The sequence below is a fragment of the Dunckerocampus dactyliophorus genome, chromosome 15 (assembly GCF_027744805.1).
Source record: "Dunckerocampus dactyliophorus isolate RoL2022-P2 chromosome 15, RoL_Ddac_1.1, whole genome shotgun sequence".
Taxonomy (NCBI): domain Eukaryota; kingdom Metazoa; phylum Chordata; class Actinopteri; order Syngnathiformes; family Syngnathidae; genus Dunckerocampus; species Dunckerocampus dactyliophorus.
The window spans coordinates 9,466,419-9,606,683 of record NC_072833.1 but is presented as its reverse complement, the minus strand read 5'-3'; the positions used below and the strand labels follow the sequence as shown (position 1 = coordinate 9,606,683).

At 45.1% G+C, this 140,265-nt stretch overlaps 9 protein-coding genes and 1 long non-coding RNA gene across 17 annotated transcripts; 6 read left to right on the top strand and 4 right to left on the bottom strand.

Annotated features, from left to right (window-relative positions):
• The first annotated feature begins 342 nt into the window (after positions 1–342).
• Positions 343–12,366, top strand: LOC129168287 (uncharacterized). The gene is made up of 4 exons (XR_008566238.1): positions 343–445; positions 2,401–2,456; positions 4,910–5,000; positions 12,279–12,366. It is a non-coding gene; the product is annotated as an uncharacterized LOC129168287 (long non-coding RNA).
• A 23,910-nt stretch (positions 12,367–36,276) lies between these two features.
• LOC129168486 (cytochrome P450 26B1) lies at positions 36,277–47,434 on the bottom strand. The gene is made up of 7 exons (XM_054753810.1): positions 47,073–47,434; positions 41,420–41,644; positions 39,868–39,986; positions 39,639–39,795; positions 39,406–39,561; positions 38,687–38,971; positions 36,277–38,607 (listed from the first exon to the last, which is right to left on the bottom strand). Exons 1-7 carry the CDS (start codon positions 47,271–47,273, stop codon positions 38,215–38,217), a joined length of 1,536 nt encoding a protein of 511 aa, XP_054609785.1. The 5' UTR covers positions 47,274–47,434; the 3' UTR covers positions 36,277–38,214.
• Positions 47,435–48,701: 1,267 nt separating this feature from the next.
• Positions 48,702–73,233, bottom strand: exoc6b (exocyst complex component 6B). Its single transcript, XM_054800092.1, has 22 exons — positions 73,044–73,233; positions 71,511–71,676; positions 71,396–71,443; positions 71,229–71,319; positions 71,108–71,153; positions 70,292–70,496; positions 67,469–67,630; positions 65,776–65,844; positions 64,295–64,378; positions 64,111–64,157; positions 63,905–64,025; positions 63,756–63,827; positions 63,158–63,255; positions 62,427–62,532; positions 62,246–62,355; positions 57,949–58,060; positions 57,644–57,778; positions 57,391–57,579; positions 55,504–55,645; positions 54,367–54,440; positions 49,883–49,995; positions 48,702–48,920 (listed from the first exon to the last, which is right to left on the bottom strand). The coding sequence occupies exons 1-22, from the start codon at positions 73,199–73,201 to the stop codon at positions 48,791–48,793; spliced, it is 2,478 nt and encodes an 825-aa protein (XP_054656067.1). The 5' UTR covers positions 73,202–73,233; the 3' UTR covers positions 48,702–48,790.
• On the top strand, positions 72,616–88,944 carry LOC129194747 (E3 ubiquitin-protein ligase TRIM39). Of its 5 annotated transcripts, XR_008573799.1 has the most exons (19): positions 72,620–73,220; positions 73,696–73,772; positions 76,293–76,482; positions 76,549–76,653; positions 76,969–77,156; positions 77,225–77,303; positions 77,381–77,470; positions 78,020–78,054; positions 78,122–78,206; positions 78,274–78,363; positions 78,436–78,552; positions 78,638–78,757; positions 79,979–80,116; positions 80,185–80,291; positions 80,358–80,464; positions 80,663–80,696; positions 80,763–80,855; positions 81,001–81,798; positions 81,857–81,946. XR_008573799.1 is itself a non-coding variant. In XM_054800094.1 (15 exons), the coding sequence occupies exons 3-15, from the start codon at positions 82,663–82,665 to the stop codon at positions 86,784–86,786; spliced, it is 1,797 nt and encodes a 598-aa protein (XP_054656069.1). In that variant the 5' UTR covers positions 81,167–81,798; positions 81,857–81,945; position 82,662; the 3' UTR covers positions 86,787–88,944. The 5 variants fall into 5 exon arrangements, 2 of the variants coding, with proteins under 2 accessions (XP_054656069.1, XP_054656068.1); XR_008573798.1 differs by having other exon boundaries at positions 72,616–73,220; positions 80,185–80,464; XR_008573800.1 differs by lacking the exons at positions 72,620–73,220; positions 73,696–73,772 and adding an exon at positions 73,779–76,186 and having other exon boundaries at positions 80,185–80,464.
• Positions 86,701–91,803, bottom strand: cmasa (cytidine monophosphate N-acetylneuraminic acid synthetase a). The gene is made up of 8 exons (XM_054800095.1): positions 91,448–91,803; positions 90,903–91,045; positions 90,672–90,827; positions 90,465–90,601; positions 90,300–90,394; positions 90,061–90,232; positions 89,815–89,980; positions 86,701–89,726 (listed from the first exon to the last, which is right to left on the bottom strand). The coding sequence occupies exons 1-8, from the start codon at positions 91,669–91,671 to the stop codon at positions 89,518–89,520; spliced, it is 1,302 nt and encodes a 433-aa protein (XP_054656070.1). The 5' UTR covers positions 91,672–91,803; the 3' UTR covers positions 86,701–89,517.
• ovol1a (ovo-like zinc finger 1a) lies at positions 89,822–98,140 on the top strand. Of its 2 annotated transcripts, none has more exons than XM_054800096.1 (6): positions 89,822–90,144; positions 94,497–94,682; positions 96,290–96,519; positions 97,068–97,235; positions 97,450–97,594; positions 97,668–98,140. In XM_054800096.1, exons 2-6 carry the CDS (start codon positions 94,583–94,585, stop codon positions 98,009–98,011), a joined length of 987 nt encoding a protein of 328 aa, XP_054656071.1. In that variant the 5' UTR covers positions 89,822–90,144; positions 94,497–94,582; the 3' UTR covers positions 98,012–98,140. The 2 variants fall into 2 exon arrangements, with proteins under 2 accessions (XP_054656071.1, XP_054656072.1); XM_054800097.1 differs by lacking the exon at positions 89,822–90,144 and adding an exon at positions 91,720–93,863.
• Positions 98,141–98,611: 471 nt separating this feature from the next.
• On the top strand, positions 98,612–110,909 carry mus81 (MUS81 structure-specific endonuclease subunit). The gene is made up of 16 exons (XM_054753637.1): positions 98,612–98,698; positions 98,895–99,039; positions 99,139–99,268; positions 99,350–99,435; positions 99,622–99,735; positions 99,802–99,882; positions 99,968–100,056; positions 101,389–101,577; positions 103,264–103,359; positions 103,435–103,562; positions 103,641–103,738; positions 103,806–104,021; positions 104,105–104,224; positions 104,291–104,394; positions 106,921–107,004; positions 107,089–110,909. Exons 2-16 carry the CDS (start codon positions 98,899–98,901, stop codon positions 107,153–107,155), a joined length of 1,743 nt encoding a protein of 580 aa, XP_054609612.1. The 5' UTR covers positions 98,612–98,698; positions 98,895–98,898; the 3' UTR covers positions 107,156–110,909.
• Positions 107,229–109,738, bottom strand: tmem185 (transmembrane protein 185). The gene is made up of 7 exons (XM_054753638.1): positions 109,548–109,738; positions 108,968–109,144; positions 108,699–108,909; positions 108,529–108,612; positions 108,285–108,461; positions 108,092–108,215; positions 107,229–108,008 (listed from the first exon to the last, which is right to left on the bottom strand). The coding sequence occupies exons 1-7, from the start codon at positions 109,583–109,585 to the stop codon at positions 107,758–107,760; spliced, it is 1,062 nt and encodes a 353-aa protein (XP_054609613.1). The 5' UTR covers positions 109,586–109,738; the 3' UTR covers positions 107,229–107,757.
• A 267-nt stretch (positions 110,910–111,176) lies between the features above and the next one.
• adissp (adipose secreted signaling protein) lies at positions 111,177–115,113 on the top strand. Of its 2 annotated transcripts, XM_054753464.1 has the most exons (6): positions 111,177–111,304; positions 111,786–111,857; positions 112,166–112,308; positions 113,504–113,642; positions 113,731–113,856; positions 114,303–115,113. In XM_054753464.1, exons 2-6 carry the CDS (start codon positions 111,821–111,823, stop codon positions 114,401–114,403), a joined length of 546 nt encoding a protein of 181 aa, XP_054609439.1. In that variant the 5' UTR covers positions 111,177–111,304; positions 111,786–111,820; the 3' UTR covers positions 114,404–115,113. The 2 variants fall into 2 exon arrangements, with proteins under 2 accessions (XP_054609439.1, XP_054609437.1); XM_054753462.1 differs by lacking the exon at positions 111,177–111,304 and having other exon boundaries at positions 111,342–111,857.
• A 1,055-nt stretch (positions 115,114–116,168) lies between these two features.
• vax2 (ventral anterior homeobox 2) lies at positions 116,169–132,622 on the top strand. Of its 2 annotated transcripts, XM_054753461.1 has the most exons (4): positions 116,169–118,528; positions 118,676–119,107; positions 120,865–121,052; positions 129,283–132,622. In XM_054753461.1, the coding sequence occupies exons 2-4, from the start codon at positions 118,894–118,896 to the stop codon at positions 129,781–129,783; spliced, it is 903 nt and encodes a 300-aa protein (XP_054609436.1). In that variant the 5' UTR covers positions 116,169–118,528; positions 118,676–118,893; the 3' UTR covers positions 129,784–132,622. The 2 variants fall into 2 exon arrangements, with proteins under 2 accessions (XP_054609436.1, XP_054609435.1); XM_054753460.1 differs by having other exon boundaries at positions 116,169–119,107.
• The last annotated feature ends 7,643 nt before the right edge of the window (positions 132,623–140,265 follow it).

Below are 140,265 nucleotides of genomic sequence, written 5' to 3'. Positions count from 1 at the left end.
AGCTATTCATGATTTTCATTAAACGTGAGCCCCAGTGTGTGTGTGAGAAGGCTAAAGGTTCTAGCACACACACATAATTGTTCTTTTGCAGTAAAAGTGCGTTGTGCAGCTCATGCTGAGACTGCTGATTGTAAATTAGTAACGGCAAATGAATAAGTATCATTAGTGTGTTTACTGGTTGTGTTAAAAACTAAACATGTTTGCATCCACAAACGTGAAAGTGTTGCTTTGTCACGTGTTTTCACACGTCAGCAACATTGTAAACTTCATGTCATACTGTGATGATTGCGCTATAAATGTGAAGAGTTTATTGTTCTTTGTCACGTTCTTTCCCGGCTGTGCAGACAACTTCCGCAAGGGGGCGCAACTTGTCTTGTCTTAAGACGTTGTAGATGACGGGACCAGAAGAAAAACCGTCACCGGAAAAATCACACGGGTCTTCCAGGTAAATGTATTAAACATAACGATGTATCGTAAAGAATGTTTATCGTGTAGCATTTTGTAGTCGAGGCTGTGAAATTCACTGTGTTTAATAAGTGCTACATCAGTTAGCCCCAGCATGCTAATGTACACTTATGTTATTAGGCATGTTACAAAACTTTGAAATACGTAAAATCGAGTCTGTGATTAATTCTGTCTGCTAAAACATTACTTGAACTTTTGATACCCCATTCACTTCTCTACCCCAAGTATTAGAGAAGTTAGAACAAATTTCATATTGAGAAATAGTGAAAATAAATAGTGAAATAGTGAGAAATAGGGGATTGTAATATTCCTAATGTTATGACTATAATACTAGCGTTGTCATGTTGAGTGTTTGTTTGCTCGAGACCCTGGTGAGGACGACAAGCATGCAGAAGAGCTTTCTTGAGCAGGGGGGATCTAGCTTTTTCGAAAAGGGGGGGGAATGGAGCTGGGGTCTGGTGGCCCTCCCCCAGAAATTTTTTTAAATTAGACCTCATTTACTGCAATCTGGTGATATCTGAGGCCAATTTTATGTCCTTAATTTCAAGAGTTTGTTGTTATTTTTATCCTTGGAATATATCGTTTAAGCCAAAATTTCTATTTATAAAATTACCGGTACTAGGAGAAACCCATTTTAGCTCAATTTCCTGAAATATTTTCCAATTTGAAGCAGCTGTAAATTCCGAGGATTTGAGTATAATTTTATGTCACTGGGGATCGCTTTTCTGGTTAATTTTCATTGAGAATAGACAACAGTTTTCCTTATAGTCATGATGCCAGAACCTTTATTTTGCACCTCCACCTGAATAGCCATGTACAGCACACGTTGTCCAATGTAAATTATCAGCCTGACAGTGGGTTTAGGAATAGCATGCGTCTCGGTTGCATTCTGGCATATGTGTCCAACACGCGCCCATAATTCAGAACATGTACCTTCACTGGGACTGGGTGACTGGAATCCAGGATGGTTTATCATTTTATTAGCTTTTGTTGTGGCACAAAAATCGTGGGTGCCTCAAAACGGGACCCCCCACACCCCCCTCTAAATCCACGCCTGCTGAGACGGTTTCTGAGAGTTTGCGGAGAAATGATTTGGTTATGCAAACCAATTGTTGCAGCAGCTGTATGGGTGGCTGGTCTCAGACGATCTTGGAGGTGATGGGCTGGTGTGGTTACATGTCTGCGGTTGTAAGGTCGGTTGGATGTACTGCCAAAACTCTGAAATGCCTTTGGAGACGACTAATTGTTGAGGAATTAACATTCAAATTGACAGGCAACCACTTCTGGTGGATGTACCATTAGTCAGCATTCCTGTTGCACACTCACTCCCTCAACCCTTGCAACATCTGTGGCATTGTGTTGTGTGATAAAACTACACATTTGGAGTGGCCTTTTATTGTGACTAGCTTTAGGCACACCTGTCTAATCATTAGCGTCTTCATATGCCACACCTATGAGGCTGATGGACTTCTCGGCAAAGGAAGTGTGCCCACTAATACAGATTTATTATTTTTAGTGGTATTACTTTTGTGTGCAGAGAAAAAGTTTTCAATCTTTGAGTTCAGCCCGTGAAAAATTGGAGCAAAAGCAAAAGTTTTGCGTTTATATTTTTGTACAGTGTATTTGTATGGAAAGGAGACGCATGGAAAGAAGGAATGATTTCCTCCCTCCTTGCGTATGTTTGACTTTATGTTCCGTCGCCGTGTGCTTCCTGCAGCCTAGAAACGTTGTTAAACTTAAATCAGCGTAAAGTTATAGACGAAATGTTTGGAGCCGTAATGGCGCCGCGTGCCATAAATGACCAATCAAAGCACCGGGAAGGCCGCCAGCACCATGATGTCATTTCCTGTTAGCTGCACTTTTCTATTAATTTGCTCGTCTGCATTTTTTATACCTGACTTTACTGTGTGTGTGTGTGTGTGTGTGTGTGTTCAGGCATGCAGCAGCTGTAAGACTACAGGGACCATTGTGGCTTTGAAACCCCCCCCACTGTGAGTGTTATGACCCCTATATACACACTTACACACGCATACACACACACACACCAAATTTAGGTAAACGGTAAATGCAGTATGATTGTGTGTTGCAGTTTTTACTAAGTTGACCACACATACACATGTGCTCTCCTGCTGTTTTAGGCGCCATGTTTTTGACGTGTCAGGCGAGGACTCTCACTGGTCCTTGGCAGCACTCCAGCAGCCAATCAGAGGCCTTGGCCAATTAGAGAAAGCGAGCAGACTGTGTGTCTGTGTGTGGTTTGAACATGCGTGTGTTTGCTGTCATGTGATGTGTGTGTGTGCCTCAGGTCACATGTCATCCCTCATCGCGTTCGCTGCCGCCTACATAGACTTCCTGTTTGATCTTTCAGGTACGAGGATGTGAAGCAGAGGGGGCGGGGCTTTTCTTACATTTGGGGGGGGGGGGGGGGGGGGGGCTGTTAATTTTTTACAGGCCGCCAACAATATGGTCTTTCTTTCTGGCCAGGGAATGGGAGCCACATGGAGGTGGCGTACTGTACCTGCGTCTTCACACAGACGCCACATTGTCCTGTACACAGAGACGAACATGGACAGCGGCAGCCATGTGACATGACTGAAGCGTGTGCAGCCTGACAGCCTTTTAAAGTGATTTGTTATGTCCCACTGACTTCAAACTCAGCAACTCTCTCAGCTTGTGATAATAAGGTGTTACTTTACGGCTCCAGCAGGGGTCAAAGTTAAAGGCGAGCGGGATTTAGTGACTTGTTGACTCGCTGGCTAACGCACGAATAATCGATATTTTTTATTGGAGCCCTAAATCAACACAACATAAAAGCGGCTCTAAATCTACTTGTTGATGACATCACCTTGTGATGACGCCATGTGCCGTCATGTTTGATTGATGGAGGCCACAGACTCACTCAAAGAGGGCGGGGACACTTTTTGGCGTGACGAATTGCTCTACAGAGGTCACCGTCAAACGATGACATCAGCGGTGAGGGCTTCGGCGTTGTGTTGCCCAAGATTAACGGCACAGAGGGAGGAAGTGGACGACTGTCACCTGACTTTCTGCAGGGGTCAAACTAGATGATTGCGTCATGTCCCCGCCTGTTGTCTCGAGGGAGGCACGTCTTTTGTTTGTTTGTCTTTAATGTTGCTTCTATTTCCGTCATGGCCGACAGTGTGCTCGTTCGTCACTCACGTGCTTGCATGCTACTCGTGTTGTTGTCACACACACGCACAGATTCCAGGTGGCTTACATTTTTTGCCTTTTTTAATTTTATCGTCCTTTCAAATATGTCTAGTTTCAAACTGTCCAACATTAGTCTTCCGTGCTTACGAAGCATATGTAAGATTTCATTCGAAAACCTCCATGCACGAACAAATGATTATCAAATTAATAATAACGTTGCCTTACAGGCGCACATTATTATTATTATTATTATTATTATTATTATTATTATTGTTGTTGTTGTTGTTGTTAAAAGATTCAGTCAGAAATGTAAAAACCTGCGTGTGATTCAAATTTAAACTGCATCCTATTTCAATGTGAAAGCTGACTAACTTCAGTTGCAGAAATCTTATTTAATGATCTTTTACTTTTCAGTTCCACTACTCAAGTTTAAAACCTTGTCGGCGATGTACTCACTTAGAATAAAAATTTGTGCACAAGATAGTTTTCAAATTGCCTATACACCAGGAGACCCCTGGGCCCTCGCCAGGGGGTTTTGCCCCAGGACCCCATCCAAAATGCTCGACTGCTACGCTTGCCTTGGAAAAATTCTACTGGATTGCAAATACCAAATATCGGCAGCTTTCCGTACACACAGCATAGTTAGTGTGGTTTGAGACACTTGTTGGTCGTGACCCCCACAGAGTCAGATTCTAAATCTAATTGTTGTGCACTCACCACAAACATGCTCTCCCCCCTCGGTGTGTGTGTGTGGTGTTTTATTGTCTTTTGTTTGTTTGCTAGTGAACTTTGCAAGAGAGGACATTTTCCCACATTGTCCTTCATTTCAATGTCCACTCTGAGCTTGGAAAATGTAAAATATGAAAGACAAAAAGTTCTCATTTCCTTTTGGAGTCTTCGTGGAATGCTAATGATGCGTTTTTGCCTTGGGGAGGGGCGGGGTGCACGCGTGTGTGTGCGTGTGTGTGCGTGTGTGTGCGTGTGTGTGTGTGTGTGTGTGTGGGGCGTACTCATAGTTTTCATAAAGGATGCAACTGCAGGAATTCTGTGAACTCTGACCTTTTGATGCCTCAGTGATGCCATGTGACCTAGTGTCCCACAAGCCTCCCCCCACTGTCTCAAAGATCACGTCCTCTCCTTCTTTTTCATTTCCTCCTTCCTCGCATTGTCAGCCGAAAATCAACATCTTCAATGTAGACACACACACACACACACACGCAAAAGAAGGATAAATCCTATAAAAAGTATTTATTTTTCCCTTTACATTCAACAGGATCCACATGTGCCTTCAAGCGTTTCCCACATTGCGAGAAGAGCCAGGTCCTCGCTTCTAGCCCCCGACATGCCACGCCTCGGGGGAAGAGGTCAGCATTTTTGCTTCTATTGAATTTATTCACTTGATTGACACGCCGTGCACGGACAGCTTCTGTTCATGTTTGGCTTGGGTCGCATCCAACGCACACACACACACACACACACACACACACACACACACACACACACACACACACACACACACTTCCTGGTAGAGCCAAATCATGAAGGTACTTCTGTGCGAGGACACGCCCCGAGCGCACTTTCTCGCAGGCCGTGTCGCTCACGGGAACGCGATCCAATCGGTCGTCATGCCAACATGGTGTCTGTTAGATTTAAGTCCATCCAGTAGTTGGAAAGACATGCTCGAGTGGATAAGGTCAAGGATTTCTCTACAAAATTTACAGAAAGTGCCTAAACATGTTGAGTGCGGATCAGGAGGACATGGACCAGGAGGATGTGAACCAATAGGACGTGGACCTGAGCCATGGTCTCCCACAGGAAGTGAGTCAGTCTTCATCTTCATTCTGACAGGCCGCGGCCCCTGTCTGCCCCTGTGTTGTCATTGGCCTCCGCTACATGCATACGCGTCACTGCCCATTAAAAGGTTGACAACAAACGTGCCATCACACACACACACGCACACACATGCACACTTCCTGTTCGAACCGCCATGTTTAAAGAGTCCTCCACCTCCTCGCTGACCGCAGATCCATCGTTCCACGTTAAAAGAACAAGAGTCCATTCAACAGTCTTTATCCCTCATCTTTCCCAGCGTGCTCTACTTCCATTTCAGGAGTGCGGGGGTGATTTTATTATTATTTTTTTCCCCCTTTGGCGGGGTTGTGGCGGTCAAGCGCGACACGTCCGAGGACGAGCATTCCGTTTGTTTTGACAACTTAGTGAAGGGCCTGTTTGTTGACTGCTGTTGCCACAGCAACGCATCAAAGGTTGCAGCGCCCGTCCATCAATCACATGCTTCAATGCCTTACCAAAGAACCCGGTTGGCTGAACCTCAGCGGTGCCACGTTGACGGACCTGTTAGCGGAGGGCTTATTATTGGATGGCACAGGCTTCAAAGATGCTCTGCTGCTGTGTCACCATGGCAACACGAAAGATAGATTCATGGGGGAACATCAGCACATGGTTTGGAAAAGGATTGAAAGGATCTGTCAGGGGAAAAAACTTCCAGCCGCCCCCTCACCCCCCAACAAATATCCCTCATCGCCCTGCGGCTCAGCGGTTGTCCGCCCCCTTGCTGAGGAACCCACCAAAACCTCCTCTTGGTGGCCGTAATTATGGGCAACTTGGTCTGTGTGGCATCTGTATAAATCAGCCAAAGCACGGAATATTCTAGGCGACATCTCATAAACAACAACGCTCCGTTCAATCTTTGATGAGCGCCATCTGTCTTTCCTCCTGGGATATGACGCAACATTTTACGACAAGAAGGGACGCTTTTCTTTTAGTCTTCTTCTCAGATTGGATGTACTGACACTCTGCCCTTTTAGGTACCCTCTATTGCCAGGCTTCATTCCCAACATCTTGTCCTTGGTGGCTTTGTGAGACAAGCTGACGATGTTCCAGTCACTATTCCGGCCTGATAAGGCAGACAGAGAGTCGGGATGTAATGACGGCATTACGCTCCACTGATAGCATTGAGCAGCGTCAGTGGAGGCTGGGAGAAAGGAGGAGGAGATGAGACGATAGGAGAGAGTAGAGTTTCACATCTTTCATGTGAAGGCAACTTGTTGCAGCATGAAACGTCATCAAATCATTTTTCAAATGCTAACTTTTTATTTTTTTTTTTTGCTCACGCCTGTAAATGTCGTCGTGCAACTCGTCTGCGGCGGTTTAATCACCGAGGAGCAGGTGCTGCCTCTAAACCAACAAGGAATGTTTGCACGAGGCGCTCGGCCATCGATCAGACAGGGCGTGACTGACACGGCGTGAAACGCACACCCGCCAGCACACTCTGGCCGTGTTTTTACTGGCTTAATTGGAGGAAATAGCCCACGCTAGCAGACAGGCTAATGAGAGCCGTTGCTCACCTGATTGTGAGGCCGCCGCACATCAAGCCAAGCGTGGCGCCGACAGCTAGCTAACAGCTAGTAGCACATATGCTATCCCAGCTAGCTTTCACATTCTAATCATTCCAGCTTCTGCATATGTCCTAAATCAATCCCAGGAAGCTAAGAAAGGTGCCGGAAATTGACTTGCGTAGTTACTTTTGGGGCGTACTCACACTAGATCATTCCTACTGTGCTGGACTTGGTTCCCCCTCCCTCTCCTGGACCCGCTGGCCTGCGTACACACTGATCATTCGTTTTACTGCAATTAGCCTGACTACTTGGAGTATTACCAGTCCTATTTCGAGTCATTCCAATGACAGTACAGTGGAACCTCGATTAGCATCACTGATTCATTCCAGAAGGTCTGACTTGAACCAAAACCTATGCCAACCAAATTAATTCTTCCCATGAGAAATAAAGCAAATCCAACTCTGCTAAGCTCGCAAATTTGCATCACTGTTGAACTTGCTGCAGCATGACGTTGATACGGAGCTGCTCACGTCTGTGAGAATAAGGTAACTCTATATTTAAAACAGCAAAAATAACAACAAAGTCTCCCATTGAACTTACCAGCACTCAGAAATCGCAGGGGGGGGTTACCATTCCAGATGCCAGTCTTACTCACGGTGTTTTTTTTTTTTAAAAAGAAAGCGCAAAAAACCCCATCACACAGCAACGTAGTAGGTAGATAACAAAAGACAAGACATGCAGAATAACCGACAACTATGTGAGCTCTAAACATGTAACTTAGCGGCCATTGACAACAACAGTATAGCAAAGCACGCTGGGAAACAGGAAGCTCTGATGTCAAAACCATATACGTAGATGCCGCTTCACTGAGCCGTACGTCAGCGTCGACGCCATATTGGACGTGGCAAGGCTGCTCTGTAAGTGAATACCAGGAAATACACTTCTTAAAATGCTTTTCTACAAAGAAATTTAAGTTAACGCCTCCCGTTTATACATTCACACACGCACTAATATACTTGGGAAACAGTTAGGCACCAAAAACAATGTATTTGATCTTAGAGATAAGAAGAGATAAGAACTTTATTGATCCAACACAGTAGTAATTCACATTACGTCAGCTATAAAGTAGAGCACACAGTAGTGCTGAAAAACCACACACGGTATATATATACTAGTTTTAATGCAATAAAATAACAATATAAAATAAGAACATGAAAGATAACAGGGCCGCACGGTGGTCTAGTGGTTAGAATGTTGGCCACACAGTCACAGTCTGGGTTCGATTCTCCCTTGGGCATTTTCTGTGTGGAGTTTCTTCCCCTGCGTGGGTTTTCTCCTCCCACATTCCAAAAACATGCATGTTAGGTTAATTTGCAACTCTAAATTGTCCATAGATATAAATGTGAGTGTGAATGGTTGTTTGTCTATATGCGCCCTGCGATTGCCTGGCGACCAGTCCAGGGTGTACCACGCCTGTCGCCCAAAGTCAGCTGGGATCAGCTCCAGCATGCCCCCGCTACCCTAAAGAGGAGAAGTGCAGGTAATGACGAATGAAAGGGATAAATGAAAATTTAACGTCACTTTTACCTTGACTGAAGATTATTGTTGAAGGCTGTGAGGCAGCGCGGAGGCATGAGCAGAGATCCACATGAACACCACCCTTGTTTTTTTCTATGAGCTATCTTGAAATCAATAGTGGTTGTTACCTTCTTTATCAAAATGCTGGCACTTGCAATTTGCAAGAACTACAAACTCAAACGCTGATGACATCATAGACAGACGAGGGAGCTGGGAGACGATAGTCGTGTCCCCTTTCGGGGTTTGCGTCCTTCAAGGACCGAGCCTATGCGGCTGATGAAGGCTGTGTCTTTATGGGAGATGTGAAATGGAACAGTGTAGTCTTCCAAACACTTCCTGGTTGTGTCACGTGTACACACCCTCTCGCTTTTTGTATTATGACATCGAGTCCGCAAAGTAGAGGAAAAAAAAAAGATGGAAAGACCTAACAAAATATAGATCCAAAGTTGTTTTATATTTATTTTTGGTTTATCTATTGCTGGAAACTAAAGCAGCCATCCGTCGGTAGACTTAACTCCATCTTAGAGAGAAACCTTGTATTTTTAACCATAAAAATATTATTAACAACTTTATTACTTCTAGCTAGTTAGCCTGTTTGTGCAGCACTTTGGTCACCGCGGTTAGATTGGCATACAGGGTGTCTGTGGCAAATGGTGGTCACAACAGATACTGACTGGTTTTCACTCTGTCAACTTGGCTACGTTGCACACATGCATATGCATGTGCATGGACTTGTGCTGTGCCCTGGGCTACCTCTTCCAATCATGCCAAAGGGTGGTAGTGCCCTCTTTGCTAGCCAAATCTGCCATGTTTTAGGTGTGAAGTGGGACAGACACAACTAGTGTGAGTCCAACCTTCATGACCAACTCATATCACACACATAGTTGAGCGAATGAATGGATGAATGAACGAATGGTGGAAAACAGACGATGGCCATCCTGGTTCTGAGAGCACAGCTAAGTGAACATCAGGAGATAAAGCTGCTCTTTTTGTCTTATGTGAAAAGAGAAAAGGAAAAGGAAGACGGGATTGTCTTACAGCGCAGAGACGCTTCTTATCTGCGACCCCCTTTAAGCGCCTCGCTGTCTACCCTGCTCCCCCCCCCGCCCGGTGTCCCGCTGTGTCCCAGCGTTGTTCTTGGCCTCTCTGGTTACTGTTAAAAGGCCAGAAGAAAGGACGACCAGAGAAGGAGGGAAGGGAACCATGACGGCAGACAAAAGAGGCCACTTAAAACTTCCCTGAGGAGCCCCCCCTCTTCCTATTGCTGTGTCCCTCGTCACCTCCTCTTCATCACAGCTTCGAGAAGGACATTACCTCTACCAAGGAGCGTATCTTTTCGTTGATCAGGTAAAATCTAGTACACAGCACACTGCTCCCAGCAGGGCAAACCTGCACAGTGCACGTGTTAAAACAAACATGATATTAGTTGCTGTTGTTTATGACTTCTTCTATGACCTCTAATGGGGGGCTCATGGGGGAAGAGTTCAGGCCGCCATGTTGGCGGCGCCGTGGTCACATCCGCGCTAGGACTCCATGTTTTGATCCAGACACACACACACACACGCACACATACGTTTAAGTCAGTTCATGTGTGCCATGTACAGTAAAGACGCCGTATAGAGCCCACTAATGATCCCCTCCAGGCTTCATGGTGCCACTTAACACCAACACATGTCTAAGGTAACACACACACACACACACACTCTTGGGGGCACCGGAACACCAAATCCTGCTAATACACATTACAACATACAGCAACATTCAACTGAGGTTAAAGGTCAGAGCCGTTGGCACCTTGTATAGGGTTTTACAGCCACACATGCGCACACACACCTGTAATGTATGTTATAAGTGTGGTGTGTGTTGTCAGTAGTGTGTGTTTTATGCATGTGTTCCCATGGCTTTACTGTCACACGGCCTGGCTGTGGGTCCGACCCAGTGGCTTCTGCAGGTCTCAGCAGTGTGGACGCATGATGTTGGATGTGGGACATCAGTGTGAGCAGGAAGTGGGAGATCTTACAGTGGAAGTGTACGTCAGGAAGCGGGCTTGATCCATGCGCAACCCCTAAAGCTCTTCCAGGCGTTTCTTGGATGAGACAGGAATGGAAAAGAACTTTTAGTCTTTCAGTTCCAAAGCTGTTAACAACGATGTCTTTACACATGAAGACGTTAACCTTTGATTCCTTTCACACACGTCGCTGGCCTAATTAACAGACAAGCGAGCCAGTGGAGTATTATGGGATGCCAGGTCTTTCTTTGCTGCTCGGTGGTCACCAGGGAGTCAGTGCTGACACAATTCATCAGTTCTGATCCCCTTGATGGTCCGCCACTGCTCCCCAATTAGCATACCAAACGCCAAATTACTTGCATAAAGACATTTTACGCTGAGAGCATCCATGTCTGACTTGCTGCTGCAGCGAAGCATCCATTGCTGTGTCTCACACCTGTGAATCCTCCCGTTTTCACCGGGAAACAACCGCATTTTGCCCTTCTTTGCCGGTGCAGGAGTCCTGTATTGTTATTGTATTTTAACTTCCATGAAGAGGAAAAAAAAAAAATCCTCTCCGGTTCTGCCGGAGCAGCACATCTTCCGGATGACGTTGCTGAAATACAACATCCTGCAGCGGGTTAAGTCAGCCCTTCAACATGGTTGCACCATAGTAGGCAGTCGTGTCTTAATGCCAACTTCATTTTTTATTATTTTAAATGAAGAAGTAGGGAATAAACGCTGGCAGATATTTTATAGGGTGATCCGAATGTTGGCGATAATGCTCTGTTGAGTGGTTGTTATTCACTGTTTAAAAGAAGAGAAGAAGAACAATTGTCATCGTAATTTCTTGTAAGTGTACAATGACAGTAATGGACACTACACTGTCACCATTCACACACTCAGAAACTAAGTACACAGTGTGCACAGTACTGAAGTGTACTGACCGAAGTATTACTTGGCCTCGCCAGAAGATCATAGCATTTACCAACCTGCTGATGATGTCACTATGGTCGATTTCATAATCACCCCCAAAGACATGCTGCGCACAATTCTTCTCAACGTCTTTTGGACATTCAACTGGTGTCCACCAGTCTTCACTCTCTTGGCCTCTGTCTGTCGCCACCATCGTTCTTTTTTTTTTCCCCCTCTCAGACTATGAAATCATTCTGCCGTCGTCTCTGCTTTACACATTGCGAGTGGCCGCTGGCTCGCCGTTCCAGAGGCGCCGCCAGCTGGAAGCAGGTATGGGGAGGCCAGGAGAAGGAAGGCGGGAGTGTTGGAGGCGAGGCGCTCGTATGGTCGATGACAGACTGAGCGGGACCGTGAAAGAGGAGATGAAATAGAGGGGGTGTAACAGGAAGCTTTGTGTGAATAATAGAAGAATTTCTCTTCTTTTTATGAGTGTGTTTAAGAGGGTGAGGGGGGGTCAGGGAAAGGTCCAGAGGTTCATAAATGCTGCTCTTCCTGTGCAGCAACGCACTTCTGGCTTCTGTGTGTTTGAAGGCAAATAACTTGGCAGTAAACATCACACAGGCACATGTTTGTTGTAATGTGATGAATTGTATGTTTATTGCTTCATGTCCACTCATCATGATGTAACACTTAGGAAGACATCAGACGCTTCTTTACTGTCACACATATGACGGATAAATTCATTACATTAATGTGACTGCGAACAAAAATCTGACAGAAATATTTTTTTCCTGTCACACCTACAGGTGACGCACAGCGCTCACCTTCCTCGGAGCGTGCAGGACCACCGCACGGTGACATGTAAGTGCTTTTTTTTGCTGAGTCATGATGAGGGGTTGTGTTGTGTGGAAAAGAGGCATTTTTTCCACCTTCCTGTCATCCCATGAGTTGTCTAGTGGGAACACCTTCAAACTATTTGAATGATCTATAAAAGTCACTCATACCACTTTACACTATGTGACACCACAGGATGTACGTGTGTGTGCGTGCGTGCGTGTGTGTGTGTGTGTGTGTGTGTGTGTGTGTGTGTGTGTGCATGCATGCACTCCGGACTAGACTGTCTAATGTGCACACCTGTGTGCTTGTGTGATCTGCAAATATGTTAAAATCAGGAGATAAAAAGTTAACCTCTATCAATATTTCATGAAATACTTAAGATTATTACCCACGCAAATCTGGATTTAAAAAAAAAATGCATATTTTTCTCTGCGTTTTGTTCTTTCGTCCACATGCAAGTGTAGTTTTTTGCCCCTTAAAAACCGAGCTTTTGGAAAACTCGGGCCAGGGTGAAGGTTTTTGAAAACGTATGTGTGTAAACATGGAAGATGGAGCTTTTGCCTTGTTGCCGACAGATGACGTAACAATTATGTGCCATCATTTCCACACTAGATAAGCAGAATTGAGTGTGCGCAATGGCAAACATTACATTGCTGGTTTTAAGCATACTGAAATGACTTTTTGTGTGTTTAAGTGTAAACGCACGCCTACATTTGCTTTACATAGACGAAGAAAGGCAGCATTACGGCCTTCAGGGGAAGCTGCTGCTGCTGTTTTGCCCTCTAAAACTAAAACTGCTGCAACGCTCCCATCAACAATGGCTATTTGGGACAAGACCCGGTCGGACCTTTAGCTGGTGGGACAACTTAAACAAGCATCGTTTTGGAAGAATGGTGTGCGAATGTTCCCATGGCAAGGATTGTGATTGCCTGTGACTGAGCTGCTTCGCCCACACATGGAAAGCTTCACTGTTATACAGTATATGCCTGTTTTGTGCTACATAACTACTGTCTAGAGGCAATTAAACAAAGACAATTTGCCAAACACACAGAATTATTTCAGCAATGATAGCGTCACAGCCAATGGAGTTCTGTCTTGGTCGATACAATGAACTATACTTCACAGCATGATCAAATGAGCAAATGTGCATTTTTGAAAATATCCGCGTGCGTGTTGACATCGCCGAAAATACTTGTAATATATCACAAAGTTGAAAAGAGGGTTGAAACGTTGAAAATGTGTTCCTGTTATTTTATTTTCTATGGTGTGGTAATTCCACATAGACATCTGTGATGCTTCCATGCATTTAGCTTGTTAGCTTCCTTTATGTAATGAAAGAAAGACGGGAAGGGCTATTGGAGCTGAATCTAAAAATGAAAATGTTGAGCCAAAATTGGAGGAGAACGTCAGGAGGGTTTGGAGCGGGAGGAGTAAACAGTGGTGCCTCGACGCAGCAGCATAATCCAGGCTTTATTAGAGTGTCCAAAATAGACGTTTTTATGGGCGTCTCAGTTGCTTGTGTTTTTTTTCTGCTGTTCGCTGGTGGTCTCGTAATGTAACCCCCACGGGTAGCGGGGATCTACTGTTCTAGTAGTAATGTGCAGACAATGTTCACGGACTTGAGGGGCTTAGTAATATTTTTGGCTCGGCCTCTGCTTTTTCTTAGAGAGTGTTTGTGTGTAGTGTTGAATATGTGCTCATGTGGACATTTGTGCTGTATTTTCACTCTTTCCTGTGTTTTATGCATTTTATGTTATGCTGATATGCGGGAACATTTTTAACGAGGTTAGGAAGCTAAAGTACGTAATTCTCAACAGTTTGGGAAATATTTTATGGTATAGTACTGTGTATTTTGTTGTTTCGGGTTTATATTCATATTTCCTGTATAAATGTCGCTTTTACATGACGTATTTTGTAGAAAATCATTACACTAGAGTTGACAATGAGGAAACACCACAAGATCACTCTTGTCATTATTTCTCCCCATTTCAGGGGTGCAACGCTCACGCTGAGGCGACAGCATCGTGAGCTCCGTCTCATCCTGGGGAAATATAGGCCACGCCCATGGGGCGGGGGCGTCCCTCCAGTTGAAGCGCGTGCATGAGAGACATCTGCATGGCAGATTTTTATTGTTTCTTTTTGGAGTTGCTCTTTCATCCTGCTCCTTGTCATCTGAGGAACATCAAGCGTCGGTTCATGGAAATGTCAGGGCGGGGGGCGGAGGGGGCTGCAGAGGGGTGGGGGCGCGGCGGCGCCCGGGCCAGCTACTGACCAGTGCTTTTCACATTTACAGCTGAGTCACCTTTTGCTGGATGACACACTTCCTGTTTAGTTGTTTCTCACTGGATGCTCATCAGGAGCTGACTGACGAAGCAGAGAGTAATCCTTCAAACGTGGTGAAATGTAAAAGTAAAAGAAAATCAAGAAATACAATCCAGCTGCTCGGGAGGTTAGCTAGTTTCTTGAACATTCTGCTGAGGGTGACGACAAACGTACATGAAGGTTGCCACTGAAAGATGCTCTTTGTTCTCACGCTTGTGGCTGCAATTAAGACATTATCCTCCTTAAATTATCTTCTAATCATCACCCAGAGTGTCGTGCGATGGCTTCCAGGCCTCGCCGCTCAAGAAGACTTTCTACTTTACTAGTGTTCATCAAACGTCCCAGTGACGCCTGAACGCCTCTCACACTCATCTTAATTGACATTGGAGGCGATGACGTCACACTTTGGAGTCCAAACATGGACCACATAGTGAACTTGACCCCCTCACACATCCAGGAATACGAGCCCAAATCCGGAAGTCACACTCCGCCGTTATCCTAGTGCACGGAGAGCGGAGGTCAAAGTTGACAGGTTAACTGAGGGGACTAACAGCAACTGAAGACGGGGGGAGGAAGGACTTCTCCAATTTGCATCTGGCCTCCAGATGGTTTGTGAGTCATCCTGGGGTTAGACGCGCACGCACACACGCACACAGACACACGTATAGAAGAGCAATTTTTGGCTTCTCCCGCTGAGACGAGATCATTCCCAGCTTAGGTCGATCTGGGGGTAAACCTGACACCTGACACACACACACACACACACACACACACACACACACACACACACACACACACACACGCATACACACACAGCAGGCAAACAAACAGGACTGTACACATCACATCCTCTGTACACGTGGATGATTTCATACACACACACACACACACGCACGCACACCTGAGCCCTTCCTTCCTCGGCGCAGATGATAGATGACAGGTGATAGATAGATGATCAATGTTGTCAATGAATGAAAGTCGAAGAAGATAAGAACGTTGACGTCACAGTCTTGCAGACTAAATAAGGAGATGAAGCTGATATGTACAACAGCGCTAGCATGATGCTGACGGCACTGAGGTAAGAAAAGAAAAGATAAGACAACGTCAAAATGCGCAGCGTGACAATGAAATCATATCTCATCATCTCACACACACACACACACACACACACACACACACACACACACACACACACACACACAGAGGTCACAACCTTCCATGGCTTCCTGGAACTCTTGTGTAACTGCCATGTTTTGTTATTCTGTGTGTGTGTGTGTGTCTGACACACATTTGCAGATGTTTGTGTGGTTATGTTGTTTTGATGTCCTCCATGTTGTTTTTGGTTTGCCAGGGAAGTTGTGCATGATTTTGGCTTTCTGGACAAACAAGTCAGCTGTTAATCACCAGTGTGTGTGTGTGCTCGTGCGCGTGCGTGTCCCTTGGCCTCCACAAACCCTCAATCTCCCGCTTGATTTCATTTCCATCTGAGAGTGTGTGTTTGTGTGTGTGTTCATCAAAAAGAAGTGGAAAAATATTCCATAGTGTCTTCTCTGTTTCTTTATATGTCTTTTTTTATTGAAGCACATCACACATGCTAATGCTAATGCTAGTGCACAGGATCAATGTGAATTTGTAAGGATGTCAGATTCCAAACAGCACGTGAGCTTATGAGATAAAGGCAGCATCACAGAGCAGTGTTTCTTCTACGTTTACAACTTTGGGTGGGGCGGGTGGGGGACGTAGCTTAGAAATATAGACACAAACACTGGAGATGCCTTGATCGATCGGCCACCGATCACAAAAAATGATCGGCGTGCGGGGGCAAACACTACATAAATGGCGATAAACCAAAAATTTACCGTTACCGAAATTTACCACGATAACCGACGTCATTTTGCCCAAGTCGGTAAATTCTGTGTTTTAATAAAAAAAAGAAAATAAAAGTTTTTGTCTGTTTTGACTGTGTGTGCTGGTATGCTATGTTCCTGAAATAAGTCCATACAAAGTGAATCAAAGTAGAGTAACATTTTTGTGTGCATCTGTATATAAATCTACAAGTCTCCTACAACTTGTCTGGGTTCACAGCAGCAGCTTGGGTTGACGCGCGATGACATCTCAGCCGTACATGCTGCACTCGCTGACGTAGCTCACTGGCGATGTTATCAGCTGGATACTGTAACGCTGCGGGAAAGATGACTGCTCTCTGTGACGTGCAGTAGTGCTTTCCCACTCATGTGCTAAAAACACTTTTTTTTCTGTTTGCATTCATCGTAACGCCGCTCCAAATGATACTAAAAACTAACAACACAAATACTTGACTTTAAATATAAGGCTTTTTAAAGCCTTTAAAAAAACAAAAAAACATGTACATCATGGCCAATTATGCAAAACTGACAATTCACAAATAAAGAACAAGATAATAAAAACATTATAAAAGCGTCTCGATAGGAAACCACCATTCGTTAACCTGCCGTTGGAAGCAGTTTTTAAGGATTCCATGCTTTATGTGATGTCAATATGTGGCTGTATGTGTAGCTTAGTACATGTGTGTACAGGATGTAGTATGCCAGGGTATGTATGGTACATTCATATTTGTTGCCCGCAGTCCCAGGGAGATTTATTTTGGGTTCCACAAAGATGATGCAGAGCCAAAGAACACGAAATACAAAGTGAGTATGAAAACTGTCGTAACCACCCAAAGCACATTACGTAAATGGCGCGTTGTTGGCGCTTTTTGGAGTTTTTTTCAGAAGGCTTCATAGGTGGAACAGGTGCGTCCCATTACGTGCGTTATATTTCATTGAAAGTAATGTTGTCAGGTTCTCGGTGTGGTTAGGACCCCAGATGCAGAGGCTTAGAGTTCGTGCGGTGATTCAGGACTTTTAATGACAAAAAATGCAAGAGAGAGTAGTTCCAAAAAACAGAAAGCGATGGTGTTGTGGCAAAAACAGAGACAAAAGGCAAATGAAAGTTACACCATGAAGAAAAGTACAAACTCTGGAGTTAGCTGGACGGCAGGGAGGCGGCAGGTCCAAATGGGCATGGAACAACGATTGGTAGCAGAAGCACTCGGGTGTGTTGCCAGCAGAGGCGAAACAATAAACCAGCGGCTGCCAGCTGTGGGTAGTCGGCTTAAATGAGTATCGGGTAATTAGCCACAGGTGTGCCCAGCGTCCCCGCCTCCAGCCCGCTTAAGGTGTAACTGCAACAATAAAGGAGAAACAAGCCAGAAGAAGGCAGGTACCACGCAGTGACAACCACAACAAATGGTAGTCACTAGCACATTGTGACAAATGTGTGCCAGTTGGTCAGTAAATCAACGAAAAGCGGTTAATTTGCATTTCCGTCAATTATTTTCAGATGGCAGAGGTTTATAGTGGTCGGGGATTTATCGTGCATTTATCGTTATCGAGGTAAAACTGCCCAATTTATCGTGATATTGATGAGAGGTCATATCGCCCAGCTCTAGTGTGTTACATCAGATGCTTTGTTCACAAGCGGGGGCATCTCTGGCTTCCGAAACTGATGTAGTGCCAATGGTGAAAAACGAATGTAGTAACAATGTATAATGTATCAATAACTACTCATCACAACGCTGTCAGTTGTTGTGAATAATTTTCTTTCTTCGTTTTGCCGTGCTTCCGTGGCCGTCTTCCGTTGAGTCTGGTTGCCGGAAAGTGTCCTCGGCATGACGTGCATCACAGGCAGTACCATGAGGAAGCTTCAGAAAACTGAATTGTATTTTATAGTTGTTTACTGGCGGATGACAGCAAAATGACAAAAACGTTTCATTAAGTGAATGCTTTTATTTTTTTCATCATTTTTTTTCAACCATGAATTGGTTCCATGACCGCTTTAAATTACATCTGTTGTATTTGTGGTGCTATACAAAGACATTTAGATCAAAATGAATTGTCCTTCTTGAGGGGTGGGGGGACTTTATAATGATAGGGGCAACACTGGTATGTCAAGGCAGCTTTATTTAGTTCATTGAAATTGTTTTTGTGTTATTTCCGTCTTCAGCCAAAAGCCCTCATCCTGGCGCGGGAAGACGCCTCATTATTTTTGATGAAGCTCAATAAAAAGCACATTCCTGCGTGCCTTCATAGTGTTGCTCATGTTTATAGTGTGATCCTTCCTTTGATATACCTGCCTTGATGATGACCAAGCGCTTGTAAACATCGCTGCCTCATTGCGCCAACCCAGGTAGGCGGAGCTAGATCTAACAGGTGTTGGCCGACTAAAACGAGCGCCATGTTTGCATGAGCCAATGTAGCCTTTCTGCCAGTACGGGATCCGCTTTGCACACACACACACACACACACACACACACACACACACACACACACACACGTGTCACGCTCACACTCACGTGCACACATGTGATATCTGTGAAATGTCTGCGGCCGCACTGTCCGTCCAATGTCAGTAACGTTAACCACCATGCTCCAGTCAAGGACGGGCGCCGCATCTGACTGATTTTCAGCACACACATGTGTCCTTAGACAATTAATAGCACTCAGCCTTGTGATTGGTCACCTTCCAGCGTGCACACACACACACACACACACACACACACACACACGCCATGTGTTTGTGTACTCGCACGAGTTTATTACGACTAGCCAACGTTTTTGTGGAGAATTAGGTGAGAGTTAACGACAACGCTGATGTGCCGCTGTTACGTAAAATCACACATGCTAAAACACACACACACAAAGTCGTGAAAATTGAGTCCTGTGGGGAGTTGAGAGTCGACAAGGTTAATAGGTGAAAACGATCTCACACACTCACACACACACATATATATATATACACACACACACACACACACACACACACACACACACACACACAGGTCGAGAGGAGGTAATGATGACACTGTTGGCGCAATGTTCACGTCCACACACATGCACACACACATACTCAGGTCACGCAGAGGCAACAGTTGAGAAAAGAAGATTTGGTTTTCTGTTGGAGCCCCGAGACCCATAAATAAAACACACACACACACACATTGAGCAGTGTAGTAAGTAACATAAACCGCAACCAGACAAAATGTTAGAATTGGGCCTCTAAAGTTATATAAAAGATGTTTGGAGTGGACAAATGGACATTGTCTTTGTGGGACAAACTTTCACATAAATCAGTGCTGCTAATCTCATTTGTCATGTTTCTCATGGGGGTCCACTGGGCCAGCGTTGCTAGCATTAGCATCCGTGTCAACAGGAGCCATTGGAAGCTGAAGAGTGTGTGCGTGTGTGTGTGTGTGTGTGTGTGTGTGTGGCGGGGTGGGGTGGAAGAGAGGGCAGTGCTGGGGGGCCGACAAGGCGCTGGGGTCTTGAGAGTCGTAAATGTAAAATATTGTGTGTGCGTGCGTGTGCGCGTAGCGAGAGGTTATCCAAACAAACCACTTGGACGTTAAGTTACGTGCCGACGATTCCTCCATCTTTTATTGGCTGACTTCACCCGGTTACTCCACGCTCAGTCTCACACGCCGCGTGTACGTGTGTGTGTGTGTGTGTGCAAAAATAAGTGTTACGTTACACAAGGGGACGGAAGACAGGGCTAAAGGTCAGCCAAAGAACAAGAGTTGGTCAATGTGAGGGTGTACATGCGTGTGCGTGCGTGCGCGTGCGTGTGTGTGTGTGTGCGCGACTTGTCGACTGTCAGATGTTTGGCTTGTCTAGAAGAAGCTAATGATGACATGTCTGTCTTTTAATATTAAACACTTCCACTCAGCTGATCGTGTGTGCGTGTGTGTTGTGTGTGGGTGGGTGTGTTACACAATAGTGGACGTCTGTGAGAAAGGCGGGTCAGCAGTTCAGCAGTTCAGCCCCCCGTGTGAAGTTATGGGAGACTTGAAATGGCGAGGGGTGCGTGTGTGTAACAATGTGTCAAGGTGCGTTTAGGGTTACAGCTGGTGGGGCGGGGGACAGGATTTGGAGAGGGTGAGAATTTTGGGGTTGAAGAGAGGCGACGAGGTGAGCTGAGTGTTAGCGGGGCAGGAGGCGGAGGGAAAAGTTATTGGTGGAGAGTGGAGTTTGGGGTCAAATGGTGTCAGAGGAAGCGGAGGAGAAGGTTAGCAGGAAGAAAGTGGACATGATGGAGACAGCTTAGTGTCCTATGGACCAGTCACCGTCATGGCCAAATATTCCCTGTCATCATTCAAGACCAGGCATGAGCAAACTATGGTCTGTTAAGGTTTTTAAGCTGGCCCATCCCAAAATTTTTTTAAAACCTTAAGGGTGCTGTTTGCCTTGGTTAAGTACCATATGGGGAGTGCTAACCTTCAAATGTTATAAGCACACTCTCTTGCTGCTCTGTCATCGCCAGCCGGTCCACAAAAAAACAGTCACGCGTTATGTTTGTTGTCAGATAATGATAGCGATTTGGTAGTGACTACCGTTGGTTACATTCAATGGCTGGATAGATAGCAGATACTTTACTGATCTCCAAGACAAATTCACATTTCCAGCAGCTCTGCAGAAATGTCAACATGAACTTAATCACTTAAATAACAAAATAAAATAAAACAAGACAAGACATGAGAGCCAAGAAAAATAAGAAATAGAATAGGAATAAATAAACAAATAAATATGGGTCAGATCATGTCAAATTTGTAGTGCAATGATAGCTATCGTAACCACACAATGACTCCAAATTGTCGGTCGCTTCTCTGAGACTTTGTATGTACTGTATGTGTATGTATACGCACTACAAATATGTACGTGTGTACGAGACAGCGGTGGGCATGACAATTTTTACAAAGTTTAACTTTCAGTTTTGACCAATATAGACATGTATTTGTTTAGTCGGTTGTATCAAACCACTATTGGTAACTAGCATTTAAGTCTTGAACCATTTGCGCAATCGAAATATGTTATCAGAAACTAGAGATTGTGTGCTTTCCAGTGGTATACATGTCATTAGAGTGGGGGTTTACTTACATAGAAGAGTGAGCCTGTGTGATGAAGGGGGACGGAGAAGCAAGCTCTATATTTATATGTATATATTATAGGACATTTTGGTGTTCTTTGCCGTTTGTTTTCATGGTTTCATGGTGGTGTCTCATTTTTGTCTCATTTTTGTTTTTGTTTGATTGCAGTAGGAGTGTCTTAGAATAATTGACTTTTCGATGATTCGATTCAGAGGAGTCCGATTCAATTAGCAACTACGCTGTTGAATGTTATGAAAATGTCTCGTGATCAAGACTGTACCACTCTGACTACATTGGGGTGCCTACAGCTGGTGCTGAGCGTACATTTTTACATAGAAGGTCTTTGTTTTTGTTATAAATAGCATATTTTGACACACAATTAGACCATTTTGTGCTAATAAACCATTTAAATGATGGGTGTGTTTAAACAGAAGACTTATACTTACTACGCACTAATAACATCACCCACTTCAGGAGCTGAGGTCAGTGCTAGCTTTGAATGCTAGGAGGACATCAACATCGACTGACTTATTGGCTCATAATGGCTGCAAAAAAAAGTCATCCAAATTGTGGCAGTTTTTTGAAAAGGTTGAAGATGACCCCAAGAAAGCAACTTGTGTCGGCAGCTTCTTACATGCCACGCGGCAACCAACATGGCGTATCATTTAAACTGGTAAGGCTGTTCCACCAACTTAATTTTATATCCCGACTGTGGATTTTAATCCATGAAATTAGGCTCCTAACAGAGAGTTTTTTAGCAAGTTGTGTTTTTTCAAGCCATGTTGCTCCTATTTTATGTTCACTTTTCTGATGTGTGGTATGCCCAAATGCTGACAGCGACCCTGTTTCAGTTTTGTTTATCTTGCTTTCTGTGTCACTAAATACATCTTATTATTTGTTTGTTTGTTTATCTGAGCGTTTTAGCCTTTTTCTTTAAAGTTGGTAAAAGTAGCAAATAAGATCTGTTTATTTGTAGGGATCCCCATTAGCTGTGCAGTATAAAAATAAAAATTAAAAAAAACATTGGCCGATTAGTAAACTATGGACAAAATCTAACAAGTCAAATTCGACTATGAAATTCCTTAGTTGAGGACAGCCCTAAATTGCAAACATGTGGAGGAGGTGGGTACACATCTGATTCAAGGAGAGAGGAAATGAATCCCAGTAAGTAGCTAAGATGTTCTAGACAATGATGGCTGTCGTCCTCTTTCACTGAATGGCGTCAACAAACCCGTTTCCTTGCAAGCATCATCTTCACTGATTTTGTCTCTGTTTTCCCTCTGCTGAATAAGTAGACGGCTGAATAAGTATACTGACAGGGTTTGCTGCTGTTAGAGTATGCGTCCCCTTTAATTTGTCCAACCATCTAAAAGCACAGAGTGGCAGAGCCCTCTTTGCATGTGTGCTTTGTAGCACAGTGTCGACCATAAAGCGCTTGGCCCTCTTTCATTCAAGATATTGTTCCGATGCAAACTTTGACGTGCGCACACGAGCACCGCCTCAGCATGCAGCTGTGATTTGAAATGTTTTCTAAGTATCTGTGAAGTTTGTCTGCGCTCCAGCTCCTTGTTATCCACACAAGGTTGACTGGAAGGCCAACGGGATATGGAAAAGTCAGGATACGCAAGTTCTAGTCGGCTGGAGAGAGCAAGTCTTCTCCTTCTCTCTTTTCAGTTTCCCGTCAGGCATCATCAAACACTTTTGCCCTCTGGAAGACCTCAACACAAGCGTCCTTCAACTCCCCCCCAACTATTCCAGTAATGTGGAAGTATTTAGGAGCGCTGGTGTCTCCCGGTGTCCTATAATATTATTGTGTTTGGCTGCAGCCGCTCTCAGCCTGGCATGGAGGGACAAGCTGAAAGAGATCAAACCTCCAGCAAGCCTCCATGGCCGACCATCAACTTGGAAGATGGAATTCTGTGTGTTCGTGTATATTATATAATAGATTTATATTTCAAAGAAAAAATATACATATACATTTGCTAGGGATAAAACAACCTGAGAGATAAGCACCACCTGTTGCAATGGAGACTTTCTTCCTGGTGGATACCATCAGGGTATTGTCGCTCCGCCTCGCACCAGAAGTCAGAGACTCTGAACACAGGAAACACAAAAGACACAATTAAGGGGAACCAATACAACATAAAAGGCAGACCGGAAACACAGAATATAACAATGGTCTTTAATGCAGCATGGAAGCTTGTGTGACCGGCCAGAAAAAAAAACGTGTTCACAACCTCTGAGTGGTGACAGGAGCGCTTAGCAACCGTTCTTGAAAAACCACGGACAAGCGGGACGGAGTCAGGGAATCTGCTTCGCTCTTTAGCCCAATCATTTGTAAGGACAGGCCTTTATGATGTGTTTATGGCTGGTGTGTGTGTGTGAGTGTGTGTGCGCCATCATCTCTGAAGAAAATATGTCATCGCAGGGTCAAACACCTCCTGTGTGGACATGGGGGACATTTTGGCATGCTGTAGCCCAACTGGAAATGGGTATATTATGCGTTTGTGTGTGTGCGCGTGTGCGTGCATGTGTGTGTGTTTTTGTGTTCCAGCACACCAAGCCATGCCTTTAGTGCCGACAGATGCTGAATCCATCGATGGAGATTTAAAGCTATTACTTTTCTCTCTGCACAAATGTTGGCGCAATAAAGCTGCTGGCCAGGTAACATGAGGGCGGCACAGACACACATAATTACACATCAAACACGTCTTTTTATTTTCCTACAAGAGCACTTTGTCCCCCGTCTCCCCTTTGAAATATTCAACTTTTCATTTGCCGTAATCCCCCCGTGCACACACACATGCATTCAAACGCACTGTGTATAACAAGTATCACACGGAAACACATCATTATGTTGCAGGGCCTTGAAGTCAACTATTTTTGGAGAGCGAGCTCAATGCCTGCTTGGGCCACCAGAGTGCGCCTAAAGGGACAAGATAGTAGAATCAGCGAGAAGCTTGGTGAGAAAAAGACCACTCCTGGTGCAATAATTCATAAATGGAAGAAATACAAGATAACAGTCAAGGGCCTGTGCTCTGGGGCTCCATGCAAGATTTCCCTTGCTGGTGGAAGGATGATTGTAAGAAAGATGTAGTACCAGCCCAGAAGGAGCTGGTGAATGATGTCAAGGGAGTTGGGAGCACAGTCATCAAGAAAAGCATTAGTAACACACTTTGCTGTAATGAATTGCAATCCTGAAATGCCCGCTAGGTCCCCCTGTGTGTACAGGCCAGTCCGAGGTTTGGCAGTCAACACCTGAATGACTCGGACAAGGCTTGGGAGAATGTGATGTGGTCATATGAGACCAAAATTGAGCTCGATGGCATCAAGTGAAATGGATGTGTTTGGAGGGAGAGAAATTGTGACCATGTGCCCAACAACATCATCCCTACTGTCAAACATGGAGGTGGAAACATTCTGTTTTGGGGCTCCTGAGACACTGGTGACCAACTACAAGAAACACCTGACCATTGCGATTGCCAACAAGGGTTTTTAAGTCACTTTTTACATTTAGATCAATTACTTATTTCACTCAAAATACAAATTGATTTATAACCTTTATTAATGTTTATTTTTTACATTCTGTCTCTGTCTACAATAAACCTACTATAAAAATGATGGACTGTTCATGTCCTACAAACTCAGCAAATCAATCAATCAATCTGATATACTATTTCTCCCACTGTAGTTACTACATGCTAGCTTCTTTGGTTGGATGCAGACAAAAAATAAACAGCAACTAGTTGTTGCACAGATGCCGGTCTGCTTCCTTGCAACTGCGGAGGTGTCTCTGAGCATGGCACTGAAACATGCACGTGTGTTCCAATGCATGCAAGGGCCAACATAGAATGGATGGAAATGAGCGTAATCCAAAGAACAATTGTGTTCCTGTGAAGAACCGCAGCACCTGGGACCACTGTAGACTCATCGTAGTGTAAATAAATCCAACACAGATTTGGTCTTTTCCTGCCAGGACTGGAATGTAGCGTTATGCCTCACAAACGTGTCACATGACGCCTGTGATGAAGACTTCCTCTTTGACAGGCTGGATGATCCTCATGGACGCGTGTGGTCAAAGCTGGAAGCGGAGAGGAAAAGGAGGAATGTTAACAGTCACGGTTATTTGAGGAATTCAGATAGCGTGAAATGAAAAAAGGAAAAGCATTCGGTTACGGGAATCCGACCGAGTGCTGACCGGCTCATTTTCAGAACTCCGACCGCAGCACAGAGGCAGAGTGTGTGTCTGATGTTTGCACGGCTTGGACTATTTGGCGGCGGAGAGCGGATACATTTCTCCGCTCGTCTTCCCGCAACATGACAGCGGAGAGTTTTAAGGGCCATAAACGCTCCTTGGACGCCGGCCCTTCTAAAAATAAGCAAACGGGTCAAAGATGTGGAGGTGTTGGATGGATGTCTTGATAGTCCGCCTCCTCTTGGAGTCTGTTTAGTCTGTTTAGTGAATGTCTATCAGTGACACACACTCACACACACACACAGCATCAGCACCAGCCCTACGCCCGTGCTCCGTCAGGGGTTAGGAGGTAAAAAGATGGCAGTTACAAGACGGTCCCGCCTCCCCTACACGACACGTCCAAACCTCTAATCAGGCCTCCTCTGGTCGCCAGAAGCAATCTGCTGTAAATCAGCTCCATAATCCTCTTGTGTGTCCTCAACTTGACTCCCGTTTGTCTCATCTGTTTGCTATTTGGCTGCGACCGTAAAACTTATCCAGCGCTCCCGATTCCACTCTCACCTGATCCTCGCTCTCGTCCCGCCAACATAGAGTGACCTCCAAAATAGCAAGTCAGCACTTTCAGTCACGTGATCAGCTCACCGCCTTTACATTTTCTTTTTTTGGGACATTTTTTTCCTTGTCAAATGTTATTTATTTGAGCTTTTGGTTTGTCCTTCAGGTCAGTGCAAGTTCAGTGCCTGCATGGCCACCACAGGACATCCCAAAACCACAGTTATGACTTCTTTCTGTCTTCCTCACGATGCATTCAGGACCCTTAGGAATGCCCGCCTCTGATCTGTTTGTTCAGATTGATGAGCTCTCTCCCTGCCGCAAAACAAAGCTGTCTCCGTCGCGCAACTTTCTCCAGTTACTTGCGCGCGCACGCACACACACACACACACACACACACACACACACACACACACACACAGCAATGCTGAGTTCTACATTTGCGGGCTGCTATGAATAGCGGAGCTGACCAGAAGCATGCAGCATCCTTGGCCCCAGTCCAAGCTAAACTCAGTGTGTTTTGCTTGAGCTCAGTGATACAGACGCTCGCCAAAACAAGTCGTCTCGCTAAACGAGAAGACCGCCAGCCACGTGGAGGAGAGAGTGCGCGTGTGTATGTGTGTGTCGTTGTGAATGTGACTCATGTGAGAAGACGACTGTTTATGTTTCTTTGCGGGCCACAAAGGTCATCTTGTCTGTCCTGTTCGGCTAGCAGCACGCTTTAAAAGTGTGGAGCAGACAGCCTTCCACTGGATCAGACCGCCACTTCATATCACTATGGTGCCTTCTGATTGGTTTATCTTCATGTGTGTCTGTGCTCCTTGTCGACCACCATCTTGGTTCCTCTCAAGAGAAAGACCTTCACATGTGGACTTTCTGACTCTCCCACCCCCTGGTGGAATGTCACACAGACTGATGCATCATCGGAGTTCCGCCACCTGATTCCGCCAGTGCTGCTCAACTTGCTCAACTGGAAAATAGCAAACAGCATGTGCAACAATAAACAAGACATTAGCGAGAACACGCCCCCTCTCAGCCCACAGATGTAGCGTCATGGTAACAAGGGCTCCAGGATGTTCTGTTGTGGTTCAGATGACCGCACCCGTTGCTCACCACTCTGTGTGTGTGTGTGCTGAATAAATGGAATGAAGTGTGTATGGCTCATAGAAGTCCAAAAGGTACAGTGACCCTCTAATCATATGACGTTATGTCCTGCCGATATGGAAAGAAAAATGACCTGGGGACACGGTCCCATGTCGGGAACAAAAGCAGATGTGTGGATTTGAGGTCAACAGTAGCTCAGATCTCAGATCGATGTTGCGTCCCCGCAAGTCACATCCGGTTGTTGTCGGGCCTCAACAGAGAGATGGTGGCATATTTGTAACTGGAAGTCAAATCGGAGCAAAAAGGCTGCATACATGCGATGATCTGGCATGTGGAAATGGTTAAAATATACTGTATATTTCAGAAAACATTATTGTATTGTATTGTATGTACTTTATTTATCCCACAGCGGGGAAATTTACTTGTTACAGCAGCAAGACAAGTAAAGAGAACAGTGTAAAGAAAGCATAGTGTCTACATCATGGTTCATGGTTATTGCTAAGATAGTCTATCGTAACAGAAAGTAAGTTCTGGAAACAGGCAAAAAATGCAGAGAAGCCCCCTTCCTCAGCGTTTGCTAACCCTGTCGCTCTTGTCGAGTGTGGATACGCTGTAGTTTGCAGTGAGCATCAACATGCACAATTTATATAAAAAGAAGTTAAAACTTTGTGGAACACGAAAATGCTCATGAAAATGTGAAATGCAGAAACAGTGTAGATTTGTCATTTCCTCGTACTGCTTCTTCTAAAGTCTTCAACTGCATAAGTGCCCAACTATTCAATAAACACCATAAATATGTTGGCAAGATTACAATGCCTGCTCTGTTGCAAGAAAGCAAAATGGCAAAGGAACAGATGAAAGGGAAGGGAAAAATCTGCACCACTTATTGGAATTTGTGAAGCAATCGCATTGTTGACACATGCCTGCATCCGCCGGGGTCTCTATGCCTTGACCTGCCTCACTGTCCCTGCCACCCCATGATGGCTCAAAGGCGGACAGGCGGACAGGCGGACAGGCGAGGTTTCCTTGGCGCCCCTCCACCAAAATAGCGAGATGTTCCACCATGAAGAATGTCCAGCGATGCTCCACGGAGACAGTGAAGTGTGCCGGGGTCTGGGGCTTCCAGCAGCCCGGAAATAGAACGTGAAATCCGTCTGAAAGTGGCGAGCAGACACCATCACCCTGGAAGCCCGAGGGGGACTTGGCTTTGGCTCACACTTTGCCGAACAGTGCAGTGAATCGATGAAAGAAAGTATCCATGCGGACTGATTTGGTGTAAGAACACGAATAGACATGTTAGAAGCATTTTTTTCATCTGCTACATTTATGTCTGACGCAGAAGATAACATGCATCATACCATGTACACCCACACAATTGGAGCAAATAATTTCAATGACATGCACCGTTATCCACTTCAATCTGCCAAAAACTGTAAAAACATACTGAGTGTGTATGCGGGCATAGCCATTGTGTGCCCCCCAAGTGTCCTGGCGGAAGTGATGCAAATGCCTCTTGGTCACGTGGTTGAAACCCAGCAATAAATACATTGTGTACGCTGTGTACAGTTCCTGAGTGTGTAACTGTTGACAGTGTAGTGTTGTCTCAAATCCATTCCTGCCATTGGACACTTACTGGAAATAGCAATCGCAATATTCATCTCCTTTGTCTTTTTCATTTCTTTTGTTCGCTACTACTTTCCACGGCGACGAGCTGCTCCTCAGCCACTGTTATTTTGAGTTTGTCCCTCCCTTACTGCTTACTGTTTTAGGTGTTTTGAGTATAACATCCGGGTACTTACTGCATTTTGTCGTACTTTTCAGTGTGAACACACTTATGCACTCAATAGACTAAGTGTAAGTACAGAGGTGTGCCAATTGAGACGGCCTGTGTGTGTGTGTGTGTGTGTGTGTGTGCAGTCGTAACCGCAGCATAGCCCGAGGACGACGTCACTTGGCAGGCGGACCCCAGCTCCAACGTTAGCGCCAGTTGGAGTGCCACAGCAGACGCACACGAGACACGCTTGTCATCAGCCAGCGGGCTCTCACACACACACACACACACACACACCCACACACACACAAGCACATACACGCACACACACGGCAAGCGCTACACACCACATCACAGTTTACGCTGCCACTTCAATGACTACCTGCTCTTCTTTCTGCACTTTCTGTCTTCTAATCTCCACTTTCTATGATGACTAGAAAACCCACACACACATGCACGTGTACTTTTTCCACTCTCCCCACAACCTGATTGATGAGTGAAATAAATATTCTTGACTCGCCCATCTCTCTCCCCTTAACGCCACTGTCTTTAACAAAGACATCGCTGTTCGTTTAGTAGCCCTCCATTTATTGCACACACACACACACACACACACACACACACACACACACACACACACGCGCGTGCACTGTGATACATGAGTGTTGTTCCAGAAAATCCCAGCACATCAGCAGTTTGTGCGACGCTCGCAGCAGCCAAGCAGGTCGCCTTGCGAGTGTAAATTAGCAACAGAAAGAGAAACGTTTCCATTTAAAAATGTAAGTGTGCGTGCGTGCCTGCGTGTGTATATATGTGTGTTCTCTCGTACACATTATAGCAGTTAAGGCTGTAAAGCCCCGCCCCCTGTCCTCTGTGCAGGTCTCTGGTGGTTGAAGCTGTTTGGTAGTTGTTTCCATGTGGCTTATTTTAAGATGTAATAACGCTCCACAGTGTGTGTCAAACATGTTGTGAGGTGTGATCATCTGCATGAACTTTTCGTCACCAAGTGGAGGGTGAATATGAAATGTGTGCTGCCGTGGGCCAAAAACATCAGTCGAGATGTGCTGAGAGCGAGAAAGCAACCGATCTGTGACTCATTCTAGGTATTAGCCATGCCCCAACCCAGAGGGGAATCCTCAGCCAGCTGCTGTGGTTTTGGACCAGGCTACGTCCTGGAATATAATCTGGCTGTGACCGAGCCCAGACAGATTAATGGAGAGGACACAGAGCGTTTCTTCTCTTCAAACTGACCGCATGGAGATACTTTCACCATCGGGTGTTCTGCTGGTCATTTAACCTGCTATTATATATGTCGTTAAAACAACGCAAGGCGTTCCAGGGGAAATTCTCAGCCAACGCCACTGTAGACTTTGGCGCAGCACAATGATTGTGGACATTGACTGGGTGAAGCTGGACTTGTTGCTTCTCATCTGCTCCATTCGAGCCATGACTCCAGTGGGAGTAATGTTTCTGTTGGGAATGGCACATTGTGACTTCACTCTTGCTCTTGACAACATCAGCTTGTACCACTGACAACATCTACGTACATAAAACGACATGTATCGTGTGTGTGCTTGTGCACACTCTATGACATCAGCGTTGTTTTGGAGAGTGTTCTGCCTGCACACTCTGTGACCGTTGGCACTGCTTAAGAAGTGTGTGTGAGTGTGTGTTAGTTATTTAGTATGATAGAGTTGTTACATGTCAGTTACGTGTGTGAACCCTCTCCAAATTAAGTAAACACTGTCAATAACACACCATGACTGATCTAAGCATGATAATAATAAACCATCATCTTTTTGTGTGTTGAGATTAAGGTTGTATTCACACTAGGAGAAACGTGTCACACTTCACACCTAAAGCATGTTTGGCTAGTGTTCAAGGCATATTTTCCCCTTGTGTGATACGATTAGAAGAGGTGGTCTTGGGCACAGGTTCTTGACCTTTTCCAACTTTTGTTTTTCATTATGTAAACTCCTTTTTGCAGTCTTTTTGCAAATGTTACATCAAGCTGTGTGATATGTTTAGCTGAGTGGCCACCATGATTTTATGTAAATGGATTTCAGCTGTACCAAACCGGAGGCACCATACCAAAAAATTCAAATCCAAATGCATGTACCGTTACAGCCATAATTGTCTGTAATGTTTAGTGTTTAGTGTCCAGTTTCAGTGACTTTCCCCATCTTCCATCTTCCCTCCATCTCCTGCCCTCTCTCTCCCCCTCCCTCCTAGTGAGGAGTTATACAAAGGAGTTTTTAAGGCTGTTGGTTTGCTCCTGGGAAGGAGCAGCTTGTCACTGAACAGACTTCTCTGTGCGCTGATGACAGTGTGCAGAGGGTGGCTGGCATCATCTGAGATGGCCAGCAGTTTGTCCAAAGATCTTTTCTCTGCAACCATCACCAGGGAGTCCAGTTTCATGCCAGTCACAGAGCTAGAACTCCTTACGAGTCCTTCTTGGAGGTGCTGCCTCCCCAGCTGACCACAGTGTAGAAGAGCATGCTGGCAACAACAGACTCGTAGAACATCTACAGCAGTTTTCTGCAGATGTTGGAAGTACTGTCTGCTCTGGCCCCTTCTGTACACATGGTCTGTATTGTTTGACCAGTACAGCTTATCGTTCAGCCGCTTTTCACGGTAGTTGTAGGAGTCAATTAATTCATGTGATTGCTCCTACCCTGAGCTGATGAATGGATCAGTGGGTACAACCAGGGCAGTGGAGCCAACTCGCCTTGTTGGGCGAGGCTTGCTATGGGACGTGTGGGCTGTCTTGTGCAGAGTGAGTCCTTGATTAAAATGGCAGCGTTTGTTATTACTGCAGCTCATTTAGTTTAAAAATAGCCTTGGAAATCCTGTTGCCAGTGACAAATTTGGCATAAAGGTTTTTAAATACTTCTCCATAGATGTCACTGTAACTTTCACTGCAGGGTTGTGTCTGGCTTCTTCTGCCTATTAGAGCTTGTTAAACCACCGACTGACGCATTACTGCGACCAAGTGGTGGCCAGCAAGGGGAACAGTCTTATCTCTGGTGTCTTCAACTGATAACATATGCAACTCTCGCAGCCCACACAGTTGGCGCCGGCGGTTGAAGCGTGGGCCACGGCCCTACGGTTAAGAAACACTTGTCTAGGGCACGGCATGATTCCATGCACACGCATGCACGCACACAATTTTGCAGAGTAAGAGAAAGCAATCACTCCTCACAGGTTCATAAAGGTTTTTCTAGCTGCTAAAACACAATTTTGCAAACTAGACTGGTTTTATCAAAATACTTAGGACACTAAAGCACACACCCAAACTGCAGAATGCCTCATATACTGTATCTTGCAAAATGAAGCACCAAAACTACATACAGCATTAGCAAAGTCAGACTTTTGCACACACTTCATACATATTACCAGATTGAACCAATACACACTGTTGGGTGTAATGAAAAGCACTCTCTTTACTATGCTTTGCCACGACACTGAAATAAATTAATATTTGCAGTTACACACATGCTGTTGAAACATACATGTCATTTTCACCAAACAAGTCATTGCGACATATACACAGCAAATATATTTACATTGGAGTGAACAAAAATATGCAAACAAAAACGAAAGAAAATTGCTGAAAAAAAGAGGACAGAGAAATAAAAAGACAGCATGTTGCTGCACAGCTGGGTCTGGCCACAACGCTTCGTCCAAATCACAGGCGATGTCTTCCCTTGGCAGACATGGAGGAAAGATGCGCCTTAAGTGACTTATCCATCCCTGAATTACACTTACATCAATCTCATCATAAGCCTTTTCCATAGCCTGAACAAGAGGCATGCGCACAAAGGACTAACAGTCATATACCTTCCTCCGCCACGCTGAAGAGAACTTCTGTGAGCTTCAGAATGGTCAGTATGGTGGACGATATCGCACGAGAAATTGCAGGTGGTCAGCAAACCAGTTTTGGACGGCGGCTGCACGATGAAAGCTTTCATTCATATGTTCTGGTGGTATGAGAATGTTGTGGAGTCTTGCCGGAAATATGATTATATGGTTGTACGGAGGACACCATGCGTATTGGAGATGGCAGCGCACATTGTGATATTCCCACCGAGTTGGTCAGGAACATTTATAATGGCCCTGTAGTTTCTTTCCCTTGTTCTGGGGCCTCATCTATAAAAGTGTACTGTTTGTGGGAATCCGATTGAAAAGTCTGCATATGCCAGAAACCCAAAATGCGTACCGACAAAAATATTCAGACCTAAAAAAAAATTGGCGTATGCACACACATTCACGCAATTTGTGGTTTATAGATTCCACCTTGAGGAGAAGTGTGCGTACGCAACTCCGCCTCAATTTACGCCCTTTCCACGCCTCCACCATAAGCGGAAGAAGCGACCTTTCACGGAAATGGAGGTGGAAATACTGGGAAAACTATCATATTTGGATGACACAGCAGTGGCATAACAAAACAAAGATTGCGTGACAGCACGCCCGCTGCCTTCTGTGTCAATGGCGCAGGGCCAACTGAGGCAAAAAAAAAAGAAAAAAAGAAAGGTGGTTCGATATCAAGGCACGCATTTCCTTTTGCAGTGAGCATGTTTGTACATTTTTTCTAATTGATACTACATTTTAGATCAATATAGGCTGAGCAAAATCTCTTTCATTTAAAGGTGGACTCAAAACGGGGATGAAGAAGTTTTATCGAAAATTAATTGCTGTAATTCCAGACAGATATTTTAAAAGTGTTGAACTTAATGATGACATTAACACCATCTAACTATTCGGTATATTATAATTATTTTATGAGGAACTAATGTGAGTTATTTCAGAGCACAACAAAGAAATCATCATTTATGGAAAAGGAAAGAGTACGTTTACGCACACTGTCCACACAGATAAGGCCATCCATCCATTTTCTATGCCGCTTCTCCTCATTAGGGTCCCGGGGGTATGCTGGAGCCTATCCCAGCTGACTTCAGGCAACAGGCGGGGTACACCCTGGACTGGTCACCAGCCAATTGCAGGGCACATATAGACAAACAACCATTCACACTCACATTCATACCTCTGGACAATTTAGAGTCTCCAATTAACCCAACATGCATGTTTTTGGAATGTGGGAGGAAACCAGAGTACCCAGAGAAAACCTACGCACGGGGAGAACATGCAAACTCCACACAGAAATCCCCAAGGGAGAATCAAACCAGGTCTTCCCTATCTCCAGACTGTGACTCTGTGGCCAACATGCTAACCACTATACCACCGTACGACAGATAAGGCCGTTAATTAACAACCTGATGTTTGTTATAATTAATATTAATGCAACACATAACATTATCATGATTATAAGATAAAATGATTAAGTATTCAAGCGCTTTTTCAAACACGTGTTTTTCATATATCTTTTAGTCCGGGTACTATACGCTCGTGTATAATGGTGTTTGTGATAAATGACAAATGATATCCACCAGTGTCATGTCAAATAACAACACTTTCCACAAATGTTTTAAGTCCATAATGGCATGATGTTTTCATGCAATTGTGGATCAGTCTTTATTGGCTTACATTGCTTGTTTATTTCTAACTTCACTTCACCACTTAAAATGTGCGTCGCCTTTTTGCCATGTCTCCAAAAAGTGAGTACGTCAACTGTAAAGGGTGCAGCCCCGTGTTCCACAGAATGGGAGTCGAGAGCACTAGCCACCTGGACTGTCAACTTGATGTCCAGCGCAACCCTTAAAGGACAACTGCATGTTTTTTGGAATTCTGCCCATCATCCACAATCCTTATGTGAGACATGAACACATATGTCTTTCTCTTTTCTGTGCGTTCTAAATGTATACAAACAGATAAAAAGAGACAGCTCATTACTGCACATATGGGAACCACTTATTCCGCCTAGAAAGCCTTCTGAAAAAAAGCGCCAACAATGCCCCCGATTGAACTATGTTACTGGCCTATTGACACTTAGCCAGAACACACCAGCTAGCTACTAGCTGGCTAGCGACAAGCTTTACAACTGACTCAACCGCAGCGCGGCAGCGTCGTGCTCACAACGCCTCAGACCACTACAAAAAGGTAAGGCTACATATTTGAGCTGACATCACTGCTGCTGTGTTTTTATTTTTGCGTTTGAAAAAGTTAATGCTAGGTGTAGGCTTTCTATATTGCTATGTAAAATCAATGCGCAGAGGAAGGAAGTTCCGGTACTGCTTAAAACAGCTAAAATACACAAAATACTGTATTACATGTTATCATGAATGTACCTGTTACTACAGTACATGGTCACAGCATGTATATAAAACCATAAAACCTTGTTGGAGGTTTTTAGAGGTGTTTTAATAGCAATCTTTGTAGGCAGCATTGGTGGATCCCATTTTGTATGGTAATAAGCTGTCTCTTTTTATCTGTTTTTGTATCTTTTTTGTATTAAAATTCTTTTAAAAAAAGTGCAGTTTTCCTTTATGGTGCCAGGGAGTGAAGTTTACCAACGTACATCAGCACAGCTGCACGAGCTGGTTTTTCTCAGTTTTTCTCAAAAGGCATCTCATAAAGTTGTTTCATTCTGATTTGAATGTGGACAGACTGACTGGTTGAATGTTGTTAAATAGGTGTTGTTGTCTTGGATGATGTGGCTTTGAATTTTTCCTAATCTGATTAAATTATTTTACTAAACCGAGTTTACAACGGCAGCTTCCTGTACCCCGGTAAATATTTAGCCGCTTTCTCCACCATGTTTGCATCTCTCAGTCCTTAAAAAAACAAAAATATCGGGCTTGGACAATGCAGCCTAAAGATAGTGTTTTCCTCACAGTACACTAAATTGTCCAGGAAATGTGTATAATTAGAGTAGTAGTTCTCAGTTATTTTCTGTCATGCCTTGACTGGGGGACAGCAATGTTTTCACACCCCCCCTCCTGATTTGGAATACTATTGAGAAAATGATAACATCTATTTATTTATCTGTATTGTACAGACAGAACTCAAAACTGAAACGAGCGAAATGCAACAAAATGGAGAGCAGTGAAGCATACAAACATATTCAAGAGTCAAATTGCATGCCGAGTAAGACAAATTCATACATGTTGGCAGGTCACGACTACATTTGTGTGCATAATAAAGTCTACATTTGTGTGCGTAATAAGAACATGTTATTTAATTAATGCGATTGCACCTCGCCAGGAATTAATGACAGCAGCCACCCTGGACAAAATAATCAGAATGACTCAGAGTAAGACTGGAAATAATCCACAAAGTTAGGAAAATGTCAGTAAAACATGAAAATGGGAGTGATGGGACAAGTAAATGGGTTATAGCCCAAAGGAGAGGGAGTGGGAATAGAACCCAAGCTCATCACGGCGCTAATGTTCTAGTGTGAGTACGTCCTAACTGTCTGATGTTGGTCTTTTCCACGGCATCGCAACCCTGCCAACCACGCATGAGGAAGCAGGAGAACAAAGACGTCAAACAACACTGATCATTATCGTTGGTCTATTGATTGCTTGGATCCGCTTTCACTTTCACGTTTCCATTTTCACTTCATCGCCTTCTCGATGATGAAGTGATGTCATCAGCCCCCCGCTGGCTTCTCTGGGTCATGGGTCATCATCTTAGACAAAATCAATATGTCAGCATCTCAGGTGAGCTGGTGTCACATGATATATCTCACGTGTTACGTGTCAGGTCATGTGTGTTCCTCTGTAAATGTGTGTGTTAATATGGGCGTGCGTTAGTGTGTGTGTGTGTGTGTGTGTGTGCGCGTGTGCGGTCATGTGTGAGTGTTAAGGTGTGTTAATATCTGTGTAATCATGTGTGTGTTAATAGGCCTGTTAATGTGTGTGTGTGTGTGTATGCAAACTTCTGCCTGGTGTTTGATAGCCAACTTGCCCTTTGACCTTGTGAATGTGACCTTGCCAGGAGGATGTGACCTTGACGTTTGAGTGCAAAATTGAGATGGGTTTTTTTTCTTCCATGTTTTATTACAGGAGTATATTGAACAAGGTTACAAAAACAAAGTACAAATATGTACAATTGAAGAAATGTAGTCGCTTGTACTTCTAAAATATTCTAATCTCCAAGTGCTTTGTCTTTCTCTTCTTTTTGTGTTCTCTGTGTGTTCATCAGTCAGCAATTTGAACTATGAACATCTGATATCAAAGCAGTATTTTCTTTCAAGCTAAAAACAAGAATAATAACATTAATATTAGATTAGTAGTAGTAGATGATTTCCCTTGCGGATACAAACAACGCTCCTTTTGCTTTTTACAAGATGCAGATCTTAAATTTATTTCTTTATATTTATATTTATATACACATTGACTTGGCTGTTGACTATTTGATTGTAAAGATGGTGCACATTAGTTTGTATATAGAATACAAAAAAGAAGCAGCAACAACAATACTTTTCTTTCATGAACATCTCAGTGGTGTTGAGACCCTTAAACCTCGTTGGTCCGTCCCTCTCGGGCTTTGGTTGGTTGGAGTTTGCCTAAGCTCCGCCCACCGATCTCATTCCAGTCACAAAGTGGCTTCAATGGAATCTGCTTTGTTGTTTATATATTAAGTGTTTGTGATGCTAGCTGTTAGCTGTGAGCTTCATGGTTGTGTTGCCTCATCTTCCCACAAACCATCACTTCAGAGGTTCAGCCAATCAGGAAATGCACTACAAGTCATCGAACAATGAGACATTTTAGTTGTGGGGAACTGCAAGCGGGATGTCAAACACTTAAGTGAACCCCCATTAGACGTTTTTGTCCTCCTGTACCCTGTTTGATCCATCTGAGCTTCCCCAGAAGCTCCAATGATCCTCCTTAGCTTTGTTTGCGCATGTTTAGTTGGAGAAGAAGAAACAGATTAGAGCAGAACCTTTTTGGCAGCTTTTTCCTTTCTTGGAGGAAAGTCAACCAGCTGGAAGAGGAAGTGAAGACTCCTTCCGTCTTATTTGTTTAGTCTTCAACGACAGAACAGAAGAAAATGTCTTGTCCTTGCATCGATCCTTGCTCTTCTCCCTTGATGGCACGCTCGCCGCCACTGTTCCGGCCTTCACACGGTGGCTCCGAGCAGCTCCTCCGACTTGGCCATGATCTCGTTCTGGTTGGAGTCCAGGCCGTAGAACTTGACTTTCAGCCCGTCCACCGGGTGCACCACAGGTACAGTGACCACGCGGGGGAAGTGTCGCGTGGCCAGCTCGAAGCGGCTAGTGCTCGCCAGCTCGATGGCCAGGATGCGCAGGAAGAGGGTGGCCAGCTGCTTTCCCAGGCAGGAGCGCACACCGCCGCCAAAGGGGAGGTAGTGGAAGCGCCCCTCCTTGTCTTCACCACGCTCCTGACTGAAACGGTCGGGGTCGAAGGCGTCCACGTCCTTAAAGACGGATGACGTGTCGTGGGTGTCGCGAATGCTGTACATCACACTCCAGCCCTTTGGAATCTGCACCCCCTGGAAGCCAAAAGACAGCAATGGTAAAGATGAGCATCAGCTTTACAGATGCCGTCGCGGTCTTGTCTAGCTCACTTACGTCCAGCTCAAAGGTCTGCATGGCGGTCCGGTAGGCCCCAGACACGGGGGTGTAGAGCCTGAGGACCTCCTTGATGACGCAGTCCAGGTACTTGAGGCTGACGATTGTGTCCAGACGAAGCTCTCCCTCGGGGCACAGGCAACCATTGTGAAGGAAGCCCCGCCCCCTCAGCTCCTCCCGCAAACGCTCCAGGACGGGGGGGTGGCGTAGGAGCTGCATGATGAGGGAGGTGCTAGCGCTGGCCGTGGTGGCGAAGGCAGCAAAGATCAGCTCAATGGTGGATTCCTGTGAGAAGGGCGGGGAGAACATGTGACGTCACGAAAACGCTCGGAGAAGGAATGCTAACGTGCTAATGTCACTGCTTGGCGGGAATAAAGCAAAGGAATAAATAACAGTGTGTGTGTGTGTCGTATATGCATGCATGGGCTCAGTAACAGGGCCTCCCCAGTTAACTCTGTGTGTGTGTGTGTGTGTGTGTGTGTGTGTGAGTGTGTGTGTGTACAGGAGGCCTCTTTCAGACCCCTCGCAGGGGGAGTGTTGACTTATTTTTGGCCCTGGACTTAACCCAGAAACCACATGGAGAGACAGAGTTGAGTTTCCACAGAATGACTTAAATACGTAAACAGAGGGTGTGCCGTACACCACCGTGTGTGTGTGTGTCTCATGCTGGATGATTGATGAGTGAAAGGACAAGCGTGTGTATGGACTTTCTGTGTGACCTTGAGTTCTTGCATGGTGAGCTCGGTGCCGTTCTCCTTGGCGCTCTCCATGAGGACGTCCAGGGCGTCACTGTAATCTTTGCCGTGCGTGCACAGCGGCTTCTCCCTGATGGCTTTCTCGATGCTCTTCTGCAGCGTGTCGCGCGCTCGGAGACCCTGCACACAAAAAAAGAGGCCCTCAGTCTGTGTGCACGTGCTTTCTTTCCAAACGTGTGGCAGCACTGCGTTCGTACCTTCCTGTACCCGCTGAAGGGCACGTCTATGGGCAGGCTGAAGAGGTTGTTGACAAAGTCCTGGAAGGTGGAGAAGAGGTGCCTCATCTCCTCTTCGGACACCCTGAAGCCCAGCAGCACCCTAACCGCCATGGTGAAGGACAGTCTCTGGCTCTCCCTGCAAGAACGCAAGCATTCCCACTGAGGAGAAGGTTGGCTCTGTGAGAGGCCTTTCAGTGGATCTTCTTACCTGTACACGTTTATGGGCTCAGGGTTGGAGCTCCACACTCGCAGGCTCTCCTGGATCACCTGCTGGATTTTGGGCAGGTACGACTCCAAGGCCTCGTGGCTGAAGACTTTGGCAAACACCTGCGTGCACGAGGAAGACATGCAGACACCGCGACACAAGGTCAGAATGAAGTGTGAATCAGTCTTCACGCTTTCATGTCAGCATCAGCTATTAGCCACATGCTTATAGTACCAGAGCGTTCCGAGACATTAGCGTTGCTGCGTCTCCTCTGCCGCCGAGCCCCGAGGGCCCACCGCTCACGGATCGTCTTACACGAGTTGCTCGCCAGCCTGACCGCGGGGGATTACGCACACGCTCTGACCTCAAAGCCAGTGTGTGCATGTCACTGCTTTTGTTAGTGTGTTTTTGGCCAAGTTTTCTTATTTTGGCATGATTTGAGGAAGGCGACACGCCTGCATGAGGTGATGCAAGATGCTCCATGGAAAAGATGTTCAGCTTACACACACACACACACACACGCATTCTAGCAATCTGTGTGTTTTAACCGTGTCACCCTTGAATGTCCCGAATTAAGTATGGGGGGTCAGGGGGGATTGTTCAGCACTCATTGTGCTGCACCACAAAAACGTGACTGTCTTTGTGTAGCCTCCGGCAAACACACACATACACACACACACACACACACACCGTGGTCCTAATAACGTCCATATGTGTTAAATTATGGGAGCCGCTGGTTCCTCAGACATGTAAAGACTCCTTTATTCTTCTTCCCCCCCACTCCCTCGCTCACGCCAAGCCCCGCCCCTTCAGCCAAACTTGTGGAGCAGCCATGGTCATGTACGTTGAAGAGTAGCTACTTAAATACCACTATGCTTTACTGTTGTTACAATCACCTCCTTTCACAATAAAAGCATGTCTTTCTTGTGGTTGGGGAAACAGAGTGGGCGTGGCAGCGCCCTCTACTGGCATCTGTCCACACAGCAGCTTCATTTCCTTCCCAAAAGCAGAGCCAGCGCGTTCTTCATCACAGAAGTTGTCTTCCCTGTTTGTCATGTCTTTCCTTTGTCCTCGTCTTCACTTTCGCCACCTCGGTCCACATGTTAAGGTGTGTGTGTGTGTTGTGCCCCCACAGAAAGCCCCTCTTTGTGCCTTCCTAATCATGGGTCATTACATGAGGTTAGTGCAGGGGTCTCCAGGGATACGCCAGGGGATCAGAGTCCAGATTAAACCCAGCCGACCCTTCACCGTCCCTGGGCACCGCCAAAGTTGACCCCACCCACCTCCTGGAGGAGCCAGCAGGACAAAGTGAGAGGCCTGACTTACAGGAAACGCACCGGGTTGAGTGTGAGGAAAGAATGCGCCCTGGGGACGAGGGGATAATGGCTGTAAGTGGCTGATTACCTGAAATGGTTCTGGCGAGGAAAAGACGGAGGAAAGTGAGATAATGGGCGGTGTCAGGGAGGAATTAAGGGCAGCAGAGAAGAAGCAGCTCATCACTAATTCTTTCCCCCAGACAGCGAAGGAACGACACAAGATGGCGGCGTGTACTGACCTTCCTCCTCTTGCGGTGGATGTCTCCGATGCTGTTGGCGAGTGAGTTGGGTCCCAGCAGGGCGGCGGTGCTCTGCGGCCAGTCCACCGTCACCAGCGTGTGCTCGCCCATCAGCACCTTGCGCACGTTCTCCGCGCCCGTCACCCGGATCAGCGGGCGGCCCAGCAGGTGGGTCTTGAACACGTTGCCGTACTTTTGCCTCCTCGAGGCGTGGAAACCTGAACCCTGGACAGAGCAGACAACTGGATCAGTTTGGACCCTCGCCAGCCCACAATGAACGCTGTTTGTGGTTCGGCATCTCATGAACCCCCATGGAGCCTAGCTGGAGCCACTCCAGTTAGCCAGCTGACCTCTGAGCAGGAACGGTCACTGTAAATGCCCGTGTGTGTGTGTGTGTGTGTGTGCGCCCGGGGCAGCTTGCTGTGTTACACACAAGCATGGTATTCACACACATCCGTGTGGTGACACACACACACTGGTAGTAAATTCATAAAATTCACAAAAACGTGCAAAGTAAACAAACATGGAGAGGCCCGACTGTGAATCGGCGTGACAACACTAACTGGTTTGACCCTGGTGTCCACACACATATACATCCACTTGAGTGTATGACGTGAGCGATAGTCTGACACTCCAGACCAGCAGGGGGCATCCTATAGGACTAGTTCAATTGGTACACTACCTTACTTGCACTTAATCTTATGAGAGCATAAGTGCGTTCACACTGAGAAGTAAGGCAAAATGCAGTGCACTCAGTAGCAGTCAGTAGCTGGATGTTACACTCAAAACGCCCGAAAGAGTGAGTGCACAGTGCTGGATACTTACCACCCTCAATAGTCGCCATTTTGGCTACGTAGCGGCAGGGCAGGGACTACATTGAGAAGATGGTAGCTGAGGAGTAACAGTAAATATTGTGTCATTTCTGGTAAGTGTAAGATGACAGTAATGAATTTGGGAGAGCATCACACCGGCACATAAGTACAGTGTGCACAGTATACTCATCGATGTGTACTGACAGAATTATTCCATTTCAGACACAGCCATGTTATTAGCATGCTACAAGCAACCTGTTGATTTTTCTTTAAACGGAATCTGCCAGCAACACAGCTGTCCTTAGCCCTGCCCACTTCCTCATCCTATCAAATTTAGCACAGCTGCAGCGCCGCAAACGTGCTGCTAACAGTTAGCATTGGCCTGTGATAACCTACCCAAGACTCGCGCCTTTCATGAGGTGCTGACGTTTTGTCTTGGCTGGCGCGCCCGTGAAAGTGACCGTCGGCACTCAGACGTGAGAATGTTTCTGGATTCTTCCACCATGTTTGCACTTTTTAAGACGTTCTTTCTCCTTCTCCTCGCTTCTTGCTGCCTTCAACCTACTGAGCTCAACTCTTTTCACAGCTCCTGTACACTTCCTCTTTTTACTGCACACACACACACACACACACACACACACGCAAACACACACCAGGTTGCCGACTGGCCTCTGGAGCCCTCAGGGTGTGTGTGTGTGTGTGTGTGTGTGTGTGTGTGTGTGTGTGTGTTGTTTTCCAAGCTACATTTTGCTGCCACATGGATGTAGAGTGCTTTAGTATGTCTGACTACACACACACACACACACACATGCACGCACACGCACACAGTGGCAGGGAGTTCCTTAGGTAGCCAGACAAGGCTCCCTTTCACACTCCAAGATACAACATCAGATTGGTGTGTGTGTGCGTGTGTGTGTGTGTGTGTGTGCGTATAGTACATAGTTATATGAATTTTCCACTTCTTTTCTTCCACTTTTATTTTTCACACACATTATTTTGGCAGCGCACTAAATGTTCTCATGTCTTGTTCCTTACGAATGTGTGGGTGCGTGTGTGCGTGCATGTGTTTGTGTGCCAGGTGTGGGTGTGGCCTGGATGACATTTAGCTTAAAAGGTGAGAAGTGGACTCCCCCTCTTTTATCCCAAATCTGCCAATATGCACACAGCAAGCATGGAAAAGTTGTGATGTAATGACGCCACACGTCTCTTGTAAGAGAACATAACCACACACACACACACACACACACACACACACACACAAAGTAAAATTATAGCGGTGAGGTCGGAGCGGCCGTGTCCACATGTCGCTTAACGATGGCAGCATGTGCCACTTAAAGTGGGCATACAACACGAGAACAACTGGTGTCTTTTTGTGCACGTCAGCAGTAATCTTTTGTCCACCTTTTAGAACATCTCTCTAGCGTCCGTGCACATGCCCAGTGTCCGAGCGGCGCTAAAAACACTGGCGTGTTCTGTTGGCGTTGGCCCGGGGGCGAACCTGTGCTTGCCCTTATAAATGTCTCCTTTGTAGCCTTGTGGAAATGTCCAACAAATGACTCTTTTATTAGAACCCGACAAAAAAACACAGCTCATTATGTTGAGTTACATCTGTGTGTGTGTGCGTGTGTGTGTTGACATATCGTGGTGATGCTTTGCAGGCGTGTGTGTCTGTGCAGGAGGGGGGACAGTAGCAGGAAATGTGGACAAACCTTCAAGACAAACACACACGTCTACTAATTGACTGACTGACCAACTAACCTACCAAACGACCTAAAAAATAAAGAACGTATTGGCTGACAGACCGACCGACTAACTTAGCAACAAACCAACTAAATAACTAACATACTTACCAACTAACCAACCAGCCAACTAATGAACTGACCCTCTGACTGACTGACTGACAAACTGATGAGCTAAGCGGCCATTGGCGCAACCGCCTGACAATCTAACGGACTTCTTGGCCTGGCATAGAGGCAGCAGGTGAGACAGACAAAGCGTCAGCCGCCACTCAGCGTGATTGACAGCTGCCGCGTGCACAACGATGCACACGAGAGGTGAGCACGTGGTGCTCAAGCGTGAAATAAAAGTTCAAAATGAAAAGTGAGAGCAAGGAGGAGGGAAGGAGGCCAAAGGCTGCAAGGGAATTCCTTGCCTCTTTTCAGCTGCCAATCATTCAGACGCTGCCAGAGATGCCAGGGAACCTGCGTGTGTGTGTGTGTGTGTGTGTGTGTGTGTGTGTGTTTGCGTGCGTGTTCGTGTTCGTGTGCATGTGTGTGTGAATGCTGAGACAAGGCCTGGACTGGACAATGACCCGCGTCGCCTTGCGGTCACGGCGTGGCATCAGAGGAACAGAAAGAGAGGAGAGGAAGCAAAGAAGGAAGGAAGGAGGAAAGAAAGGGAGGAAAAAAAAGGACTAAAGAAAAGGAGCATGAAAAGCAGGAAAGAAAAGAAAAGGCAAGAAAAGGAGGAAACAAAAGAAAAGGAGTAAAGAAAAGGAGTAAAGAGTGTGTCGGGCGCTGCTTTGAAAGAAGATGAAGGAAGGAGGTTGAGACGCTTCAGAAGAAGACCAGTAGAATGCAGCAAGGGCGAGCGAGGGAGGCGGGGGAGAGAGAGGGGAGGAGGAGGAGGCGAGAGCGTTGGCCCCTGACCTGAGGACATTTTAGAAAAGGAGATTATGCTTGTTCAAAACTCTCTAAGCGCTCACCCCGGGACCCCGGCTAATACCCTCTCACACACACACACCCCCGCACACACACACACACACGCATACTGCACCACTCAAGTTCCTCCGCCACATAAAGTAGTCCCACATAAAGTAGTTGTGAAAGTCATCATGTCTCCATCAAAAGCTGGATCAAAGCTAAATGGAAGGACACTTGAGAGACATGAGACAAAAGTCCTCTACGTCCTCAAAATGGCACACCGAAAAGATGCGCTGTCTGTGTGTGTGTGCGTGTGTGTGACCACAGCTATGTAGTGCACAGCGGGCTGGACCGCAGTAATGGAACGTTCTATAGATGAAGCCACCCGCCACACAATCCTGGCTCTGTGTGAGCCCACTAAAGCAAGAAGAACCAGCGCACCATTTCTGCTGGAGTCTCCTCACATGTGATCTTGCACTTACGAGTCCGTCGAAGTTTCTACTTCTGTCTTTCCTTCTTTAGGGTTCACATTCAACTCATGCATAACATTCCTACTGACCTTGAACGCATAGCAGCTTCTTTCAGTCACACAGCGGATTGACAGAAAATACCAGCGATGATTAATTGACAAAAAATATCAACTCTGATCCAACGCTTGACTCCGCCCAACATCATTGTCTCTCCACATGCGGCAGTAGCCTCAGTCAGCAGACGCCAGCGTGAGGACATGTTCTTCTTAGGATCGCTTGAGGCCTTTTTGTCAGCTCCAAATCAACACTGCGTGTGTGTTTGCACGCGTGTGCGTGTGGACTACATGAATTTTGAGATGCTTCTTAAACGTCGATGCCGAACAGTACAAAAAAGTGTGGTGGAGTAGTGTTTGATGTTGTATTGAAGACAACACAAAGAGGAGCAGCGATGCCTTCACCGGCATGTTTGGCAAATTGGAGCATCCGTTCACGCTCCTCACACACGCTTGACAACGACGTGCACGTCGTGTGGAACAATTTTAGCAGGTGTCAGCGTCTGAGTGAATGAAGACATGCAGTAAAGCTCAATGGGAGTCATGGAGTCCTGACCACATCATGTACTCGTATGTCTCATACATACGTGTATATGTATGTATGTATGTATATATATATATATATATATATATACACAGTATATGCATACATATACGTGTATATGTAATGTTATGCCTCATACATATGTCATTTATATGTCATATATATGTATTTATGTGTGTATATATATCTATATACACACACCAGAATATGTACTATTTGCCATACATATATGTCATATGTATATGTCATGTGTCACACATTTATCATGTACATGTCATACATATGTGTCATATACTCTCGATGTATACTGTGTGTGTGTGTGTGTGTGTGTGCGTGCGTGCGTGTACAGCATGTGTGGTATATGTGTGTATATTCTTAATATGTCATTTGGGTGTGATGTGTATGTCATGTATGGGATCTATATGTTATACAGGGTGTCCATACAGTCTGGTCATATAATATACACGTGTAATATATCGCCTACATACATTACACCCAAAAGGTTTAATTTCATTAATAATGAATGAATAAATAAATAAATGAATTTTAAAAACAACTACAATTAAATAATAAAGATAAATAAATAATGAATAAATATAAACGCGAAAATGAACGGACGCATATGTTTATATTGCATAAACAAAATTAAACATTTATTTTATTATTAATTATTTTAAATTAAACAAATTAAACATTTAAAATATATGCATTTTTTTCTTATGTCTTTAGACTTTATAGATAATGCATATAACACATGTGCATATGGATCATGCATGTGAGGGGTGTCAAAGCTTTTCTTCCGAGTATGCAGGGGGGACCACTTTGATAGGATTGACTTTTTCAAAAATCTTATGAGCAGATATATGCACATATTTTTTGTTAGTTTTCTTGTTCAAACATTCAATATTTATACTTTTTCTCAGTTGAATGTGATCCACCATAATATTTGATTTAATGTATAGAATATTTCCTTATGTATGTGACGCCCAGCAGCACTAGTATCTCATCTCTGCACATGTTGATCTTTCTGAAAGCATCCTCTGCCTCCTCCAGCCTGTCAATCAAATCAAGACCACCTGAACCCCTCCCCAATGATAAGTGCGCGCGATAAGGTGAAGTCATGAAGGCTTACCTGCAGGAGCCAATGACACGTCTCTCCGATGAAGGGGAAGCCCATAGAGCCTTTGGGCATGGGCAGCTTGCACTTCTTGTCCCGCGTGGACGTCCATCGGAGCTGCCACAGCTGCTGACACACGGCAAGCAGCAGCGCCACGCACAGCACGCACGCGGCCAGCGTGGCCAACGCCGACAGCACGTCGAAGCTGACGAACATGCTGATGGACGCTTTTCCTGGGGGAGGGGGGGGACTCGCGGGCTTCTAACACATGGACCACCTCATGCTCTTGTCTCCTGTGGACGGCCCCTGCCTCCAGGTGGACCAAGAAGAAGAAGAAGAAGAAGAAGAAGGTGAGGATGCTGGGAGGCAGCGCGCGCGTGTGTGTGCGCACTGTGCGTGTGTGTGTCAGTCAAATGAGTGTTTATATAGCGAGGAGGCAGCGGCCAAGGTCCCCCCCAAAAAAACCTCCCCGCCCCTCTGCTCCACCTCCTTCAGCTCCTGGACGACCACCCTCCTCCCCCTCACACCCTCCACACCCCCCTCACTTGAACCAGTCACCTGCACACCGGAAGTGCGTGAAACTCTAAAGTCAACATTGTAAAAGTTCATCATGGAGGCGGACAAACTTCTTCTTGATGACCACCCGCTTCTTGGTCTGAGTGGTCATTGTGTGTTACGTAATGACGACCAGACTGGGGTCGTGACCCCGCGTGTGCGCAGGTGTTTCACGCGCACGCGCCCTTCCAGCCCCCCAGCTCATTGGCTCGCAGCTCAATGTCACCGCCTAGTGGAGCAACACAGCACTGCATGTTCCTGCATGTTCCCGGCTGTAACGACTTACCTCGTCATGGCTTTTTGTGCGCGTGTGGGGAAGTTAGATAATTAGACTTACTATGTGGGTGTGTGCGCAAAGGCGTCTTATCTTTACATTCCCCACTTATGTCCATTTGAGCTTTTAACACTTAACCAAAACACTCACCTACTGTGTGTGTGTGAGAGTTCTGTGAGCAAACATTTTCAATTTCCCGTGACACACCTTTCACAGCCGAGGTGTTTTGATTGGCCTTCAGAGGCCTGCAGAAAGTCAGTGTGCACATGCACACACACTTGAAAAGTCTTGATTGTGTTGTCATGGTAACACTTAGGCGTTCACCCCTCATGTTGACTTGAGATGGCGTGGAGGGGAAATGTGACAAGAGGTGATGCAGCACCGTGCTGCCAAAATAAAAGCAGTCCCACAGTTGTTTCTGTAACCTTTGGCCCGCCGCAGTCATCGATAAGCGGGAGCTCAGCCGTCGTGTGCGCGCTGTCTCATCCATCTTCATTAGGCTTGTGTGTCCTCATGCACGTTTACGCCGGCGCTCACACAGGATTCATTCACGCTGGCCTGCAATGGCCTAGGCAGGCTTTCATTGTGAAAATCTTATCTTTATTGCTTCCACATTAGCAGGTTCATTGCCGCTGTGACTCCGCCCCACCGGGTAGCACCAGAAGTTTTAAGAAAGAGACAACTAAGTCAATATAGAATCTTTCTATTTATTGATTAGGCACATGATCATGTTTCCCTCACCAGTAGTGTTCTATTACTACAAACTCTACGCTCAAGTTCCCTTGTCAATCATCTCAGTGCATCCCTTTTTACACACACACACACACACACACACACACACACACACACTATTGCCATCAGTGAGGAAGACCAATGTGAGGAAAGGTCAAAGAGGCCTGGCCTTTCAGGTGTGCTGCTGTTGCGCAATGACATTGCGTAGCTGTTTGATGACGGTGTCGATCAGTTTCTGTCTGTCGCGGTCCGTCTTTCTGAACTGAGCGAAGACGTTGTTCTTCCTGCTGCTCTCCCGCATCCTGACACACACACACACACACACACACACACACACACACACACACACACACAGTAGTTAAGACAAACACTAAAGATTGCCTTGATCGTGTGATTGGATCAACACAAGTCCAGCGTCTGAGTTCATTAGTTGTAAGAAGTAAGTGACTTGTTTAGTCCGCCATTCACTGACGTGCTTTTCTTTAAGGTAACAAGTATGTAGCAGTGAGGGTATGTATGCAAGTGAAGGGAACCAACTCGTTAAGAGGACTAACGGGAGCAGCACTGTCTTGGGTCTCCATCACGGCCATGTTGAAGGAAAACAGCTTTGTCTACATTCTTCTTTTGTCTAAGATGCAGCCACACGGCTATCACCACACAGGAAGTGATTACTACCTATGCTGTGTCTCAGATAGAATGTATTCTAAGTATACTGTGTACACAGTGCACTTTGTTCCTGAGTGTGTGAATGTTAACAGTGCTGTCCCAAATCCATTACTGTCATTGCGCACTTTGCTGACATGATGATCACAATATAGTCAAACCTCGGTTTTCGTACGCCCCACTTTTCATATGATTCGGTATTCGCCCAAAGTTTGCCTTGGTTTTCATACAGTATTGCACATAACAAACTAGTCTGTTTGTCCTGCACTGTATTGTCCCAGTATATCTCAGTGTGAACGCACTTATGCACTCAAATGACCACATGTAAGTACGGAAGTGTACCAATTGAGACACAGCACTCGTTTTCCTGTGTCTACATGAAGACACGCGTGTCTAAATGAAGACATTTTAAACAGCATGCATGCATGTTCACACTGTTAGCTGGACACTAGTTATTGGACGACGACGTGATGACACGCAATACTCACGGGTTCAACAACCTGCCAGTACACAACAAACAAAGTAGACAGAAGGAGAACAAGAGGAGCTGAAAGGAAAGTATAACATGTGAGGAAGAGGATGAACGATGACGGCAACTCACTTCTCCAGCAGGGCCAGGGCGGTGTGCGGGTTCACGCGCAGATACTTGCAGCTGGCTTTTCCGTAGTCAGCGAGGTAGCTGGACCAGTCCCACTGCGTGAACAGCTCCAGCAGCTACACACACACACACACACAAAAGGGAGCACAGTGAAGGGACACCATCATCTGCCTTGAAGTGACCCACATTGTTGCATAACACACACACACACACGCACAAACACGTGCACACACACAAGGCAGGAGCCCCAGTGAACTCTGGGTAACACCAAACACACAAGAGAGAAACCATATGTGAGCGAGGGATGAGAGAGGACGAGGGGGATGGAGAGCGAAACCACATGTGGGAGGGTGGGCGCTTGGAAGGAGTCGCACACGAGAGAAATACACAAGCGACAACAACACAGCTTCAACCTTTGAACTCAAACTGCTATTGCCGACATCCAACTTCACTAAGTTCAAGTAAAACAGTTGAACGAACCACAGATCAAAGTGTTATCTCCAGGGCAACTATGTTATGTAGAAAACACGTCAACCCCGCCTTTCACATGTTATGATACCATGGCTGCCAACATGGCCGCTGCCACTGCCCCAATATGGCGCCCGGCGAAGGAGGCATAGACTTTGTGGACTAATTTGTAGCCTTTCTATTGCTTTCTAGTGTATTAGTTTGTGAAAGTAACTGTGGAGGAGCAATTGCGATTGTCGGCTATATGTGCACATGTACACGTGGTGTGTCGGTGATATCTCCCCCCTACCTATAAAACACTGCATGCACACACATGCACACACACACAATGTCTTGCTGTGAGTGAGCGGCATCAGACCAAATAGTTCATGCCAACAGCCCAAGGTTAAAGGTCACTAAAAGCAGGTAAAGCCACCGTATTGACGGCCTGTCAGTCATCACTTTTTAACGCGAATAAGCTTCTTGAGTTAGCAAGTGTTTGAGGGAAAAAACATCACTTTGACAGCAGTCTGTCAGCAGTGCTCTCGGAGGTGGGGGGTCACAGCCACCAAAGGCCAAACAGACATGTTGGCATCCATCGCGGCGCTCATCCGACTTCCTAAAAGCACCAAAGTGCTTGCCGGCGCTGCGATGGAGAACAGTCGTCTGTCAGCGGTCGGATAAACCCCGCCCCCCTCCTTCTTGCCGGCATTTACGTCTCACAAACTTTCATTCCTCGCCGGATTTCAGGCTCAAGAGGTCACGCAGGCTAAGAGACACCTGTCAATCACCCAAACTGCTTTAGCTACATGCTGAAGAAACACGACAAACAGACATTTCCTCATTAAGAGTATGCCGTCAAATCCCAGGACGTCTGCTGACTCATCACTGGGAAAGTGTTTTAAGACGCAGATGGACATCACTTGACCTTTGAGGCCAGAGGTTATCAGGCCGAGCCGCTATCCACGTTGACGCTTTACTCTCTGGATGAACCACATAAACTAGGGGTGTCCTAACATTTTCCAATGAGGGCTGCATACAGAAAAATGAAAGGAATGAGGGGTTTAATTTAGTACATTAAAGATGCTTAAACCATCCAATGTTGGCCAATATAAGCAAAACGAGGTACGGGCTGAGAAAGACACTGTGCAGGAGAGAGAGGGAAGAGAAAGGTCCAAAAGAGTGATGGTGGAAATATTAAGAGAGGTCTGGCGCTACGTTTACGAAGCAAGTGGCTGATGCATGCTGGGAAAATAAAGAGCAATAATGACAGAAGAGCAGCTCGTTAGCTCCAAACATAGACAGATTCATTGCTCAGCTAACAACTAGCACATCAGCATATCCAACGGCCTGCCTCTGCAAGAACCTCAAAACAGGAAACACACATGCAGGAAGTGTGTGATGCAAGTCTTATTGGTGAGACTGACAGCGGGGTCACCACTGATAGCACAGAACAATGACCCGACCCGGTCAGCGCATGTGAACGTCCACCATGCACGAGCCTGAGGTCCACTCGCGGCGACTTTCAACGAGCTGACCGCTGGCTGACCACGAGCTGGAAGCGGCAATCCCGTCCAATCGGGTGGCCCCGAGCGGCTCTGTTGTCCTGACCACTGGCTGACCTGTTGTCGTGGCGATAAAGCCCAGCCGCAGACAGGACAGGAAGTTGAGGCGGAGGTCGAGAAGCGCACACGGCGACCTCTCCCACACCAGCACCAGCTTCGACTCATAAATCCGCAGATAAGAACGTTTTTGCTTTCTGCCATTAGCCCTGCACTGGCGTGCACGTACGCACGCACATACAGTGTGCATGTGCAGGTAGTGCAAAGCAGGGCGCGCATGTACCATCAGATAAGAGAGTTTGAGGGGGTCTAAAAACAAGTTCCCACCCTCCCTGGCACCGACAGTGATCCCACTGACCTTCCACTGCACCCGCCGCGTGTGTGTGCGTGATCAGGATGAGAGCATCCGTAACTGATAAAAATAGTGCCGACTCAGACTTTCTACATACTGTACTAGTATATGGATGTGTTGATGTAGAAGTGGATGGACATAAATGTCCTTCTTGCCTACCGAGTGTGTAGTAAGATTACAGACAGTGATGATGTGGGAAGCCAACAGGAAGAAAAGAAAAGGCCAGGGGGGGTCGAAAGGCCACATTTTGGTCTTGTCCAGATTTGAAGCTGTCGTCATAGAAACCATCATGGCTTTTCTGTGTCCATCAAAAAAGTCTTTTTGTCTTTCTAAAAGCAGTCATGTCTGCCTGTGTGTGGTGTGTGTGTCCATCTGCTGCTCATCCTTCCTTTGGGCCTCTTTCCCCCTGCTATTGATGCCCCCCCGAGGTGGAGAGACCACCCCGCACGTATCACTTTCACCTGACTGGACGCTTTCAATCGCCATCAACATCTCCATGCATTCAGCGTTCCCTTCCTCTCGGTCGATTCAGAACCGGGCCAGAGCCTTTTTCCCTTCACTCGCGTCCAAGCGCCTTCCTGATCACGGGGCTGACAAGGTCAACGGGTGACTCATGTGGCTGAGTGTGAGGGCTCGGCCCGGACCTGAACTGGACCTGGACTTCTGATGCAACGGCAGAAGTGTGGTGCAAGGACCTCCACAGGCCACACGAGCACAAAATATCTAAAGACACGAGCGTGTGGGAAGTCCGGTATATCGGGATGTTATCGGTTTGGCAGCACTCAGACGGCACCGCAAAACAAACAGGACAGCCAGGTGGCGACTACACGTCTTCCTGATGGACATGTGGACATTCCACAGAAATACACACGAGACTTCCTGTCACTGGCTAGTCACTAAGTTTGGAACACGCATACACACGACTAAAACATTCTAAAATGTGTTGGCGCTGTAAATGGAATGGACAGATTTGTAATCTGAATAAACTGAACTGCAGATGAGTCAAACATGAAAACTAAATGTTGATCAGCTCATCGTTTACACAACATAACTAAAACCAGCTGACAGAATTCCACTTGATTCATGTTCTTATAATATGTGTGTGTGTGTGTGTGCGTGCATGTGTGTCTCCTCGGGGAACTGCCATCTCGGCCCGATCCCAGGACCCCGGAACCTTGCAGAACACCAAGGTCTGACCACACAACTGACGGTGCCGTCAGCATGATTTATCGAGCATTCACGAGCAAGTCGCTCGCACCAAAGCGTCGTTGGGCGCGTATGAGCACGTACGGAAGCGCGCGTGAGAAGGCGGCGGTGGCGCAGGCCAAAGAATGCGTGTGTGAAAAGGAGACGCGGTGGCACATGACGTGAGGTGTGAAAGCTTCTTTTGATTTGATGAGAATGGCGGCAAAAACAATGAGTCGGGAGAGAAAGAAAGTGGAGCCAGGAGATGGACGGGAGGCAGGAAAAGGAGGGACGAGCTGAGGAAGAGGAGGATGAAGCTGAGGGGGTGTTGGAGTAAACATGGACGTTCCTCCAGAGGCACTGCATCATCCCGACAGGCGCAGAAAGAGAAGCGAGGGAGGGAGAAAGCGGGATTGTGACGGAGGGATAAAGGGCTATCCGTCTCTGTCCGTCACCTCATTCATCGTCCTCGCTCCGTCCTGCCGGCCCATCCGTCATCCGCTGTCACACGCACACACTTTCACACACTCACAGCAGAGCTAGCACTCAAAAGTCCAAAAACACCACTGGCGGTTCTGTTTGACCCACACGGGATACTTCCTCCTTCGGGGAGGACACCATCACGCTTCACTTTGGTACTTGAACCGTTCCAGCGCCGCTGCCTACATTTCATCACAACCTAATTAAAAGTTGTTGGACGTCATGACGTTCACAACTAAACGTGTTCACATGTCAAAGAAGCGGTGCTTTTTATATACTCAAGCCTCAAAATGTCACAAAAATAGTTCCTGTTTGCATTTTAAAGGACACTTGTCCCACAGTTGTCCAAATGGAGGAGGAAGACAAGGAGAAAGGATGAAAGGGACGCGAGAGGAGGAAGAAAAGATAGCGTCAGAAGAAAGGAAGGAGAGAGGACGACTACGACGGAGACAAAGACCTACTTGTCTCAAGTCACTGAAGGCCAGAAGCAACGTGTCACCCTGGAAGCCTGCGACCGGGCCGGCTCTGGCAAAACCTGTGGGAAAAAGACAAACCCGCCCCCCCCCGCCGCCCGGTCCACCCCCGGAGCGAGGGAAGAGAGGAGGAGGAGAGAAAAAGGAGGGTGAATAATAAAAGACCTGGTTGGATTCGCTATGCATCAGGACAGATTGGCAGACAAATGACAAGTGGAGGGCGGGGAGAGGAGGGGGCAGGGGTGGGGGCAGGGTGTCAGAGTCATGTGTGTGTGTGTGTGTGTGTCTATGTGCAGCAATTAATGCTGTTAGTTGGAGGTGATGCTGGTGTGTGTGTGTGTTGGGGTCGTATGGAGTGTGAGCAGGGGTCTCAGCGTCACTTGGCGCTGGGAAACAAGCCCATTGGAGAGGAGAGGTGTGTAGCTAATCTCTTTCACCAAAATGGCGGTCCATACACAGCGCGGCGCCGATTACACGCCTGCCATCTCCGCTGACCCCGTGACACACAAAAGCCTTATCTGGTTTTGTTCCTACTTTTCTTTTCCCTCCAACCTTCAAACCCGACGTCTGTCGCTTCCTTCCAGCAGCGGCCATCATGGCATCGCCATCAAGGTTCCTTTCCCTTGTCGTGTCCGCCATCTTTCTGAAAGTTCTCGGCTGCGTTTGAGATTCCAGGTTTTATTTCACCTCTAATCCCTCCTTTCAAAGTCATTCTAGCGCTCCTCTCATCCGTGTATGTTTCTCTCTTTTGTCTCCTCTTTTTTCATTCACACCTCATTCTTTTAATCCTATTTTCCCTTAGCCTCTTTCATCCCATTCCGCTTCCATCCCGCCCTCTTTTTTCCCCATTTAATCCATTTTAAATTGTGTCCTTGGCTTCTTGCACATGGGATAACTTCTCATCTCATCTTTTGTCCATTTATCCAGCTCTTTTTCATCAAGTTGGCAAAAAGATGAAAAAAGGTTTTAACAGAATACAGCGCCCCCTGTTGGCTCCCAATGAAATCTAAATTGGCAGAATGTTGGTGCGTAGTGCGTGGAGTACATTAAGACTGTGTAAAAAGTGTGGAAGGAGGACTTTGGGGACATTTGTGGACAGAAAAGGAGTAGGTTGGCGACACTCACCCTCGCACTCGTGGACGTCCGCATTGAACTGGTGCAGTGCCCCCATGGAGATCTGCTTGACCTCGGGGTCCAGCAGCAGTTGCATCAGTGAGGTGGAGATGTGTTTGCACGCTGACATGCACGCTGTCTGTGCCACTTTGCCCTGAGGAAGACCACCGGAGGACCATCAGAAGACTCAAATACACACTTTGGCTTTTGCTGCTGCAGTCAAACACTATGTTTCCATACAGTGCATTAAGACTGTAGTAAATATTGTAAAAAGATTTCAGACATCTTAACACCTTTTTCCACATTGCCAATTTCACAATGCCGAATCAAGGTCTTTTTTCAGTTATTTAAAACCCGATTGGGACCAGATTGGACCTATGTCAGGCGTCCCAAGCTGTTTTTTTAATTCTAGTTTTACACTAGTATCTGAAAAACTTTAAGATGATGCTTTTATAAAATGACGCTTTTATAAAATGTATACAAATTTTGATTAACATATGACACAAAACTGCCAATGCAACAAAATGTAACGTAAAGGCAAGCATTTTGTTTTCGGGCTACAGCTCTTTGGTGGAAAAAAAACAATGCATTTGTTTATTACCAAAAACGCTGGCTATGTATATGCTGATGACCATGTGAACAGGGACAATCTTATCTTGTGGCTGCAAACATGTCTTGTCTTAAAGACAATAGCAACGTTAAATTACATGTATGTGCATGTATATGTCACAGTGGATTCACCCCACATGGAAATGAAACGAAACGCATGAAGAAAAACATGTATTACAAGCAGCTCTGGGGCAGTCTTAATAGGGTGAGACGGACACACAAATGGTGAGGAGTCGTGACGATTGAACAAGAGGACGAGCACTGAACACTGAATGATCCCTGAGGTGTAGCACGTGCTAACGACCAAGGTGTGTGTGGCATTAAAGGCCCATGACATGTTGACCTTGTCAACATGTTCTCTGGAAGCCTCCCAGCGACGACCCTGCTGTCATTCATCCGTTTGTTTAGTGGGATCAGCACACATCTCCCCTCACTTTGGACAGTAACGTGCATCACTCGCGTCACACGCCGCATGCTGCTAGCTAGCTAACTCTCAGGCTGGGGATGTGGGGGTCAAAATTGAGGGGTTAGCGAGGGCAATCGAGCCATTGTCATGACAACGTAGATACTCACCGGTAAGATAGCATGTTCTACGGGTGCTCCCTATGGCGAGAGACATAAACCATAAATTTGGTGGTTTGCCGCCTCAGTGGGCACGGAGCAGGTGGCTTTTCAGAATAAAACACCCTGGAAGGAAGCAAGCGTTTAACATGCAGCCTTGCTGTCAGACATCATGTGAGCATCTGGATGCTGCCTTCAACTGCTTCTCATCTCTCTCTTTTGCTGCTGTACACGTCCACTCTAGTTTAGAGGGTCATGCCACTCAGATTTACTGATCCACAGCATCCGATCTGCTTAGGCGCCCCCACTCACACGGTGAGTGTGTGTGTGTGTGGGTAAGAGGGCGACAGGGTCACGTCCGGGGCTCGTGCGGGTGTAAGGTAAAGCTTCTTAGAATTGCTGGAAAACACTTAGCTCAAACACTGTGTGTGTGTGTGTGTGTGTGTGTGGCCTTGTGACCTATGACCACCAAATGTGTGCGTGTGTTTGTGTCAGAGTAAAAAGATCAGATGTTTGCTGTGAGCTTTAAGAGGTGGAGCAATATGTAGGGACGATGCGATGATGTTCCAGCGGGCCCGTGGAGTCAATAACCTGAGCTGCTGTGTAATCTGCCGCTCACCTCTTAATGAGCTCAGCATGTTAACGAGCTTAAACCAGAACAAACTAAAGCGGCTTGTGCTGCCCTGTGATGTGTCATGCTGACGTCCACGTGCGCGTGCACACACTCACAGGCAGGTTGGTGAAGACACTGAAGGTGCTCTTCAGGAAGGCCATCAGGTCCAGCAGGTAGTCGCTGGGCGTTGGCGCAGCGCCAGTCGGCACGCCCGCCATCCAGTCGTAATCCGCCAGCTGCAGGAACTGGTCGATTTTGGCATTGAGGCTGGTGTAGATCTCCGCCTCAGCTGCGTGGCGCGCATCCTGCCAGAGACAACACAAAGCAGGCTCAGAAAAATCGCATGTATGACAACGGTTGTTTGCTCACCTTAAATGTAGACGTCCCATACAGCTTGGTTGCGTTGGCCGTGTCCGGAGGAACATTGGTGATGTTTGCTATGAACTCCTCCAGGAAGTGACAGCTCTGCTCGAGGTGGGTGGTGTTGATGATCACCTGCACCAACTGGACACAAGGCAACAATCATCATCATGACCACCCAACACACATGATCGTACAAGCACGAAAAGTCTGCTGCGGTGGTGGCAAAACGAGCTGGAAGTACTACCACTGGAGCTATGCAAACAACATTAGCCGCTTCTCTCCCAGAGAGAAGTGATTTTATTACACGCTACCTCAGCCAGGCCCACATTCTTCTTCTTAATGGCGTACTGCAGACAGTGGCTCAGGGTTCGGGTCAGCAGCAGATTGGTGGATTTGCGGATCATGTCGTCCACCTCTGTAGAGCTGACAAAACAAACACACACACATCATTTCTTGACAGTGTGTGCAAACCAACAAGGCCACCCGTTTGAAGTGACAGAAACAATAAATCATTCATTTTATACATATATTATTATATACAGTATATATTATTATCATTATGAGCTCACAATTCACAATTTGACATGTCCACAAAGGAGTAGGAAGAAGTAGAGTTTAAATAATCCTACCCTGTCTCTGTTTCACAGCAATTGCTAATGCATTTGCTCACTTCCTGCATTCAACATGTACCCTTTACCACTTCTGAAATTACACAAGAAACTTATAAGGCAGTATAGTGCGTACAATAGAGTTACAATTTGTGAATCAATATAAATAAGTTATTTAACCTTCATAATAAATGAACTCATAAATGTATAATCAGAAGTGATTAAGAAGTTAATATTTGACAGAAACACCGTGGCTGATGAGTGAGTACAGACAATGTCATACTTCAGCTAGTCCCAGGAAATGAAGAATGAGATGACATAGCATTGTACAGTCACGGTATTTCCCCGTGTTTAAAGAATCTTCTTCCTTATACTTTGTAAACATCAACTGCTTGTACTGTTTCTTGAAATGGCTCATCTTAGGGCATCGTTTGAGTTCTTTACTCAATCCGTTCTATAACTTAATTCCACATACTGACATGCTGAAGGTTTTTAGCGTTGTTCGCACGTATACGGTAAGTGTTTAAAGTTTAATTTTTCTCTATAAGATCATATTTCTCCGACCTTGATGAGAAGAATTGTACTACGTTTGTGGGTAGCCGGTTATTGTTTGCTTTATGCATAATTTTAGCTGTTTGAAAGTTTACCTGATCAGCAAATTTTAATAATTGTGATATTGTGATTTTAAGAATAAAAGGGTTAGTATGTTCTGTATACACGGCATTATCCTATCTGACCTTTTTTGTATTACAGTTAGTGTTACAATATCTCCCAGTATTGACCCCTGGGGTACTCTTGACTCACTCTCTGAACCATTTAAAGTAAAATGATGGAGGATGTACCTCATAAAAGACACTAAAATACTACTAATTCATCAAAGTCAAAGATCTGTGATGTTACAAATAAGTCACATTGTTGCCATTGTTGATGGTAAATGTATTCCTTATTTGAAAATTACTCAACTTGAAACTTCAGACAGAAAGTTCCACAGTTGCACGAAAGTACTTTGAATTGAAGCAAAGAGCATATTATCATTGAAAATCATTGAAACAATGACATTTATCAAGTGTCTTATTAGCATTTTTGCTATTGTGACAAATACAGTACGTCACATCATGCTTTTCATAGCAACTTGAAGTCTAAAAGCCCAACAGCGATATTTTCGTAGCTTGTTTTCCATGAATTCATCGATGAAATATAGTAAGAACAGTTTATTTGTAATATATGGCACCCTACTAAAGTATTAGAATTGTTTAAGGCATCTTCCTTTAATACTTCTACTGTTTTGTTCAGGCTGCGTTCATACATGATGTGCTGAACGAGCCCAATTTATAATTTCACTGATTTTATTAGTCCAGAATCATACTTTGCAACTTTGTTACCTTCCTTTTTACGGATGTTCGTGCCACAATCAAAATGTACAGCTTTCCAAATTGTATAGTCACCAGAATTATTTACCGGTAATTATTTGTGAATGTATTAAGACGAACCTGTCTTATTGTCCATAGTTGGAGAACATGTTATTTTAGTTGAGTATTAGTCATAATTTTTTTTACATTATTTTTGTTTTAATTGACTATTGGTCATAATTTTTTTCATGACTTTTGTTGAGACAAAATGTTTACAATAAATACGACACTTTTTCTATGACTTACATTTGTCTAATTTTGCACAGCGTTTATTTGTGAAATGCATCCAGTGGCATAAAAGAAAAATAATGTATTCACTCATTACACAAGATGTGACCTGACATTAATTTGAGGGAAAAGCTGCTGTCTATATCATACCGCGAATGAAGTGCTGAACAATATCAGTATATTGGATATTGAGTATTCTGATATTCGGATATTGAGCATCTGTAGTTCTTCTGGGTAAAAACAAACATGTGATGCTACACACTACTGATGTTGTGTTTGAAGTGTGCCTCATGCTGGCCTGAACACAGGCAGATGAGAGGGACAGGTGTGGACAAGCACATTTGAACAGCATGAGACTAAAAGTCAGGGGTCAAACAGTACCAAGAGCAGGACAAAGCAAAGCATGCACATGTTGGTTGGGTTCTGTTGTGTGCACGTGTGTGTGTGTGATTGGGAGTTCAGTTCCACAACCCTGTGGCTAATAAATACATTCCGGACAATTCCCCCAATTGTCTGTGCCTGGAACTTAATCTAACACACTCACTCTCTCACACCCACACATACACGCACGCACGCATTTACACACACACGCATACACACACACACACACGCATACACACACACACACACACACACACACACACACACCCCCACACACACACACACTTCTGCTCACTCCGCACCTCTCCAAGAATTTTTCCCCCTGCTTTGAATTGTCGGAATGTATTTAGGATTCCTTTACTTTTTTGGAAAAACAGTAAGTTCCAAGTGTAGCTCACCCCAGGGCGGCACAGCATGAGTATGTGTGTGCGTGTGTGTGTGTGTGTGTGTGTGTGAGGGGAGAGAGTGGCAAAAAGTCAACGTCCGTGAGTGAACTCTGCAAGCACACAAATATAGATGCACCGCAGGATTTCGATAGAGTTTCATTGTGTTCGGCCTGCCATCAGCCACAACAGATGTGGAGGGAAGGGGAGGGAAAGGAGGGGGTGCTAAGAAGAAGGGGGAAGGGGGGGGGAAGAAAAAGAGGCTAATCATCATTTCCGGTAAGTGTACAACGACAGTAATGTATTTGGGACAGCACAAGACTGCTAAGGAACTAAGTACACAGTGTACACAGTATACTCATTGAAGTATACTAACGGAAGCTTTTAATCTGAGACACAGGTCATGGTTTAAAGAGGCCAGAGTGCTACCTGTGTGCTCCGAAATGCACCCAGGGACAACAACCACAAATAGACAAGTCGTCTCAGATCCGGCTGATAACTGTGTACTGAGCAAACTAACAGAACAAAACCTTAGCTGCATCACAACTGGAGCAACATGGAAGCGTTTGCAATGGCCAACATGGACCTGTGCAGCGCGGCGAGGCCAAAAAGTGCTTTTATTTTCTTTCCTTGAACAGAACATGTTCTTCCTCAGCGACACCCCTGCTTCGCTTTCGCAGCTCAACACGTTCACGCCCGCACTTTTTCAGCACAGACGTCTGAGTGCTCCACCAGGACACTGCCAATCACCAATGCAAATGGGGGGTTAAGGTCAAAAGTCAAGGAGGGATCAATGACCGCCGTCCCGCTCCGTCGTCCTGTCTGCTTCCGGAGCCGCGTGCATTTGAAGTTGGCAGGAAGGCTGAGGAGGGTGATTAGTGCCATTAGTGCTGTGTGATTAGTGCGGCACCACCACTGCTCCTCCCGCCTCCCAGACAACACACAACCAATTCACTTCCAATCAATCCCCCACCCACCCCGCCACTCAGGTCAGACCACCTCAAAACATCATAAGAAGTGACATCGTCAGTCTCTACTTATTGCAACTTTCCTGTGTGTGTGTGTGTGTGTGTGTGTGTGTGTGTGTGTGTGCACGCCCGCATGTGACTGGCCCGGTCCCAGGTCTGTGGAGCGCAAGATGTTCCCTGATTGCTCGTCTCCTCAGTGGAAAAGTAGCTGCTTTGTTTTACTTCATTCTTCCACAAAGCGTAACCAACAGTGCACGCACACACACACACACACACACACACACACACAGTTAGTGTTTAACCTCGAAAGACGACTGTACATAAGTATGTGTGCATGCGTGTGTGTGTGTGAGATGACAATGAGGATGGAAAGAAAGGCTGCCCTATGAACACAAAAACAATTTGAAGACAGCATCAGTACAGCGCCACCTGGTGGTCAGACTAGCCTCCTAGGAGACCACCAAGGAGGTTTTTCAAGCAAGAAAATAGGCCATGAAAATTGTGTGCGGTGTGCAAATAGCAAGAGACATAGACCTACTACAGTCTGGTACACAGCAGGCTTGGGTGTTTACACGCTGCAGGAAGAATTTTGATGAAGGAGGGAAAAAGAAGAGCGAGGGAAAAGGCGTACCTGAGGTGCAGGTCTTCAGAGTACTTGAGACAAGCATAGATGAACTCTTTGAGCTGGCAGTAGACTTTTGGCACAAACTGGGAGAAGGGAAGCTTCTTGGGGAAGGGAAGCTGCAGAGAACACTTTCTCATGTCAATTGAAATCTTTGATTCAGCCTTGGTGTCCCTCCATTGCCCTCTACCTTGTCTAGTTGGGGGTCTTGCAGGGGGAACTGGGAAGTGTAGTGTCTGTATTCCTGCTCTGATGACACCGGGATGGGACTGAAGTTGTCCTGGTCCAACACCTGCCTGGGGAGCAGAGGCAGACGAGCTCAGCTAAGAACTTTCTATGCCGCTTATCCTTCTCTAAACATACAAGCACCCCACAGGAGGGGGCCTGGGGTGTCATTCTAATGCTTGAGGTTTTCTTAGCCCCCCTCCCCTCTTTCATCACCCCCTTTCTTGTTTGGCTCTCGAGACTTCGGACGTTCCAACGTTCCATGGAGAGGCCATGAACCGGAGAGCGCTCCCTCTCCAACAATGCAACACATTCCTGTGGCTTTCCCGTGTGTGTATGTGCGTGCGTGTGTGTGTGTGTGTGTGTGTGTGTGTGTGTATGAGCAAGGAGTTTGAGTGTGTTTGTTTGTGTGCTGGCTGGCTCTGAAAGTCCCACTGGTGTCACTGCACACACGAAGAAACAATGGCATGCAGTGCCCTCACATACATCTCACCAGGGCACTACCCATCCTGCTCTAAAACACTTCCTGCCTCTGGATGCTCATTAAACTTCAAAACGGCGACATTTCCCACAAACTGCTGTGCGTGCGTGTGCAGCGGTGTGCCCTTTTCACCTTTCAAGTCGAGGAGGGGGGAAGGTCAGGAACATGTCAGCCATTTGAAAAACACACACACACACACAAAAAAACATTAGTACCTGAAGGTGACGTTCCATCTCTTCAGCAGGATTTCGCCATACTGCTCCCTCATCTCCAGCAGCATGTCGAAGAGCTGGGACACCGGGAAGCCGTAACCCTGTGGGAGAAGAGGTCGACATGGCGACAGTGTCACCATCCACCTCAGCATGGTCAGCCTGACACCCATATAGCAGTTAACCCCTTGCCGTTCCGACAGCCCGTAAGGGTTTACACCGTGCCCTATTTGCATGTTATACGTCATTGGAGAGCTTAGCTTGTTGTTTAGTCCAGGCTGGGTTAACATTAATTTTAGCCCAGTCACAAACATAACCATGAATGCAATTCACAGTATTCCAACAGCAGGGTAAGTCAGATAAAAATGGTCCCGTTACATTGGCAATGGTCCAGTAAATGTTTGGAATGCCTGATCCTAACTTTACAAAAGCCTGTGTCAAATACTCAAATTTTGTAGTATCATTGTCAAATGTGAAAGCTACGGCCCCGTGTTTTCCAGTCCACACATCCAAAATACTGGTAAAATACTTAAACTAAAATACTTATAACTGCAATTTGTCAACAGATGGAGGAAAAGTAAGGTAGGACTGATACATACAGTACCTGAAGTGTATCAGCAAAGAGGACAATGAGGTTCTTCAGATCGAGAACCAGATCTGGGTCATCACAGTAGGACTGAGGACACAGAGGAGTGTATCAGTGTGTTTGTGTGTGTGTGTGTTTTCACAACTATGTGTATGGCATGTCCCTACAGTGTGCGTCCTCAGAGCAGCCACGATTTTGGACAGCGCCAGCTCCCAGAGCTCCTCCACATAGGCTCTGTTGACCAAACCCTGCGTGGTGTGAAGGACATGGTCCTCCACTACAAAGAACCTGAGCACAACACCACACTTCCATGTTATTCTCAGCACTTTTCATATTCAGGAGAGCATATAATGGTGATGCATTGATCACTTACCCAACAATCTGGTTGAAGTAGTGCCTGTATCCTTCCAGAGTTTCATGCTGGAGAAGAAAACAACATGAAGCTGATGTGGAGAAGCACTACAGCATAAAGTGGTCGTACGTGGAACAATGTTGTGTGTTATTGTGGGGGGTGGGGTGCAGTTAGCGGTGTGCAAACAAAAACACTGTGATCATACCATGTTAGAGTGCGGCTGCAGCACGAGGCGAGCCTGTTTCCTCCTTTGTTTTCGGTAGTAGTTCTCAAACACATCACGCAAACCCTGCAACACACATGACAGCTACGAGTTGGACGGTGTGTGTATGTGTGCAATTATTGCATTACATCACATCAGGGGTGTGTAAACTCTTTCCACAGAGGGAGGGATGAATACAAAAAAAATCAAAGGGTTTTTTTTCATATCTGTCATTTTGTAAAAACCAATCCAATATGCTAAGATACTGTACTTAAAGGCAAAAACAGCCTACATGTCAACTTTATTAGCATTTTTGCCACTTTTGCTGTTGTTTTTTTAATTTTGCCATAGGCAGACAAAACATGAGCTGCGGGCTGCACTGTGGACACCCCAGCACTACATTATTAGTAAACTACACACCAGGGATGTGAGAAGTCTCAGGCATATAAAAAATATAAGTTCTACTGGGAAATAAGTACACCATGACAGACTGAATGATGGGAAAGTTCAGATAAAGTGATTGTGAGTGAGTGAGTTTGTGTGCGTGTGTGCTTGTGTGTACTTAAGATAAAGGTTTGGTTCGGCGTCTTTGGTCCGACATCAAACTAAAAGCACACACACAAAAGACAACTGTTGCCCCTAGTATCTCTTCCTTCCATTACGCAGCGGCACCTTATCACTGCCTACTCTTGGCTCCAAAGCAGCAGACACACTGCTCTGTTTTAAGTTTTTCTGCTGGTGCTCTGAGATAGCAGGAGCGGTACTAAGGAGATAACGAGGTAAAGTTGCGGGCGAGGAACACAGTGGGATGAGTGAGAGGAGTGTGCCGTGTTGAAAGAGTTAACCTTCTTCACCTCTGAGGTCGCTCCACCGCAGGGGAGACATTAATATCACTCTCACTGACGTCACACTCAGCTACTAGCTAACATGCACACTTGCAGACCACCAGCCTAAACCCTTTGTGACCTCTTTCCTCGCCGTCATGTCACCCAGTTAGCCGCTCTCTAACCCCCACGTTCCCTCTATCGCTCACTTTCTCCTTCCTGTCAAAGTTCATGCACTTCCTGCCCCCCCCCCCCCCCGCCAGAGAGCACATACACACAAACGATGAACAGAAACAGTCGACCATGTGGATGTGTTGGCCCGGTCACAACCCCAAAGTGCCTGTAAGGCATGCACGCGCACACACAATATGTGGAGCTAACCCAGTCATGGCCCAGTCAACACCTCCTCCCATGTCGCCTTCACGCTAACTGACACACACACACACACACACACACTGTAGCCACCTGGTTGGAGTGTGGCCAGGCCCGAGCCAGAGGCCTCTTCTTTTCAGAAGAATTGAGCTGGCTGCATTAGAACCATGCTGGAGCTTTCCCATAAGGCTACAACATGTGCCTCATCCCTTCTCAAGAAGAGGCTTGTTGTTGTGATCGGCCGTGCTACCAGAACTTCCGTTAAAAGGAACTTGAAGATGAGCTCACCAGCACTGTGTAGATATGAAGACAGCGGTACACGGGCGAGAAGTCCACCAAGTCCTGAGCCCCACTGACCTGCACAGAAGCAAACAGGAAGTGTCCGTTAATGACTCCAGATTACATAATTCTGTGTGCCTTTCACACAGAACCCAGTGACGTAGGACATTGCTGTAAGTGTGTATGCAATAATTAGATGTGTTGTGACATCACCACACAACACCCAGGTTGTGGCAAGGCAGGCAGAATTCCCTTACAAAAGGTGCCGTCCGACCTCTGCTACTGATTCGAAAGGTACTCTGAAAGCTGCAAATTGCAGTGCTGATTTCGCACCCCCAAATCATATTTTTGTGTACAGAACTTGAGTGGTGGGGGGTCATACATTATAGTAGGGGTCAGCAACGAGTCAATCGCAAGCTACTGGTCAATCTTTGGGACTTTGCCGGTCGATGGCGAGAATATTAGGAAAAAAAAAATTATATCAGCGCCCTCCCCTCCTGGAGAGCAACCAACAGGCACACATTTTGACCACTGAACACGCCCGTACGCCTTGCCGACCTCCAGGTCTTGTGCATGTTCACGGCTGACTCTAGGGATCTTGGTCTCCAAAAGGTTGGTGACCACTGCATTATAGCGATCTAATGCTATTTATTTATTTTGTATTGTGTAAAAATAAGACAGTAACAACATCAAATTAAATTTTCAAAAGTAGGGCTGTCAACCGATCCAAATATTTAATGGCGATTAATAACATTTTGTCCATAGTTTACTCATAATTAATCACACTTAATTGTAGATAGAAATAAGTTTTACCTATAATAAGTAAGGATGTAACTCTCTTTGTGGTAAACGATTCGATACGCAGCTACACCAATAACTACATCAAATTTTTACACAAATCCAAAGCAGTTTTATGTTTTACATTTTGTTCCCTTACTTCCCTGACTGAATCAAACAGTGACCTTAAAACTGCGTGACATATCGAACCATTATTATGGCGTCCCATTACACCACTCGTGTGACAGCGTTCTTGGATGGATTGGAAAAGAGTGGAAGGAGGAGGCCAGGGAAAAGGGAGGCATGGCGAACAAGAGGATGACATTCCAGAGACGAGGAAGGCGAGCAAAGAGGAAGAGCAGGTAAAAAAAGGCTCCAAACGGAAGAGTACAAAGACAGTAGAGGAACATAGGAAGAAGAGACTCAAGGGGACGGCCGTGAATGACGGGAAGGGGAAGACGTGCCAGGGGCAGGGACACTGTTAGGTTGGCATCGGCGCCGACGCGGCCGTAACCCCAGCGACCGCGGGGTCAAGCCTTTGTGGGAGCCAAGGCTTGAAGCAAGTTTACAGGACGTAAATAAGGCAAAAGGGACAACGGGGACCTGCAAAGAGAATGGCAGCACTAGGGTGACAAGTTCAGCCTCATTGTGCTTGGTCTTCCTTCAGCTCGAACACATCGGTGGCATAAAAGAACTCAGATCCCGCCAGGAGCGACTTGAGGAGTTCATTGTCCTCCTACTTTAAGTCCCTTTGGCAATAATGGCACAAGTTGGTGAGTAAACATCCCCGTTAAGTCCCACATTCCCATTAATGCCCCACTGTTTGTTTCTGCTTTTCAGTTCAACACGAGTTTTACAATTTCACCCACCGGGTCCAATTGTTTGTGTGCGCGTGTTTGTATGTGTGTGCGTGTGTGTGGCTCACGTCATCATCTTCCTCTTCATCCAGGATACCAGAGTCCAGTTCTGACAGCGGACTGCCAGCCTGCCCATTGCTCTGCATGACCCCAGCGACTGCCAGCGCTTCTCTCCTGGGGCGCTGGCCAATGGGAGAGATGGAGTTGTCCAGCGATCGCTGCAGTTGGGCCTGAAACAAACACACCAAACTATCAACAGTGCAATGTTCAACTGAATGTCTGCACCAACAGAGAGCATCCAATTAGTGATGTTTCACAATGATGTGAGCATTACTTGGCCACTTCGTTAGGTACGCGACAGCTGGATTACTACGTATAAATATGGAATTGTTCACTAATGGGTCTCCTCTCGCCTTACTGTGTATGAATTCAATAAAATGCTTCCAAGCAGGAAAACTCCAGATGGGACATCCCAACTGGAGATCCCTTTAAGTCATTGGAAGCAGACAACGCGGTAGTTTCTCCATGATGGTTAAGCACGCCGACCAGCGGGTGCCCTCCGCCACCCTTGCTGCATGCGCACGCATGTGTGTGTTCAGTAACTAAATACAGGTAATCAATCTTCTTCCACTTCACAGGCCCAACAATCTGTTTCCCATTAGTGTGTGTGTGTGTGTGTGTGTGTGTGTGTGTGTGTGTGTGTGTGTGTGTGAGAGAGAGAGCGAAACTACTGAAAACTCAGCAGAAGTTAGAGCTGCTCGTTTGCTCAAAGTAAAAACGTGAAGAGGCAAGTGAGGGACTACATGGAAAGATGAGGACATGGAAAGACTGGAATGAAGATGCAGGGATGGACAGGCGAAAATGTGAGTGAACAAAATGATGACACAGCACAAATATTTTCTCCTGAATCCAGCCAGAATGTGGAAAAAAAAATGACAGGTTGAACCAGACCAGACCAGACTTAACTGGACTGAACCATGTGAGTGTGGACACAACTTTGTTGAAGTTCTGGAACAGCACCAGTTATGATACACCTTGATGTCACCTTTATTCCTCTCCACCCTCTCTTCCTCACCTACTCAGCCTTTCTTTTCCAAGCACGTGGTGGCAGACAGTGGGTCCATTGTGACCACTTTGCTCTCCTTCCCAGATCTATTTATTTTCACGTGCAGGTACCAAGCACTTGAGCTCATTTGGACCATTTGAACTGACAGAGAACGGACTGGTGGCAGGAGGAGGAGTTGGATTTCCGAGTGGGAACATCTGATAGAGTCTCACTAACGGGACAGTCTCCCTCATAATTAGCGGTTACAGGAGGCAGCACTTAGTTTCCTCGGGGACTGCAAGTGGATTTTCCACACCAGTGGTTCTCTAATTGTGGGCCAAAAGAACCTCAAGTCAACAAGGAGGGCTGACATGGATTAGGAATAATCATCTAGGTTTACTGCTGGCTCCGGTCGCTGTACGGAGGACAGGAAGCGAGAAAATGGAGGTGACTTATTTGTTGACTTGTCTTAATTTAGAACAGAAATGAAATGCTTTCAAATCCAAGTGTGCCACACAAAATTCCAGAGGAAGTATTGATGAGAATGTCCTTCGAGACTCATCTGTCTGTCACCAACAATTCCTTCCCTGTTCCTGTCCCAACTCTTTATCCTGCACTTCCACACAACAACATTCCCCAAATAAACAAGAGGTCTTGCTGTGAGTTGTGGACACAAAACGCACACACACACACAACTTCCTTAGCCTTGGAAAAGACAAAAACAATGAGGTAAGTGCTGAAGAGCAGGATTTGCCTGACTGCAGTCTGCGTAATCACAACTTCCACACTCAACCTGGAAGAGATATGCTATTTGCTGGAACTGTCCCTTAATACCACATATTTTCAATTCATGCGAACATTTTACAGACAAAAACACGGTTGTGCTATGGGTTCACCAGTAGCCCTCATTGTGGCCAACCTCTACATGGAGAACATGGAAAGGATGGCTCTGAACTCCTTTCAGGAAACAAAGTCGCTGGTACCGATATGTGGATGACACATACTGTAGGTTCAAATCAAACACAAAGAAGTGCAAGCCTTCACCAACCACATTGACTCAGTGAACAAAAACATCAAGTGCACACGAAACATATCAAAAAGACTGTATTGTCTACATTGGACGACAGGGGCCTCCATATTGGGGTTTACAGAAAACCCACACATACACGGACACACACACTGAAAAATACCTACTTTTGACGCACCACTCTCTGGCACACAAACTGGCCATTATCAGAACACTACAACACAGAGCTGATAATGTTCCCACCAGCCCACAGGCCAAAGAGAAGCATAAACCTGTGGTTACTCCAGCTAGCTGTTTGTAAAAAAAAAGTGCATCTATTTCCAGAAGGAACAAGTGCACGGTGGATGAGGAACAAAAAAGTGATAGACGCAATGACATTCCATATGTATCAGGTCTCTCTGAGAAACAACGCAGCATTGGCAGAGGCCTTACTCCACTGTATCTTATTGACTGTTGTTTTGCACCACAAAAAATGAAACCATTCTTAGTTGGGGTGTGCCTCTGCCTTAAAGAATAAACACTTGGATCCTAGAGTCCTGTCTAGAGAACATGGACTAGTGAAGCCTGCTCAGATGAAAGGCGAAACATCTAAGAAAACATTACAGTTGCAATCGATTCAATGCCCTGAGAATACAAGGACATGGATGAATGAGAATATACACAAACTGCAGTCTGCAACATTCCCTATCAGAAATACAGGAGGTTGTATGATGAATGGTGTATGTCCTGAGTCCAGATAATCCTACTATGCCATCTTTTAGTGGTAACAAGTGACTGACTAGCGCCTCCAGAGGCACACAATGGTATTACATGACAAACCTGTCTGATGGCAGTTTCTCCAATCTTGTCCGAGTGTTTTCGGATGCTCTCCAAGAAGTCTTTCAGCTGGGTCATGGCGGTGTCCCGGATCTGCGTCCTCAACTTGGGAATGTTTTCCGCCATGATAGTGCAGAACCGGTACTGGCCTGCCCTGGGAAGACACGTTTGCTCCAGCTGTTCCAATGTGCGCAGCGCAGGGTAGTACCTACACACACACACACACACACACACACAACCTTTTACTTTCTCTTTGAATGTGTTAAGTTCCTCTGGGAATAGGAGTAAAATCAGCTCAATAACAGATGCACTCCACACACACACACACACACACAAGCATGTGATGATGTGCACTGCATGTGTATCACTCACACTGTTGGCTGACCTCACGCTGCTCTGTGCTCACTGAAGGGACAGCAAGCAGCAGAAAAGAACATTAACAAACCATTAATTTAGGACCAAGCAGGCTTCTGTCCTCAGTCAGAGCCAGGCCAGGCAGAGAGAGGAGAGGGAACGAGGACGTTTGGAAGCTATTCAGAGTTCTCTGGCTCCATCTAGTGGCGGTAGCTGTACTGTCTCATGGTCACAGTACATGTACACAGACACGGACACACACTGACTCAACATTTGTAAGTCCACAGGTTTTTCTCCTGTATTTTCATTTCGTTTGTTAGCTTGACATTTGTCCATTGCTGTCTGATTTGGTTTCTGATTTCTTATGTTGATTTCTGGTTTCTCAAATGATGTCATATTTACAAGTAATTGTGCCACCTGTTGAGTGGACATGAGATGGCATTGCATTGGACATGACTCTCATACCTTTTGGCTTCCATTTGCTCCTGAAGGCGTCCATACATCTCCAAGACTGTCACACAAAAACACACTAGTTGTTAGTGATTCTCTCCGTGATTGGACTTCATTTAGTGAGTGTGTGTGAGACCTGGTAGGCAATGCGTCAGCTTGTCCACGGTGGTGGCGATGTTTCTCTGTTGCACTCTGCACTGCCTCAGCTCCTCCATGGAGCTCATCAGCTACAGAGGGAGGATAAAGCGGTGAAGAGGAGGCTGTGATTGTGGATGGATGATTTTTGTCAGGGAGTCAACTTGCCTCTTTGCCGTCACCCTGGAGGGACCTGTTGGTCTCAGTCACCTGACTCTGTGGAGGTAAAAAAAGCAACAGGTCAAAGGATGGATGTGAGTAGTCCTCATTTCCTGCGCGTTACCTTCAGTTTCTGCGCCTCTCCTCGCACTTTCAGAAGCTCTGTGATGGAGTCCACAAAGCCCTGGAAGTGGTGGTTGCACATCTTCTCGATTTCCCGGTCGTGATTCCTGATCCGAGCATCCAGCTTGTCCATGAACATGCCATGTTCCTGGCCATCGTACACAGACCTGGACATGACAGAGGAACTAGGTCACCTGACTTCCTGTTGGCCAGCAATGGCAATACATCACCGAGCTTGTGTTACAATTTTCCTGTTTTGTTTCTTTACACACACACACACACACACACACACACACCTGTCTACAGTGTGAATACCACAACCTCATGTTGACCAGGAAGTGTCTTGAGTTCTTGACGTCTGACTCCAAGAAGTGCTTTTTTAAATCTACAATCCCACTTTGTTGTGTGTGCGTTTGTCAGCTAACCATGGGTCAAGTTCCTGACCCATTTAGGACAGACAGCCCCCCATGGCAGTACCAATGTATGAATGTATGTACAGGGAAGTTCTATGCCACATAGATGAGATGCTATTGTAATAGGAATATCACTGTACAGACAATTAAGATAAGGCTATCACAGCAAATTAGCAACACCAGTACCACTCCCACTCCTGCATGTGACCAAGTTGACATGTTCTGATCAGTTCTGCTGTCAGAGAAGAATGTTGCTGCCTGCCTCATCCTGCTCATCAAGTACGCACACACACGCACGGTTCATTATTTGAACCCATTTTTCATTGGACTTAATTGTTTCCACTGGCCAGCAGGGGCAGCAAAGAGCAGTACGTTTTAGACACCAATTCCTCCAACATGTTTCACTTATGCGGGGCCCACTCAGTCACAAGACAAATATTTGCATAGACAAGACAAATAATGATGGTGATAAACAATAATTGTCATGTCATTTAAAGAAACCCGCATTCTTTACAGTTTTCCCTGTTCTTTTATGAAGCATTTCATTCTGGGTCGAGCTGGGTAGGAGAAAAAAGCAAAGAAACTGAAACGATGAATGTGACATTACAACATAGAATACACATGCGCCCCCAGCGGCCGGGAGCAGGTTAAGTGATTACGTCAGTGCAATGTGATTGGATGTTAAATATGTGCCATGACAACACTGACAGCACATGATGACTTTGTTTTGTCAAGTCATTTGTGAAAGTCGGCACAGATATGTCCCACACAGACATGTTGACACAAGAAGTTTGTTTTACATTTGGTGACACAACATGGGGAAATGTGGATCAGGTGTTAGGTAGTTGCCGTTTAACTAGAATAGTGTGGGTTCGATCCCAGTTCCTCTATGACGCAAGTGAGCAGAATTACAATGAATTAGCAGAGTCGGCTAATATTAACCTACTCATTCTGGATCCAGACACAAGAACACGAGGCCGGGCAGAGCGACCAAAGTGTGTGGTGCTAATGAAGCTATTTCCAGCTAACTGTCCGATTATGGACGTAAAAGTTTGGAGCTAGCCAGCTGGGCGACCCTGCCGAACCGGGTGGAGCAGCACAGCCGAAGCGGAGGAACTTACCGGAGAGTCGGCCCAATGCAGTTGGTGTCCGTGCTCTCTATTTCGCGGAGAATTCGCTCGTGCTCGGCAGCTGTCTCCACACTCATCATCCCGCATCTTGTTCCGGACGGTCCTGAGCTGGGCTGAGCCGAGCGGACGATCTGGGCACCGTGAGTCATGGCGAGCCGCTGGCCGGGGGTAGGTTTGATGTTTTTCTGGTGCAGCCCGAGTGAGCGGGATTCCAATCACATTCTACACAATAAAGCTCCAGCAGACACTAACTAGGAGCTTTGCCAAAAATATGTATTTCTACTTTATATTTGTTGCTATTTCGTCAGCTAACGGTTTAATAATCAAAATGGCATTTCAATGGCATGGAACCTGATATATTTGGCCTTACTTCCATTATGTCACAAAGCAACAGCAATTTTTGGAACTGTTTTGTACTCATAACAAAGAAAACCGTTTGACTCGGTGGTAGCCACAGGTTGTGACGTCGACTAAGGTCAACCACAACAGAATTATCATGCTTTCAACTTTTTATAAATATCGACAAAGCGGGTCAAGATTCAAATGTAAGACATTTTTATATTGCAGATTTAAGGGGGGAATCGTTATTTAATAGTCTAAACTTATTTGCCTTGTAACAGCTATGTTTTCTTTTCTTTTGAAGGGACGACATCCGGGTATTGCGTGGTCGTTGTGACGTCACTGCTGCGAGGGAAAAGTACACCAAATTTTGTTATGGAGGTAAAAACTACAACAAAAGACAAAGCACGGCTTCAAACACGACTCTCCGCTTCTCCTCCAGCTACTTTCCTTCTTTTTGAGTTCACGCAAATGTTGGCGACTTTAGAATGCAGAGATCAAAGTCCGTGTACACAAGCTAAAGTACTAGCTAGATGAGATCGTTGCAAGCTTAACTCAAGATAATAAATATTCTGTTCAAATCTTGACATGAGAAATTCATACATATATAATATATATTTACATTTTTTGTAGAAAGCTTTTTAAAGTAAAGTAGAAAGTGACATATTTAGAGCTTTGTCTTTAAATGCAAAGCTTTGTGTTATTATTGGCTGTTGGTGTCAACATTTCAGCCTTTTCCAATTGTGCGTTTTGCTGTTTTTTTTTTCAATTTGATTTTGTTTCTGCAGCGATGCAATGACAAATGAGTCACGGGCCGCAGATGGTCCCTGAGCTGTACTTTTGAGACCCCTACTTTTATGGCGACATCACCTCTACTCCATTCATTTTCAATGGAACCTGCACGATAGGGCGATTCTTGTGTGTCCAGCCAAGAAACATGCCAAATTTGTGTGTGTCAAAGTTTGTATTCGTGTATGTCAACGCGATCCCAGAATGTTGAAAAATGTAAAACTTTTCATCGCTGCCGTCCAGATGACCAATCAGTGGGAGTTTTACTGATCGACCACTAAGAGGACAAGATGCTAATCAGTACGCTATACTTGCCGTGTCAGATTTCCCGGAGCTATTTGACATCTCTAAAAAAGAATATAGCGATATAAAGAAAAAAGCGGCTCCTCTTAACTACTTTGATACTGCCAAATTCCTTCCACAACTGACAGCCAGTCAAAACCGTGGCAGACTCGTACAATTTGCTCTGGATGTGAACACGTCGCTCACGGGTGTCGATGGTCACGACGCTCGTCGCTTCCCGTGTGCATGGTTTGCTATGCGTTGGCGATGAGTTTCGCCAATCGCAGTCTCCAGTGTGTGCCGCCCATTAGTCCTAACGAGCCACGTCGCAGAGGCAGATTTTGAGCCATATTAACGTAAAATAATTACTGCTGTGTTCACAGGCACAGCGCTGCGCTCTGCCACTCCCTCTCTCTCAGCCTCTGCAAGCTGCTCGCTGTTGCATGCGTGGCAAGGCGAGCCGGTGTGCGCGTGCTGGTACCTCCGGCCGGGTTTTGGGGACTAGGCTCTTGGCTTGCAGGTTGCGTGCCTGGAGGGCGGCAATGTGTATGGGCGTGTTCAATCGACAAATGCGTGCCTGTTGGTCGCTTCTTGGGAGGGGAGGGCACTGATTTTTATAATATAATGATATTATATTTAAATGATATTAATATTATAATTATATATAATAATATTCTTACAGGGCCGCACGTTGGTCTAGTGGTTAGCATGTTGGCCAATACAGGAACAGCCTGGAGATTGGAAAGACCTGGGTTCGATTCTCCCTTGGGCATTTCTGTGCGGAGTTTGCATATTCTCCCCGTGTGCGCGTGGGTTTTCTCCGGGTACTCCGGCTTCCTCCCACATTCCAAAAACATGCATGTTCGGTTAATTGGCCATTCTAAATTGTCCATAGATGTGAATGGTTGTTTGTCTATATGTGCCCTGCGATTGGCTGGCGACCAGTCCAGGGTGTATCCTGCCTGTCGCCCGAAGTCAGCTGGGATAGGCTCCAGCATGTCCCCGCCACCCTAATGAGGATGAAGCGGTATAGAAAATGGATAGATGGAATATTCTTACAATTGACCGGCAAAGTCCCAAAGATCGATTGGTGGCTCGCGATCGACGGGTTGGCGACCCCTGGCATAGGAGTTCCCAAAGAAGTGGTTGGTGAAAGTGTGTTAAAAGGGTCAGCTGGCTCAAGATGACATTTTTTAACCAAAAAAAGGCCCCTCCCACCGGCTGGCATATGTCACCAATAGTGGTTTAAAAGAACAGATTGTACCAAAAATGTAAAAAAATGTAATATCATGATTACAAATGATTACCAAGCATACCCAAACCAATTTTTCAGGTGATCAACAAAAATGACGCAGCTACTCATTACTGAGTCCTTTTTTGAAACTTGTTATTTGTATTTTAGGGGAGTTTCAGGTTTTTTTTTTAGCTATGGTCTTAAATTTTTGATGAGCTGATGAACAGCCTGTTTCATTTGAATGGCTGTTTGCAATACATTTCTCCTCCCATTTCTTCTTTTGAACCTGAACTTAAAACGTCCTTAACCACCGCAAAATATAAACTTTTGCAGTTTTTTTTTAACTGGTCTTAAAATTTTGATCAGGAGTGTATTCAGCTTAGGTACTCAAAGCAGGAACAGGGCGTGATGTACAGTAATGCTTGCAGTATGTTTGAACACAAGCGGCCTCTGGACAGCTGGGTATCTCACTGCATACAGTCCTTAAAAGGTTGATAAGTATAATAAGTTGACAATAAATCATGCAAACTACTAAACTGTATTGGAATGTGTGCATCAATGATAAGGCCAAACAATTTCTTATTTCTCTGGTGCAGCCCCAAAAGAAGCTGATCAACTCAGCAGAGGACTGCGTTGACGAGGCTCTTTGCGGCCTCGTCAGGGCCTCCAGTGGCCTTTCTCTGCTGCGGGACCACCGCGTCATTCTGCGATCTGACCTGGACAAAGTTAGGGGCAAAGTGGCACTGCTGGCAGGAGGCGGCTCGGGGCATGAGCCTGCACACGGGGGTATGACCACACATGGAGAGTGAGACTGTTTGAACTCCTAGGGAACGTGAGGCCTGTCATGTCCAGGTTACGTGGGTGCTGGGATGTTGTCTGCAGCAGTAGCAGGAGGAGTGTTTGCGTCTCCGCCTCCCGCCAGCATCCTGGCTGCCATTCTGTGCCTGCACAATGCTGGTAAGATTCCATTTTTGTTAAAGCAGGGGTGTCCAAAGCACAGCCTGGGGGTCATTTTCAGGCCACAGGTTGTTTTCTATTGGCCCTTGGCATATTCTTAAATAATTAATGAACTAATTAGTTATTTCAAAATATATTACACTAATAACGACGTGCTTTGTCAACTACAACACAAAGCTAAAATGTCAATGTTTTATAAAGCTTAGTGAAAAATATTAAAGTGGCCCCCTCATCCTTCAGTTTTTCCTGTATGTGACCTTTGGTGGAAAAAGCTTGGACACCCCTGAAGTTTTGAATGAGCTTGTGGCCCCTCAGGAGCGTCTGGGGTCCTTGTCATCGTGAAGAACTACACCGGAGACCGCCTCAACTTTGGACTGGCCACAGAGCAGGCGTCCAACAGCGGCGTAGCTGTCGGTATGGTCGTCATTGGTGATGACTGCGCCTTTGCCTGTCCAAGCAAGGCTGGGAGGAGAGGCTTATGTGGCACTGTTCTCATTCACAAGGTGAAAGACAAGGATAAACATAAGACAAAAATAAACAGTTTGAGGATGGAAGGAAACTGTTCCCTCAGCTGGCAGGTGCCTTAGCAGACAATGGCTGCTCATTGGACCACATTGTTGCCATGGTGACAGAGGTGTTAAAGGGCACAGGTGAGGCTCCGGTGCTGACCAGGGTGCCCGTGGTGATGAAAAGCCTTTTGGACCGCTTGTGTTATGTTATGTTGCAGGTACACTGGGGGTCAGTCTGTCCCCGTGCAGCGTTCCTGGATGTCAGCCTTCTTTTGAGCTTCCTCCAGGGGAGATGGAGATCGGCCTGGGTGAGAATGGAGGAAGAACTCTTTCAGTACAAACGTCCACATTTTTACCTCTAACATTTGAGAGGCTAAGGGAGGACTCACTCGTTAATACGGTGATGGACTTGGGTGCAATTCCCCCTTCCTCTCTTGGTCCCCCTGGCCTTATTTTACAGTGATGATGCATATTACGACCCGTTTACTTGTCCCATAACTTCTGTTCTGCTGTTTTACTGCAATTTATCTGACTTTGTGGATTATTTCCACTCTCATTTGGAGTTATTGTCATTATTTTGTACAAGGTTGCATCTGTCATTAATAACTTGTGAAGAGCCATCACCTTACAGTCATTGCGCACGTGCATGTGTGTGGAATTGTGTCAGGCCCGAGCCCACCTCTACCACACGTACCACACGTAAGAGGGGAAGAAGTGTGCTGTGCCGGGGCGCAAATCAGTGCGATAATGAGTTAGCCAAACGTGCAGAACTATAGGTGTGAAGTGGGCCTAAGCACAGTACCCTTGGTACCGCGTGTGAGTACAGCCTAACTTTTTTTGTTGTCCATCTCATGCAGGAATCCATGGAGAGCCTGGTGTCAAAAGGTCAAAGGTATATCCAAAGCTTTTGTAGCTTTATTTTTATTTCCTTGTAAATTCATAAATGAATCTCGAATCAGGTCGGGTCTGCGGATGAGGTGGTGTCAGCTATGATTGATCACATGACCAACGTAGAGAGTCAGTCTTGCTTGCACCTGAGGACAGGTAGCCTCTGTCAGTCGACAATCTGGTGATTTGTTGGAACTGATGTGCGTGCTCCTCTCTGACATAGGTGACCAGGTGATTGTGTGTGTGAACAATCTGGGAGCGCTGTCACGTCTGGAGATGGCTGTGGTGACGAGGGCTGCCATCATCTGTCTGGGTAACAACACTGTGGCTCGTGTGACCAGCATGTCAAGAAGCATGTTGTGCTTAGCCATTGCTATGGTTACAGAGAATCGTGGGATGGTGGTGGCCAGGGTGATGTCCGGGTCCTTCATGACGTCCCTGGAGATGGCCGGAATGTCATTGACCCTGATGACGGCCACCCCAGAAATACTAACACTCTTTGGTAAGAATTTGCTCTTTGAAATCAGAAGCAGAGCTAAATTCAAACAGCGGTCAAAGTGAGCTAGTATGACTCTACTCTACTGTAGATGCCAAGACCAGTGCCCCTGCCTGGCCAAACCTCAGCACCTCGTGTGTGAGTGGACGCAACCATTTCACGGACCCTCCCAGTGTACCCACAGGGGCACACGGCGACACACAACCTGAAGGTTCATTCATTCTGCACTACACACTCGTTCTGTACATTTAGTGGCCTCAACTCAAGCTGTGTGGAAAATCACATGACCTAGCTTGAGGTATTGTTATGTGCAGCTAGGGGGTCGGACAGGGGTCGTAACCCACGCGCGGCTCTTCAGCCTCCTTATTGCAGCTCCCTTTGCTGAACTCTGTATTTTTTTTAACACCGAAGTAGGGAAAATGTGCATTTTCGAAAAGAATGTGAAATATCCAACTCACCGCAAGTCCATGAATGCATCTAGACTGCATTCTGACTGCTGATTGGATGAGCAAGGGAAGGGGAGGTAGCCAAGTGTATGCAGTGAGTCTCACTGGAGAGAAAAACGCTGAGAGAGTTTGGAGCTGAGTTTGAAGCAAGTTACTGCACAGTAAAATAAAACTATGTAACGAGAACATAGCAATATGTTTTATAACGAGAAGCGCTCTGTAGCTATGTGTTCGGAGCCTGTGATACGCTAATCGCCGAGGTGGTGACTCCGTGAGAGGCAGATAGTGTGCCACGGGAGCTGACTGTGCATCACTCATCGCTTGTGACTGCTGTGAGGCGGACCTCTCGGCAGCAACTGCAGAACAACATGTGCTTTCACTTTTACATCTCCAAATACCAGTCCCTACATTTGTTGCTAGTCGCTTTTGGGCAAATACTGTAAGTCACCAAGAGAGTTGGTGATGGGAAGGAGGGGGAATCCATTCACAGATGGAGAATACATGAAAGAATCATTCATAAAAATATCAGAGCATCTATTCTACAAATTAAAAGAATAAATTATTCAGAAAATGAAAGAATGCCTCTCTCTGCAAAGACAAATACAGGACCAATAGAATGGTTATTGATGACAATTCATCACAGGCATAGGCACTGAGCAAACAACACTGATATGCAGAAATGTCAACTCTAATGAGATTTTTTATGTTAAAGTTTGCTACATTTTGTTTTCATTTTAAACAAATACGGCATCCACCGAAAAAGGCTTCCATAGTTCAGTGTTTAAATGATTTCAGAGTAGGCCTACGCTGCACTTTTACTTGTTGAGTTTTGTTGTTGGAACGGATAACATTAAAAAAAGATTACAACTTTGACAAGTTTAGAAGCTGTGTAATGTTTTGCGGCTCCAGTCTTTTTTTTTTTTTTTTACTGGAAGGGGAGGCAGATTGGCTCTTTTGATGCTAAAAGTTGCCGACCCCTGTTCTAGGACCACACAGTCCTGTGATGCGGGCTGTGTTGGAGAGGGTTTGTTCCACACTTTTGGAAAAACAGGAGGAGCTCAACTCTTTGGACCGTGCTTCCGGGGACGGCGACTGTGGGAACACTCATGCGCAGGCGGCCAGAGGTGACACAACACAAAGAAGCGGACAACACAAAAGATAAACAAAGATATTGACAAAAACACGCACTCAGTCATTCAGGTGTGGCTCCAGAGTCACGTGGTCCCCGGTTCCCCCAGGCAACTGTTATCCGCCCTCGCTAAACTGGTGCAGGAGGGGATGGGCGGGTCTTCGGGAGCAGTAAGTGTTACACTTTGCTTAATGACTCCACAGATTTTGCACACACTGACTCGTCACACGTCTCAGTTGTACAGCTTGTTCCTCACGGCAGCGGCCGGTCACATGATAGAGGGGCAGAGCAATTCTGCAGCATGGGCCAGCGCAATGCATGCTGGGACGCAGGCCATGAGAAGGTGGCTCTTTATCTCCAATCTATTTGATATTGTTTCATGAATATTCATTCTGAAGTCTTCAAATGCTGACAATATACTGTAGACCAAGGGTGTCCAAAATCCAGGTCGGAGGCTATTTGTGGCCCACAAGTCGCTGACCATAAAATTATGCACAATTAAGCACAGTTTCTTATTCTAAAACTTCCATGATACCAACAGATATGGTGGTGCTGATCCAGGAGACAGAACCATGGTGAGTCCAAACTAACTTGAAATGTTTTTTGTTCCACGTAATCATCAAGCCGCAACCTCCTTTTAGTTGGACGCTGTGTGTCCTGCAGTCGACGAGCTGATGAAACTAAACACAACGCCTCCTGGTGGAGAGATGGCTGTTCTGCAAGCTGCTGTGCAGGTGCGGTAAAACAACCTGGACCTGTTTTGTGGTGTTGGTCTTGTGTTGTTTGTGATTGCGCAAGGGTGAAAGCTTAAAAAATAAACATGCTGCTGCTGGTTCATCTGCTTCCCTAACGACCTTTTCCTTTGTCCTCTGTGCCCAGAGAGCTACCGCTGGCGCTGAATCCACCCGTAGCCTTACAGCCAAGGCGGGTCGAGCGAGCTATATCGCCCCTGAGCGACTCACCCTACCCGACCCCGGGGCCAAGGCTGTCGTCGCCATTTTGAGCGCCGTGTATGAGGCACTTGAGGAGCAGTGGTAGTAGAAATAGGAGAAGTCATAAACACACAAGCTACAACTCACAGAGAAGAATTAACTTTGTGCAACAAATAAAGTTGTTGAGACATAATTCGATATTGGTAATCTTGTACACTAAATGCCAACAGACCCAGTAAACATTTGATCTTATCATAAGTCCAAAGGAATGTCACACCGAAGAAAATGTCAGCTCTGTCTGGGCCAAACATGCACACACACACACACACACACACACGTGCAGTACACACAGCAACACAGGGCCAGTTGACAGTGACACAAGTCAGTCATGATCAATGAGCTGCTTTCATTCTTGGCCCTCATACAGCACCGCTTGGACACATTTTGATGCTAAATGTTGGTACAGGTCACTAAACTGAAAAACAACCAAGCCAAAAGATGTTTTGGCCAAATGAGTTTCATTGTTTGTGTGTGCATGGTTCTCCTTCCTCAACCAGTCCGGTCACATTGAGCTTGGAAGCAGACTCCAGTGGGCGTGGTGTGAGTCGAAAATCGCAAGCCTCGCACGCCCTGGCTCTTTAGTTAGCGACAAGCAGACAAGCGACTACACTAGTGAGCGCCACCAGGATACAAACGTCATCCCTGAAGCCCATTTGGCTGCCTGAGACGACCCGTTCAAAATAAGGTACCGGTTTCCACACAAACTGAAGATTGTAAAAATGAAATGACAAAAACTTTGTTAGGCCACAAAGGGAAAAGGACTGATCTTGAAGTTGTGACACACTTGAGGGACAAGTTGTTGTCAAAGGAATGTGTCCTTCACAGAAGAAAGGTAATTATCCTATTTGACAGTGTGGACTTCCTCGAAGTCAGTATTTGTTCCACTTCCAAGGTATCCATTCAAATACATGATGCCTGGAGAGCACAAGTTGTCATTTTCTGTTTACACAGCAACGTACTGAAACATAGTTTGTGAAATTTAAATATTTTGGAAAGATGTCCAATGGTAAATGACCTGACTTGATTAGAATTTAGGTACTAACCAACAACAACAACAGCACATAAAAACTACCGTAACTTGGTACAGAATGTCATTGTCTGATTGTGATAAAATCTTGCCCCGCTTCATTCCTAAAAATGTTCATCCTAATCAGATTTGTCGCAGCGTGTTATGTAATGTAAATTTCCATCCATCCGCTTGTTCTCATTAAGGTCACGGGTGACTCAGGGCGAGAGGCAGGGAACACCCTGAATTGGTCACAAGTCAATCACTACTGACCCACTGTTTGAGAAGCACTGAATTAACCTAACATGCTTATTTTTGGAACGTGGGAGGAAAAATCACACACACATGAGAACATGTAGACTCCACACAGATGCCCAAGTGGAGATTCAAACCCCTGGTCTCTTGATTGTGAGGGCAACATTATAACCATTATGTCAAGTGTGTATAATATGAATATATTTATCATGTACATAGTGCATGTATGTGCTAGCATCAGTTAGCCGCTTATTACGACCTCATTATGACATCTTGTCTTTTCGCAGGATGTCTTCGTTTGGTAGTTTCCTGTCCAGCGACCAGTTTCAGTGTTCCATCTGCTTGGATGTCTTCAATAACCCGTCTTCCACACCGTGCGGTCACAGCTTCTGCGTCTCCTGCATCAACCAATACTGGGACAGAGCCAAGGTGTGTTCCTTGCCCCCAGCACCCCCTACTCCTCCATCACGCTCACGTGTCTTCATCTGTTATTCCTCTGCAGGTGTGTCAATGTCCTCTGTGTAAAAGGACCTTCCAGAAGCGTCCGGACCTTCAGATCAACCGGACGCTGCGTGAGATCACAGAGCAGTTCAGATCTATATCTGTGGGTGGTGGAGGTGGAGGGGGGCTGGCAAGGGAGAAGAAGGGAGGACGAGTACGAGAGGGCGCCATGTCCGATGCGTTATTCAGTGAACTGACCAAAAAGCTTCCACGGCCTCAGGTCAACACCAGCGAGGCACAAGGTGTGTCACCATCCAACTGGTCTGTCTGTTTGGTCCCTGACAAGTAACCTTTTCCTCTCAGGTGAGCCCATCCCCTCAACCCCCCCAGTCACAACTCCTATGGCGTCTTCCGTCCCCAACCAAAGTCCGATATCTGCGGCGAGCAGCATCAGTGGACCTTCTCCACCTCCTCCCCTCTTGTCCCAGCCGTCGGGCCGAAGAAGGTTCACCGTGAGTGGGGCAGCCAGCAGCCAGAACATTCCCATCTGCCAGATCCACCAGAGGGGCATAATGGTACCAGGCATCTCTTTGGTTCTATACATTCACAGCTGGAACACTCATTTCCATTCTGCTCTCAGATTTTCTGTCGGACCGATGGGGAGTGCATCTGTCCCAACTGTGAGGCTGAGGAGCATTCCGGTCATGACACGGTGACAGTAGAAGCTGCATGGATGGACAAGCAGGTGGGAAACCCACACACTGATGTTCGGCAGCACCGTATGGTACGGCCCTCGCACCATGAATTGTGTGTGCGTGTGTCCAGGCCCAGCTCAAGGAGACGGAGCAGCAGATTCAAGAGATGATTACACAAAGACTCCGGAAGATTGAAGAGATGCGAACATCAGTAGCAGACCTGGGAGTGAGTCAGCACACTTTGTCCTCTAGCTGCAGTATTCCGTCAGTTTGGGAAGCTTGTTGGCAACGTTGTGTCTGGTAACAGCTGGCAGTGGAGCGGGAGACTGCAGGCAGCGTGTGCATGTTCTCTGAGCTGGTAGCAGCTATCGAGCGCTTGCAGGCGGAGCTAATCGACACCATGGAGGTCAACCGGAGTGCGTCCGAGCAGCTGGCAGATTCTATGATACGGCAGCTGGAGCAGGAAGTGGAGGAACTCCGACAGCGGGAGAGCGCACTTGTCAAACTGTCTGCCTCGGACGACCATGTACATGGGATCAAGGTGGGTGGCGTCAAAATGATGACTTGGCTTCTTGTATTCCTGTGCGTGAACCTGCTGCACGTCTTTTCCAGAATTTCCCTGCGGTCTGCAATCCCCTACCTGCCAAAGACTGGTCTAATGTGTCTGTGACATTTGACCTTGGGACAGGCGCCATATACAAATCACTGGCGACTCAGGTGGAAAAGTTCCAGGAGCGGCTGAAGAGTGTAACAGAGACAGGTGCCCTCTAGTGGTGTGGTTGAGAACAAGTCTGTGTGTCACATGGATACTCACATCAGTACACTTCAATGGTTACACTATATACAGTTTGTACACTTACCAAAAATGATGATGGCAGTATTTACCCGCTCCTTCTTCTCTCTTCTTTAATTGTGATTTACTACCACTCAAGTTTTAATCCCTCTCCTTCCGCTACGTAGCCAAGATGGCAACTATTGAGGGTGGTAAGTGTCCATCACTGCAAATTCACCATTTTGAGCGTTTTGACTGCAGCATCTGGGCACTGACAGTGCACTGCATTTTGCCATACTTCTCAGTGTGAACACACTTGCACTCAAAAGACTTAAATATAAGTACAGAAGTGCCCTAATTGAGACACAGCCATAGTCTTCTTTGTCACAGTTAGAGATCCAAGTTGTGCCCTCGCTCTGCAGGTTTCACTGCCTCATCGCTGGACGCCAGTCCAACACGTCCACAGCCCAGTGAGTAGTGCACACACACACACACACACACACACACACACACACACACACACGTTTGCTTGTTAGATGTTGTGCCTTCCTGACACGTATGTGTGGTTGTCTACAGGGATGAGGAGGGTGCAGGAGTATGCAGGTATGTCCCACTGATAACAGCCAGTTGACCGTCAAGATTCATGATGATGATGATGCTGTCCAATTCCTTTAGTGGACGTGACTCTGGACTGCAACACGGCCCACCCCAGACTGATCCTGTCAGACGACATGAAGAGTGTAAGACTTTGTTCTTGTCAGCAAGTTGATGGTCTCAAAGCTCTAGGTGCTCAGTGCTCATTTTGGTCTCGCCTGTGCAGGTAAGGTGCGGCGAGCGGCACCAGCTGCTTCCGGACAACATGGAGAGGTTTGACAGAGTGGTCTGCGTCCTGGGGAGGGAGGCCATCACCTCCGGTCGACACTACTGGGAGGTGAGTAAAGGAGTTTGGGTGATGCAGGTGATTAGTTGTTGACGTGTCCTGGTTGACAGGTGCTAGTGGGTGGCAAGACTGACTGGGATCTGGGGGTTGCCAGACAATCCATCAACAGGAAGGGCAAGATTGAGGTCACGCCAAGTAATGGATACTGGTTCCTCAGCTTGAGAGACAAGTGAGTTCTAATCTATGCGTGCCGCAACTCGGTTTAGCACAGCCATCACCAAATGGCGGACCTCGGATACGGACCCAGTGATGACCCTTTATGGACCCGCAACCAATTAAAGTGAATCGGAAATATAATAACATATAATCATGCTTGTGGAGCAATCGCAGTGTCAGTTTGCGGGCGTAATTACTTCAGTTATTATGGTTACGTGACAGTAAAAACTCGGGTGATGTCACTCACAAGTGAGAGCACCATGGCTTGCTCAAAAGTTTAATAACAAAAGTTGATAGAGAAAACCGAACACTTAAAAATGAATGTACGGACCAATATATATTAATTCTTCTAGAATCCAGTGCCAAACCGCTGTGTCTCATATGCTCTGAAACTGTAGCGCTGGTCAAAAGTGCAAATGTGACACAACATTGCCTGACAAAACACTTCATTGGAGGGGAACTATCAACACAAGTCTGATGTGAGAGCTCGGAAAATAACATCACTGAGAACCCAGTATGAAAAATCTACACAAAATCATAACACATTCATTTACAGCACAGCAACGTGCAAATCAGTGTTCACTAAGGATTGTATATTGGCGCAAACCAAAAAATCTTTCACTGACGGTAGAGTTGTGCAGCCGCACTTCTGCTCTACATATCTTACTCAACAGTAAACAAAACGAGGAATTGTGGGACAAATTCAGGCAAATCCCAATGTCAGCCACAACAATAACAAGAAAATCTGAAACTTTAACAGGATGTACTGTTGCAGCTTTTCTTTTAAAGAGACACTAATTGTTAATATTTTTTCTGAGAAACTGGTGTAGTTTTATTTAACTTAAAAATAAGCCTCTTGTTCATCCATTGTTTGTACAGTCAAATCTTTATTATTTATGTGAAATTTGGTCCCATTTTCTTTTAAATGCAATGTAGGTGCCATGACAATTGTGTTGTATTGAAACAATAGGGTGCAGGGTTTCATTACATTTGATATTCATGTAAGCTATAGTGGTGATGCGATTTAAGACAAAAATAAGATTGAGACCTTCACTGTGAAAAAAAAATACATAAACAGACCTTACTCCATTTCAATAGAAGACTCTGTTTAGAACATAGAGTATTGATCCTAAAAGACAGCTTTCTCCTCCAAACCAGGAACAAGTACGCCTTCCGCACGGAGCCCTCCACAGACGTCCACCTCAACCTTCGGCCCAACAAGATTGGAATATTTGTCGATTTTGACAGAGGACAGGTTTCCTTCTACAACGTGGACTCTAAAATCCACATCTACACCTTCAACGACACCTTCACTGAGTGCATCTTCCCCTTCTTCAGCCCGTGCACCAACAAGTCAGGAAAGAATGACAGCCCGCTTATCATCACACCGGTCGACAAGTCGGAATAACTGATCGTTTTTCTTCCTCCCCCTTCGCATTAGTCTTCAACCAGTGTACTGACATCATTACAACTGTAACCTCTTCAACCCTGGCCTTGAGAGGGCCATTTTCCTACAAAAATAATGCATGTATGAGGACTACATCAGGGGTTTTTAAAGGGCAGCCCACAGCTTGTTTTTATTAGCCCGTGGCACATTGTAGAAATTGTAGAAACCCCACACAAAAAAGCAGCAGCAATGAGGGGGAAAAGAAGCAAAAGGTGTAACGTAGCAAGGAAAAGCTGAAATGTTGGTACTAATAATTAATAATACGCTTTGTAACCGACAACACAAAGGTGACCCAAATTTTTGTCTGTATATACATTTTTTTTAATATCAAAATGGCCCTCGCTGGAAAAAGTTTGGACACTCCTGGTCAACAGCGGTGATCTTGGTAGTAAAGAGGACACTTTGACCGTTACTGTAGATGTGAAAATGTACATACTCTATCTTTGCTACTGAATACGAGTAAACGAAGCTTCTTGTCCAGTGAGTTTTAGCGGTAGAGGAATGATACTTGCACCACTGGAAAGGTGTTAGCTTTCAAACCATGCCAAGTTTGTCACACTAGTGTTTTGTTTTATTAAATTATTCATGATACAGTGGCTTGAAAAAGTATTCATACCCCTTGAACTTTCCCACATTTTGTCAGGTTCCGACCACAAACAAATATATTTTATTGGCATTTTAGATGAAAGATCAACACAAAGCGACACACTTGCAAAGTAGAAGGAAAATTGTACATGACTTTGAAATTTTTTTAAAAATAAACTGAAAAATGTGGCGTGCAAAAGTATTTAGCCCCCCTGTGTCAATACTTGGTGGAACCACCTCTCGGTGAAATTACAGCTGCAAGTCTTTTGGGGTATGTCTCTACCAGCTTTGCACATCTAGAGACTGGAATTTTTGCCCATTCTTCTTTGCAGAACAGCTCAAGCTCAGCAAGATTAGATGGAGAGTGTTTGTGAACAGCAGTTTTCAGATCTTGCCACAGATTCTCGATTGGATTTAGGTCTGGACTTTGACTGGGCCATCCTAACACAGGAATATGTTTTGTTTTAAACCATTCCATTGTAGCTCTGGCTTTATGTTTAGGGTCGTTGTCCTGCTGGAAGGTGAACCTCCGCCCCATTCTCAAGTCTTTTGCAGATTCCAGCAGGTTTTCTTCCAAGATTGTCCTGTATTTGGCTCCATCCATCTTCCCATCAACTCTGACCAGCTTCCCTGTCCCTGCTGAAGAAAGGCAGCCCCACAGCATGATGCTGCCACCACCATGTTTGACAGTGAGGATGGTGTGTTGAGAGTGATGTGCAGTGTTAGGTTTCCGCCACACATAACGTTTTGCATTTAGGCCAAAAAGTTCTCCAGAGCACCTTCTTCCACACGTTTGCTGTGTCCCCCACATGGCTTCTGGCAAACTGCAAACGAGACTTCTTATGGCTTTCTTTCAACAATGGCTTTCTTCTTGCCACTCTTCCATAGAGGCCAGATTTGTGCAGTGCGCGACTAATTGTTGTCCTATGGACAGACTCCCCCACCTGAGCTGTGGATCTCTGCAGCTCCTCCAGAGTTACCGTGGGTGTCTTGGCTGCGTCTCTGATCAGTGCTCTCCTTCTTCGGCATGTAAGTTTCAGTGGACGGCCATGTCTTGGTAGGTTTGCAGTTGTGCCATACCCTTTCCATTTCTTGATGGATTGAACAGTGCTCCGTGAGATGTTCAAAGCTTGACAAATCTTTGTATAACCTAACCCTGCTTTAAACTTCTCCACAACTTTATCCCTGACCTGTTTAGTGTGTTCCTTGGACTTCATGATGCTGTTCACTGACCAGTGTCCTCTTAGCAAACCTGAGGCCCTCACAGAACAGCTGTATTTATTCTAAGGTTAGATAACACACACGTGGACTCCATTTGATCATTAGGTCAACAGCTGATCATTCAGCAATCATCAGGCAACCGCTGAAGGCAACTTGTTGCACTCAGAGAAAAGGGGGCTGAATACTTTTGCACGCCACATTTTTCAGTTTTTTTTTTTTTTTTATTTGAAAGTCATGTACAATTTTCCTTCTACTTCACAATTGTGTGTCGCTTTGTGTTGATCTTTCATCTAAAATGCCAATAAAATATATTTGTGGTCGGAACATGACAAAATGTGGGAAAGTTCAAGGAGTATGAATACTTTTTCAAGCCACTGTATATGCTGGTCTCAGACTAATTGCCCTTTTAACTCAATTTAATTTGTCTTCATTCTTAGCTGTGTGGATGGAAAGCACGTGCATATTGATACATGTGTTGCATAGCAGTTACCGTAGTAACACAAATGCAACCACGCTGGACTGGGGTCAAGCCCTCTGAGAAGGTAAATATTCATGTCAACATTTCAGTGATATTAGTATTGCAAACATTGAGCAAAGCGATTAATAAAATAATTCACACAGCAACAAATGGCACCAAATGTCAGCATTAACGAATCTTTGGGAAGACAAACATGATAAACGGTAACAATCAGGACTGATTTTGAAGAATCAATTAGCTAACTAGCATTAGCATGCCGTGTATGATCGCCTAGCTCAAATATGATGAGCCCACATCCAATCAAATGCATCTGCATCAAACTTCGACTAACAGTAACGTTTCACACAAATCTTCAAAAGACAAAGTAGCAAGTGCAAATGAACTTCTTCAAAGGTCCAATCTGAGGTTCTACTGTGAATTGATGCGGTCTCGCCTCATCTGAGACTTGGCCTTTTCCTTCTGGAGCAGAACGTGCTCTGCGAACTCCCTGACTGCGCCGTTCCCGGCCAGGCAGTGACAGGTGTACTTGGACGCGTTGACAGCCACCATGGGGGCATCTGCGGGGACAGCGCTCAACCCAGCCAGGTTGAGACAGTCCACATCTGGCTTGTCGTTACCTGATAAGTCAACACATTGGAGGTGAGGAGACCACAGAATAAGGAGGCCATGGCAGCTTATCATTGGAGGACAATGGCAGCACTATACCCATGTATGCAACATCCTTCCAAATCAGCTTCCTGGACTCCAGCATGGATGTCAAATCAGGAAGAGGCTCTTCTCCCACCTGCATCACCCGGCAGCCCGTCCTCTTAGCCAGTCTATCTGCCAATGTCTGCGCCAGCGGGTCCTTGTGAGAGGTCAACAGCACCACCTGCAGGCGAGCGGGCAAGAGGCGGTGTTAAGTTGGGCCACGGGGAGCGCCTCGGTGTGAGATGTTCAAGAGCTGACAACCTCCACTTCCTCTCGCTGCAGCATGCGAATGGCAGCCGTATCTCTGCTGCTGATGGACATCATCTCCTCTCCAGCCACAGAAAGGTAGATCTTGCCATCTGTCAAACATCCCAATACGTTGCAAAACATAAGCCGAACCACCTCCGGTGTTCCTCGGCCGAAGTAGCCGTACCTGCGGGACAGAGTGCACATTAAGAGACAGTCACACAGCAAAAAAAAAAAAAATTTGTGTTTGCAACCTGAGGACTCTCTGCTCGGCCACAGGCCAGTCGATATCCACGTCAATGTCCACACTGTACTCTGGAAGCATCTCGTAGTAGGACACCTTGCCACCCTGCATGTCAACAAGATAAAGCTTGGCATCCTACGGGCTTCTTCTCACGCTTCCTGACATGAATACTAACCTGCAGGAGGTTCTGGTTCATGATGAGCTCCTTGGTGGTGAAGTAAAGGGAGCCGTTCTCACACAGCTCTCCATCCCAGTCCTGACGCCGAGGACGGTTAGCGGGGTCCAGGTTCAATGCTTTGGTTAAGTCGCCAGCTGAAAGGACAGGAAGCTGCTTTGAGAAGACATCACACACACCACACGTCTCACACGTCTGTCCACCTACAGCCCTTCTTGACCTCTTGCCAGCGGAACTGGTGCCTGCGGACCACTGAGAAGACTGAGTCAAAGCCATGTAGCGTGATTAACTCCAAGGCCTCCTTCACGTGAAATGGGTGGAGACAGGGGGACGTGGCCTGGATGTTACACACTATGTCCACGTCTGCAGGAAGACAAACAAAGCCCGTGTTTGTCAAAGGTTCCAGCGCTCACACACGCCTAACGTGTGGGTACGTACGCGGATTGAGTTGGATAAACTCCTGGATGGTTTCCAGCGATGACGAAGAGTCGCGCGAGACTTGGGGGCTGCGGCGGTGCACCTTGGCGCCCCAGGCGAGCGCCACCTGCTCGATCTTGTCATGGTCTGTCGACACCCACACACTGTGTACACAGGATGGATGTTCTAGCCACATTTAAACCACTTAAGATAAACTTCAGGTTGTTTTCCGGTCACTATTCTGTTCTACTTGACGTCAACAAATGCATTTCCTGTTTGGAGATGTAACGAGTTTGAAACTGTTGTTGAGGAGCACACAGCTCATGTATTGTATGTTTCACGCAGGTACGATGTTGAGGTACATTGTTGCACCAGCTGTACATTTTGTTTATGTTACAAAGTTGAAGTATTGTAGTATGTGCCATGTGCTGTATTCTGATGAGTACTCCACACACATGCTTTGATGTGGACGAGGAGAACACAGCTCGTATGTTTCACGCAGAAATAGACAAGTCTCCCTTCTTCATAACCCACCAGGACACAACGCAGAGGAAGTCAACATGTACCTATCGAACATGTTGGAGTCCACAGCAGCTCTCAGCACCCATCCAATAAGCGGCACCCCGGCCAGCTTCTTGATGTTTTTCAGGGGGATGCCTTTGCTTCCGCCCCTCGCCAGGATGACAGCAGCGACGTGTCTCTTGCCGTCCGCTCTGCTTTGCTTGCCGCCGGCCTCCTCTGCGGCCTGCTCGCCGTTATCACCGAGCACACATCTCTTCCGGGAGGACATGGCGGCAGTCTGCTTCGTCCCAGCGAGAGGTGGTCTGCTTTAGGATGGCTTGAAGTGCCTGCAACTCGGTAAACAGCACTGGAGGCTTGGACGCTTCCGGGTTGTCCTCTTCTTTTGTTTTTACTGCAGCACGTCTGTCATAACAATACTCACTGCCGCCACCTGCTGGTGAATCCAGGATTGCCTACAAGAATCTCAGCCGCAAAATGTCAACATGGCAAGTAGATTCTGTAGTATTTTATTTGAGCTGGTGGATTCAAGATTCAAGAGAGTTTTATTGTCATGTGCATGGTAAAACAGCAGTTATACCATGCAATGAAAATCTTATTCTGTTCATTCTCCCAAGAAAAGAAAGAAAACACAAGAAAGAATAAGAACATAAGAAACATAAACACATAAACATATATACCAATAAATTAAGCAACAACAGAAGAGACATTAATACAAGTAAATAATACAAATAAATAAATAAATAAAGTGCTATGAGTGTGTGTGTGTGTTGCGTGTGCGAGTGCTTCGTTGAGAAGCCTGATGGCCTGTGGGTAAAAGCTGTTTGCCAGCCTTGTGGTCCTGGACTTCAAACTCCTGTAGCGTCTGCCTGACGGTAGGAGTGTGAATAATGAGTGTTGTGGATGTGTACTGTCCTTGATGAGGTTGTGTGTTCTGCGTAGGACTCTAGATTTATAAATGTCTTGCAGTGAGGGGAGGGCTGCCCCAACAATGTTCTGTGAGGTCTTGATCACCCGCTGGAGTGCCTTCCTATCACGTGTTGTACAGTTACCGTACCAAACAGTGATGGAGGCGGTAAGGACACTTTCGATAGTGCATCTGTAGAAGCAACTCAGGATTGTGGTGGACATGCCAAATTTCCTCAGTCTTCTCAGGAAGTACAGTCTCCTTTGGGACTTCTTCAGAATTTGTTGGGTGTTGTGAGACCAGGTGAGGTCCTCGCTGATGTGTGTGCCAAGGAACTTGAAGGTTTTCACCCTCTCCACCTCAGTCTCATCAATAAACAGGGGTCTATGCGGCTCCTTTTCCCTTGTTCTTGGGTCGATGATCATCTCTTTAGTCTTATCTGTATTGAGAAGGAGATTGTTATCACGACACCAAGCTATGAGGTCCGCCACCTCTCTTCTGTATGATGTTTCAACACCACCAGTGATCAGTCAGATGACTGTAGTGTCATCTGCAAATTTAATGATGCTGGTGTTGTTCTGGGAGGCCACGCAATCGTAGGTGAAGAGCGTGTAGAGGAGTGGACTCAGCACACACCCCTGTGGGGTCCCAGTGCTCACAATTCTTGAGCTGGATGTGCGATTGTGGACTCTGACTGACTGGGGTCTGCCTGTGAGAAAGTTAAACACCCAGTTACAGAGGGAGGGAGACAGGCCAAGTGTGAGGAGCTTATTTGTGAGTTTGTGGGGGCAGACTGTATTAAAAGCAGAGCTATAGTCTATAAATAGCATTCTGACGTATGTGTCCTGGCCCTGTAGGTGAGAAAGGGCTGTGTGGATGGCAGTGTTGACTGCATCATCCGTGGACCGGTTCTGGCGATATGCAAACTGTAGAGGGTCCACAGTTGCTGCCGGGATGCTCTTTTTGATGTGGGTCATGACTATTCTTTCAAAGCACTTCATAACAATAGGAGTGAGTGCTATAGGGCGATAGTCATTCAAGCAGGTCACGACCATTTAAATTAAATGTTTTAAAATATATGTTGTTCATAAGAGCATAGAAATGTGTCAGCAACATCAACTGCAACTCTCGCATTAAAAACACACAGGTATGCTACCTGACCAGTATTTCCTCTCATCACTGAAGAATTCAGGCCATTTAAAAAGCATATCAGTCGGTGGGACACACAATAGATACGTAAAAAAATAAAACTAGAAAAGTGAAGACTTAAATGAAGTCATCGAGCAAAACGCTAATTAGTTAATGGAATGAAATATGTTCTACTTCTTTTTCTATCCCCATAAGAAAGAAGGTCACGGGTCACTGGTGAGATGTAGCGACGAGAGAGGAAGAGAGAGCTGCTGCTGCAACTCATAGGACCGCCCGGGCAGCATACCACACTCCCTGAATCTCCCTCTGCTCATCAGCAGCCTCGCCTAGACGACACTTGTTGATTTTCATATGCAAACACTGATGGCAGACTTTGACATGAGGCTACCATGAAGAACATATAGCATGTATATTCCAAACTTCTTATTATAAACATCCTTGTGTGCCACTAGCCAGGCAATAAAAATTACACATCGCATCTTTCTTCAGGGTGTCCCTACATATCATACATACATATATTAAACATACAGTATGCTGTAAAGACTTTCATTGAATTGATAATTAATTCATTAATGAAAATACATTACACATTCAATAATTATTTCAAACATTCTCAATAATTAAATACAAATGTATTATATCTAATAACAAATAAAATATAGTAAAATGTATATTACATTAAAATGAAACAATTTTTATTATATTAATCTGACTTGTTGGATTTACTTCTTTTGGACACCCCTGCATTGTAAAAATGATTGTGTGAGGAGCACAGGCAGTCAGAGATGATGACATGTGCCCTCCATGTTCTCAGGCTGACAAAGGTAGGAAACCGGTTGAGCAGGTAAACTGAGGCGCAGCCCAGTCTCCCGTCTTATTGTCACCGTTATTTCTGACGCGCATGCGCGCTGGCGCCAGTTTCCTGTTCTTAAATGAGTACCTGTGCCACTGCTCGACCCACCTGTGTGCGTGTGAGCGCCCGTGTGTGTTTTTGTGAGTGTTCGTCGCTCGCAGGCGTGGACTAACGGATCATTCCACAGGTGAACTCCCGCTACTTGCACACTCCGGCGGAGGGAAAAGCTCAGGTGAGCGTGGAGGACGAAGAGGCAAGAAGTTCCAGGCCAACATGCCCCGAGCCTTCCTCGTCAAGAAGGCTAACGTTTCGCCGGGAAAGCGGAACTGGAGCGAGCTCCCGGACGACGAACGAGGAGACGTCTATGTCCCAGGTGAGTCCACGTACCTGCCGGAACATTCCTACTGGGGGCGGGGAGGTGGTCCCGATCTTTTGAGTGTAACGGGACCGAGGCCGAATAACGGGAAGGACGGCGGGGCGTGAGGCGGCGAAATAGTTCCTGCCTGCCTTCAAACATCTTAACTTTTTTCAACATTTCAAACTTTGTGTGCTCTTATTTCCTTTTCCTTGCGACCTTCGATCTCAGTTGCTGCCTTGTCTTCCTTGCCCCACTATTAATTTAAGTGAAATAGGTGCTGCCACCCCCCCCCCCCTCCCAGTCTCACACACACACACACACACACACTGCATTAATGTGAGGGTGTGCACCCCCCACCACCTACCTGCAAGAGAACAATTGGCATTGTTGCCAACAGACATCAGGATCAGATAACACATAACGGACTACCCCCCCACACACACACCCATCCTTGCTGACCCCCATGACACCCCCATCAGCTTTGTGACATTATCCTCCTGCAACAAGCAGCATTTTTCTTATTATGCAGGAGACTTCCTGCACTTGAAGACTAGTAGTCTCCTGGCGAGTGGTATGTGCCGTTACTTGCTGTACCTGCCTGACGTGTGCCGGGACTTTCACTAAAGTTGAAAGTGTCTTCTTATGAACACTTCATGACACCCATTGTCCTTTCGGACCTTCCGTCCATCACAAAACCATGAAACTCGGTCGGATAAAAGTCCAACCGAGTTTCATCCACACTTTCAGCGCCACCTGGCCAGGTGACGTGCTAGGCTAACAATGCTAAGCTAACCTCCCTGGCATGAGAAGCACTGCCGCCTCTAGAGGACTAAGTCTGTCATGACAACACGTCGGCAGGTTGTTTTGACAGTTAATCTGTGTCTTATTTAGACCGCTGCGTCCTCCAAGCACTGCCAGGTTAATGTTTATCAGACTTGAGGACGTGTAACGGACCCCACAGACGCCTTTAGCAAACACACACGTATACGCACACACGGACTGATGTGAAAGTATGAAGCTGCATTTCCAGAAACAAGTCAAGTCAGGTTTTTCTCTTCTCTCTTACTTATGGATACCCCTCCCCTCTTCCCCCTGTCTCACCACAGCACCTTCCACACACACATGCACACACACGCACACACAGCTCATTCATTGGCAAAAGGGGGAGGGCTGAGCAAACAATAAGATGAGATTAAATGTCCAGCCTGCAGCAGTCGCCATGGAAACTATCACCAAAGTCGGCTAATTAACAAAGATGTTTAAAAGGACGTTTAAACGTCCAGCAGCACCCATGCCCCCTCGCCCCACCCAAAGGTGACAATGGATGCAGAGCTGAGAGACCAGAGAGATCAGAAGTCAGCGACCTCATAGCACCTAAAGAACCTGAACACATCAGTCACATGACCTGTTTGTGTTCATCTTCGTGTTTGATGCGAGCGACGCCCTTCATGGAGCTCACACACACACACACACACGCACACACTGAGCTGGTGCTGCAGGCCTGTCTGGTCTAACTGGTCCAAACATGCTGTATGTGTGTGTGCGTGTGTGCATATGTAAAAATGTAAATGTAAAAAGCATGTGAAATGACCCCCCGCCCCCTCACGCCCTCACTCCCACAGTATCCATCTTCCCCCCGTCCATCCTGATGGTGGAGGATGAAGCGAGTCCAGCTGAGGCGGCGCCGCTCTGCCTGACAAAGCAGTCTGTCCCCGAGTGTCGCTCGCATGCGGAGCTGCCGTCCTGCACGGTGCTGGGCCGGCCACAGAGCCCGGCGCCTACGGCGGATGACAGTTCAGAGGTTGGCGCCAGGTCACAGGGCAGCTCTTCGTTTGTCCGCTCCAAAATGAAGGTGAGGAACGTTGGACGGGGCCGTGTCACCGAATGCTTCCATCAGTGCACTTCAGCAAGTATACTGTGTACACTGTACTCAGTTGCTGAGTGTGTTTACTCTCTCCTTTTTAAAGGTGAATTGCAACCACTGAACAAAGCATTATCACGGACGTTTGGATCACCCCCTAATTTTTTTTTCTTTTTAGCTCCCCCCCACCCACAATTCTCCATTGTACAATCATCAATAATGAATTTGTTAGGACTTTTCTGGCCCCTGCTTCAAATGAGGCAGAGATTACACCATCACTTTTTGTTTGGTTAGTGCCTCTCCTTCCGCTACGTAGCCAAGATGGCCACTATTGGTCGATGTCCATCACTGTGCACTCAGCGTTTTGAGTGCAACATCCAAGTACTGACAGTGCACTCCATTTTTGATGTAGTTCTCAGTGTGAAAGCACTTATGCACTCAAAAGACTGAGTAGAAGTACGGCAGTGTGTCTGTTGAGATACAGCCTGTAATTGGTCAGTCGGTGCAGGAAGTCAAGCTTCTTTGTCTCTGTTTGTCAGGTGACGACTGGAGAATTGCCTCATGATCCTTTTCCTACATCGCCATCCCTTACAGTGCCGCACGCCACGCTGATGTCCGTTGCCATCACGACAGCCCCTGCTCCCATTAAATTTGCCTCCTCTGTGATCCGATCGTCAAGCGGGCTGAGGCCACCGTTTGTTTGTCAGGTACAAGCTTTTGAACATGGACGGTTGCAGCTTGCGTAGGCTAGCTAAGTGTGCTGGATAGCACTTAAAAATGAACAGATTTCTTGATGGACTGAATGTTGCAATGCAACATGTTGGCCGCTGGGGCGGTGATATTTCGAAAGCAGGTGTCATCTTCTGCCATACAGGGTTTTGCAATGTTCTGCGCATGTGAATGCGTGTTTGCTGTGTGCAGATTTGCCAGAAGACATTCCAGTACCAGCGAATGTTAAACAGACACATGAAGTGTCACAACGAGACCAAGCGTCACCTATGCAACTTCTGCGGCAAAGGATTCAACGACACCTTTGACCTCAAGAGACACGTGCGCACACACACGGGTACGTGGCACCGAGACGCTCGTGGCCCGCCACCGTGCAGACGGATGGCGCTGATGTTTCCGTTTTTGTGCAGGAGTGCGGCCGTACAAGTGCGAGCTGTGCGACAAGGCCTTCACGCAGCGCTGCTCGCTGGAGTCACACATGAAGAAGATCCACAGCGTCACGCTGAAGTACGCCTATAAGGAGCGCCGCAACAAGCTGTACGTGTGCGAGGAGTGCGGCCACACGGCAGCCACACAGGACGAGCTGTTACTGCACCTCCACTCGCTGCACCCCGACAGCGCCCTCTTGAAGGGGAAGGGGGGGCGGCGAGCGGGGAGCTCGGGAGGACCGGGAATGATCGGAGAGTTGGAATCCGGACCGGGTTCCCCGCAAGGGGCCGACAGTGATGACACAACGGGTTCAGCCGGCCAGTGAAAAAAGGGAAAAACGTTACTGACTTGTACGTGGGATTGTGATGGGACTGCTAACCTGCTTTTCTTGCTTTTACTGCATGTGGGCCTTCTGTAAAGCAAAATAGGACTTTTCTATGAATTGATTCATTAAAAGGAGTAATATATCACACTGCATTGATTTCTCTGATATTTACATTCACTCAAAGTTGCAAAGTTGTGATGGGATCATGTGACATGGTAGTGACTGCACCCTGCGTTCGAGCTTTCACCAGAAGAAGTGGCTTTGGCAGGGCGAGGTCGGATTCCTGGTCTCTGTCAGGTCTTGTCGGAGGAATCTAGCAAACGCCCACTTAGCTGGAGGGTATGAGCAGGCTGACTGAGGTGACAGCACAATTAACGGTCTGGTAATTTGACTTAACACTGGCTCAAAGGTCACAACATCACAATGTATGTAGAAAATTGTTCAACATTAAAATATATTTCATTTAGATGTCACTTTAGCATTTTATTTTTAATATTTAATGTTCACGAATCAAACATCCGCTTACAGTGCACTCATTCAGCTTATTTTTCAGCACGTTGACGGTTTCTTAGGTTTTTAGCCCCGCCTTCTTCTGCTAACACCTCCTCCGTTACGTCACGACACGGAAGTGCAGTTTGTCGAGCCTAGCTCGTCATTGCATTTCTGCGGGAAATTCGAAAGTACAAGGTGAGGAATCGTGTTGTGTGTACATCGAAGTAGTTTGTGGGCGAACCCGTTCTAGTACGCTTGTGTTTTATATCTGTCAGTTAGCAGTCTAGCTAAAGTTAGCAGGTTGGCTAACGTTAGCATGTCTGTTGTTTGAAGTAGCTCGTCGTGGTGCATCTGACGAAATGTTCACTTAATGATTCTGTGTCCTTTCCAGCGAGATGTCAGCCTCTGAACCAGTCCAACTGGGTCGAAAACGAACCCTACCCCCCTGCCCGAACCCCCTGTTCCTCAAGTGGCTCACCGAGCTAAGGGACGAGGCCAAGGAGAAAGGCCTGAAGATCCAGTACACTTACCAGAAGGTACCAACGCTAAAGTCATTTAAGACCACATGAGGGTACGTGTTTGTTGAGGAAAAAGTCCAGTCTTTGAAGGTAATTTGCGTGTGTGTGTGTGTGCAGGCAATCAGCTCTCTGAATAAATATCCACTTCCGCTTCGGGATGCCAAAGAGGCCAAGATACTGCAAAACTTTGGAGATGGGATATGCAAAATCCTGGACTCTAAACTGCAACAATACTACAGAGAACACGGTGAGTACATTTTACATTTAGAATGACATTTTGTGAAAGATGTGGTGATGCAAATAGACAACATACAAAATTCTTCCTTAGGTCAGGATAGTCCTGTTTATACTCCCCATGAAAGAGCACTGCCTCCTGACAGGTCAGACAACAAGAGGCCAGATCCCAGCAGAAAGGTAACACATACCAATAATAAAAATTCATAGTTGTAGCAATATGTGAGAGAAATGACGTGTTGGATGTGTAAGTAATCACTTGGTAGCTTTGCATGACTATTTAAAAGATGTTTTGGTGGTGTGAATGATGTTCATCCCTGGATGATGGCTGAACAATGGGTTTTCTATCATTCCGATGTGTTAAAGAAAGATGCTAAGGATGATAAAGGAGGAGGGAAGAAGAAGAAGAAGAAAGAGTATGTGCCCCAGAAAGGATCCGGAGGTTATGCTGTCATGCTGACACTTTATAGACAGTCGCAGGTATACCAGACATCGTCACACTGACGTGACTTCAGCAAGGCTTCATTGACATTGGTGTCGTTGCAGATGCCAGGCAGTAAAGGCTTCATGTTCAAGATGGAGCTGCAGGCCCAGGCACAGCATCTTTGTGATAAATCATTCACAGTGGTCAGTCCTGCTCTGTGTCTTCACAATGATTGGATTAATTGATTATTGGTTATGTTAGGTGTGTTCCCTCCGTCTACGCTCATAGCCTGACCTTGGTAGCAAGTACACGGCCTGGTCATCAGTGGCCACGCTGGTGCAGAGGAACCTGCTGCTGAAGACCCACAGTCCCGCACGGTACGTTGATCCACCCCCGTACCAGGGATCTTGTCTATAAAGCTTGCATCCGCAAAAAAGCTGCACGGGGTGTTTTCCACGCGAAGTATGTTATCTATAAAAACAAAACCTGACTTGAGAATGTGCGCACCAGTCCACCAACTCTGTACCTGTTGTACGTACTTTTTGAAGACATGTTAAAACGCGGCGCACATGTTACGTGGTGAAGTGCAGTCATGTGTTACAAATTAATTTGGATATTACATTTAATGGAAGTGGTTAAAGGGTAATCAATCATTGCAGTAACCATCAAAAACCAAGGAGATTATAGAACAGGAGAGCTGACTCGGAATCCACTTCCTTATTATGCCCTGGGCGGGTTTCGCCGCCATGATGGGGAGCAGAATCCAGAAGAATTGCATTGTAAACTTGTCCTCGGCACACTGCTCAGGAATTAATTGTTCCAATAGACGTCCCAAAAGACCAGATTTGTCATTTTTAAAGTTTCCCAAAAACAAAGACAGTGATGTGTGATGAAAATGTTGTAGATGTTGTAAATAAATTGGACAAGACTTCAAATGTATATTGTATGGGACTCCCACACAATATATCTTTAAGCTAATTTGTTTCTTTCCGTGGTTAGTTGAATTGATGACTGCTCTTAATTGTTTCTATTTTTGAGGATGCTATAACAACTACAAAACAGATGGAGATTTCATCGAGCACAACTAGCAAGTGTGCTGTGTGTGCGCCGCGGTGCGTTGCAGCAAAGCGTAACAGTGGAGAAAACCGCCACGTTTTCTTCCTGTCTTTTTTTGCATGTATGGATGAGAAATGGGTCATGAATTGTTTTCATTATGGTCTTTAAAAAGTATTAAATTTGACTTGCTGAAACCTACAGACAGCTTGAATCCAACTTTCTTTTATGTGTTATGCCACTGCTGTGTCCTCCAAATGTTATACTTTTGGGGCCTTCAACTCTCCAACCAGTATTTTATAGCCTCCGATAATTCTGCTTCTTAGTTCTCGTCGTCTTTTTCCCAAACTGTATTTCGGAATGTAATCAAGGGTTGTTAAATATGGATGTCGCATTCATGGATCACTTTGCATTGACCTTCTATGGCGAAGTGGAGGCGTGACGTGAGGCCGCGTAGCGTATGCACACGGTGAGCTGTATAAAACAAAAATTGGGTGAAGATGTGCATGCGCCACTTTTTATAAGTCTGAGTATTTTACATATGCCAACAAACCAAAGTGTGCCTACCAAAACGTTTAGTCCAAATTCCACACAGTTTTAGAGATGAGACCCCTGGTCAATTCTTCATCATCATGACTGACGTCTCCTCTTGTCAGCTACTCTTTGACACAGGAAGGTCTGTCTTTGGCACAACGTCTGGCATCATCAGAACCAGGTTCGAAAGCAGGTCCACACGTGCTTGGCGATGAGGAGGAAGGTGGTCCGGCAGTTGTTGACCTCACTGCTAGTGGAGATGACGATGACGATTACGATGATGATGACAATGAAGAGAAGGATAAAATACGGTGAGTTAGAACTAAATGAGCGAGGACACTTCCAGACCTGCCAACATGTATGCATTTTTTTATGTATTCGGCACACATGTTGACCCTTGAATACACTTGTATGCTTCGCTGCTCTCCAGGTAGGCCTACACATTTTGTTGCGTTTAGCTGGTTTCAGTTCCGAGTTCTGTCTCTGAAACCAGGATTATGTTCCTATGTGGAGGCACCAGCGTACGCTAAACTGGCGTTATGTCTAATCACTGTTGCACTTACTACTAACTCTTCATTTCTTTGTGAATACATTGTCTGTACTCACTCATCATCCAACTATGTTTCTGTCAACGATTAACCTTTTCATCAGTTATTATATATTGATTATGACTGTTATTTATTTACAGTGATTATATCCTGTATCCTTGACTCCTATTGTGCCACATTGTTAGACTGCCTTATGATTTTCCTATTTAACATTGGCAAAGAGTACCTTTAAATACAGGAAGTGAACAAATGTAATTGATGTGAAAAAGAGGGGGTAAGGTTAAATAAGCATGTGGAATTGAGAATTGTACTGTGATGTATTCCAGTGAAACTTGTATGCATGTTCAAAATTAAACCCATACCATTACCAACATTAATAATTAATAGAAAAATAAATGAATACATTCATTAATAAAATAACAGCAAAAATAGGAGAGAGAAAAAGGCAGTAGCTCAGGAAGTAGTGCAGTCACAAATTGACAGCCACGTTTCCGTCAGTCTACGCCAGTGCAGCTGTGGTCGTCGTCTTGTTGGCTTGGCTTTGCGAACGTAGATGTAAGGGTGTTGACCACGTCTGGGCGAGGCCGATTCGTGACAGGCACACTCGGCCACAGTTGGTGCAGGGGAATGATGAATCCGGGGTTTGTGCTGTGGCAACACGGTTCTTCCTCCTACTGCTCTTCTCCTCGAGGCCAGCCCTACAGTTGCTCTTCAAGGAGGAGACTGATAATGGGTTTCTCTGTGAAGTGCTAAATCTTGTCCATTATTATAATGGAAAGATAATTACTGTAATGTCAAGAAACCAAATGGAAGTGTTTATACTAATAACTAATAACATAAAGCTTTGTCTTTAAAATATATATATCACTTTTATTCTTTTTACAAAATCAAAAATTATATAAGAAAATAAAAAAATACAAAAATATATTTAAAAAAATATCAACGTGGCCCCCCACATCCTTTGATTTTTCAGTATGAGGCCCACGTTGGAAAACGTTTGGACATTCCTATATTAAAAAAAATCAAGCAGACGTCAGCATAAGCCATGCTAGAGCGACAGCAATCTCAAAGGGCAATGGTGCAACACACATTGGTTGAGAAATACGGCAAAATGCAGTACACTGTCAGTACTCAGGTGTTGCACTCAACACACTCAAAATGGTGAGTGCCCAGTGACGGACACTTGCCACCCTCAATAGTCGCCATCTTGGTTACGTAGTGGAAGGGAAGGGACTAACTTATAATGGCTGCTGAGGAGCAACCTGTAGTGAACAGAAAAAGAAGCAGCAGTGTCATTGACATTTCTGACAGTAATGGATTTGGGACAACACGACACTGTTAACATTCACACACTCAGATACTAAGTACCCAGTTTTACACAGTATGCTTACTGAAGTGTACTAACGCAAGTATCCCATTTGAGAGACAGCATAAATCATTTTCTCTCAGGCTGGCTGAGCCAAGAAGCAAGGTGCTGAGCGGAGGACGTCTCCTACCCGGAACCTATGATATTGTCCTCTGTGTCGACTTCATTGAGACGACGGGGTGAGGCGTCGGCTGAACATTGATATGCTCGTCTGACTGATGTGCATGTTTCAGGGAGTGTTGTTGTGTTCACAGCGGCAGCCATCATCGCAAACATGAGCTAGTCAAAGAGCTCCAGAGGAACGGTGTCAAATTTGACGTCAGGAAGCTTAACGTTGGCGACTTCCTGTGGGTGGCCCAGGAGAAGGTTGCCCTTGCGTCAGGTAGTAGTTGTGGCCCGTTTCCGTTCCCCTTTTGTCTACGCCATGCAAGAACAAACATTCCCATGCCACCCTCTGTAGCTGCAAGCAAAGAGCTTGTCCTTGATTTCATCATCGAGAGGAAGCGGATGGATGACCTGTGTGGCAGCATCATTGACGGACGCTTCAGGGAGCAGAAGGTAAGAGCACCTCCACCTCATTGATGGGACAACCAAACGCTGTTTGGATCAAAGTTGTCCCTATCAGTTTCGCCTGAAGAGGTGTGGCCTACGGAGGCCCATCTACCTGGTGGAGGAACAGGGGAAGGCGGCGTCACACTTGAGCCTTCCTGAAAAGACGCTGCAGCAGGCCATCATCAACACGCAGGTGGTGGACGGCTTCTTCGTCAAGAGGGTGCACGACGTGAAGGAGTCAGCGGCCTACCTCAGCATCATGACGCGACACCTCACCAAAGTGTACCAGGTGAGCCGGGCGCTCGCCTCACTTTCTGCGAACACCTCTGTGGTATTTGGGCGCTTTCTTTGAAGCCACCATGTTCTCCCCAGAACCGCACGTTGGTGTGCCGCTCCCGGGAGCTGGAAGGTGACCCCGACCGCGAGGACGACACTCCCTCCTGCTCGCTCATGTCTTTCGCAGAATTTAACTACGGTGCCATCAAAAACAAGGTGAGCTGGGTGTTTTCGTCACGCTGCCGTGTGACAGAAAGTGATGTATGTGTCGTCCTCATTCAGAGTCAGACAGTGCGAGAAGCTTTTGCCAGACAGCTGATGCAAGTGAGTGGCCTGTCTGGAGACAAAGCGGCTGCTATCCTGGAGAATTACAGTACTCCACAAAGGTACTTTTACAGGAGGTGTAATGTATTCATAATCTAGGGGTGTAACAGTACAAGGAATGTAAATCTCTTTGTAATTGACGATTCGATTCGAATTTACATACACAAGCTACAATACGATTCAAAAACGACATATTTTAAAAACAAAACGATTCGATTCGATTCTACGTTTAATGTTTGTTGATGTAGACATTAATCTTGCGTAATAAAATAAAGATGCCAATTATTATAAAAGTGTCATTCTTACGGTATTTTCAAATGTGTAAAGGAGCACATCATATCCCCAAGCATGCTGTAAAGGCACTGTCAACATGTTACATGTATTTCTTGCTTAGACTCAAACGAAAAAAAGACTTGTCGAATGAACGTCTTATTTGATGGGATCAATCTTTTACATTCCATATCTTAAATCTATATTTTCATGCCTGTTACATTTGGAACATTTAAAGTTTTAACATGTCTTAACGTTGCTAGAAATGGAAGTGGAGTCACCAAACTAAGTTTTGTTGTATACTGTGTGCAATGACAATAAACATCCAACTATCTATCTTTTAAAATATAACAATGAAAAAACAGAAGTCTTCGCCTTCAGTCCATTCAATAATACACAATAAATAAATAGCGCGAAGCCCCTTAAATAATAACATCTCTTCCAAGCACAGATAAGTGAATAGAACTATTTGTCACATGGGTGCAATAAAAATGCTGTGTTAGTTTGACAAGGTAAACAATCTCATACTCAAAATGTCATAACAATAGTGATAATAATACAATAATGTCATAGCGTGCAAAATTTCAGACTGAGCATAGTGTTTTCAACGCTCCAGGTAGGTAACAAAGGTGTAACATTTCAAAGTAAACAAGTCAAAAAGCAAAAAAGTTACCATACTCACCTGTTGGTCCGGCTGGTCAACTTGCACCCTCCTTGTAAAATACAAAGACGCTCCAAACTTCTTTTTTGTTTGTTTTTTTTTTTGGGTGATGTGTTGAAAATCTTTTGTGGTGTCTTGCTACTACACTGCTCAAAAGAATTAAAGGAACACTTCGAAAACACATCAGATCTAAACTGGGGGGAAAATGATCTTGAATATCTTTCCTGATAATAAATGGGTGATGTATTAGTAACAAAATGATCCCACATAATTTGATAGAAATGAAAATGATCACCCTATAGAGGGGGGAAATCAAAGACACCCCAAAAATGAAAGTGAAAAAAATGATGCAGCACACTGGTCCATTTTGCTAAAATGTCGTTGTAGCAACTCAAAATGATTCTCAGTAGTTTGTGTGGCCCCCACGTGCTTGTACGCATGCCTGACAATTTTGGGGCATGCTCCTAATGAGACTACGGATGGTGTCCTGGGGGGATCTCCTCCCATTCTGGACCAGGGCATCAATGAGCTTCAATGAGAAATGCCCAGAGGAGAATCGAACCCAAGTCTTCCCGATCTCCAAGCTGTTACTGTGTTGGCCAACGTGCTAACCGCTAGACCAACGTGCGGCCCTGTGATGATTTTCATTTCTATCAAATTATGTGGCATCATTTTGTTACTAATAAAGATATTCAAGATCATTTTTCCCCCAGTTTAGATCTGATGTGTTCGAAGTGTTCCTTTAATTTTTTTGAGTAGTATATTTACTGTACATCCACTTTCGTCTTCAGCCATGGCAAGATATGGAGCTCGCGCAACAATCCTCCCATTGTTTATAAGACACTCAACTGATGAGGGACAGAAAGCGATTGTGGCGTCACGCGTCTACTCTGTAAACAAATACAGTGCAGCCCAGCCTTTGGCTAGCGGGAGTCATGGTCAGTGATAATGCCAAGGAGAAGCCGGAGCTTAAAAGCCCTTTTTCGTTGTTCGTCGCCTGTTTGGGACCACTTGGCTTTCCCAGTGAAATATGTAAACGGACAACGACAAGTGGATAAGACGAAAGCAGTGTGCCTCCATTGTTCAGTAAAAAATGGGAAATGTACCACAAGCTATTAAACTATTAAAGTAACTATTGAAGGGATAGTTTGAATTTTTTTACATTAAGTTTTATGACATCCCCATTGGCTAAAAAGAAACCTTGTAAACTATATATTTCTTTTCTTTTTCAGAATTTTGTTTGGGGGGGGGTCATTTTACAGGAAAAATTATTTTACGAGAAAGTATTGCAATGTTATGTACATTTAGACAAAATTAATGACAAAAAAGTTGTACTTTATGAGGAAAAAGTCATGAGGAAAATACTGCAATTTTATGAGAAAAGTCTGAATATTACAAAAAAGCAGTAATTGTAGAAGCTTAAAATGTAAACATTAGAGGTTGTAATTTCACATACAATTGTATTTATTGTAGCATTACCTGCTAGCAGTTTTTTTTTTTTTTAATCATTAGCTAAGCTGATTTGTTTTGCATTTTGCTTCCTTACTGTACCCAAAATGAACCTGTGACCTTTAAAACTGAGGTACATGATGGCGTACCACTACAGAAAAAACTGCTAATTAGAGAATCTTTTTTCCCCTCACATTTCCCTCCTCAGTCTCTTGAAGGCATATGAAAAATGCAAAAGCGAAGCAGAGAAAGAGAAGCTGCTGTCCACCATCCAATACGGAAGGCTCAACAGGTTTGTTTTTTTTTTCCATTTGACTTTGTGCTCACAGCTGATGCAGGAGCAGCCGGTAAAGCTGCAGTGTCTCTTCTTTTCCAGGAATTTGGGTCCAGCTTTAAGTCGAACTCTGTACCAGCTGTATTGTAGCAAAGGAGTGCTGTCCTAGATTGTTCAAGATGAAGGATTCATGAAGACGCTAACATGCTGACTGTAAAATGTTGTGATGATCCAAGACGGAGTCATGTGACGTATTGCAACAGTTTAATCTCTCATCTCGACACCAAACAGTCAAACAAGAAGCCTGATCAAAGCACAACAATGAAGAACAATCAGGAACATGTCGACTCCTTTATAGTGGATGAGGAACAATATTTTGTCCGTTGCCCTGGTCCCTCATGACAAATTCACTTATTTACATACAGGAATAGAAAAACAATTTCTCTGAATATGTAAGTGCAATTTTTTTCAGTGCACGCAGCCTCCAAGGTGGAACCATCATGGAAGCAGCGTGATTGATTGCAGAGAGCAAAGAGGACAAGATGGTACCACAACTTATAAAGTCCTCTTGTGAGGACGTCTCTCCGATGGTCCCATCTGACAGTGAGACGGCATTCGTACGCGTTCACCTCCTCAGCTGTGTCCGCTTTAATGTTCACAGGAGGTCAAAGGTCCTTCAAACGACTCCAAGCAGTCCTGTGACAGCAAAGTGAGAAGCTGTTCTTTTTTCATGCAGAGTCCGAGTGAGGGCACTGCAGCCCGGCACTGCCTTTAGTCGGGCATGTCGATGCACAGTTTGGACGGGGCGACAAAGTATTTGCCAGGACTCTGTGTGATCACCACACCTGTCTTCTTATGGAACATAGGGGCAATTTTGGGGGGCGGCTCAGGAACAGGGGGGTCCTCCGCAGCCTCAGGGTCGTCACTGCGTTGGAGGTCGTACGAGACGTTGCCATACTCTCGCAGAAAGGGTAGGAGCTCCAGCAGAAAGTGGCAAAAGTCTTTGCGTATGCCAAACCACCCTATTAGGACAGACAGCGGGAAAAAATTATTTGGTGATTAAACTATTTGTTTTAAGTCATTCGGAAGTGTGGTTTATACTCACAGTGGTTTCCTCCCTTCTGCCCAAAAGTGGTGACCATGAGTGTGAGCAGCGAGAGCCACAGTGGCACGAAGATGCACACGTGGCTCAAACTGTTGTCATTGTCCAGCTTGTGCACCAGTAGGATCTGAGAGAGAATGTTATGTCAACGCCACAAAAAAAGTTAAACGTCTGTACCAACCCCTTCAAAAGTCACCTCGAAGGTGAGGAGCGGAACCACGATGGTCATCCAGCTGATGGCCATGGTGATGTGAGTCCGCCGCTGCTCGGCGATGATGTCGATGGAGCGGAGGAAAAGGACCGACCAGATAATGTAGTAGAGGACGACGAGACACAGGAAGGACATGAGGATCCACAGTGGCACACACACCACCTGCGCACACACCCCCATGACTCTAGATGATCCTTGTACAGACGGAAATGTCATCTCATGTACTCACCAGCCAAGGCCAGCCGATGATGCCGTCCAACTTCAGAGCGATGAAGATGAACTGAAGAATGTTCACTGAGCAAAACACCTCCAGCTGAGGAGGAGTGAAGAAAGGCCTTGTTATTCCTTCATCCTGTGTGGACTTTCTAGATCATTCTACATTATGGTGATGTGACTTACTTCCAGGGAGCGGTCATGTCTAAATCCCCAGACACACGCTGCAACGGAGACAGGCGAAACAAAGAAGAGAGGCATGAAGACAAGGAGCCAGAAGTTTCCGCTTTCCCTCGCCACCCGGTCACACACCAACACCTCAAACATGAGCAAGAGGACATGGAGGCCCACAGCAATCAGCATGGCCTTGAACTCCACGCACGTCTCACCTTCAGCCCTGACAGAAAAGGACATGTCATGCCTGCTTGCTTGTCCTGCAGAAACCGCCACACTACCTGTACTGAGGGTTGTGTGCCCACACTCCGGCGCCCACTGAGGCCCCGATGATTACTAGCACTTTCCACAGCCATATTGGCGTGAACACTGCCCAGTAGCTCCAGTGGATGACTCCATCCAGCCTCAGGGACAACAAGACAGAGAAAAGTAGCAGGCACAAGTAGATCAGGAACTTGCTGCAGAGAGAATACACTGAAGATGTTGACAACAGTACAAGTATCAACCAACGTAAAGAAATAGATTAGCACATGATTATCCTTCATAGCCTGGCTGGAACTCACAAAACGACAGAAACAGTTGCTGCTACAAAACTTATTTAACGAGATGTACTTAGACTAGTACTGTCAAATGTTAGCTACGCAGCATTTGACATCGGTGTCGTACTGGTATTTCAGATAGCTCAAAATACTACTAAAACTACAAACTTTTTAACTTTATCGGCAAGTTCCCGCCGCGTTATATTTGGTATTTGTTCAATAGCTAGCATTCTGATGTTTAATGTCCAGACAATCAGCAATTAGCCGCTAACTCTACTCGGTGCTACTCGCTGAGCCAAAGCTCACTAGCATTCATCATTACCTGGGATTAAAATCCTGAAAGAGTCCCCTTAAATTCATGGTTCACGAAATGTTTACACCATTGCCTCATTTGGTGGCCATCTATTCGAGTGAGCGAGTTTTAAAAAAAATACATTTTCTTGCTAGCTGTAGCTTGTTTTGTTTTTTTCCCCCTAAGGCTTCACCGGAAATGGCGTCACAGTCGCACACCAACAAGTGCTTCCGTTCGTGGGATTTTTTTTGGTTTGGAAGTGACATTACTACGGAATTACATAGAAAACATACATACTGTACAAATATGGCATCAGGGTTTAGTATATTTACCGAAAGGAATAATGTTAAAACAGGCTGTTGTAAAAAACAGAAAACGCATATAAATAAATGACAGACAAACCCTTACCTACACAACAAAAATATAAACTCAACACTTGTTTTTGCTCCCATTCTTCATGTGCCAAACTCAAACATGTACAACTTTTTCTTTGTACACAAACGGCTTAACTCTCTCAAATGTTGTTCACAAATCTGTTGGTGAGCATTCACAATTTCTAAACTATCCACCTCACAGGTGTGGCATCGAGATACTGATTAGACGTCATGCTTATTGCACATTATTGTGTGCCTTAGGTTGGTCATCTGCTATCTGCTGTGACCACCATTTGCCTCAAATATCTGTATCCGGGTGCTGCTCACTAAATGACAATATGACCAAAAACTTGATTTATATCAGTAATTTCATTCAAAAAGTGCAACTTGTGTATTATATACATTCATTACACACAGGCTGTTATATTCCAATTTGCATCATTACCAGTATTACCCCAGACGTCCCTCCACATGCTTCAACTGGTGCAGAATTCTGCTGCCCAGATTATAACCAGAACCCTCTCATTCCATCATATCATACCCATCCTGCAGCAACTACACTGGCTCCCTGACACGAACTGAATAGATTACAAACACTTTATCTGATTGACCTCCACCACATTGCCACCCCGTGCCCTCAGATCTTCCTCTTGTATTCCCTCTGTCCAGCACCATTTGTTTTGTCTGTATCTTGTCGAGTGTCCTTGAGTTTTTAGAAAAGCACTTATAAATTACATTTATTTTTATTATTGAATTGGATTTTTATTTGTGAATTCATAAAGACTCACCTGTTTTTGCTCTATGTTTTTCAGTTCTCTTTATTTTCACAAATATCTGTGTGTGTTTTTTTGTGATGTTCAACTATATTGTGATGTTGTATAGTGTTATATAGTTTACAAACAAAATAAGTTGTTGGACTCGGGAGGACAAAGGATTTGAATGCGAGACAATAGTAGTGTTTGCTTTTCTTTACTTATTTTGCAGTATTTACTTTATTTTGCTCAAACAATTGTATATAAAGGGGAATAATTGTATTTTTTGTTGATATTGTTCGCAGCTAAGTTTGTTGATCAAAAGTAATCCTTGTCCTGTGTTTTATCGTTATTATAACTGTGAATCAACATATTCAAGGTAAAACTCACAAAGTAAATCAATCATCTTTAAAAATGTCGAAGTAAAACATTTTGTTATCGTCGATAATGGCCCTGCGTGTACTTGGTATCGGATCGACACCAAGATGAGCAGAATCGCCCACGTCTAACTTGAAGTAAGAGAAGCGGGAGGAGCCGTCACGTGAGCCAATGCGGAAGTGACGTTTGGGGGCGCTGACCAGTTTTCAGTCACACTTTCTATTATTGCACTGCCTTTTTAATTTCGTTTGTTGTCGCTGTTGTTGCAGCTCAGGAAAACCAAGTAAGACACATTTGACTTGTTATTGTGTTATTATTTTTAGTTTGACACTTTTCCCACACGTGTTAGCTTCTTTTTAGCTCAAGATATGTTACTATTTCAATATTGCTGCCTTTATTAGTGCAATAACGGTTGTTCTATTTGATTCGTTTAGTGATTGCTAGCCATTTAGTTGAATGTGTGCTTCTAACACCGGCGTTGTGACACAACTGACAGTTATTGATTACAAACTCATGCAGACTTCCTCATGTTTTTTTTATGTTGGTATGGCTCCAGCTGCATGGCACCAGCCTCCACTTAATCCTCTTAGACTGTTTAGAAGTCTGTTGACAGCAGCTCTTTCTCTAATTTAGGTCTTGTGGCTCCATTACAGCACATCTGTGCAAATCCGAGACAAACACCCTCCTGAATGCCATTGCATTATTTCTTCTGAGTTCAGTTCATTCTTGCATGTTGTCTCTGTGTGTTCTTCGGATGTTTCCAGGCTGCTTTGAGGTCCGAGTTGATGGTGAGCCTGTGATGCAGACTGCTGGGACGATGGCTGCAGCTAAGAAGGGTGAGTGATGTCATCTCATCACCTGCATGTCCACCTTGTTGAATGAATGAGACAAAGGAGACAAATACGTTGTATTTGTACATTGTGCATCACTTCTCCAAGCATGTCCTCTGGCAGACAGATTAGTGGTTGATGAAGTCAGGGATTAATGTGAAATAAGCCAGTTCACTAGGATGTGTGTGCGCTCTATCAGCAGGGGGCTTGAGGTACAGTTGAGAGACAGCAAGTCAGAGAAAGAAAATAAAGAACGACGAATTGCTGAGAAAATGACGCGATCGTCCTAAAACTTTCTCCTTCATCTTCCCCAGGTTGTGCCAAGGCGGCGGGAGGCGTTCGCTTCTCTGAGAAAACTCCAGAGGCTGGCGCCCCGTCGCATGTCCACTTTGATGACAAGCTGCATGACTCTGTTGTCATGGTAACCACAGAGGATGACGGCAACTTCTTGGTTAAGGTACGTGAACCTTCCTGTGGCAGATGTCGTCAGGTTAGTTGGGAGGACATGTGACTTTCTCCTAAAGGACAAGATTAAATTTTCATCAGTGCTAATCTTGTGTGTGTGTGTGTGTGTGTGTGTGTGTGTGTGTGTGTGTGTGCGTGTGTGGGAGGGTTAGTGGGTGCTCAGCACAATAATATCTGTCTTTATCTCACTGGGAGTTGAAAGGGTCCAAAACATTGGCAATATTTACTTCTTTTCCAGTTCACTTGTATTGTAATGTCTGCAGTAGGGGTGTCTAAACTTTTTCCAGCGAGGGTCGCATCGAGAAAAATTGAAGGACTGGGGGGGAGTCAATATATGCTAAGCTATCTGAACAAAACATCCACATCTTAGCTTTGTGTTATAGTTGACAAAGGAAATTAGTGCAATACTGTATCTAATAATATATCTCATTAATAATGAATTCATTTTATTTGTATAATATGCAGAGGGCCAATAAAAACAAGCTGCGGGCATGCACTCATTTAGCAGATAATAATTTTTTGGAGTTATGTCAGGGCTGTGGGTTGGGGGGGGTCTCCATGGAAACACGAGGGTGGAGATGCATGTGTGTGGGATGGCGGCAGTGTGCATGAATACCGCTTTTCATGAAATGATGAGCGGGGTCACGCGAAGGCGACAGAAAGCAGCGCGCGTCGGCTGATTGGAAATGTTAGAAGACAAGTGCTGTGTCTCAAATGGAGTACTTCCATCAGTACTCTTCAACGGGTATACTTTGTACTTACAGTAGTTCCTGAGTGTGTGAATTTTGACAATGTAGTGCTATCCCACATCCATTACTGTCGTCGTACACCAACCAGAAACGGTGAATATATATCGGCTTCTTCTTCTCTCCTTTTTAAGTTTGGAAAGGTTTGGTAGTCCTCCCCTGCCGCTGTGTAGCCAAGATGGCAACTATTGAGGGTGGTAAGTGTCCATCACTGTGCACTTACTATTGGGAGTGTTTGAGTACGGCATACGCATACTGACGGTGCACTGCATTTTGCCGTACTTGTCATTGTGAATGCACTGATGCACTCAAAAGGCTAAGTGTGAGTACAGAAGTGCGCCAATTGAGTTACAGTCAAGGTGTTCTCTGTATATTGTCCCCTCTGTTTGCCCCTCTTTTCCCTCCTCCAGCCTGACTGACTATTTTTCTCTGTGCATCCAGGTGGGCTTCCTGAAGACGCAGCACCGCTATGAAATCACATTCACCCTGCCAGAAATCCCGGCCCTTGGCAAGGATGTGTGTCCAGCGCCGCTAGCGAGCCCCCACCTCCGGATCATTGACATCTCTCCCGCTCCCGAGGGTACGCCCCATCAGGACTAAGAGTGTGTGTGTGTGTGTGTGTGTGTGTGGTGGAAGTCGATGATGTGTGTGTATGTGTGTGTGTTCAGGAGGTGTGAAGGTGACATGTGAGTACCTGGCCCAGCAGGAGGGGGTGCTGTATGAGGAGGTGCAGCTGCTGAGCGAGGACAACCAAGACGTGTGTGTCAAGGTCAAGGTTCATGCCAGAGTCATGGGTGAGCAACTCTGTTCACTCACTGTGGAGGTGTCCAAAGTGCAGTCCAGGGGCCATACACAGGCCGCAATTTGTTTAATATTCATCCTAAAAATACAAGTAAACAAGAAAACTGTAAAAAAACAACAGAAAAATTGAAAAAAAAGAGAAAAAGGCGAGTTCAACTGTTGATACTACTACTAATGTGCTTTGCTACCTATAAACACAAAGTTCATAGTTATTACTTATACATTGGATTGCTTTTAGCCTTTTAAAAAAATATCTAAAATGTCAAAATATTAATATGCCCCTGGCATTCTTTGATTATTTTTTTTTTCATGCATCCCTTGCTGGACAAAGTTTGGACACCCTTGATTGATTGTGTGTTGTTACCCCTTGCTGATGTCACTATTACAACCACAACAACAACACAAAGACACAATACATTTGTTGACCTTTTGTTTGCAGACCGCCATCATGGCACGCCCATGCTGCTGGAGGGAGTCCGCTGCATAGGGGTAGAGCTCGAGTATGATTCTGAACAGAGCGACTGGCAGGGGTTTGACTGATTTCCACACACGCTCACACACACACTCTCTCTCTCACTCAGTCACTCATGCACACAGACCAGTCCAGTATTTTGCATTCTTTAGCCAAGCGCCATTTGGCCACAAGGGGGCAGAACATCTTTTTTGACGGAAATTGTCGTGACTATGTAATGTTCCTGTTTGACCACTGTGGGCTGCTGTAGACCGCCACAGTGATACATGTAAAAAGTGTCGATATTCCCTCCTGCTAATGTTTTATTTGAAAGCCATCCAGTGCTGACTAAAAGGCTGCTCACTAAAAGGTTCAAGAATCGCCTTCATAACACAAGTGCCTTCCTTCCTTCTTGTTCTCCTGCCATTTTCCTCTCACGCAGTGCAGCAACATAACATCTTTTTACAAATACGTTCTTCAGCCTTAAAGGAGTCGCCCTCACTCACTGTTTATTTCCGTTTGCTTTGTGCTTTCTCGGTGGCTGCTGTTTGTCATTTGTACTTTTGTGTGCCTAGAAAGTGTCCAAGTAAACGTATCCGTTGTACAGTTCCTCGTGTAGGCGACAGGTGGCAGTGTAAGAATTAGTTGAAGGTTTGATGGCTTCGTACTGCTCCACTGACGTTGTTGGTTTTTTGTTTTTTTTTTTACAATGATCTCAATTAGTCTTGATTGTTCAACTAAACTTATTAGCATCATTACTGTCTTTAACACAAACAAAATAAACATTTATTTCATCAAACGTGCAAAACGTGGCTATTTGAAAACTCGTTTTAGGTTGTGGAACACTTGATAAGACTGCTTCATTTTTATATGACTTTCTAAAACAATATAGACTCTATGACATCATGAGATGAAATTTTATAATTCCAATATTTAAATCAAGAGAATTTTGTTTTTGTTTTTGTTGTTTTACTCCCACGATATTGTAAAACAAGACGGCAAACTGTGGCTGTCAAACTTACTATGTTAATTTGGTTTTGTTAGTAACAGTACTTTAAAAAACTACATTGTTGCTGTTTGAGTCGTGAAGCTAAAATGTAAATATTTTGGGATTTGAGAAAGCCATCTTTGATGCCATTTTCAACTGCTTACTGGGAAAATATTGTTGCCTGGAAAAACTGAAAGTCTGGGGGACACGTGAGGACATCCCACGGACACACACACACACGCGCGCGCGCGCATACACACGCAACACACGCGCGCGCGCACCGGGATACTTGCGTCCACAATATATTTGAAATGTTCCATTTTAATTCTAGACATATATTAGTATATTGGACAGTTTTGTTTGTGTTTTTCTAGGACGTGACGTCAATTTCCTTTATAAAAACCTTCGTTCATGATGAATAGACAGAAATTCACGCTTGACGAGAGAATGGCAAGTTTTAAATACACGCTGCAATCCTAAACTGGGTTTTATAGTCAAATATATTTGTGCTCTCAGATGATTTAAAAATGTCATTATTTTACTTGGTGTTTAATTTGTATGTAATTCTCAATTATTGCTAAAAAAAGAACTTAAGTATTCTTAATGAATACATGTTAAAGAAAACCGACACTTTAGTTCTTTGTTTACATATTGATAATGATGGAAAATAAATTTCCTGATGTGAATGTGTTAATATGTTCATTATCATGAATGTGGTCTGCGCGTCGTCATACAAAGACTCGATGAGGATGCTGTAAAGTTGAAAACAATTTATAGTTTTAGGAAATCTGGCCTCTATTGTATGGGCGTATGTGTGTGTGTATATATATATATATATATATATATATATATATATATATATATATATATATATATATATATATATAAGAAACATTCAGAACAATAAAAGCATCCTTCCTCCTTGCATACATAGCCTCCAGGATGATCCCGGGGATTACTGTAAGATCTGTTAATTTAGCTGATCAGTTGTATGCAGCATCACTGCCATTTCCAATCAATCACATTGGATCAATACGATCGAAGTACAGCTGTGGAAAAAGTGTCATTGTTAATCAGTTGTAGGGGGTATGAAATAGTAATAAAAGTAGTTAAAAAAAGACCCCAACATGCTGACTGACGAGGTCTGTATTCCCCACCATGCATTGCTGCACGCCTCTCACCTGATGAATGTTTGTTTGTAGCTTTAAAGACAATAAACAATTTATGACACAAATCATCGCCACATAACAGCAGGGCACCAGAAGAAATCACAGTGCACATCTCCAGCAAAGTCAGATGTGATGGAAATGTGCATGCTTTTTAGATGTGTGTGTTTGTGTGTGTGCGCGCGCGCGCGCGTGAACACAGCAATCAGCCGCCTCTTGTCTCTGCTGAGTGCAGCGTGTGATTGACAGCTCCTATTGATGGCGGCTGAGATTAGGCCAGCTGAAAGGCGTAACAAGCGGCGGCTGTGTGCAGTAATTACGACCTTGGAAGAGAAAAATAAAACAACACACTCACAGCAAAGCTATAATAATATAATCCCGCACAAAACACTTTGACTTTTTACTCTATGTTGGAAGCATCACAACACGACAACGTTTGTTGTTCAACTCAACGAATCCATAAAACCCATAAGTATCCAGAAACATTGAAAGTAAAAGATGAGTGATATACCACAGACCAAGTACGTGTGAAATACTACCAAGTCAGGTCAAAGGTGCGTGATATGTTGCAATGTCCGTGGTAAATGTATTCCTCATTAGAAAATAACTCAACTTGACACTTTGTATGTAACACAAATGTACTTTGATTTGAAGCAAAGAACATATATCCACTGAAAATAATCGAAACCGTAACATTTATTGAGAGTCGTATTTGCATTTTTGCTATTGTGACAAATACTTCATGTCTTTCCATAGTCATTTTAAGTCTAAAAGCCACATAGCGATTATTTTCCTAGCCTGTTTTCTACGCAATTAATTGAAGAAACATAGCAAGAACAGTTGAATTGTAATACTTGACACCCTATCGAAACATTAGAATAGTTAAATTAATTTAAATTGAGCTTTAATTGTAAGAAAAAAAGAAAAAAGTTTGAAATCAGCTATCTTACATACAGATGGCCATTTTGGGGAAACACTGCCCTGGGAAAGTCACATGACTGTCACATGACAACCACTCTAAAATGTTTCTTATGCTCACTTAGGGACTTCATGGGTTCAAGTCAAACACAAGGCTATAGCACAAGGCACATTTAAAGTGTTTCAAAAGTAACCTATAGAGAAAGTTGATGCGTCCATATATACATGTAACCATTAAGTACACCACAACAATTGTCAAATTACAAAATGATACATAAAAAGCTTGTAAACACCCACCATCAGGATGACGTCATGACCATCTTTGTAAGTGTTATGATCGTCCACTGTTTTTTTTTTTTTTAAATCACTTTTAACATTTGGGAATTAAGAAGAAAACTATATCATGTGTTGAAAAGAATGCTTTCTCAGCGTTGACTTTGTGTATAATTTAACTACTGTAGTAATAGCATCACATGATCTTGCAGTGTAACAATTACTTACAGAAAGATTTGTATTTTCTACAACAGAATAAAATGTACATTTAAATACTGGAATGATGACAGTCATTCTGCATCATTCTTAAACACACACCGACACATTTGATCTTTTATAGCCCACAGGGATATATGTAAACACGACCTGTATCACAACATTACCAAGGAAGAATAAAGATAAAATACATAATGTTACAAGAAAACGTTTCAATGTTGAATGAACGTTAAAAGAGATGTATAAAAATATATTTAATTCTTAGCATGTCAACATTGAAATGTTTTTTTATGTAAAAAAAAAAAAATAAAACGATCAGTGTTGCCGGTGTAAAAAGGTTGGTATCAAATAAGTATCATGGATGGGGAAGCCCTGCAGTCGACCCTGCTTGGGTTTCCTGCAGGCCACCGTGGTGTCAAGACCGCCCCCTCTGGTGCCAGCCGGCCAATCAGGGTATACCCGGAAGTGACATCACGTGTGCCTTCCCCCAGTGAAGTGGCCCTTCAAATAATTTTCTGCTCCTCCGGCAGTGAGGTGTGTTGGCTCGGAGAAAGACAACTAAGTCAGACTTGAGACGGTGGTGTCTTCCTGTCTTCATCCCGAACAAGTGCATTTCCTGTCCATCTCCCCCCACCTCATCGAATGCAAGAAAAGTGACTGACCGCCTCTCAATTTTGTGTGTGTGTATGTGTGTGGCACCTCCCCGCCAAATATCCGGCTACCCCCCCCCCCCGCCTCCCCAACCCACCTCCCACCCACCCCCTTACACCTTCCAGCCTGACTTCCTTGTCCACCTTCAGGCTCCTCCAGAGAGCTGCTCTCTCCGGCCCGGCTGCTCAGACCGGACTTCCACGTCATGCCAACACACCTGAGGTCCAGTCCGGTTTGGAGGCAGGACGGCGTGTCTCGGCTTTAGTGGATCTAGAGGTTCCGTAGACGAGGAGAGGAGGGCATGCCCCCCGCTCACAAAGAGGATAAGAAGAAGAAAAATAAGTAGCCTCACATCCTCTGCAGCTTCATGTTCGATCAGGCCGCAATGGGCGATCGGAACCACCGCTGTGGACCCAAGCCACTGTGTCCGGATAGGCTGGACGCCAAGTGCCGGTCCCCGGTGCACAGCTCCTCCGACACCCCGGGGACCTCCTCGTCCACACCGACATCCTCCAGCGAGGACGGCCACGACAAACTTTTAGGAGTTGACCCCGAGTATTGCCGGAGGATCCTGGTAAGAGGTGAGTAAATGTATTTATATATTTACTTTGATATAATTGTATTTTTATTTCATTTAATTTACAACTGCATCTTCTTTTTTTGTTGCATTTTTATGTACATCATGACCGCATTAAAACGATTTGATTATTATTGTTATTTAACTCAAATATCATCCAATTCTGAAAGAAAACATATTTGCTTGTAAAAATAAATATTCCGCATTGCAAATGTTTCAATCGTTTCTTGTTATAGGAGCCCATTTGAACAGTGAACTCATACACAAATAAGACTACTAAAAAAAAAAGATTCACTCAATATTTTTTTTCCTAGCAAAACGGCTGATTGTCTTTGTCTGCATCATTAATGGATATTTCTTTCATTTATATTTAATTTACCATTCAGCTGGCCACGCCCTCCTGCACGATGCCACCTAACCGGACAATAAAATCAGAGAACGTCAAATAAAATACAATTCCTCCATTTGGAACGCTGCTAGGAAAACAATCCACGTTGTCTTTTCCAATGACGAAAACACACACACATTTAAAAGTAATTAATACACGAGGGGTTTTCTTTAGTTGTTAAATGTGTTTTTCTAATCGGCGAATTCGTTAATTATTTCATTCCACATTGATCATGTTGTCGATATATGTATGTATATGTATATATCCAGCCAGCAATCAATTTTGTGTAATAATACTAATATAATAAGTATTATTTCCAGTGTGTTGTGTACATTTAGTGGGTTTTTTTCACATGAAAGTGTGAATTTAAAAATTGGTTTATGTGGTCTGAGAGGCCACTTGATTGTCTTAGGTTGATTTTTGTTTTTAAGGCCGGGGTCACCGAGAGGTCATCAGGTCATTTGGTTTTCTCTCCTTTTACTGCAAGCTCAAAACTGTCAGGGGCATCACTTCCTGCTTATTTTATTCTATTTCCCTTTGGCCAATTAAATAGAAGTAATGCAAATATACAATTCTAATAATCAATAAAATAAGTGAAATAAAAAAGGACAAACCTTTAGCTTTAAAGTCCTCCTGACATGATAACTTCTTTCATTCTTATTTTTATTTTATTTTCTTGTATTTGCTTGAATCACTTGCCTTTCATATTTAATTCAAGCGTGTTTATGTTTTAGTGAGTTACATATTTCATGACTTCAAACCTTTGGACAAAGAGGACTTCTCGCCAGGACAAATGTCAACAAATAGACACTTTAGAAAATATCATGGTAGAAATACATTTGCAAACATCACTTTAGAAATATTCCAATAATTTTGATAATTGCAGTCAATAAAACTTTTTTTTTGTAGCTGTTATGTCCCTCCCAATTAATACATTTAATGACATGACTATTTAATTATCTTTTTCAATGTTCAAGCAAAAAAACACACACAAAAACATGATCATTTTGAAAATAGTTTAAATGTAGACCGAGTGGAATGAAAAGTAAATACTTGATGGCATACATTTTACTTTAAAAAACACATTTGATTCAGGTTGTTTTGAATATTGATCACGTGCAGATCCAGTTAGTGCGTGACATCATCGTTTCTTTTTTAATTCTGCTTTTTTTCAACGCTCTCTCTCTCGCTATCTGTCCCTCTCTCACTCACACTCACACACACACACACGCACACAGAATCGTTTATAGTTGTGTTTTGCACACAACGTGCGTGTGTGTTCGCAGAGCCAGTAGGCCTGCTTTCACTTCCGCGTTGGGACGTAAATGAGAGTTGAGTGACGTTAATGAATGCCTCTTCTGTCTTCCCCAAAGACGCCAAAGGAACCATCCGGGAGATCGTCCTGCCCAAGGGGCTCGACTTGGACCGGCCCAAGCGCACCCGGACGTCCTTCACAGCCGAACAGCTGTACCGTCTGGAGCTGGAGTTCCAGCGGTGCCAGTACGTTGTGGGCCGCGAACGAACCGAGCTGGCCCGCCAGCTGAACCTGTCTGAGACCCAGGTGAGAGTCCATACACTGAAACGTGCCTCGGTCGCTTTGCGAGGTTCTGATTGGCTTGCTAAAGGAGCATTGTTGGTTCGTGAGCCAATCAGAGAAGAGGAGCCAGTGGCGCCCGCCCTCAACACCTGTCCTCACCTGTTGTTGTATCGTTACATCGTTCAATAATTCTAATACATTTATTTGAATGTAAAACTAGCAGAGAAACACCTTCAGCTTTTATTTATTAGCTTATTTGGTGTTATATGACATTTAAAAAATACAATTTCCCATAAATCCTAAATTCAATGTGAAGCGCTTTGGATACCTTGAAAAGCGCTACATAAATGTAATCCAGAACTATTATTATTATTATAATTATTATTATAAATCACACAAAAAATAGATCTATGTAATTGATCTATCTTATAGAGCAGATGGCAGAATAGAATGCCTTTGCTTTGAATTCCTTTGTTCCTTTGTAATACAATCTGTGAAAACAAAATCAAACAGAAAAACAGTGTTGACTTTGAGGATGCTAATGGAGGTCCTCATGTTTTATTTCATTATTCTCGTGCTGCAACAATTCCAGTCCTTTTTCATGATTCGTTCTTTCTTCCTTTAAAATGATTGTTGCTAATGTCTAATTGGAAATGATTGATTCTCAATTATAAAGTTCCAGAATGTTAATTTAAACTAAAACACTTTTTTTTTTGCACATTTTTGCTGCCATTCAAAACAAATGACACATTGAGAAGATACAGAAAAGAAAATGGATGACTGTAAAAATTTCCATTTAGTTTTTACTTCTAAATGTAAACCACATCAGAATAAATTTTACAATCGCACTTAACAGCCATCTAATTAATGTAATTCATTTATGGGCACATTTTTAATTATATATATTATCATAATGTTAATTCAGATAACAATTTATTTAGCAGAAATTAAAATCAGTTAGCTTAGTAGAAGGTACGTTATTTAAGATTTATTTTTCCTACATTTCTATTTTGATGTGTTTTTTGCAGCAGCATAAAAGCGCTTTTTAGAAACAACCTGAGGCTTTTGACAACCAAACATGACTTGGAAATGCAAAGTACATTTGGAAATGGAATTTCATTTTTCTAAACATGAGCCCGGAATGCAAATCATTATTTTTTCTTATTGACATATTTTACATTGAGACAACTGTTGTCATTGCAACGTTACGTAGAGTTGTGTGCTTTTATTTAATACATGTACTGTAGCACATAAATGAGGGGCATCCAAAGCCAGAAAAAATGAAGTATGGAGTTGCCATACCACTTTATTTGATATTCCTTACTTAATTACAAGCTAAAAAACAATGCAATGTAGGTGAAAATATGTAAATATGTAGTTCAATATATTTAATTCAGTTTTGTGTTGTGGCTGACAAACTGAATAGTTTGTAATTGTTTGGATGTGAGGCTTTGTTTAATTTTGTGTACAGAAGAAGCCGTGGGCCAATGCAAAATGGGTCACAAATGGCCCCGGGCCGCACTTTGGCATCACTGATGTAAATTGAATGGAAGATATCATTTTTGATTGACAGGGAGAGTGATCCAGCTTTTATTCTGAAGGAGACATCTCTTTATGCATTTGTGCTCTTATTTCCGAGTTGGATTCTGCTGCGTCCCGTGTGGTCACAGAGCAGATGAGTGTTTGTTGTGTTGAAACAACGTGCGGCGTTGTTGTTGAACAGACGTGACGCAACTTGGGTGTCAAGGCAGTTATTGTGTGCGGAGGACGCCGCCATGACGCACGACTGTGTGGACGCGGCGCACGGGCCACACAGTCGCAGGATTGTCCCGATGCTAGCGAAAGGAAATGAGACATTTTAGCTTTGATGGAACAGAAAGGCGCAAGATCAGCTGACCACCAACAGTCTCGGAAGACTCATCAACCTCAGCCAACCGGGAAGGCGAAAGGTCATCCACGTGCCGGCCAGACGTGTCATGACGTTAAAATGGCGGATTACCTGAGCGTGAGATGGTAGACACCTGCAGGCAAGAGGTGTGACAAATATTGACATGACTGAGTGTCATCCTGTGCAGCTTTGCAGCACGGGCCCCCGTCCCACCGTGATCGTACCCAGCTGGGGCGGGGGGGCCTTGAAGGCGGGGAGGGCTGAAAGAGGTGGTGGGCCTCATAACCGTCCCAAGTGCTTTTGTGCTAAAGAGGATTAGGCCGCCATATCTATCAGCCATTCTATAAGATGGGGTTAACCCCTGGCTGAACCTGGCTGGTCCGACATCGCCAACTACTCAGGCTGGTCCAGGTGAATCCGTCTGGTAAAAAGTTTGGAGGTTTGTGGCGTCGAGACGACTGAGGTCGAGTGGAGTAACCTCTAGCTAGCAGCGACTAGATGAACGAGCACTTTGGTCGGCTTCATAACGACGCAAGAAACAACGGCCGAGTCAGTCCAACTTTATTTATGGTCCAGCCATACTGGACCAAAGTGCTGTACATGAAGGTGAGGCATACAAAACATCTGTAAAATAAATAAAATAGAAAAAAAATAGTAAAATAATAAAATCGTGCCATTGCCTCGCAGGGTGTTGAACACGGAGGAAAAAAAGTGTTTAAAAGATTTAAAAACAGGCAAAGAGGTGAATAGGTCAAATAGATAGAGGGCCATCATTCCAAAGTTTAGAAGCTGCCGCAGTAAAAGCAGGATCACTTATTAGTTTTAGCCTGCATTTTGGTACGGCGGGGGAGCTGATTGGTTGACCTGAGAGAACGAGTGGGTTCATCCAGATGTGGCATCTCAGACAGGTAAGATGGGGCAAGCTCGTGTGGTGATTTAAAAGCAAATGTAATCATTTTAGAGTGAATCCTCATATGAATGGGAAGCCAGTGAAGTGAAGCTATAAAGTGGGTGAAATGTGCTCGTTTCGGAGCGTGACAGGTAAAAGACGTGCAGCAGCGTTTTCAGTCATCTGGAAGCGAGAGGTGGAGGACCCACTAACCCCTACGTAAAGTGCATCACAGTAGTCTGGCCTACAGGTAACAAAAGCATTTCCAGCATGGGTTTTCATTTTGCTAATTGCTTCAGATAATAAAAAAACACATTTAACAACTGCCCTGATCTGGCTGTCGAGTTTAAGACGGGGATCTATTTTAATTACCAGATTGGTGACAGTAGATTTGACATATTTGTCAGAGATGCCAAGATATAAGGTGGGTACTAATCCTGTGGTGCCGTCAAAAACTCACCTCTGTCTCATCTGTGTTAAAATTCAGGAAGTTGTTAGCCATCCGAGCTTTAATGCCATCCGGACAATTTAATGAAGGTGTAGGAGAATATGCATCTTGTTTTTTCAGAGGTAGTTCTGGCTGTCGTCTGCATAGCAGTGGAACGACAGGCCGTGCCTCTTTAGTATCAACCCAAAAGGAAACATGGAGAGGTGAAAAAGGAGGGTGTCTAAAACTGAGCTCTGAGGGACCCCACACATCGGAGGAAGACACAGCATCACCACGGTGGACGCAAAAAGTTAAGAAAGACCGGACCCAATCAGTCCAGTGCTGTGGCCGTGAAGGAGAAATTAAAATAAGGTCTCAAATGCAGCAGGTATGTCTAAAAGACACTCAATGACACAGCCACTGCAGTCTGTAGCTAATTAAAAACCTTTAAAAGTGCAGATTTTGTGCTGTGTAGAGTTTTAAATCCAGAATTTTTGGTACCGCTTTACCAGAAGACAGCATCAATGATGGTCCCCATCTAATAAAGTCGTATACCGGGGGCTAGGCTTGGCCAGCTGCTTGTTTTTTACTGGCCCATGGTGTATCGTTAAAATAAATGGATTATTAATGAGCAGTGACGTGCGGTGAGGTTCATGGCTGGTGAAGCAATGTTTTTTTATGTTAACACAGGTTGCTCATTATGAGGATAAGTAAAAAAGAGGAGAATAATTCACCTCGGTTAGAAAAATGTTTTCAGATGCTGTACTTCTTACACAATTTTTAAAACAATAAACTGATCAACATTTGTGTTCTTTAATTTACATACAGTATGAAGTACATGCAGCCTCTGCATCCCCAGGAAAGGTTCTGATACTTTGTTGTAAAAGTCTGATCCTGGTGAGCTTGGGTATGCAGTATAATCCTCCATCTTGCTAGTCCAATTCATTCATTCTAAAAAATATCTTGAATGCATTTGATGGCTTTTCCTTTGTGACCAGTGACACAAGCACCTTCCAGCTCACGTGCGCCCCCACCCGTTCAGGTTGAAGCGGTACTGCAAATGACTCGCTTATGACATTTTTATGTATTTTATATTAATTTATATTGTCTGATTAGCAAGTATAATGACATCACACTTACATTAAAGACAATACACGGTCTGTAGAAAGTCATGGTGTAGAATAAATATTTCTACAACGTTATATTACTGGCGACATGCTGACAAACACAAACTGGCAGGTCTGTCCTGTCCGTAATCACCCATTACCAACTATGTTGTGTTATGTCTATTTCATACATATTATGTATTATGACTGTCATATGAAGTAGTGACGGTGACAGGAAATGTGACGACTATTTTACCACATTGTTACATTACCTTATCATTGTCCGAGAGTGCGTTTGGAAGACAGGAAGTGAACAAATGTATATTGCAATTGACGTAAAACGGATGGGGGGGTAGGATTAAATAAGCTTTGCTTCTCCCTGCCATGTGATGTATTCCAGTGTAACCTGTATGCACGTTCAAATAAATCAAACCATTACTATTACCACTATTACCCCCCCCCCCCCCCCCCCCCCTCCTTCAAAGTTTGGACCCCCCTGGTTTAGAGAATGTTTATAGATAAGGAGACCCTTGACCTTGTCCCATAGTCCATGATAACCCCCACTACGGCCCTGGAAGCAACCACAAGGTTGTAATGGCTGTTGTTTAGAAGTATGTCCTATCTTGTCTTCCAGTAGGACAGAATATTGGATAAGAAAGTGAAAGAAAAATAGTTGAGCTGACTGATTATGTAGCTTCTAGAACAAAGTGAGGCCTGGGAGCCATTTTTGGCCAAAGCTAATTTTTTATTGGCCGCCTGCATGCTGTAAAAATAAAATCAATTCATTATTAATGAGATATAGTTTGACATTTTAGACAATTTTTCTACTCAAAATTCTACATGCAACACTCCATAATGATTTATGGAGGATTTATTTTTTTGTGATTTTTGAAAATCTATTAAGAATTGCAAACAAAATTTAAAAAAAAACAAAAAAAAAACCCTTTACCATGATGTTTGCAAATGTATAAAAATTCCAACAAGTTAATATGGTCATGTTGTCATTATGACCAGCGGAATTTTGAGGAGAAAAATGATTTTAATCCATTTCGCAATAAGACTGGATCAGATTGCGTTTAGCAGTCAGACCCTCCAGGATTTTGTAATGTTGCAATCGCACCAATTAACACAAATTCAACCAATTCCTGTGAATCATGCGCAGCCCCACAACTTTGTCCAATCCCTGCAACTTCCCCCACACATTTTGTCCAATCATCATCATGTTCACCAGTGGAATTTGTCCCTAAGAAGCGCTCAAATGTCCAACCAATTAAATGTGTCCCTGCATCGCCCACCCACGTCCTCACTTCCTTGTTTATCTTGAAAGCGATGTGAACGTGTGATGAGATCCTCTCATCGTCTCTCATTTACCACCAAAAACCACCGCTATAGATCGCACTCAACAATTCCTCAATGTTTTCAACGAGAGTTGGGGTAAACCACGTGCAATGTGTTGGAACGCAAGCAAAAGTTTACGATCGACAAGCATTTTTCAAGTGCAAAACATACACGGAGGTTGTCTGCAACTTGTGGACAACAAGGGAGCCTTTGGTGGTGTTTGTTTTGCAAACTGCGCACGCATTTGTGTGAATTGGTCACGTGTCAAAATGGCAGCAGAACACGCTAACTGTTGGTTAAAAGATGTAGGTAAACACTCAAAGCCTAAAGATACATTTTATAAATAGAGAATATATTGAAAATTACGTTAACGGGCATATGTGCATATATAGTATCAACCATTTTTAGTACAAGCGAGAATCCCAGAAATGAAGCTTGGATATACCTAAATGGAGTCAGTGTACAGCTGGGATAGAAAGTGTCATTTCTCTGGTGATGTCCCTCGAGAGTATTTGCATTGTTTAGTCGTCTTCAGCATAAATAGTTTTTTTTTTTAACTGCAAAAGCTTTTCTTCTGGGTTTTTTTGTCCTCATGTGAAGGCTGAGCTATCATCTTTATTATCTGCCCGAACAAAGCCTGTTTTGCACATTTTTGGTGCCATGTTGGTAAGATGCTTTTCTCGGTCTTTTTGCTCATCTTCTTCAGCAGATTTCCCTATTATAATTACACAGGGGGAAAAATCGATTTATGAAAACGTTCGCTTCTCTCGCAATTTTACTGCAGCAAACACTTAAAAAAAAACAACTAACATTCCCATTTCTATCCCAATTCTGGGGGAAAAAACTCTGGCAAAATCAGGCATCTCGAAAAGGGCCCGGAAGATCACGGAGGGACTGGTAAATTGCTGTCAATGTTCAAAAATGTGCTCTGCACTGGAGTTCAATATTCAAATAAAGCATATTTTGCTACATTTGTTCAAGTCCTGTGCTTTTTAGGGGTAAGCTTACAAAGAACACTTAACATTCATAACGACTTCATAAAATCACAAGCTGAGCCAATGTTATTGGAAAATAAAAAGCCTCAAACATTCACAACTTTTGCGGTGAAATCGGGCCTTTTAGGCTGCAACAGTACTATTTCATGTACAAAATCTATCAAAGTGGCGCCCCTATCCTTCCATTTTTATGTATGCGGCCCTCACTAGAACGAACTTTGGACACCCCTGATCTAATTTAGAAGAATGTATTTGGCAAATATAATAAGTCTATTGTTGCCACTGCTTTGTGTATTTGTGGGTCTCGTCCAGCTTAGTCCAGTGATTTCTCTTATTGGACGGTCCCTTCACGTTTTTGTCACGTTGTGTGTCGTGGCTTGGTAAAGTGTGTTAATTGTGTAGCTGCAGCGCGTCACATGTTTGACCAGGATCAGTGGGTCACAGAAAGTGTGAAAATGAGTGCTTGGTTGACCTCGTGCTCTTTGACGGCCTGGATGTTGGATTTTTTTTTCTAGAAATACTGATTTTGGGGCCCGTAGCTGAGGTTTGAGGTCTGCCGCTTGTTCTGGCGTAACCTCCAAGTTTTGCAGCTGTTTGGATTCTCACTTCCTGATTGGCTGAGCCCTGCCTGGCCAACCTTGTCATATACAGCTGACCTTGGATTTAAACCCCCTCCTCTGCGTTAGTTCGTGGACTACAGTATTGGGCGGGGCGTCATTTATTTTTTATACATTTTCCCCAGTGACAGAAGTGAACTTCCTGTTGCACTTGTTGCTTCCGTTCACTCCGAGAGGGCGGCAGCAGGGCGGGTGCAGAGGGCGAGGTCCGGGGAAAATACAGGTCACGCCAGATCCAGATTTCTCTGGTAATCTGTGCCCGAGAACTGAACCCTGGATCCCATTAAAAAGGATTTACGTCCAATAGTGTAGATGTACCAAAGGCAGCTTTGCTTTCTTCTCCTCTCATCATTTCCCCCTCCAATCAAATCCTCAGCCATGGATAGTAGTGCTGCGCAGGTCACGCCCATCACACAACGACGAGGGGAGGGGCCTGGATGCATCGTAAAAGCCTTTTATGGAAAGTGGGCGTGTCAATAACAAGCGGGAAGCATGACAGGAATCCATCACACTGCTTCAATCCCATTATACGTGTCATGGCCGCCAGCTGTCTCCATGAGCTCCATTGCCAGGAATGCCTGTTGACTCCGCCCTCGCTTAGCACCGATACTTTATTAACACCCGGCTGACCCGGTCACCTGCACGCAGCAGCGCCCAGCTTAGTCATGTGATGTGATGGTTATGCATGCTTCAGGGAATGTCGTTCAGCATCCATTTTTCATGCACGCTTCCTGCGCCCTCTAATCGACACACAACACGCTATACATTGGATTTGTGCTGCGGCGCATGCATTAAACATGGCCGACAAGGACAGATGCAGTTCACTAAGCATTCTTTGACTGCCGTGACAACTTTTTGTCCTCCTGTACTTCCTGCATCACGTTAAGGTTCCTGCTGTGTTTCGGATTGGAGGAAGGGGTCAGGAAGAGGTCAGGTGCACACGAGGGGCTTCTCCTATCATGTGACCCATTTGTTTGTCTGCTCGTCGCTGCAGGTGAAGGTGTGGTTCCAAAACCGTCGGACCAAGCAGAAGAAGGACACCACCAAGGATTCAGATAAGCGCTCCTCCACTTCGTCCGAGTCCTTTGCTACCTGCAACATCCTGCGTCTGCTGGAGCAGGGCCGCCTCCTGTCAGGCCCGGCTCCGCCCCCGAACCCGCTCCTGGGCCCCACGCCGCACCCGGCCAACGGCGCTCTTCTGAGCAGCCCCAGGGGCGGCAGCTCCTCCACCTCCCCCGGTATCAGTGGGGGCACTCCCCCCAGCTCCCTCCCGGGGGCCACGTTTGGGCTATCGCTGCCCCCGCTAGGTGGCACCCCGGTGTCCCCTCGGCTCGCCGTCCCACCGCCGCACTCCCTCTGCTTCTCCATGCCTCTGCTGGGCGGAGCACATCATGAACTGACCTCTGCCTACGGCTGCGGGTCGTCGGCCTTTGAGCCGTACCTGAGGATTGACAGGAAGGAAGCGGATCTGGGCGGCAAGAAAACAGTTTCCTAAAATGACTCCCAGGTCACGGCAAGTACGTGTCGATGGCGGCCGAGTGCTGACAAGAACATCATGTGACCGTCATGTGATGGAGGAAAAAAAACTGGATGGCAATTTGACACACTCTCTATTGTGTTTGTGTGTGTGTGTGTGTGTGTGTGTGTGTGTGTGTGCGTGTGTGTGTGTGGATAAAAATAATCAGAATGCGACCCAGGACAGCATCAAGTGTTTATCATGCTGTCTCAATCTGGATCGAAAAAGAGTAAGCGTAGCTTTTAAATGTGTTATTTAAAAATGTTTGTGGTCCGGCAGTAGTTTGTGTAAATTCTTGCTTTGCTTGTGTCTATGTACTAACTTCCTATGGTAGAACCTGGACCATCTAGCTCTCATAGTTTCAGTGACCCCAAGCGGTCCTGGTCCACTTGGTAGCGTGCCAGCTCCTCATTTGTGGCGTCTTTGCTTTAACGAGCCACACATGGCAGAAGAAGAGCATGTTTGCTGTCTACTAGGGGTGTAACGGTACGCGATCAGGACCTTGGTTTTAAAGTCACGGCTGAGAACAAAATGTACCTAAGTGCTTAGCTTTTGTGGATACAGCTTTAATGATTTCTAAAATGACACGTAAAAAAAATACAACCTGCTAGCAGGCCGATAGAATTCCATCTATATAAAATCTTGTGAAACGGCAACTTCTCACAATATGACCATTTTCATTTTCTAAATTGCAACCTTTTTCTAGTCCATAAAAGTCATTCATTCACTCATTTTACCGCTTTATTCTTGTAAAATTCCGACTTTTTTTCTCGTAAAATTGCAGTATTTTCAGCCCGCCTCTCGCCCGAAGTCAGCTGGGATAGGCTCCAGCATCCCCCCCGCCACAACCCCAGTGAGGACAAGCGCCATAGAAATGGAATGAATTGCAGTATTTTACAACTTTGCACAACTTTTTCACATGTTAAGGTCGGGGGATTTCTTTTTTTTCCTTTCATCTTGTCGATTTGTACCATTTTTTTTTTCCCTCACAATCTGACGTTATTGGAACATTGCAACATTATTATATTCTTCTGACAAATGACAGCCTTTCAACTCTTGCAAAGTTCTCCAATAAAAAGGAATAAATCCAAACTTGGATGACAAACACATGTACTTGGGACTGCAATTCAAAATTAGCAGCTATGCTACTGTAGAATGTGGCTCATTTACAGTCTGCACAGAAGTATCAGACTGTTCATTCATGTGCACTGTCCCAAATAAATAAACTACTGTTACACCCCTAAATTAGGACTACGTGTACCGTTATGCCCCTAGATTATGAATACGTGTACCGTTAAACCCTTAGTGTTTACTGTGGTTTGCATTCATAGTGCCACATGTTCCATTTAGCACTTGCAAGGAACACACACGAAAATCTTCCCTACTGTGTAAGTTGACGTGTGGTTCAAAGCACTTTATGTTTGTTTGTCTTTCCCATCCTCTCCTCCACTGAACCTGTTTGAGTGACAGCTTTGTTACAAAGTTCTCTACCGGTCAAATGCAGTTTTTTTTTTTTTTTTTCACAAGCCTTACGCCAAGATGTGGCATGCGATGGCGGCCTTCCTTCAGTGAGAATGAAAAACATCGGTTTGGCCTCAATTTGAGCCACATGTCACATGACTTTTTCCTCCCTTTTCATGGCTGTGTATTTTCTTCTTTCTCACTGTGAGCTCTAATAAGTTCTCCGAAGGTGCAGAGACTTCTTTTAAAGCCCCTGACACTGCTTATAAAGACATCGCTTTTATGAAAGGCGTTTAAAGCAGCTGCAAGATAGAAAAAAAAAAAAAAAAAAAAACACTACCTCGCTGGACGTAAACAGCTTCCACCGACGTAGTTCTGGTTCTGCTGGCTTGTTATGTTTGGATGTGCGCGTCTGTAATGTCCTCGGCCCTTCACGCTTGCCGTTATTGTCTGTAAGCGCCCTTCATCATTCAAGTACTGAGCAGCGCGATGGAGCTGAGAGATCCCCAAGGCCTGCTTCCCGCTCCGGTGTCAGAACCTAGACTTCTTTGTCCGGCGGCCTCCCCGCTGTGACGTCACCGAAACAAAGTGAGCACACTTCAATATGGTGCATAAGAAAGAATGTTCTTTAACTCTCTCTTTGCTTTGGTGGCACTGCGCTGGAGCACAGTCATGTTGTTTCCTCCTCCGTCATCTTGCAGTGCTTCTCTGCAAATGCTGCCATGTGCTTTGTGGAAAAGTAAAACGACACTTGAGATTCTTTTCTTCCAGCAGTACACATCACACTGAACCTGTGTCTCAAATGGAATACCTCCGTCAGTGCACTTCAATAAGTACACTTTGTGCACTGTGTACTTACTTCCTGAGAGTGTCCCAAATCCATTACAAAATGACGATTGCAATATTTACTTTCTTCTTCTTCTCTCCTTTTTAATAGTCATTTGCAACCACTTGAATTAGCCCCTCCTCTTGCGCTACGTAGCCAAGATGGTGACGTTCGAGGGTGGCAAGTGTCCCTCACTGCGCACTCACCATTTCGAGCGTTTTCGGTGCAACATCTGTGTACTGTGCGTTGCAATTTTCCATACGTCTCAAAATACTCAGTGTAAGAATGGAAGTGCGCCAATTGAGACACAGCATAACTCTCTGTATTGAATTTACAGATAACTATTCTATACAAAAGGGTCTTTGTGTGTGATTGGAACAGGAAAAACAAAACTTTTCTAATTATGCTTTACAGTTCTTTGTCTCATTAACATTTTGCACTTATTTAAAGAGGCTTGCATCTGTTTTCTGGGCACAATCAGCCGAGATCTTGTACAATAATGTATTTTTATTCATATAAATATATGTCTATGTCACTTGCCTTCTGTCTTCTGTGTTATGCATCCTTCGCCTCCCTCTAATAGTCTTTTAAAGAAGTTCTTGGAGTCAGTGCATTAGGCAAATGTAAAAATAAAAATGACTTTCACATTTAAATCAGCCAGACAATTTACATGATGTAATGTGTGAATTTTCAAGCCTTTCTAATAGCTTTTGAAGCAACACACCGTCGAGAGTTTAACAAGAAAGAAAATTTGAGAAACAGATTTGAGGAGGAAGAACCACCGCCCCTCCATACACACACACACACACACACACACACACACACATCCCAGGCCCAGACGTCAGCATGAGGCACTTCTCTACACCAGGACAATTGAGCGGCAGGGTGCCAATTACAGTGATTGGCACTTCTATTTGAGCGAGGGCCTGCAAAAAAGGGACCAGATGGGTGGCCGGTTCTGCAGCTTCGGCCCATCAGGAGAGCGCCAAACTGCGGCGATAAAGACTTTGCAACGTTGTGTTCATCAGCTCCACATGCTCGAGTGCAGCAGGCCGACAATGCGGCCATTCTTGATGAGCATTTGCAACACTTGATGTATTTTGGGGGGGCGTGGCCCCTTCATTTTGTGTTGTTTGTTGTGAGTTGGCGCCGCAGCACTCAGCTCCACGTTGCGTCTGTTTGTCTTCCAGCGGCACGTTCCGGTTGGGTTGAGGCTCCGCCAACCCTCAGGAATGCATCCCGCCACCCCGCCCTCCTTCCCGCATCCCTGCATCCTCCCAGAGCAGCTCAGCCACCCACCGGGGACCCCTCCACTAATTAGGGTCACTAATTTGGGGTCGGTCGGGCCAGAGACCCCTCCACACCTGCATGGTCATGTGACATTCAAAGAGGTGCACAGGGTCAGGGGTCGCGTAGTTGGGGGCCACGGGGGGAGAGAGTTTGGATTAGTTAAATTGAGGAGGTGGAGGAAAGGCCAGGAAAAAAAAAAATGAAGGCTTTTATTGCTTTATTAAATATATAAAAATTTTCTATATCCTCTTTCTTCTCTATTTTGTGAATGTTGAAGAGCATTCACACAATAATACATCATGAATAATAATATACAATATATAATAATACAAATGTATGTATTTATATATAATAACAATATAATAATTCACAACAAAATCAATATAATCATTTGTACTAAATAACTAAATAAAAGCTTTCCAACATGAAAATGTTCAGCTTATTCGGGACATGATGGCTACCTACAGTATAGACACGTTCCCCAAAAATTCCCACATTATCCGTGACTGCACATTTTCCTGAACATTTTCCTGAACATTTTCCCGGACACTGGGGCTACCATTATTGCACGTCCCACTTTTCTGGAAATGTCACTTTTTCCAAACACTGCACAAGATCCCTCAGATCTTAACAATTCTTCCACACTTCTCAACCCCTTCAAGCCAACATGAAAACATAAAACATACTTCGTCTCAACTAGTTGTGTATGTTCTTGTCCGCAGGCCTCACTGGGATAGCGCAAACCTGCAAAAGTCTGCAGGAGTGAAAGAAGACGTGCGGGATTTCAGGCAGCGGGTCAGAGGTTAATTGCCAGGTGACCTCGGCGGGCGGGACGGGTCTGCGGAGGCCTCGAGCTGGCCCGCCCGTCCCAATGGTGCCTGCGTGTTTTGACAGTGCTCACACAAGCTGCATTCCTCCGACCCAAAGCGGCACATTTTTCAATTTGATGTTCAAAGACAAACATAAAAACTATTCAGCACATTTCCATTCAAATGAAACAAATATTTACTGATGCTTTCACCACCTAATTGAACATTTCTCACTGCAACCTTTGTGCGCTTTCAACCTTGCATTTGCAGCTGATAAAAATGTTTGAAAGGGGCACTTTGAGACCAGAATCAAGGCCTGGCACAGGTCGACACAAACAGACATAAAGAGAGAAAATAGGACCTGACCCACGCTGCCTGTGTTTAGCGGTGCTAGTGGCACATTGTGTTTTGCCCTTCTGCACACAACAACTGGTGGTCTCCTTTTTAAGAGCCACGCTTCCATCCTAATCTTCCTTTCAGCGCCCAAAGCTGCCAATTTGCCAGATTCAAGGCCGCCTGGCCTCGCCTCGCGTCCTGACACACATTTGAATGACGGCTCATCACACACTCGCTGCGATATTATTATTATATTTTTTATACTAATAACGCACAAGCCACTGAAGTGCACAATGATTGGTTTGTCTCTTACTATGCTTGAAGTTTTCTTATGTTAGTTTTTAGTTAGCTAATGCCTTTTCTGTCACCTTATATTCTATATTTTATGCACTGTAAGTAATCATCAGATATGTAATCAGCATTTTAAGTGATCAATAATGAACGATGACATTGTGATGAATCAGGGGAAATGTAACAGGTTGTCTATATAGTGGAAGAGTTCATACACTGTATGTTCTGCAGGTGCCTTAAGCAGGTGTTCACAGGGGCCGAGTTGACTTTTAAGCAATGGAATGTGCCTGGGGGGTGTACAGTAACTCGGATTGGGAACCGATGGGCTCACAACTGCAAAGAAGAATGAATGAAAACACCTGGCTGGAGAGACTTTTACAAATTCCGTGGAATGGTTGAAAGGATAAGGACAAACCAGTGGCACGCAGTCAGGGCCAGCAAAGCCTTCTCTGCTGGCCTCACCACAACCAGAAGCACAGACCTACATTTAACACTTAAATTGTAATATTGGTTCAATTAATTTAGTAGTGTTCTTGACTGCACTGCTTCCAGTAGTGTACTGTATGTGGATGTTGATTTGTTTTGTCCAATCATGTGTTGCCTGTCAATGTAATCTGCCCAGGGCCTTCAGAATCAGGAGTGCTGGCTCCTGTCTCATACACTATTAGAAATGGGGCTTTTTTTTTTAGCCAATCAGACTTCCGATTCGCATCTCAGGGTCTTGCAGCTTGCAGGCCCCTACTTGGCATTCCGCCAGTCCTGATTGGTTGCTCAGAGGAAAACGTCAGCAAGATAAGTTACTCCCACAATGGCTGACTGAGGAGGAAAAAGTTGACATCTATGGCGAGTAGATGCATTTTATTTAAAAGTCTTTGGTTTTTGTTGTGTTATTGGATAAATATTGATTCTGAAGCGCGCCACATGTGGTGTAAAGGTTTGGCAGGTTTGTCTTAACTTTATCACCAAGCCGTTCTATTTACACTCGTTGCATTTGGCTGAGCACCAATTTCACAAGCGTCGCCGATCGCCGGAGGAGATGAGTTATTAATGCTCGAGGCTGCGAGGAGAAATGTAAGTATTGGTGACGATGTATTGGAAGATAAAAGGTTAAGGGGGTGTCTGCCTTCAGTAAGAATGGTCTTGTGGCGACCATAACTTCATTTCATAACACACCTCGTACGTAGAAGAGATCCGTGTTGCCAAATGTTGATACTCATCACTAATAAAAGCGCAAAGATTTGTTTTTAAAGTGGCTAATGTTTCTAAGTGGCTAATTTTGGCCTGGTTTGGAACAACACCGGCACATGGCACAGCGGATTGTAGTTTGAATCCAGGGTAAAAGGGAATGTATGGCAACATACTGTATATTATTAGCAAGGCTGTGAAAGTTAACACGTTAATTACGAGTTATCGTAATTATCCATAACTCGTCGAAAACACCACTATTTTTTTGGACGCACGATTAACTTGCACACGTCCTGTTTGACCCTACGCTCGCACCGTAGTTTCAAAATGCAGCGGTGTTGCAGTTAATTTTGAGCCACAAGAGGGAACAAATATTGAGCAGAAACGGACAAAGAAAAGGGTATTTTGAATGGTAAGTTGTGGCAAAGAGCAAAGTTATTTTTAATCTACTGCCACTGCGAGTTGAATTGTCACCGAAATACAGCGTGTTTGAAATGCCACTTGCTGGACTGTGACTGAAAAACTGCTGGAGCACTGCAGGTATTTTTTTATAGTCATTTATCCAGCGGTACCTTGGCATACGAGTGTCCCATCTAACAAGTGCTTTTTTATTTAAGAGCCGTCTCGGCTGCGGGCTAAAATTGGGGTTACAAGCTGCTAGTTTACAGCAGGCATAGTCGAAGACAGCTATTTGGGGACTTGTGTCACAAAGGCGGAAGTGAGCTAGCCCACACACACACACACACACACACCGCTCAATGAGCTGGTGAATTTATTAGTGTTATTATTATTGGCAATTTATTGGCTGTGTTTGTCAGAGGACAAAATAAAATTAGCATTTTGCAAAACCTGTGGTGCCATACTTCCAGTCTACTGAAGCCACCAAGAAAAGTGTGATAAAGTGTATGTAAAAGAGTGTTTGTAAGTGAAGTATAAGCTATATCCTGACTGCACTAGAGTATACGGGCACAGGCCCAGTTCTGTAAACTACCAACTATCCTTGAGCACTTTATTTTTTGTAAGTTGTCAATATTTATTTTTCTAACACTGTTTTCATTTCAATTAGTCGGTGGGTGTTTTTGCAGACCATTGTTCGTAATGTCAGTCACATTTATATTTTGTGAGATTATTTGCTTGAAGAGAATGACATTTGAGTGATGGACAGTTTACCTTACCAATGTCTACTTGTTGTACACTGTGTTGGTTTTTGATACATTGAGGTCCATTTTGTGTTGAGCTGTTTACTAAACAAAAATGAGCATAAAGCAAACACATTATCCTGCCTTTCTATCTGCAGTGAATTATAACTACAAGCAAAAGGCGATTAATCGCAATTCAATATTTTACTCAATTGACAGCCCTAATTTATGAGTATTTTTTAACACTGCTGGCCCTCACTGTGTCTGCCAAGGAAAATTCTGGCTGGTCCCGACTGAAGGCCCAGGTGCCCAATGCACTGCAACTGGAACTAAGGGATAATATTTGGGGTGTCTCTGCCAGAAGACTCCAAGGTGTGCTGGTAGGAGCTGATGGTTGACTATCGCCGATCTCTAATTAGTTCAGTTTTATGTTGTTATGCTTATTGAGCTGTGTACACGACACCATCTTTAGATGAAATTAAACACTTTACAGTTCAGTGTACTTTATTATCACACTTATTATTACTCACTTTTTTATTAACACACTTGAGTAAGAAGTTTCATTATATAATTGATGTCCTAATCTACCGAGATAATTCTGAATATGCATTAATGTCTTCATTGAGACGACAGCCTGCGTCAGACTTTTTATTTCAAAATGGTCCTCAGCACTGGAGAGTGGGAAGAGGAAGGAAAAAAAGTGCAAAGACACAACAAAAATCGTCCTTGTGCGAGTTAATGTCTCCATCAACACACCCTTCTCTGCTCAAATAAGTTTTAAGCAGATCAGACACCTTTTTCCATCACTTTGATGCCAGCCTTGTGTTTTCCTGTCTGGCTGCGTCTCCACGGCAAACTGCAGCCGCGTATGTCCTCCCCAACACCTCGGTAAATGTGTTAAGTTCGACCCCAACACTCAAAGACGAAACGGTACGAGCAGAAGCTGAGTGCAAAAGACACAAAACTGCTTACACTGTTTCGGTGGAAAGGAATAAACTCGGGAAAGCTTGTGCAGGTGGGGATGAGACAAAAGAAAAGGGAGGCGGGGCTGATGAGACTAGGAACATCATTTAAAAAGACAAACTTCTATGTTTTAACCATCATTTGGCATCCTCACTCAACCCCGCTGCAGGGGTCACGGCAGGTTGCCCTCATTAGTACCAGGGGGTCAGTCCGTCACTCACCACCCCCCGCCCAAAATCACAACGACCACACACCACACAAACGGGACGGTAACCTCTAACCTCAGCGACTTCACGCCACTCTTTGCCACCATTAAGTGGGATTTCTGCAATCCAGTTAGTGCTTAAAAAGGCACAAAACACAACATCACTTCCTGGTCCCACCCCTTCCAACACACACACACACACACACACACCCAAGCACGCACGCACACACATAGAGGGCGCTAGAGGGGCGGGGGAGGAGGCGGTAGGAGGCCTCCCTGCTTTTCAACCGACGTGTGAACAAAAGCTCGGCTAAACTGTCGGAGCGCAGCCCAGGGTGTTTACTGCGCTTGTATCTATAACCACAGCCGGACTCCCCCCACAGCCCCCTTTTCCTGTGAGCTGGCCGGCTTTATTGGAAGCCTCAAATGAAGGAAGCGTCCATCTGGGTGTGATCACCAATTACGGAGGGAAGCTGTCAGCATGCATTAAGGCCTGCTGGGAAGGCGGCCGTGTTTGCGAGGAAGGGGGGGATGAAAGTGTTGAAAAATCCTCCTTTTCCTCTATTGGAGGCTCCTGACACCTCCAGCTCTCCCTGGCCAAAGTCTTCTCTCTGCCAAACAATGGAAGAAAGGTCATTTCCTGCGGCTAGCTAAGCGCTGTTTCATGCGAGCGAGAACGCCGCATCGAGCCGTCATGTAAGCGATATCAATATGCTAAAAACGCAACATGGCTCACGGCGGCCCCCTTTTGTCGCTGCTCACTGGCACAGGCAGTGATTCCCTGCAACGCAGCGCCATCATTAACTTTTTGCTCCGTCGGAATGCTCAAACGCCCCCGTCCCCCTCGCCCCGCCAAGCATCCCGCTTTTCTTCTGCTTTTCCAGCGCCCTCATTTGCCAAGGCCAGGTGTGCGGACCCACAACAAGCGGAAGGGGGGCAAGGAGTGCAGACTATTTCAATGGCCTCTTTCTCAAGGTCTTCATTTGTTTGTTTGTCTCCTCAACTCTCCACAAATTAAAGGACACTTTGTTTTATCTGGCAACCCACATTTTACCAACGCATTCAACCTCACAGAATACGGGCAAGGCTCACTGGTGCAACAACCACGACCACGGGGCTGTCAAGCCTGTGAGAAGAAATGTCAGGAAGGTCGCTTAAAGTGTCCACATGGGGGAGGGGGTCGGGACGAGTGGTTTTGGAGGTGGTTTGAAAGTCGCAGGCGGGAAAAGGAAGACGTGTCTTTATGACATCCATGGCTCTGGTTTTGAAAAAATATTGATTGCTGCCAATTTGCGTGTTCCCCCGGAGGATGTTGTGCACTCTTGTGTCATTGGTGGATCGGATCTGTTGGGGGGGCGGGGTCATGTGCAGAAAACTGTGAATTCTGTGTGATGTGTCACTTTGAATCCGCTCCAACTGAATGTGTGAATGAGTCATTGTGTGTGCGTGTGTGTGTATGTGTGTGTTTGTGTGTGTGTGTGGGACGGGGGGGGGTAATTGGAGGGGGAAGGTGGGAGGGGGACCAGCCGGGCCTGGTAGGTTGAACGAGTTGCTTCAAACTCTTTGCGGGGAGACGCAGCAGGCGGAGGGAGACCAGGACTAATTGGCACTAATTGAATTGGATGTGCTGATCAGATGGGAGGCTGTGGAAGTAATCGGAGTTGTCACAGTAGATAACGCGGGACTGTCCCAGAGTGTCTGCCTCATGTGACAGCCTGTAACATAGCCTGTGAGAGGGCAGCGGCCCCCTTTGTTCCCGCCACAAAGGGCGGCCTAGCAAAGTTGCCAACTACAGCGAGCGGCGAGCGGGAGGAGGGAACAGGCGAGTAAGTCAGCAAGAACTAAGAAAAGGCCCAACTGCACCCCTGACACCATCATGCCGCTAAGCAGGAAAATGTTTTTGTCAACACCTGGACAGGTCGCCGCATCCAGTAAACTACTTCCTCCTTCCTAAGA

Coding starts and splice junctions, on each gene's coding strand:
- exoc6b (XM_054800092.1), bottom strand. CDS start 73,201: ATGACTCACGGTGCCCAGATCGTCCGCTCGGCTCAGCCCAGCTCAGGA. Junction 64,379..65,775: donor TTCATATCTACACAGTGCTG/GTGAGCTCATCT, acceptor TGTGTGTTGCAG/GGTTTGCGTGATGTGTTTGA. Junction 63,256..63,755: donor TCTTTGCTGATACACTTCAG/GTACTGTATGTA, acceptor CTTCTCCCACAG/GGTTACGGCTTCCCGGTGTC.
- LOC129194747 (XM_054800093.1), top strand. CDS start 82,663: ATGTCTTCGTTTGGTAGTTTCCTGTCCAGCGACCAGTTTCAGTGTTCC. Junction 83,561..83,640: donor CTGCATGGATGGACAAGCAG/GTGGGAAACCCA, acceptor GCGTGTGTCCAG/GCCCAGCTCAAGGAGACGGA. Junction 84,886..84,957: donor GAGGGTGCAGGAGTATGCAG/GTATGTCCCACT, acceptor CAATTCCTTTAG/TGGACGTGACTCTGGACTGC.
- LOC129168486 (XM_054753810.1), bottom strand. CDS start 47,273: ATGTTCGTCAGCTTCGACGTGCTGTCGGCGTTGGCCACGCTGGCCGCG. Junction 39,562..39,638: donor CCTTCAGCGGGTACAGGAAG/GTACGAACGCAG, acceptor TTTTGTGTGCAG/GGTCTCCGAGCGCGCGACAC. Junction 38,972..39,405: donor TCACCATGCAAGAACTCAAG/GTCACACAGAAA, acceptor CCCTTCTCACAG/GAATCCACCATTGAGCTGAT.
- vax2 (XM_054753461.1), top strand. CDS start 118,894: ATGTTCGATCAGGCCGCAATGGGCGATCGGAACCACCGCTGTGGACCC. Junction 119,108..120,864: donor CCGGAGGATCCTGGTAAGAG/GTGAGTAAATGT, acceptor TCTTCCCCAAAG/ACGCCAAAGGAACCATCCGG. Junction 121,053..129,282: donor TGAACCTGTCTGAGACCCAG/GTGAGAGTCCAT, acceptor TCGTCGCTGCAG/GTGAAGGTGTGGTTCCAAAA.
- tmem185 (XM_054753638.1), bottom strand. CDS start 109,585: ATGAATTTAAGGGGACTCTTTCAGGATTTTAATCCCAG. Junction 109,145..109,547: donor TTTCAGGATTTTAATCCCAG/GTAATGATGAAT, acceptor TTCTCTCTGCAG/CAAGTTCCTGATCTACTTGT. Junction 108,910..108,967: donor GCACACAACCCTCAGTACAG/GTAGTGTGGCGG, acceptor CTTTTCTGTCAG/GGCTGAAGGTGAGACGTGCG.
- adissp (XM_054753462.1), top strand. CDS start 111,752: ATGTTGTCTCTGTGTGTTCTTCGGATGTTTCCAGGCTGCTTTGAGGTC. Junction 111,858..112,165: donor GATGGCTGCAGCTAAGAAGG/GTGAGTGATGTC, acceptor CATCTTCCCCAG/GTTGTGCCAAGGCGGCGGGA. Junction 112,309..113,503: donor ACGGCAACTTCTTGGTTAAG/GTACGTGAACCT, acceptor CTGTGCATCCAG/GTGGGCTTCCTGAAGACGCA.
- cmasa (XM_054800095.1), bottom strand. CDS start 91,671: ATGTCCTCCCGGAAGAGATGTGTGCTCGGTGATAACGGCGAGCAGGCC. Junction 89,981..90,060: donor TGCAGCGAGAGGAAGTGGAG/GTTGTCAGCTCT, acceptor GCTCGCCTGCAG/GTGGTGCTGTTGACCTCTCA. Junction 89,727..89,814: donor GAAGGATGTTGCATACATGG/GTATAGTGCTGC, acceptor TTGACTTATCAG/GTAACGACAAGCCAGATGTG.
- ovol1a (XM_054800096.1), top strand. CDS start 94,583: ATGCCCCGAGCCTTCCTCGTCAAGAAGGCTAACGTTTCGCCGGGAAAG. Junction 94,683..96,289: donor AGGAGACGTCTATGTCCCAG/GTGAGTCCACGT, acceptor TCACTCCCACAG/TATCCATCTTCCCCCCGTCC. Junction 97,595..97,667: donor ACACGTGCGCACACACACGG/GTACGTGGCACC, acceptor GTTTTTGTGCAG/GAGTGCGGCCGTACAAGTGC.
- mus81 (XM_054753637.1), top strand. CDS start 98,899: ATGTCAGCCTCTGAACCAGTCCAACTGGGTCGAAAACGAACCCTACCC. Junction 99,883..99,967: donor GTGATAAATCATTCACAGTG/GTCAGTCCTGCT, acceptor CTACGCTCATAG/CCTGACCTTGGTAGCAAGTA. Junction 103,360..103,434: donor GACTTCATTGAGACGACGGG/GTGAGGCGTCGG, acceptor TTGTGTTCACAG/CGGCAGCCATCATCGCAAAC.